The sequence below is a fragment of the Martes martes genome (assembly GCF_963455335.1).
Source record: "Martes martes genome assembly, chromosome: 4".
NCBI lineage: Eukaryota > Metazoa > Chordata > Mammalia > Carnivora > Mustelidae > Martes > Martes martes.
Genome location: NC_137891.1, coordinates 59,600,111 through 59,744,289, shown reverse-complemented (window position 1 = coordinate 59,744,289; position 144,179 = coordinate 59,600,111). Strand labels below are relative to the sequence as shown.

The following is a 144,179-nucleotide window of genomic DNA, read 5'->3' as shown; positions in this document are numbered from 1 at the left end:
ATTTTTAAAAAGTCCCATTTTTCAAACTCACATATTTTACAATTTCTGGCTCCTCTACAGTCCCTCTCAATTCTGCTTGCAAACTAACTACATCAGTTCTGAGCTCATCTCTTTCTTGTAGCACCTTATCAAATGGAACTATGACAAGTTCTTGGCCTCATCATTCCACCTTGAAACCTTGTCCAATGCCAGAAGTTCGTTAGGTACATTTTCCTCCATGTCATCATAGGCAACAATTTTATTGAATGTTTCTCCATCACATGGGTTACCACTTTTTCTAACCTTTTCTTTGTTCACTGTCTGGCCCAAAGCCAATGCCACCTGCACTTAAGGCAGCACCCTACTACTGATACCAACTGTCCCATTCTGCATAAGGTTAAGAAAACTGAGTTGCTATAAGCTGTTTAATATAGAAATTAGGCCAGTGTATTAGGAGAACTAGGAAAGCAAAGGGCAGGAAGGCTGCAAACTCACTCCAAAGCAAATAGCTCAAAAATCTCACCAGCAAACTGCTACAACTTTTGAGTTTCTCGGAGGAAGCTTCTACCAACTCTCTTGGTCTGCAGCAATGAACTATGCCCCGCAGAGGTATGAGAAGCTGCAGTGCCCATCCACAAAGGCCTCCCAATAATGATGGCCTCTCCTCACCACCACCTTCCAAATTTCATGCAAATTCCTCTCACTGGCAAATTCAAACCAGAATCCTGCAGGAAAGAAGATTCTGGGAAGTGTAGTTCTTGGCAGAGGAGACCTGAGACAAGGGTGGTAGTGATAATGGGGGGGGAAAGTTATCCCTGGTGAGAGCTCTCTTTCTGGGTCAGGCTCCTCTCTGAATTCTTTCGGGTAGTTAAGGGTAAGGTAAAGCTTTTTTTCCCTTGGATCTGCTAGGTCTTCATTGCCTTTAACTCAAAATCATTCACATGTCACAATGGCGTATTTTGGGGCCAGGTGTCCTATTCCCCTTCAATACAAAGTTGAGAACAGCCAGTCCAGCACAGAGAATAACCCTACTCCAGAGTAGCACACCATGCCTTTAGTACATGGCTGGGGCTGCTGCTTTCTCCCAGCGCCCCTGGAGGACAGGAGCCTTGGAGGGGACCCAGGCCTGTGAGAGGCTCTGAGATTTTAGTTTCATGAACTCTTTGGTAAAACAGACTCTGGGATCCACAGTCCTTGCCACCCAGGAGCTCATAAGCCATACATATTTGTATAGTTTAAACGTATCTAGGGGCACCTGGGTGCCGTCGGTTAAGCATCTCACTCTTGATCACAGTTCAGCTCTGATCTCAAGGCTGTGAGTTCAAGCAAGCCCTGTGCTGGACTCCACACTGGGTATGGAGCCTATTTAAAATAAATAAATACATGCATATGTAACTAAATACATAAATAAATAAATAAATAAATAGACAAACGTGTCTAATGATGCTGCTCAAATACACACGCACACAGGTTAAAAAAGATGAATGTGGGGTGCCTGGGTGGCTCAGTTGTTAAGCATCTGCCTTCGGCTCAGGTCATGATCCCAGGGTCCTGGGATGGAGCCCCACATTCAGGTCCCTGCTCAGCGGGAAGCCTGCTTTTCCCTCTCCCTCTCCCTGCCTCTCTGCCTACTTGTGTTCTCTCTGTCAAATAAATAAATAAAAATCTTTAAAAAAAAAGATGAATGAAAGCCAAGGCATAATTAAATATTAAAAATGATATAGAATGATATATTTGGAGACCCAGAAGAAAACTTAGAGGTCACTAAGCAGCTCTCCCCTTAAGTAGGAATTGAAAATAAAAGAAAATCTTGAAAAGAAATTGATACAATAGTATCATAATTGAAGAGGGGTGGGGTACAAAACAAAAATTTCACTTTTGAGGTTCTAGTAATAAAAATAATAGGTACAATTTGGCCAGGGTTTTTTTTAACAGACACTGGGAGGAGGGGAGAGGCAGTATGTTTTGTGATGTGATGTCAAAACGGAAGTTAGCTATTGCTTTCAGTTTTCTCCCCCCTGAAAAATTATTCTACCCTCTAGGTTAAATGGAGGAGAAGCAGACAATCTTTAGTTTCTAAATGTTCTAGATATCAAAACAGCAAAGCAAGATTTAGTGATTTAGAGATAATAATCTGGTTAGTTATAAAAGAGCATGAAGGGGAGCAGAATTTGCCACCAAGAGATATGCCTCTTTGACATAAAGAATTATTTTAGGCTGATATTTTTAATAAACAGCAGGCATAAGAAGACTGAGCAGAAGTTACCCTTTTGTAAGAGACATTTACATTTATAAGGGAAATCTCCATCTGTAAGAGTGTCTCCCTCCCTATACCAGGAACTTGAGGATGATTAAATCTTTAGAAATTCTTATTAACAGTGAAAGCAGACTTAAATCTGCAAAATAACCATACCCTCCTTTACTGTGCTTTGTACTTCTCACCACTGGCTGCCCTCTTCCCCTCAACCCCCCAACATCCTCTTTTTCCTTTAGCTGGTGATGGTATATAAGGTGATGTTGGCCATTTGTGGGGGGGATTATTCAGTTTTCCTGAGTATCTTCCATGATACGGAGATACAAGAAGTACACATGTCATTAAACTTTTGTTTGGTTTTCTTCCTGTTTCATCATTTTGTTACAGAGGGGTTTCAGCTAAGAACTTAGAAGAGTGGAAGGAAAAATATTTTTTTATCCCCTAAAAGGGAGCTAAATTGTATGCATGACAACAGACAAAAATCCCACAGTGGGCCCCAGATTAAATCACTATGGCCATGGAGATGAGTACAGCAAAATTTCAATTAATTAGAATTTTCAAATGAATGGAGCATTTCTGTTATCATTTTGAGGAAAAATAATCAAATTGGAATGCATTAAACTCAGAAACAAACATCTCTCACCTCTTCTCAACCTCTGTTCTAGGTTTAGGATCCATTCAGCCCTATTTTTCTCTTATCTAAACCAGGGTTTCTCAACCATTGACATTTTGGATGAGTTATTCTTTGCTTTGGGGAGGTCCCATGATTATTAGAATGCTTAGTAGCATCCCTGGCCTCAACCACTAGATGCCAGCAGCACTCCCAGTGGTAACAATAAAAATGCCAGATGGTTGAGAACCACTTATCTATGTTAATGACCATTAAGAAGTGAGATTCAGAATGATGACACTGAGTTGTTATACCTTGAATCTCTTTCTTTGAAAAAGATTCAATAATGTTCTTCTTTATGAAGAAATGGAGATCAGGAGGTAGACATTAAATTTCTGTTAATTTTTATCTTGTTAGTCTGCCTTTTATTACAGCCATCTAGAACCTAGATGGGTAAAGGGAAAATTATTTTTCCTCTCCTACACTATATTAGTCAAAAAGATTATGTTTCTGATTAGTTGAAAATTAACTATACCATTATTTTTTTGTATTTCTAATTATTTTGTTAATTTTACTAACCAGGGTTTGCATGTAATCTTCCCTTTGCCTAAAATCTTTCCTGGAACCAAGTGGGGTTTAAATAAATCAATAAACTAAATAACTAATAAGCATTGTAATCCCATCTGTGTAGTCTCATTTTTTTTAAAAAAGATTTTTATTTATTTATTTGACAGAGAGAGAAATCACAAGTAGGCAGAGAGGCAGGCAGAGAGAGAGGGGGAAGCAGGCTCTCAGCTGAGCAGAGAGCCCGATGTGGGGCTCAATCCCAGGGCCCTGAGATCATGACCTGAGCTGAAGGCAGAGGCTTAACCCACTGAGCCACCCAGGCGCCCCTCCAAAGGACTTTTAAATGCCTAGAAAGTACTTAACCTCATACAAATGGAATGCAAATGAAACCACCGTTAGATATCATTTTTCTCCGATTGGAATAACAAAGATTTGTTCTAAATAACAATATAATTTGGCCATGTGTGAGAAACTGGCATTCTCATACACTGTGGGAGTCTTTGGTCACTATAACTTCTTTGGAGGAAAACTTAGTATCTATTAAAAGAAGAAAATTTAATTTGAGGTGGCAATTCATCTTTTAAGGATTTATCTTAAAGAAATGTTCCCACATGAGCAAAAAGATGTTCACCACAGCTTACTCTAAAAAAGCAACACTGAAAAGCCTAATATCCACTGTAGGAGTTCAGACACGCTGCCAGCAATGTGGGCCTTCAGCGTGTAGATTTGTTTGAGCTGCAGGCATGGAAGAAAAGCAAATGCAGGGACAAGGTTCCCTGAACTCCACTTCTTTGCTCTAAAGACACATCCTCCAACTGTCACGAATCTCTTATCCCAGGAGAGAAGACAAGAAGTGGACACTACACGCAGACAAATTTTGTCACAAACGATCATACCTCTCATCTATATCTCTAAGGACTGTAGAGGCCCAGGGCAGGCTGCCCCAAGATGGGCCACTTGGACCTGGACATTATTTTGAATTAAAGCAATCAAAACCCAAGAGATTCGGGAAAAGTTCCTTACCTCCCCCTCAACTGCCAGTGTGTATAGGAAGAGAGTTACTACCTTTTCTGCACAACATGGCAAACTTTGTTTCCCAAACATCTCTTCTCACCTTTCCATTGATGCTCTTTCTCCCTCTTTGTATTCTCAGACTCCTACCCCTCATCGGCTCAAATAAGCATCATGTTGCATTGCTGTCTTTGGAATTTCCATGTGTGTGTGAATTCCCTGTATGCATGCTATTAAATTTTAATTTCTCCTGTTAACCTGTTTCTTGTAAATTTGATTCTTAGTCTAGCTAGAAGAAACTTAAAGGACAGAGAAAATTCTTCCTCCCCAACAGGGCTCATTCTTCTTTCCTAAAAATCATTTACTCTCCCCTAAGAGGTTTATATCCCACTCCCCTTCCTCTAATAAGATGGTATATAAGCTCTCAAATCCCATTGATTTTTTCTTTTAGCATATTCACTCTTTTTTCCTGTTGATACCCCTATGCGTGTAATACTAAACACATCTGTATAGCTTTTCTCCTGTCAATCTGCCTTGTGTCAGCTTATTTCATAAACTCGGCTATTTTCAAACTAGAGAGTAGAGAGTGTTTAAAAGGAACAAGCCCAAAATGGAGTTACTTGGCCCACCACAGGAAGTCAAAACTTAATGGTAGTGTCCCCTGATGTGGGAAACAAAGGCAAAAGAGAAAAATTAAATTTCCTTACTACTTACAGCCCATTGACAAGTCCTTGAAACAGGCACAGTGACATTCCTCTAGGAACTCAGCTGCCTTGATGCTAATACTTTCCTAAGGAGAAAAGGCAATCTTAGCCTGACCACCACCCCGCCCAGGGTCTTGTAAGTCTACTTTAACGTATAAAAATTCCTTTGGAAACTTCCTTTATCTCTATCCCCAAGGTATATGTTGGCAATCATCCCCCAAGCATATGGCCCATTGATATACATCTGAAGGGTCTCATGACTAGGGTTTTATTAGACAGTATTAATACCCTTTTTCCTAAAATTACCTAGCCCCCTCAAGTTCCTAGAAACCTTGTTTCCAAAATTCTTTAGAGACTTAGGCTATCCTTAACCCCTTCCCAACTTGGAAGTGTATAATAAGTCATTGGTCACAACTCCAGTACGGCTCTTTCTGCCCATGGGTTCTGTCACTTTGCTTTAATAAAACTACTTTTTTGCACCAAAGATGTCTGAAAAATTCTTTCTTGGTCATCAGCTCTGAACTCCAACCATTTCCTACATCATCACCCACTCCCAGGAATGCAACTTTTAACCACCAATCTGTAATAACCTAGTCAGCACTCATGATGTCACCTGCATGATAGACCCCCACATTCCCACAAAGGAAGGTGACCCTACCTGAAACAATCCTTTCTTGTGTTTATGACTTCCTCATCCCACCTCCTTACCACCCGTAAAAATAAAGTTCCTCACTGCTCCTTTCTATTTGCTAGTGATGTGGGAAACAAAGGTAGAAGAAAAATTATTAAATTTCTTAATGACTTATAGCCCCTTGACAAGTCCTTGAAAGAGGCAGTGACATTCTTCTAGGGACTCAACTGCCTGGATATTAACACTTTGCAAAGGACAAAAGACAATCTTATGCCCGCCCCCAGGATCCTGTAAGCCTACTTTAACATATAAAAATTATTTTGGAAACTTCCGATCTCTACCCCCCAAGATACATGTTGGCTATCATCCCCCAGTATATGATCCACCCATATACATCTGAAGGGTCTCACTGATGAAGGCCAGGTGGGGCTAGGTAGGGAGAGATAGATAGGGGACTAGGCTTACCAAAAATCCCAGAAATGCTGAGGTGTAAGGAAATCAGAGATAAGGGAACAAAGCAGACCACCCTGCCCTGCCTGGGTGTCAGAGGAAGGGTCTTTTTATGGCAGTCACATTGTGACCAGACCCCAAAGAAGAAGTAAGCCATTAACAATGTTATCACCAGTCCTTACCCAAACCAAGATGTCACAAGAATGTTAAGGCCCCAAGCTCCCTGGTTGGTTCTAAATAAAAGACTGTTGGTGGAGGCCCATGTTGGCAAACCTTTTGGGACCCTCTCACTCCTGAGAGCTTTTTCTGTAACCTTGCTTAATAAAATTCTACCACTTTGCTCACTTTCCTTTGTCCGTGAGATTCATTCTTCGACTCTGTGAGGCAAGACCTCACTCTCCTGCTTCACTAGATGAGATGCTAAATTTTTTAATAAAGCCAGTTCAATCTCTAAATTTACTCAGTTGAATTTTGTGTTTTAACCAGAGAAAGTCTTTCCTCCCCTACCCCATCAACAGGGAGTTTTACTAATCCTAACATAGAGAATGGAATTCCATGAAAATCATCTCCAAGACAAGTCCTTAACTGAAAATAGAGGATGGTAACCATAGCCACCTCTGTGAAAGACAGTTAGGGGTAGATCAGGGAGGAAATGGAATACTTTTGCTATACATTTTTTGTACTATTTGGACTTTTTCATATGCTTGCATTTTTTTTCCAAATTAAAAAACAAAACAAAACAAAATAAGTTGAAAAAGTTGTAACTGAAAAGTTGTAGCATTTCAGTGAAGTGGGGGCGACCGCAGCAGGAGAGCACAGGAACAACTGGGTAATCAAAATAGAGAAATGCACGGAATGCGGGTGGGTGTGCAGCTTCTCAGCGCACCTTCCCTTCTTTTTAGTTAATCCTGATCATAGCCCATTCTGTGACTTATGTTCTTTCGGGGCTGGAAAAATCTTCGCCAAATAAGGAGGGGAGACAAGCAGGAGGAGGTAAGGTGATGTATTCTGTGCTATGTATGCAGTGCTGACCCGGACTTGGCCGCGAATCCTAGCTGCTTCCTCCTCCCCACTGAGTGCCTGCTGAGAACACTCTGCTTCCAGACAAGCCTCCCAAAAGCACCTCCTGCAAACCTTCTTTTGGGGGCTTGGACTTTTTCTTAAATTTGTTTGAAATTGCCCTGGGAATTTCTTAGATATTGAGGCATGGAATGGCATTTCATAAACAGCCCAAAAATTCTTCTTCGTGGAAATGGAAATCTTTGCTCTCACTGAACAAGTAATCAACCATGATTCTCCAAAGAGCCATTTCCCCTTTGTGAGCACCGATGCCCATTTAGGAGTTTTCATAAATGTAACTGTTTTATAAATGAGCCGCCATCAAAAGAACCACTCCACCATCAAAGATGGAAGCTGCAAGCCAGGAAATAAGGGTCTGGTAATAGAGGAACAATTCCTTCAGCTCTGAGAAATTGTCTACATTGCCTTTTAGGCTGCAGTGTTTAAAAACGGGCCAAGCAATTCCAAAACCCAAAGTATTATTAATAGTTTAATCATCAACAGAAAATCAGGCTGATTTGAATTTGTGAGGGAAAAATATCACTTCAACAAGATTAAAGCACTCTGTTTATCTAGATTGAAGCAAGAGGCAGAGTTAAAATGAAAGCAGCTGCTCTTTTTGCAAAACATAAAAGCAATGTGATATAGAATAGTAGTAATTGTAAAAAAGATCTGGAGCAATTATCTAGTCTCTAAAAAAGGGGGTGATAGTGGTTTCTAGTCTTTTTTGAGTTCAAACTGTCTTTTAGAATCGAATGAAAATGCAGATGGTTAAAAATCCCAGTCCAAGAGTTAGATGAGATGAGTGCAAATTCCTGTCCACCTTTGGGCCTTAGGCTACTAGTCCGACCCTTCCAAACCACAGTTTTCTCACCTATAAAATAGAAATAATAATAACTGTTTGTCTTTTTTTTTTTTTAAGATTTTATTTATTTGACAGAGAGAAATCACAAGTAGGCAGAGAGGCAGAAAGAGAGAGGGGGAAGCAGGCTCCCTGTTGAGCAGAGAGCCTGATGCGGGGCTCGATCCCAGGACCTGAGATCATGACCTGAGCCAAAGGCAGAGGCTTAACCTACTGAGCAACCCAGATGCCCATAATAACTGCTTAGTAAGGCTGTCTTGAGAAATGAATGAGATAATCCACATATGGTTCTTTCAGCATTACCTGATACTTAAGAAGCACTCAGTATATGTTCCCTATGACTAGAATCATATGGACTCAAGTATCCAAAAATGTAAGGATTTCTGGCTTTAGGGAGGGCTGGATCCAGGGGCTCAAATAATGCCCCCTTGCTTTCCCTGTCTTGGCTCCATTCTCAAGCAGGCTCTCCCCAGCAGGGTGTTCTCTCAGAAACCTGAATGAAAACTCATGCTTCCTTACTAGTCCCAGACTAGAGTCTTGGTGCCTCACACTGTGCCCAACCCCAAACCAATCACTGTGTCCAAGGGAATGCACAGCTCTGATTGGCCCAGCCTGAATCTGCCAGGATGGAGAGGATTATCCTAACAGGCCTCGACAGAAGGTATCTGAGGGAATGTTCCCCTGAGAAAAATCAGGATGTCATTCCTAAGAAAAAAGAGTCAGTGGAAGCAGAGAAAACAACAGATAACCACTTATACCAGGTTTAATCGCCCTTGTTTTAGGCAAATACTTTTTCAATTATTAGGGAAACTGAAAAGATTCCATAATTTCCCCCTTTATCCATTCAGTGCTTAACGGTTCTAAATATGAAGAAATTTCTTCTTTTGTTTATCTTGGAATCTTTAGTAGATATTAAAACTCATTGTCTCAGGGCACATGGGTGGCTCAGGGGGTTAAGGCCTCTGCCTTTGGCTCAGGTCATGATCCCAGGGTCCTGGAATCAAGCCTCGCACCGGGCTCTCTGCTCAGCAGGGAGCCTGCTTTTCCTCTCTCTCTGCCTGCCTCTCTGCCTACTTGTGATCTCTGTCTGTCAAATAAGTAAAAAAAAAAAAAAAAAAAAGTAAATAAAATCTTTTACAAAACAAAACAAACAAAAAAGACTCATTGTCTCTGACACTCTAGAGTCATTTTCTTTTTTTTTTTTTTTTAATTTATTTATTTGACAGACAGAGACCACAAGTAGGCAGAGAGGCAGGCAGAGAGAGAGGAGGAAGCAGGCTCCCTGTGGAGCAGAGAGCCCGACGTGGGGCTCGATCCCAGGACCCTGGGATCATGACCCGAGCTGAAGGCAGAGGCTTTAACCCACTGAGCCACTCAGGCGCCCCTCTAGAGTCATTTTCAAAAAGAAAACTTGTTCTTACCACATTTTGACTCTGTGGTGTTTGGTTTTCTGGTCTTGGCTACTTTGTCTATAAAAATGAAAAGGTTGACTTGGATAATCTCTAAAGCCCCACTGAACATCTGTGGTTTCTAAGAACAATCGCAACAACTCAACAGAAAATTTGCTTGTTGCCATCAGTTCTATGTGCCCTAGAAAAGTCTTTCTTTCATCTGGACTGCCTCTTCAGAGCTCATCTCTAAGTAACAGATGGTGTTATGAATGCATTTAGAGGGAAGAAGCTGAACCCAGAGTCTCATCCAAGTTCTACCTCTGTTCATTATAGATATGTGGCTTTAGGCAACTTGCATAATCTGTTTTTTTATCTATAAGTGAAGGTAATAACAGACCTGCCTTATGGGGTTGTGTGAGCCTTAAAGAGTTTAATACATGAAAAGTGTCTGGCACTATTTTTTTTTCAAGATTTTATTTATTTATTTGACAGAGAGACAGTGAGAGAGGCAACACAAGCAGGGGGAGTGGGAGAGGAAGAAGGAGAAGCAGGTTTCCCACCGAGCAGGGAGCCTGATGCCAGGCTCATCCCAGGACCCTGGGGTCATGACCTGAACTGAATGCAGTAGCTTAAAGACTGAACCACCCAGGTGCCCCTATGGCACTATTATGTTAGTAAAGGAGCTGGCAGTTACTAAGCAAGCAATGGCAACACGAATGAAGAAAGAGAGTGAGATCCTGAAGATAGGCTGGATATTTTTCATTTAAATATCCCATCTCACCCTTCAAAGACCTCCCCTACTCTTCCAAAAACTCAGGACATTATTTTCCTTTGCCTTGAGTAGGTCAAATAAGCATTTGGCATTTTAATTAGCTAAATAAAAGTTTCAAACAAAGGCTCCTTAGCCCAAGTTATATTTAAAAGTAGATAAAGAACTATCGAAGTCTGCTATATCCATGCAGTTCTCCAAGCTACCGAAGGATGGATCTGGCGTCCCCAAACCACTATAGCTTCAGACCTATTAGATCCAGGTGCACAATGAAAATCCTGCCACATCACAAAAGTATATATGACCCACATTAAGCCAAACAGTTAAACTTATAAATCCTGGTGTCTTTAGAGCATCTGAAAAAGAGGAATTATCTGAATGAAAATATAGATGCTATTTCCAATATGTCAATGTACATTAAGGACTATTTCAAAAAGGAACAATCTATTAGATGCTTACATTGTGAGGTTTACCAAGATCTTAATAAATTAAACATTAGTAAAGAGAAGAGACTAATTACTAACAATGAAACTTTTTGTCATTTTAAGTTCATCTGGGTCTAAATTCACAATGACAGCACCATGGCATTCATTAATATAACATTCTGGTTTTAAATAAAATCTGATTTATCACTAGAATTCACCAAAATATGCAGGTTTCTCGAAACTAACTTTGTATCATCTTGAAACATTTGGATTCAACCCAGGGACTTCTATCCCCCAAATATTAAATACTCAAAGGGACACCAAACAAAATCTTATCATCAAACACCTCATGAAGAGTGAAAATTTTGTTATTCCTCTGTGCATTTCCAAATATCTTCATGTTTTATCTGGCATGTAATTGATTTTCTTCATTTTTATATGAATTCAGTGAGAAGGGGAAGGCTAAGTAACTAGTGTATGTAGTATATGCACTCTTTTAAAAATAGAGATTTAGGGGCGGCTGGGTGGCTCAGTGGGTTAAAGCCTCTGCCTTTGGCTCGTGTCATGATCCCGGGGTCCTGGGATCGAGCCCTGCGTCGGGCTCTCTGTTCGGTGGGGAGCCTGCTTCCCCTCTCTCTCTCTCTGCCTACTTGTGATCTCTGTCTGTCAAATAAATAAATAAAATCTTAAAAAAAAATAGAGATTTATTCCCCATTCCCTTTATTTCCTGAGATCAAGTACTATAAAATTTTATTTTACCATAACTCACAGCAAGAAACACATTGTACATTGGGACCCAGCACATACATACATAAAAACGCCTCAAGATTCATAAGCAAAAGTTTGATGAAAAAATATTCCAAAATTATAAGCTGAGGCTGATTTTTATATCATTTTATCCCATTTTGTATTCTTAAAAAAATTGGGGACCCCCTAAGTTTATTTTAGAAATTGCTAATGAGTAGAATTGTGACATTTATAATAGTCAGCCTTAGATAATTTAGGTGGTACATTAAGGTACTTGATAAGAGGATAGGCACCAGGATGACTAAAAACTAAACTAAAAAATTAAGTTTAAGTTATCTGAAATTGTCTATTAATTAGGACTTTCTCAGTTTCCCTCCAGCCAGAAGGAATTGCAGCCTTCTATTAAACATGTAAACTTGTTTTCTAAATCAGCCCCATCTATTTCCCAGCTGTGCTATAAACTCCAGAGAAAATAGAGGAGTACTTGATACGGTAATAAGATATACATGAAAGAGCTCTAACTTTGAAGTTGGAGTATCTAAGTTTGAAGTTATCACTGCCATTTGTAAGCTGAGTTTTTTGGGGGATAAGTCGCTCGATATCAGAGTTTCAGTTTCCTCATCTGTAAATTCAGGATAATAATACATACAAAAGTCAACTAGAAATTCCAGTTTTATTTCCAACATGTAAAGAGCCTGGAAGTTGTTGCTCCCATCTTTACAACAAGAAAATGCTGAACAAACTGGAAATCAAGGACTTTTCTTGGGCCCCTCAGAGAATTGAAGTCACAGGGCAAACCACTATCCAGAAAACAGGAGAGAGGTGACTACAGAGAATCACAGCCAAGGTCTGCTTCCAGGGGGGTGGCGGGGGGAGAACCCCGCTAGAGTTCTGAACTTGTCAGAACACTTTTAACGGTAACGGGGATGAATAGCTGGAGGCCAAGTGCGGATGAATGTGAGAACAAGAAGCTCCTCACAACACCAGTGATGGGGGACCCTCACACTTTCATGGGCTTTACCTTCAGGAACTCTACCATGTGCCACTTTTGTGGCTCTAGGAGGGACAGAAAGGCAGTAGCTCTTTTGAAATACACTCACAGCCCCAGAACTTGCCCTCTAAAAAAGGCTCATTCACTCCCCAGGCAGAAAGACTTCACCCACACCTACTCCACCAGCAGAAAGGGCATCTAGAAACTCCACTCCATCCAGCCTTCCTTATCACCTAAGGATGGGGGGGCGGGGGAAGCTTGGAAACATTCGTGAAGGCGACAACCTAGGGACACAGACTCCCCCGAGATTTAATCACATGATTTTAGAATATTTTCCTCCCAGACACCAGGACCACTTCATCAAGACTCCCATATAATTACAGTGATTACAGCTAAAGGAGCTGCAGAGCTCAGACTCTATTTAAGGAGAAACCTTGAGGGAAGCTGAACGACAACACAGGAGGCAAAAACAAGGACACTGGGTTAATTTGACATCTGCATCTATAGCAAACATTAAATACAGCTCAACTCTTAGCCAAATTAATATTAAGCCCCAGACAAAAGGTCTTTACCCCAGTTCCTATACAACTTTCCTATACAACATGCCTGACTTTCAACCAAATAAAAAAAGAAACTTACAAGATGTGATAAAAGGCAAATCAAAATATAGTTTGAAGAGACAAAGCATCATCAGAGCCAGAGCCAGATAGGACACAGATTTTGGAGTTATCTGGCAAGAAATTTAAAATAACTACTTTATTTGTTAGGGACTCTACTGGAAGAAGTAAATAATATGTAAGAACAGATGGATAATGTAAGCAGAAAGACAAGAAGTCTAAGAGGGAAGCTAAAAGAAATGTGAGAAATAGAAACCACTAATAGAAATGAAGAGTATCTTTGATGGGCTCATTGGTAGACTGGACATTGAAAAAATAAGTGAGCTTGAAGATATGTCAACAGAAATTTTTCAATCTAAAAGGCAAAGAGATAAAAGAATGAAAACGAAACAAAACAAATGAACTGAGCATTCAAGTATTGTGGGACAATGTGAAAAATTGTGGTGTACACATACTTAGAACACCAGAAGGGGAAGAGGAAGCAAAGCAGATGAAATAACTGAAGTCATGATGGCTATGAATTTTCCAAATTAATGGTAGATACCAAATCACAGCAAACATCAAGCAATGAATACCAAAAGATCTACATCTAGGCATACTATATCCTTTTTTTTTTTTTTTAAAGAGATAGAGCATGAGTAGAATTGGTGGGGGGAGGGGAAGAGAGGGAAAGAGGAGAGAGAATCCCAAGCAGCGCTTGATCCCACAACCCTGAGATCATGACCTGAGTCAAAATCAAACTCTTAACCAACTGTGCCACCCAGGCACTTGTAGGCATATCATATTCAACCTACAAAGTCCAAAGAAAAAGAGAAAAATCTGGAAAGAATCCAGAGAAAAAGGAAACTTTACCTGGAGAAGAATAAGGATAGCAAGTACAGTGGACTTCTCATCACCAACCATGCATGAAAGAAGAAAATGAAATGAAATATTTAGAGTGCTGACAAAAGTGATTTAGGGTTATTGGTTACACAGGAATAAACATTTGTCAAAAATCCATGGAACTGTACCTTCAAGTGAGTGCACTTCATTTTATGAAAACCAGAAAGCCTCCATAAACTCCATCAAGGTTTACCATAAGCCGATTATCAAGTGAGGGCCTGGGAATTTTTCAAGGAAGTTTTCACTGGTTAAAGTGTAGTTCTCACCTTTCATGACTTAAAGGCTAAAAGATGTCGGCATGGGGTATGGAGAAATAATTTTTGGAGTGTGTCAAGTATCCTAAAAGATATATGAACAAGGACCCAGGGAAGCCAAAGGATAAGCACTTAGTAGTCCCTGGCGAAGTCAGGAAGGTCTTTAAAGGAAGTGTCATTTGGGCTAAGGTCTGGAGAATAAGCAGGAGCTTACAAATGTTTTCCTTTGCCTAGTCTTACTGTGGCCTCCAGTTACTATCATATTAATGTGTGCGGCATGGCTACCTGAGGCGTCTTCCCTGAATAACCAACCCCTTCTCTCCCAAGAAGCCTTTCGCTCCGGAGAGAGTTCTGAAATGTCCCTGCTGGTTCAGGTTGAGAAAAAGACAACCAGGCTGAGAGCCCTTTGTCGTTTGTTACTTTGTCTCCTCTCGAGTTTGTCATTTCTTTCCCTTTCAGTTTGAGACAATAAATGTCCAGGATACAGTCAAATTTCAGGTTATAATGTTTCACTACGATTTAGATTCCTGTTTCAAAAAGAACAAAATTACCTGCGTTTCCCACCCCCCCCCCCGCCCGCCCGCCAGCCAAAAAAGTGCAGGCATCAGAAAGATTCGGAAGGGGGCGCCTGGGTGGCTCAGTGGGTTGAGCCTCTGCCTTCCGCTTAGGTCATGATCTCAGGGTCCTGGGATCGAGCCCCGCATTGGGCTCTCTGCTCAGCAGGGAGCCTGCTTCCTCCTCTCTCTCTGCCTGCCTCTCTGCCCACTTGTGATCTCTCTCTCTCTCTGTCAAATAAATAAAAATATTTTTAAAAAAGGAAAAAGAAAGATTCAGGAGGCCATTTTTCACTTTGTCGAAGTTTTGTGTCCAAAACAGAAATGTGGCATGCACTTATTGCCGTAACTGTTTTCTAAATGTCCCACATGTGCCGTGACTGAGCAGGAGAACATTAAAAACAAAGTATTAGTTAATCTTTGGGTTACAGCAGTCTTCCCGCGAGAGTGCTTCCTACCTCTCCCTCTCCACAGCCCCCCTTCCCATTCACTTCTCTCTGCTCCACAGGGCCCAGCCCTGGCAGCTCTTCCTGCCCCACTTTCCGTGAAGCTGCTGCAGCTTTAAGCTTCAGAGTGGCTCACCCATAAGGGCTGATTCCAAGTCCCTGAAGGAGCAACAGTGTCAGGCCACACCCAGTCTGGATCTGCTCCGGGCCTACCTCGTGTGACTTAAACCTTCCTGAATCTGGGGACTGCAAGGGGGCCTTTGCAGCCACACTCCGTGGCAGCTCCCAGGCTAAGGGAGAGGGAGAGAGAGAGAGAGCAAGGGACGAATCCAGCCCTTGCTCTCTCTTCCTCTAAGTCAACCTACTGAAGAGCACTGGACTCATTAGCTGTGAACAAACCTTAATAATCTAATCAAACAGATAACACCACTAATTTTCATCTTGTGTGTTAATGGGGACACATACAGTAACAAGTAATGTTTCTCATTAGAGGAAGAGCGAAATTAGCATTTACGGGTTCTAATTAAATTTTGGCTTCCAAATACGATGTTTTTTGCCTTTCACTAAAAATAGGGAACTTGTAAACTAGGGCAGGAAATAAATAAAACGCTCAAATGATTAAAAGGAAATTGATGTGTGAGGCACCATTTTGTTTCACAGCTTCTGGTATTCCAGAGTTCCATGAATTGTGGGAAACACAGATGAACAATAAGACAAAATAATATTAAAAAAATAAATAATAAATGGGAATGTACATTGAAAAAGGTAAACTTTTCTCTGAAATATGACTTATTATTATTGTTGTTGCTGTTGTCATGAAAATACTTGCCCTTGGGATTGGACAGAGAGTCTGTACGGACATAGAATAATACATGCATAAAATTGAAAGCAAGTATGTCCTTCACTTCTGCCAAGGTCAGGAATATCAGACGTTGTTCAAATCTTTAAAAATCAAAATCAAAAATACTTTAATATGGAATGGATGGTTAAAAAAAAAAAAGGCACTTGGAGCAATAAAATTTCACCTGGACCTTGTATCACACACTCAGACAAAATAAGCCTTTATTTTCTTCCAAAACACTCTACAAAATGCCTACAACTGCCTAGTTACTACCAACAGAAGATGTCTCCTTCTATTTTGGTGGCCCTGCAGCTTTCTCTCCCTAATTAGATCCTCCATATTGTCTGGCCATCTGCTTCTGGGTTCTGCCCAAGCTGTGGTGATAGAAGAGGTATTTTATGATCTCATTCATTTGGTGGGAGGATAAATTCCACATTTCCTGATCTGGACAAAATACTTTGGGGAAGACACATGGACCCCCTTGGTGCTTCTTGTGGTACAGTTGAACATTCCCTCTGGCTGCAAAGGTGGAAGGCTTTCCTGTTTGACCACCTCATAGCCAACTAACAGGGTGACACCATGTCCAGAACATACCCCACCTACTTTCTCCATCATTGTCCTATGTTGTCTCCTTCTACTTGATTTGCTACTTGATAGACATCTTGGTATTTCCTTCATGCATAGTTGCCTTCTCTTACTGTTGAGTCATTTTGGCTAGTAGCTACAACCTGTTTGGGTAGCCATCCACCTAGACTAACCCTTTGACCCTAGCTTCTCATATTTTCACAAACACTCTGGCACGTAGTTCACAAAGATGGGTTTCAACCATCCCTTTCATCCCTATACAAATCATGTTCCTCCTCCTTTCAAGAGCTGAAGTCTACTCACCTACCATTAAACCTGGGATGACCTCACGTCTTGCTTTGACTGAAAGGGCATGGAAGAAGTGACACTGTACAGCTCTGGGCCTGGGCCATCAGAGGCCTGAGTATGTCTGTTCTCAGTCTTGGAGCCTAGCTGCTATGGTAAGAGGTCCAGTCTATCCAACTTGAAAGAGAGGCTATGAAGGATCTGAAGGAGACACCATGTGAAAGGAAGGGCCACATAGAGAAAACCAAGGGTCCAGACATATGCATGAGCTCAGCTGACACCATGAGAAGAGAGAGGCCCTGTCAACTCACACAGAGCCCCATCTTTTGAGCCATCCCTGATAAGGTGCCAGACATTGACTGAGGCTAATTTGGGCCCTCCAGTCCCAGCTGGCTGCCCGTCAGCAACATGTGGACCCAAGAAAAGCAAACCCTATCAAGATGTGCCCGAGTTCCTGACCTACGGATTTATGAGCAAGAAAAGGATTATTCTCGTAAGCCACTAAATTTGGGAGTGATTTGTTATATAGCAGTATATACCTGATACGGAAATATTTTGGTGAGGGTTATAATAATGCCGCCCCAAATTATGATACCTGACATCCGTGTGCCCCTGCAACACAATACTGTTTCACTCCTCATCCAGAGGTGGAGGCCTGTGACTTCCTTTGACCAAAAGAATGTGCAAGTCCCAGAGCCGAGACCACAAGAGATGATGCAGCTTCAACACTCACTTTTGGAACCTGGAGATCGCCACACTGGAAAAAGCCTAGTCTAAATTAGTGGTGGAGGAGAGGCCATGTGGAGGGGAGTCAAGGTACCCCAGCTAACAGCCAGCACCGTCAGCCAGAAATGTGAGGAAGGCCTCCAAAATCCAATCCAAGATGACTGTGAACATATGAGTAATCCCAGGCAAGACTATCCAGGTTGCCAACCCATGGAACCATGAGAACAACTACTGTTTTAAGCCACTAAATTTTGGAATGGCATTTCACATAGCAAAGGATAATTAGGAAAAATGCCCACTCACGTGGCTCCTGGCTGGTTCATCTGGCCTGGCTCCCCCAACCTCCCCACTCCAATGCTATGTCTAAGTACACAGTGTAGCCCAACAACATGGCGAAGCTTCTGCCTCCATTTCTGACTGCTGGAAGTATAGAGCCCTCAAGTTAATTAGGGCTCTGCCCCTTAACCAGATGAGCAACCTGAGGCAGGTTGCCCTGTTTGTTAAATAGGAATAATAATAGTAAGCACTCACTGAGTTCTTGTGGACATCTAATGAGATAATCTACATAGAAGATACTCAGAAATGTTAGCCTCATTTTTCAAAAGGGTGAGATAGGTTTTTATGGAAAATCTTTACAAGTTTTGAAATGAAGTCATATCCTTCAAAATCTTTTTATAAAATGAAACTGAGAATGAAAAGCCCACATTCCCTACCCTCCAAACCTTCTTCAGGGAGTTGTCATGGTAGTACTGGAAGGATTGGAGAAGAAATGGTACAGGGCATCTTTCATGGGATAGATCTGTAGGAGGGGATCCTTCTAAATGATAATTTTAAATATTTTGGGGGCAAAGCTTTAAGCTCTGCTTTAAAACAGAAAATTGCTACTTCTTAATTACTTCTTAAACTAGGAATTTAAAAATTTCAGACTTCCTGTCAATATGAAAATAGGCATCTAATATACTTAATTTATTCTTCTTTAAAAAAAGGGGGGGGGGGCGCCTGGGTGGCTCAGTGGGTTAAGCCGCTGCCTTCGGCTCAGGTCATGATCTCAGGGTCCTGGGATCGAGTCCCATATCGGGCTCTCTGCTCAGCGGGAAGCCTGCTTCCCTCCCTCTCTCTCTTTGCCTGCCTCTCTGCTTACTTGTGATCTCTCTCTGTCAAATAAATAAAATAAATCTTTAAAAAAAAAAAAATAAAAATAAAAAAATAAAAAAATAAAAAAAGGGGGGGGGATTTTATTTATTTATTTATTTATTTGACAGAGAGAGACAGCAAGAGAGGGAACACAAGCTGGGGGAGAGGGAGCTGGAGAAGCAAGGAGCCCGAAGCAGGGCTTGATCCCAGGAACCCGGGATCAGGCCCTGAGCTGAAGGCAGGCGCTTAACCTACTGATTAATTTATTATTACTTAATTATTAGTTAAATTATTACTTAATTTATTCTGATGCTGCACAACAGAATCATTGATAAACTAGAGAAAGGACATGAAAATGTGACTCTTGGGATGCCTGGGTGGCTCAGTGGGTTGGGCCTCTCTGCCTTTGGCTCAGGTCATGATCTCAGGGTCCTGGGATCTGCTTGCATCGGGCTCTCTGCTTGGCGGGGGGCCTGCTTCCCCCTTTCTCTCTGCCTGCCTCTCTGCCTGCATGTGGCTTCTCTCTGTTAAATAAATAAATAAAATCTTAAAAAAAATGTGACTTTTCAATCAGAGAAAGACAACTATCATATGATCTCCCTGATATGAGGAAGTGGAGATGCAACATGGGGGGTTTGGGGGGTAGGAAAAGAATAAATGAAACAAGATGGGACCGGGAGGGAGACAAACCATAAGAGACTCTTAATCTCACAAAACAAACTGAGGGTTGGGGGTGGGTAGGGAGAGGGTGGTGGGGTTATGGACATTGGGGAGGGTATGTGCTATGGTGAGTGCTGTGCAGTGTGTAAACCTGGCCATTCACTGACCTGTACCCCTGGGGCTAATAATACATTATATGTTTATAAAAAAATTTAAAAAACTATAAAAAATTTTTAAAAACATGACTTTTAGTAAGTTTCATAGACTAGAGTGAGAGGTTTCACAGAGGTGATCTGACAATAGAAGCACAGAAAGGGAATTAAGCAGTTCCAAAAATTAGAAAATAACCGATGAAGACTGAAAATTAATGAAAAGATATTACATCTATGCATCACGAATTTGTAGCCTGGGAATACCAGGCGAGATAAAGGTAAATGCTCCAATTTCTCGGATGGTAATGCAAATAATTTCATTTAATGGTATTAAGGGCTTTTGCCTTGAGTATTGCTTCATATAATTGAGATGTCAACAAAATTATCAAGACGGCACATTCAAAATGAGGCATCTTCTGTAATAAGAAGAAACGAGATGAGGATTCTATGCAGACAGAGATGACACCACATGTCTGGGATATTTTTAATAATCAGCACAGAAAATATGTAGGAAAAAATTTATACTCCAGTTGTCTAAGTTCAGGCTGCTATAATAAGATGCCATCGAAGGGGTCCCTTAAATAACAGAAATTTATTTCTCACAATCTTGGAGGCTGGGAAGTCCAAGATCAAGGTGCTGTCACTTCAGTTCCTGATGAGAGCCCTCTTCCTGTTCTTGTTGGCATGGAGAGCGGGAAGGAGCAAGCTCTCTCCTGATAAGTCTCCTCTTATGAGGGGCACTAATCCCACCTAAGAGCTGTACCCTCATAACCTAATTACCTCCCAAAGGCCCCATCTCTAAATATCACCACATCGGGGATTAGGGTTTCGACATATAAATCGGGTGATGGGGGATACATTCAGACCATAGCATTAGTTAAAAGGTTACCGTGGCAAATTATATTTTCCAAAAACGGCCACAAATACTTTGTTTTGTCCTACATGCTCTTTCAAAACCTTGCTATTCCCCTATAAATAGATGGAACCTGAGCAGGCCTTTGTGACTGCCTCAAAAAATAGAACTGTGGTTTTTACCTGGTGGTGCTTTCTCCTCTAGGGAACATTTGGCAATGTCTGGGGACATTTTTAGTCATCACAAACTGGTGGGAAGGGTGTAACCACCACTGAATATCCTAAGGAGGACAGAACAGCCCCCCAACAAAGAATTATGAGGCCCAAAATGTCAATAGTGTGGAGACTGAGCAACTTTGTAATTGAGTGTGGTGGAAGTCATGCTTTATAACTCTCGGGCTAGGGCATGAACAGCCATACAACTATTGCCTAGCACTCTTTCTGTGGGAGATTGCTCTCCTTTGGAATCCAGCCACCATGCAATAAAAAGCCCAGGCCACAAAAAGGAACCCACATGGGGAAGAATCAGAGCTGGCTCTTAGCCCTTGCTGAAGTCTCAGCCAACAACCAGAACAAACTCAGATAGTCATGTGAGCGTGCCATCTTGAATCCAGATCCTCTAGCTTCAAACCACCCCAGCTGATGCTGTGCCGGGCAAGGAAGAGCCATCCCCTCTGAGCCCTGTTTAAGTTGAAGATTCACGAGACAAACAAATGACTTATTTTTTAATTCACTAAGTTTGGAGATGGCTTGCTACACAGCAACAGAGAACTGTCACCTTATCTATCTAGCCAGCCTTCAATTAACCCATCATCCATGCATCCAATATCATGAGATGCAGACATTAGCACCTTTATAAGTAGTATTATGGGCTTGATAAAACACTTCTGTAGTTTATTCTCAAATGCCTTATTACTTGGTCTATGGAGTCAAGTGGAGGATCTTTGGGTGGCAACAGGCCCTTCCAGGAGGCCCTTCCCTTAGTTGCAGTGCATCGTGGCCACCTACAAAGTTACCAGTAAACCTGACATGAATAATTTCCACAGTTCTTATGCCAGTAAAAATAACCCGGTAAACATAAATTAGAATTCCAAGATTTTATAGCAAGAACATAAAAGAACATAATTATTGATCCTTTCATAACACTTCTGAAATAAATGTAAGATTTCAATGCATTTGACAGGGTAAGAATATTACTTTTAAAGAATCAATATATGTATATATTACATAGCTATAATGCTTTATAGGAAAAGTTTTTCAGGAGAAATTTGCCCTGGGGCAAATTAGTAAAAGAAATTTAAATAATGGCTTTTATTGCTACTCAGAAATTTCTATATTACAACATAACAAAAATTATACCAAGAAATTTTTTCCAGGCCATTGACATGCTAAATAAAATAATGAAGGCAACTGGAATATTTTTAACATTAGTTAGTATCTTAGGACTTATCAGGATCTTTCTAGTCAACATCTTCACCCTTTGAGTACTATGTTTTAAATTTTATGTATCTTCTGAGGTTATTACATTTTTCATTAATGGAGTTTCACATGGTTAGTATTTTAGCACCGTATCAAGGTAAAGAATACCATCTTTTCTTTACCTCATTCTTATAAAAGCATGTCTTATTTTTGCTGTAAGTGCTTTGTGGAATGAGACTGGATGGATGGATGGATGGATGGATAGATGACAGGTAGGAGATAGAAAGGGAGGTAGATGACAGAGGGTAATAGATCAATTGACTGATAGATTAATAGATAACCCTCTCTGGAAACAAAATTAATACAACCAAGAGTTTAAATGATTCCAATTTTCTATGTAAAATTTATCATGGAGTATCTGATTCTAATCTAAGATACCAATCTCTGCCTGAAAAGAGCTGCCTTTTTCTCCTTCCTCACACTTCATGATCCAGTCAAATGTCCTCACTTATCTCCACCTACTAACCCCAGATCAACCAAGACAGGCAACTGGCTCCTGATTATATAGGACATTTTATAAACATAATCCATTGCCTCATTACAGTTGTCTCTCTGAATATTGTTGTGCACCATCCCCATAATTCTCCGAGGTTTCTTCACTTTGTTCAACAAGACAAGTCCATTGATTGCACACTCGGATATCACAGTAATATTTAATTGCAATGGAAGTTTCTAAATACTTAATTTTAGCTTTGTACTTTGTTGGCCAGGGCACAGACTGGCACCAGCTGCAAACCACATTCTAAGTTAAGTAGTACTGATGTAATACCTAGCATGATTGCCTCTCTTAATGAAGACGTTAAAGGATGAAGATTTAGTCTTCTCAGGAGAACATTTTATTGGTGTATTCGTACATTGCAAGGAGTCATTTTAAGAGTGAAGAGAGTAAGGATTTGATGTCCCTGCACATGGATTCTAAGTCTAGCTCTATCACTTATGAAACGCATGGCTTTGGCCAGGTCATTTAGCTTTGCGACCTTCCATTTTCCACATTTAGAATGTGTGGATATCATGACAGGGATTGTGTGAGGATTAGCATGATGCTGTTGTAAAGCATTTAGCACAGTGTCTGCAACATAGCAATGAGAAATAAATGGTTGTTCCCATTATTTTTTATCTTGAAAAACAAGTTGCGTTGTTCTTTAAAGATACATCTAAGTTTTCTTCCCAGCAAGAGGGTTTTCCTTGGGTAATATTTTGTCATGAGTCCAGTAACAATAAGGGGCACCTGGGTGGCACAGTTGGTTATGTGTCGGACTCTTGGTTTTGACTTAGGTCCTGATCCCATGGTTGTGAGATCGAGCCCTGCATTGGGCTCCACGGTCAGCACCGAGTCTGTCTGAGATTCTCTCTCCCTCTCCATCTACCCCTCCCACTCACGCTCTCTCTCTCCAAAATAAATAAATCTTTAAAAAAAAAAAAAAAGGGAGTCCGACAACAATAATAAATTGGGTTAATGTAAATGTCGTTTGATATTCCACAAAATAAAAGGCAGCACCGAACTCGTTTAAATTTCATGTAAGATTAAAGGCATTGTAAACATAATATAGCTATTAAGCAACAGACTATTCATTTTGACTGGCCCCCAACTCTGTCAGTGTTTTTGACCAATGTGAGACAAATTTTTATGAACTACTTTCAGGATGAAAACTACAAAAGTAGGATTGCAGCTCTTCCTGCTTTTTAAAAATAAAATGTGTGACCACCTAAGTTTTCCAAACAGGTAAATTAGAACATGATTATTTGAGGGAACCTGGGTGCCTCAGTTGGTTAAGCAACTGCCTTTGGCTCAGGTCATGATCCTAGAGTCCCGGGATCGAGGCCCACATGGGGTTCCCTGCTTGGCGGGGAGTGTGCTTCTCCCTCTGACCCTCCCCCATCTCATGCTTTCTCTCTCTCTCATTCTCTCTCAAATAAATAAAATCTTTAGGGACGCCTGCTTCTCCCTCTGCCTCTGCCTGCCTGTCTGCCTGCCTGTGCTCACTCTCTCTGACACACACACACAAAAAATCTTTAAAAAAAAGAGAAGAGGATTATTTGAATCACAAAAATTATTTCATTTAAATAGAAAAGCATTATTTTAAATCAGCACATCTCAACTGAGGGCCAATTTGCAACACACCCCACACCCCCAACATTTTTGGTTGTCACAACTGATGGGAAGTGCAGGGAAGAGCCACTGGCATCTAATGGGTGGAGGTCAGGGCTAATATAAACACCCCAAGTGCACAGGACAGCACCCCACAATAAAGAATGGCACCATGCCAAATGGCGATAGTGCTGAGATTGTCAAACATTGCTTTACATGCACTTTTTTGGGCGTATTTAAGTGTTTGAAATTGGTAGGTTGCCTAGCACCAAGCATGACTTAATCAAAACTCACCTGCTTTTTTCATTTTATCTTTCTCTTAAATTTCATTTAGCATGGATAATTTCACCCCAACCCTTGATGAAAATCATTGCCAAATCCCTGACTTTTCTCTTCTTCACTCTTAGGTCCTATGGTCACTGTAATGGCCAAACACAGGCCAAATACAGGAATTAGAATGTTCAGTTCAGAAGGCTAATCAAAGCTCTGAATTTGATTTAATGTCAAATCTTCTCTCTTCTTATAGCTTGAGTTTGGTGTGGGATGGGGATTGGAACTTAGGTGGCATCTGTTTCTCTGTTCCCTTAAGTGTTATCCCTCTAGAGCTGGCACCTTGGAAGAGAAGAGAAGTAGGAAAGGTCTTACTTGAACTATTCCCATCATTAGCTGGTTTTTCACATTCTAGGTCAGGCAGAAGTTTCAATATGACCCTCAAGTCTCCCAGTGTTTTCATGGGCTCTTAGTTTCCAACCAAGAGCCTTTTATTGCATAATAATTTATTTTGTCTTTGTCCCAAATTCCTGGTCCAGAACTTCTAAAATCCCTTTTAGGATTTTCTGAAAGATAAGGATCTTTGTAATGATAATGAGGTGACTATTAGTAAGCCCTTAATAGCTATATTACATTTACAATACCTTTAATCTTACTGTGGGCTGGTTACCAGAGAGACCAACCAAGAGATTAGAGGGTTGGGACTTTTTGGGCAGCCAGACCTCTGGGGAGGGAAAGCAGGCTGGAGAATAAGTTCAATCACATGGCCAATGATTTAATCAATCATACGTATGCAGTAAGACCCCCAGTAGAAACTCTGGACAGAGAGACTCAGTGGAACTTCCTGCTTGGTGTATATATCAATGTGCAAGAGAGTGACAGACCCTGGCTCAACAAGGAGAGGGTATGGAAGCTCTGCATTGTTTCCTTTGCCCTAAGTATATCCTTTATAATAAAACCATAATCACAAGTACAGCACTTTGCTGAGTTCTGTGAGCATTAGAGCAAATAATTGAGGGGATAGTGGAAACCCCCAAATTTATAGCCAGTTGGTCAGAAGTGCGGATGACCTGGGGGCCTCCAAAGTACAGGCAGTGTCTTAAGTAAAGTCCGTCTTGTTGGGGACCATTCCCTTAAACCTGTAGTTTCACGCTGACTCAAGGTGGTTAGTGGCTTGCAATAGACGCAGTACTTCCCTCTTCTCTAGATAAATTGCAGGATTATCTCTATGAAAGATGGGTCATTAGCATTGCTTTGTCTTGTAGGCATTCACCTTCAGCTTCTTGCTACTCGAGTGCCTTTACTATTCAAGGCAGCTTTAGTGGCTGGGGGGGTGGGGGGGGAGACCACCCACACGGACTCCGCAGGGAGCTGCCCACTGCTGGCCCAGGAGAAACACTCATACCACACTTGCCCTAACAAACTCCCCAACGAGCAGTATTCTTTTGCACTCCCAGCAAAGCAACGTGGCTCTTCCCGTCAACTCTGTTTTCTTTGGGAATAGATCTCAGTCCACTATGCCCGCAATTGCTGGGCTGCAAATTAAGATCCCTGTGTGAGAAACTTCACCAGCTCTCTGTGGAAGCTTCATTAGGCTTTATATGAAAGGACATAGAAACCACTCTCGCACCTTTGGCAGGGAAGGGGTGTGGTCTCAAAATAGAACGACAACTCTGCAAAAAACTTTTCATGAGTCCCCTTTCTATTCTCTGGACCCTTCTACTGCCTTAAAATGGCAAGGAAATTAGAACAGGTTCAAAACTATTTCCTCTAAAAATGAAAACCTATGGCGATTTGGTCTCTCATTCTGAAATTTCACATTTATTATTTCTCGGCGGCAATGTACTTGGCATTTTAACATGTTACATAGTTAATTGACGGTTACAAACAAAGACGAAAAACTAGAAGAAAACAGAAATTTAAAACAAAAATTACAGGAAATGGAAAGATAACTCTCAATTAGAACAAAACAATCCTGAGTTAATCATTCAATGGTAGAAACATTAAACTTACAAAAAGTGATTTATAAGAAATTTTTCTGGAAACCTCTATGTACTATGTTTTAATGTCTAAAAATATACATTGTAATTTATCATTTCAAGTTTATCAACTATAGAAGATAGTTCATCACACATACAAAATAGTATGTGACTTTCTAATTCAAGTAATCATGAAGGGTCTAGCACAATAAAAACAAAACTACACCAAAAAAGAGTATCATGAAATTGCCGATGGCTATAAATAAAGAACAAACTGTAAGAGCTTCCAGACAGGAAAAAAGTTAGTTTCCAGGCAAAGATTAAAAACTTGAATTGTAACAGATCTCTCTAAGGTATTCCCAGATGCTAAAAGACAATTGAGCAACTATCTTCCAGCAATTTCCAAGTGTGCATTCTGTATTCAAACTATCCTTCCAGTGAGAAGAGAGAATTACCGTATTTCTAGGCAAGAATAGTCACCTCCCATACATAGAGTAAGGATACAGCTTTTCCAGATGTTGGTTGCCAAAAGAGGAAACACTGTAAGGCCACACTGATGTATGTTACTTGTATTTGTACAGAAGTCTTCAAACCAGCTTCGCTGATCTCTGGCCCCCCGCCCACCTCACATTTTACTCTTTTGATTGTTGGACTTACAAGTGAGCTAGTAAGAATTTCACAGCATTTTTGTTGTTGTTAAGATCTAAAATATTTGCATGAGGGAGCATTATACTATGTATTCTATTGTGTAACCAAATATTTCATTCCATAGTGACCTCTACTGGGAAGAAGAAATAGATCACCAGGGCTGACAAAGTAAGCAACCAAACTAGTCAGTTCAGTCAAGGAATTGGTTAATCTGGAAAGGTAATGCTGGTTAAGTCTGCTATTAAGAATTGTTAAGGCCCAACTGTACTCTGATTATTTTTATTTTAAAAAAGATTCTGGGAAGTATTTCAAACTTACGTTGTACAGAGAATAATTAATAAATACATACATGTCACCCACTTTTATGAAATGTTTACATTTTTCCATATTTAACTCAGATCTTCTGTTAGTAAAATAATTCTTTGTGAAGTCTCTTACATCCCCTTTCTAGAAAACAGTTCCTTCCTCCCCTCTAAAGAGGGCCCTACGTGGCCTTCATCTTTCTCACGAATTTTTTCCTACTTCCCCTTCACACAAATGTATTAATGTATTCATATTTAATATAGAGTGATGTGGGCCAAGTTTTAAATTTTTATACAAATAGGATTACACACACATACATACAACACACACCATACACACACGACACACTGTTCTGAAGTTTACACTTTTCTGCTCATTGAATTGTCCTGTTATTGTGATCCTGTCCCCTCCTCCCTCAGGGGAAAACAAAACAAAACAAAACAAAACATTGAGACTTACACTGATAAGGAAAACATGATTCTTCGTAATAGAGGTAGGTCCGATAGTTTCCAAAGGGATTCTGTACAGAAATGTTTGAGAATCAGGACAAAGGAGAAAATCAGTATGAGCTAATATTAAGAGCGTTTACAATATGCCAGACAGCATTTTAAGGGTTTCTTTGGTTCAGTAATTTAATACACACAGCAACTCTTTAAGACAACGTCTACAGTGACCTCCACTTTACAAAAAAGGAAACCGAAGTGAAAAGAGGTTACCTAGTTTGTAGGTAACAAGTAGGTCACGCTGCTGACCGGCCAGCCCGCCCAGGAGGCCAACCCCCTCTGACTCCCTGCTCTGAACATGCTCATATGTAGATGAGACTTATAAAGAGTTGTAATGTAGGGCCAACGTGGATGCTCTTGAATTCTACCTGTTCCCCCTCCTTGTGGCTTTCTGAGACTCCCCGCCAGGCCCCAAAGGGTGTTGACAGTGGCTCTCTTCTCTCTATTCTGAAATTTCACCAACCAGAAATTGAGCATCCTCCTCCATGCAAAACCTCTTGGTCCCCTGGCGCGAGAAAAACTAAGGTTTGTTCTTGACTTCAGCAACTGTGACCTGAGATAAGTCAAATATAATAATTTCTCCAGATCCATTCTTTTAAATAAGTCAAAATATTATCCTTTTCCATCTGAAATGATCTGGTTGTGAGGAAGAATAATTTAATGTGCTGTGACATCCTAAGTCATTAAATAGGTGGATGGAGAAGTGGTAGGCACTTATTGGCAGAAGCAGATGTGCATGAGAGTTTTTGGCTTTAATTCTTTAGCAGAGAAAAAGGGGAAGTAGACCTCTAGGCCAAGTAGGGCAACAAGGAAAACCAACTCTGGCTGGTGTCTGCTCCACCAGGGCAGACTTCTAGTGAGAAGCAGGAATAGTGTAGTTAGAGCACCTGGTTTCAAGGTCCGGGGTCTCTATCTTACTAACTAGCTAACTCCTTACTGGTCATGGGTGATTTAGCACTCCTCTGTGTTGCAGATCCATCCTTTATAAAACTGTAGGATCATAATGTATCTACCTAGTAAACTTGATGTGAAGATTAAATGAGATGATACATAAAAATGCACCTAGGAAAATTCCTGGCGCCCATGAAACATGCACTAAATGTTAGATGTGGTTGATACAATCATTATCATCATCATCGTCAGTAGTATCTAGCTGATGGAATTTGGTCTGACCTCCTAAAGTTAAAGGGGGTAAAGACAGAAACAGAAGGCTCTGGGTTTTTTGGTGAATGGATGCAACGAATCCTAGCGTACCCCTTAGTACTTATTAGCTAAAGTTTTCAAATTCTGAAAAGAATTTTATTGGTAAGAATGTTTTCTATTCTTTTGAGTATCAATTGTCTTTTAGTCATGTCTAAGAAAACTGTATTGAATGAATCCATTCATTCAACAAATATTAAATGAACACCTACCACGTGCAGGCATTTTTCTAAGCACTGGGAATACAGTGGACAAGACAGACAAAACACCTGCCCTCGAAAATCATACATTTTAATGAAAGAAACTGACAATTAAAGGAAAAACTAAACTGTGAGTATGATCAGTTGGTGATACATGCTATGCAGAGTACTGCAGATGAGCGATATTTAGACAGAGTGATCCAAGAAAGCTTCTCTGAAGTCCCAACAGTTTAATTTTGCTTTTGTTTCTCTGGCCTCAGGAGACATATTTAGTAAGAAGTGTCTATGGCCGAATGTCAAAGATGTGACTGCTTGTGTTCACCTCCAGGACTTCAATGGTTTTATGTCTCACATTTAGGTCTTTCATCCATTTTGAATTTATTTCTTGCGTATGGTGTGGATGGAGCTAGAGGGTATTACACTAAGCGCAATAAGTCAGTCAGAGAAAGACAAATACCATATGATCTCACTCACATGTACAATTTAAGAAACAAAATGATCATAGAGGGGAGAAAAGAGAGTGAGAGGCAAACCAAGAAACAGACTCTTAACTACAGAGAACAGATGGTTTACCGGGGGGGGGGCATAAGTGGGGGGATTGGTTAAATAGAGGATAGGGATGAAGGAGTGCACTTGTAATGAGGACCAGGTGTTGAATGGACGTGCTGAATTACTAAATTGTACACCTGAAAGTAATATTATACTGTATGTTAACTAACTAGAATTTAAAGAAAAATTAAAAAAAAAAAAAAGCCTCTCTGAAGAAGGTAGCATTGAATGCAATGGGTTGGCAAGAGATCCAAGCAATTATTTGAGAGAACAATCAAGTCAGAGGGAACAGCACATGCAAAGGCTCTGAGACAAGAGTGAATGTGGCTTATTTAAGGAGCAGCAAGAAGGTTAGAATGGCTATAGCAGAGTGAGCAATGGGCAGGGTTTTTAACAGCTATTGTTAGAAACATAAATAGAAATAAGGTTATGTCATGCCTTTTAGGCTTAGTATGGAGTCTGGATTTTATTCTAAGAGTGATCGCAAATCATTATAGGTTTTGAGCAGGTGGGAAAAAAAAAAAAAAGACCATGGTAAAAGCAAAGAGATCCATTGGGAGACTAGTGGGGTCCAAACGAGATGAGGATCCATGGCTGAGTGAGGGTGGGGATGAAGATGATGGTTAGTAACTAGATTCTGGATCTATTCTGAAAGTAGAGCCAACCAAAGCTATTGAAGGACTAGACGTGTTGTGTGAAGTAAGGAAAGGAATTAAGGATGAAGCCTGTGTTTGGGGCCCAATTAATTAGCTAAGTAAAGGGGCGCCTGGGTGGCTCAGGTCATGATCCCCTGGTCCTGGGATCGAGTCCTGCATCAGGTTCCCTGCTCTGCGAGGAGCCTGCTTCTCCCTCTCCTATTCCCACTGCTTGTGTTCCTTCTCTTGCTGTGTCTCTCTCAGTCAAATAAATAAATAAAATCTTTTTAAAAAAGTTCATAATCCACATTAGTGTATGGGTAAGTATGTGGCTCCGAGAAGTCCATGGAAAGGAAAACTGACACTTTTTAAAAACCAGGAATTTCCCAAATTGTGTGTGTGTGTTTTTTTTTTAAATCAAGTTTACTGGGAGTAACTTATAAGCAGTAAAATCCAACCATTTTAGGTATACAACTTTATGGGTTTTTATACAATCACGTAACTACGGCCACAATCCCAACTGATTTTAAAGTGTTAAGGGGTTAATCAGTTTGCTAAAGGGTAAACAAAAATTGGTGGAGAAAAAATTCAAATCTAGATCTTTCTGAATTCAGAGCCTGAAATTCTAGCTGCATGGTACTGTGCTGTCCAATATGGTAGCCACTAGCCATATTTGGCTATCTGAGAACTTGAAATGTGGCTACTCCAAATTGATCTGTGAGTAAATGTAAAATATATGCAGGATTTTGAAGACATTCTGAAAATGTATAATATCTTGGTAATTTATTATAATGATTATATATCAAAACAATATTTTGGATATACTGGGTTAAATAAACTATGACATTAAAATGAATTTCACCTCTTTTTTCTTACTTTTTAAAATGTGGATCCTAGGGGCACCTGGGTGGCTCAGTCGTTAAACATCTGCCTTCAGCTTAGCTCATGATCCCAGGCTCCTGGGATGGAGCCCTGCATCCCTCTCCCTGCTCAGAGGGAAGCCTCCTTCTCCCTCCTCTACTCCTCCTGCTTGTATTCCCTCTCTAAAAGTTTCTCTGTCAAATAAATAAAATATTAAAAAAAAAAGTGTCTCCTAGAAAATTAAAAATTACATATGCGGCTCATGCACTGCTTTAATAAATAGAGACTGTCCATAGAATTTATTTCTTAGTGTTATGGTCAAGAGTTTTCCCTTTATTTTTCTATCCAGGGGTAGAACATATCACTGGGATATGTTGTTTTATCCAGAGTTGGTTTATTTCCAGAGCCAACAGATAGAAACGGCATTCTTCCTCTGGCCTCCAGCTATTTGCAGTCATATTCTTGTGCTCCCACACAATGTTACTGCTTTCACTTTAAGCAGATGCATTTTATTCAAAATACTAGCTACTCAATGATTTGTTAAAGGCATATGCCAGAAGGTTTTTCTTTTTTAAAGTAAAGCAGTGAGGGGCACCTGGGTGGCTCAGGGGGTTAAAGCCTCTGCCTTCAGCTCAGGTCATGTTCTCAGGGTCCTGGGATTGAGCCCCACAGCGGGCTCTCTGCCGGCAGGGAGCCTGCTTCCTCCTCTATCTCTGCCTGCCCCTCTGCCTACTTGTGATCTCTGTCTCCGTCAAATAAATAAATAAAATCTTTAAAAAAATAAAATAAAATAAAATAAAGCAGTGAAATACAATACTCATGGGAAGTCAATCCTGACTCCAGTATTCAACCTGCTGCATTTCCTTGCACGGCGAGCCAGCACCTCTCTGATGCTTGTATTGTGTCAGCCACATCCCACAAGGATCCTGAAATGCAGGTAATACCTCCTAAAATACCTCAACAGGCTTCAAAGATCTTCTAAATATTTTTTAAATTCTAAAGAATTAGAATTGTCTAAAATAATATGTTCCTTCCTGAAACCTGCTTCATTTTAGTTCTAAACATTCCTTTAGTCCTTGGTATTAATTTATTGATTCTGAAAAAGAAAGAAGTCTTCATAAGAGTGTGCTTTTTTACTCCTATTATAGTGTTACGTGTCTCTGTGTGTTTACCTGTCAGTGTCCACTACCTCAAAGTAGCATGGCAATTTGGCATTCATCTACTACCATTTTATTTCTGTGGTTCAGTAGCTATCAATCCTCTTTTGGTATTGGAATCAACTGGGAAAATTTTGAAAACCACAAATGCTCGAACTTTGTCCCTAGAAATTCTGATTTAGTGACTCTGAAGTCTACCTCAGCCAGCTGAGAAAATTTGATACATCACTGAAGTTGAGAACTGTTTGTGAGGACAGCCAAAGTAGTGTCTTAGGCTCCATAAAGCTTATTTTTAAAAAAAGGAATTAGTTTGCACCCAGCTCTCTCTTCTGTCCTCTCTGCCTGCAAGGATACAAGGACCTCTCCTCAAACCTTCTTACCAAAATCTCATTGGCTCAGACCCCTTCCCTCCACCAAACTCCTATTAGGGTTACTGCAGGCATCATTCATTAGGCTGATGTCTACATACATTGTGTGTCTGTCGGCATGGGTGTGTCCCAACCGGTTTATGATTCTTTTTTTATTTTTTTATTTTTTACTTTAATTTTTTACTTTTTTAAAGATTTTATTCATTCACTTGACAGAGAGAGACACAGTGAGAGAGGGAACACAAGCAGGGAAAGTGGGAGAGGGAGAAGCAGGCTTTCTGCGGGGCAGGGAGCCCTATGTGGAGCTCGATCCCAGGACCCTGGGATCATGACCTGAGCCAAAGGCAGATGCTTAACGACTGAGCCACCCAGGCGCCCCTGGTTTATGATTCTTGAAGGAGAGGGGTAACGTCTTTACGTTCACCATGCACCATTCCAGCCAAGTGCACTTCACACAAGAGGTACTTTGTAAAAAAGGATGTTCCAAAAGTACACAAGATGATCCCCAATTGACAATGGTTCAACTTGTGATTTTTCAACTGCATGATGGTGTGATTCAGTAGAAACCATATTTTGACTTTTGACTTTTGATCTTTTCCCACTAGCGGTATTTGGTAAGATGGTCTCTCATGACCCCGGGCAGCAGCAAGCTAAAGTTCCCAGTAAGCCATGTGATCACAAGAGTAGACAACCAATATACTTAAAACCATTCTTTACCTATACAGCCATTCTATTTTTTACTGTGAGTATAGTTTTTGATAAATTACATAATCTATTTAACACCTTATTATAAAATAGGCTATGTATTAGATGATTTGGCCCAACTGTGGACTAATGTAAGTGTTCTGAGCCTATTTAAAGCAGGCTAAGCTATTATGTTCAGTAGGTTACATGTATTAAATGCATTTTTGATTTAACATTATTTTCAACTTAGGATGGGTTTATTGGGACAGAATCCCATTGTAAATCAAGGAAAATCTCTATGTAATTTGGATAATCAAAAGACATTTATAAGTACAGAAATAAAACAGTTTATATTACTCATAATGAGATCATTAGCTTATAGTAGTAACACATTTTTAACGTGGTAAACATAATTTAAGAAATTTATAGGTTTCAAAGTGTTCCTTAGAAAACAGTCCAAGGCAAAAACAGTCTTGGGAATTGCAACAACACGGGGAATGTCATCTAGCCTTTATGGGAATCTGTATTAGTTAGCTTAGGCTCCCTATGAAATATCACAGACTGGGAGGCTTAAACAACATATATTTATTTTCTCACAGTTCTGGAGGCTGGCAAGTCAAGGTCAAGGCACTGGCTGATTTGGTTCCTGCTGAGAACTCTCTTCCTGGCTTGTAGATGGCTACCTTCTCACTGCATCTTCCCATGGCTGGGGAGAGAAAAGAGGGTAGAGAGCTCTCTGGTGTCTCTTCTTACCAGGATGCTAATCCTACAGGATCAGATCTTCACCATTATGACCTTATTTAACCTTACTTACCTCCTTATAGGCCCAATATCCAAGTATAGTAACATTGAGGATTAGGGTTTCAATAGATGAATTTGAGGGATGGGGGTGGGTCACACAATTCAGAATCTTTCCACATAGAAGAATCTTTCCACAGTATCTTTGTCTGGTGATCAGCCAGCCATTACACCAATGATTCTAGTGGTGAGAAATCAGTACCTGGCAACATGTCACTGTGGAAAAGCTCTAATGGTTAGAAAGCACATGTCATATGAAGTCACATTTGTATCCCCAAAACTTCAGTCTTTGATTCATGATGTGTTCTTAGGAACATCCCAAAACACTTCAAATCTCTCCTCTCATAAAACTCCTTTAACTAAAAATAAGTGTAGCAGCTACGGATCTCAATCCACAAATTCAAGTTTGCAAGAAATATAATCTCCTAATTTTACCCAAGGGAGGACTTCAAAATCACATTCAAGATTTTCTCTTGACTCACTCATTCCTTCACCTCAAACTACTAGGATCCAGCTCCTGAAAAGCAGTCATGAAGGAAATGATACCTTATAAACTTTTCTTTTTCTTTCTTCTTTTTTTTTTAAAGATTTTATTTATTTATTTGACAGAGAGAGAGATCACAAGTAGGCAGAGAAAGAGGGGGAAGCAGGCTCCCTGCTGAGCAGAGAGCCCGATGCGGGGCTCCATCTCAGGACCCTGAGATCATGACCTGAGCCGAAGGCAGAGGCTTAACCCACTGAGCCACCCAGGCGCCCCTAAACTTTTCTATCAAAAAAATTTCCCCCCATCTCAGAATGTTTACTAATTACATAAGATTTCCTGAAATGTCATGTGTTTGATATATCTATTACAGCATTAAATTAAAATACATACAGCTGAAGTGTTATTGGGACGTTATATATTACAAGTTTTATTGTAACTATTTTACACTTAACCCAGCTGAGTTTTCTGATCATAGCAGTGTCAAACTATTATTTCAGAAGAATAAATCTACCATCCATGTTGATGGGCAGGTTAAAAAATTATTCTTTTTTCTTTTATGAGACCTCCTCATCCAGGCCTTTTTCCTGGCCCACACAATAGAACTCTGTATTATTGATATTCTGGTGGGATAAAATTTTAAAATAATTTTTGATCCACCCTATAGGCCAGGCCTTCTTAAATATTCTTCAGTGAAATACCAGTAAGAGAAGAGGACAGAGAGTGCACTATGTAGCTGGAAGTAGCCCCTAAACTAAAATTTTGTTTGATGATTACGATTAAATCTTAATGAAATTATTCACCTGGGGCGCCTGGATGGCTCAGTGGGTTGAGGCCTCTGCCTTCGGCTCAGGTCATGGTCCCAGGGTCCTGGGATCAAGCCCCACATTGGGCTCTCTGCTTGGCAGGAAGCCTGCTTCCTCCTCTCTCTCTGCCTGCCTCTCTGCCTACTTGTGATCTCTCTCTGTCAAATAAATAAATAAAATCTTTAAAAAAAAACTTAAAAAGAAATTATTCACCTCATTTCATTACATACCATTGCTTTAAATATTAAAAAAATGTTTCACTTCCCTGAATCTTTGAGTAAAATGATGCCATAGGAAAATACATTTACTTTATGGTTTTGAATAAACTGGTGTTATACCTAAGAATAATCTTTAACTCCAGGCTGGGAAGAAGTGGAGGCTTGGAAGAAAGGAAGAAAAAGTAGACCCTATGTGAGAGCCCTGAATGACAAAAAAAGTTTCAGTTTGGAAACCAGGGGTTTGTTTGCTTTGCTCATAATGTGCCTTAATGCTTATTTCCTTAGACTCTGTTCCCCTGTATTGTTTGCAAACGCGACTTAGTTCTATGGGACCATTAGAGCCTGAAGGTGCAATCCCTTCCAACTTAACACTCTCTTCCAGATAGTCCAAATGTCCTGCTTGTCCAGCTAATATTAATTGAGCACTTATTATGCACCTGGTTTCCTTTTAAACTCTTTTTACATTTGTCAAGTCTTTAAATCTTCCCCAAAAAACTATGATGAGGGTATTATTATTATGCCCAACATGCAGAAGAGAAAACTGAGATACAACTAGTCCAAGGTCACCCAGCTAGCGGATAACTGGCAGAGGATATTCCAAACTAGGCATTCTTAATGGCTACGATATAGTGCTTTATTTAAATGACTCCACATTTTAAACTATGGCCTTAAAGGAATAACAAATGCGTAAAATTAAAACACATAAAGCCTTGATAATGTTGGATGTGTTTTCAAGGTAGACTTTTTATTAATATTGAATATTGAAAAGTGCATAAATCATGTTCGGAGGTAACTATCACCGACGTAGAGAAACAGAATATAACCAGAGCTCGCTGTTCCCTCTTACGCTCTTAAGTTTCAAAGTCCAAAATAAGTATTCCCTTATTGTTTAAAAGCTGAACTCCGTAATCTATTTAAAACCCTAATTAAATTCATTTCCATAGTAATATACTCTTTCTAGAGTAGTGATCCTCAAAATGTGGTCCCCAGACAAGCAGCCGCTCTAGCATCATCTGGGAACTTGTTAGACTTGCAAATTCAAGGAACTCTAGCCAGACCTACGGAACAGAAACTCTGGGAGTGGAGCCCAGCAATTATGTTTCAACAACCCCCGAGCGGACTGTGACGCGCGCTAAGGTTGGCGAGGAATGGATGTACGTCCGCTGGGATGGTTTTGGTTGGGGATCGCATACTGTCTCACGCGAATACTAGCGTATGAAGAGTTACCCTTAAATAACGGTGACAAGTTCTAATAACCTACCTCTTTGAAGTACACCGCGGGTAAGATGCTTTTCTATTTTAACTAACCGCGTTTCCGTTCCCGTCCATACTGCGTCTTATCAGGACTAGAAAGCAGGTCGCTCACTTCCTAATCTCACCGGTAGCCCGGGCTATAGTAGTCCAGTCGACCCGCAAAGCCCTGCCCCGGCGCCGCGACGAATTCAACATCCAGAGGCGGGAGCAGGCCTCGGCCAATCAAAAGCAGCGCTCGCCCATCCTGGCAGTGTGATTGGTGGTTTCCCACCGGCGTACGCGACCCATGGGGGCACGCCCAGGGTCTTTCAGCACCAGCCAATCCTCGCTCGGCGCCTGGAGGGGCGGATCCGTTCGAGTGATTTAACATGGCGGAAAGTGCCACCGTAGAGGCTCGGAGTCCGCGGGGTTGTGCGGATGGGGAGGACGCGGACCCCCCAGAAGAGGGCATGGCAGAAACGCCGAGAGATGATCAGGAGCAATTTGAGTGCCAGGAATTGCTCGAGTGGCAAGTGCAGGTGGGGGCCCCCAGGGAAGAAGAGGCCTCGGGCCCGGTGGCGGAGGCCGAGGCGATAGCTGCCGGCTGGATGCTCGATTTCCTCTGCCTCTCTCTTTGCCGGGCCTTCCGCGACGGTCGCTCCGAGGACTTCCGCCGGACCCGCGACAGTGCAGAAGGTGAGTGCTGGGCAGGCCCGGCGGGGGGCTGCGCTGGGGCCGGGGCGACGACGCGCAGCGGGGCGGGAACAGCGGCGGGCGGTCGAGGCCTGGTTTGCTGCGCGGTACACCTAGTCGGGTCGGTGACGACGGGGGCTGCTGCGGCGGTCGACGGGAGAGACCGAGGCTCTGAGGAGAACGTCGGTTCGAATCTCGCGTTGGCCTGTTTTAAGCTTCTCAGTTTTTCTCAGATTTTTGTTTTTTCTCTTCAGTAAAAAGGATAAGACCCCCCCTTGTAGAACTGATACAGGATTCGGTGAGTGAAAATGTATAAAACTGCCCAGTGTCCCAAGTCCCTTTTTCTTCTTTGGCGCTTGTATTTGTTGTTTCTTTCGACTCAGGTATTCCTGTGATGGCGTTGATGAAGCGGTCACAATGGCCTCCAAGTGACCCAAGCACCCGGGGTTTTCTGTTATTTTGTGAGCTTTTCCAATCCCATTTGGCCTGCTTGCACATTATAGGCTGCAGGAAAAAAATAACTGTCAGTGAAATGTACTCCTTAGACAACCCAGCCTTTGACCGACAAAGACACAGACTCAGAAGACTAGCCTGGCTTTTTTAGTGGTAACAGAAAGGTGCTCTGCTATTTAATATAAAATTAAATACTTCGTAAAACTATATTGACACATTTCATCTTCATGGTAATCCCATTGCTTAGGCAAGTAATTTTAGTTTATAGAGGAGTGGGCTAATTAAGCAACCTCCAGTATTGGTAGATTCAAGGGAATGTTCCACACTTGTGCCTTATCTTCCAATTCAAGAACCCTTCCTCCAGCTCTGTCGGATAACACTGAAGCCATGGTTAGTTAACATGAATGAGAAAGTTAAGTCGTAAATTAGTGTATTACAGTGATTTATTTTAAAAGTCCACTTTGGGGAAGAGGGTACAGTTATCTACTTGTCAATGAATTTGGGTTGGAAACGTCAGTATGACTTCCGGTTTGACTTAATTACCTTAATTAATACCTTAATACAGGTATAGATGGTGTTCAGAAACAAAGTTCAGCCAAGTAAATTTGCAGATGTAATTGCAGAGCTAATAAGCAATTTCATGAATTGGGCAGACAATATCCCACCTAGCGAGTAGGCAGGGAGCTTGGTGTTGTACAAAATGGAAGATTTTTATAGATGGAAGGTGGAGCAAGAATGTTATTAGCAAAAGAAAAGAATTGTTCTAGGCTAGATAGTTTTCCTTAGGAGGAAGAGCAGGGGGTCATATGCAGATTACCTCATCTTCCTTTGGGGCTGGAGAGGACCCATTTGGCAGACTCTGGCTCCAGTCACAAAATTCCTTCCCAACAGGTTAAGACTGTATTTCTGGGGGACATTGAAAGTGCAATTAGATTTGGTGTTAAGCCCCAGTTTGGGCCAGTGGTTCTCTTACAGAAGTATATATGGGTATTTCTATACATCTCTAGATACAGGTTAATATATACGCATATATTTCCTCCTTCTGTTAGATGAAAGCGCACAGAAGCAATATAACCCTAAGTAGCAACCTATCACTCAAGCCTTGGTTTCTAATATTAGTCCTTAAGAAAGACAACCAGAGCTCTTTGGAGAAATGGCCTGATTCTGGGACTGGGACAGGAAGTGTACAAGATGAACCTGGAGCATCTTGTACCAGAAAATAAGGAAATGCAAAAATCATCCAAACAAAAAAACCCCACAGCGGTGACATTACAAAGGGACAGGAACCAACTGCAAGAGCTGCCAATGGCCAGAGCAACTCAAGTAAGAAAATAGTTTGGATTAGAACCCAAAGGTCAAATAATTATCTGTGAGCCCATAATGATGGAAGTAAATAGTGGGAAAAGTAATTAAGTGGGAGAAGAAACAAATCTCATACAGAAGAATTCAGGTAATTTATGTAGTAGCTACTGTGTTCTCAAGGAAGTGAAGTATAACACCCCATTCCTTAAATGCGTGCTGTGCATAGGGACTTTATTTTGAAGACTACAGTATGGAATTGGAGGGAGGATTAATTTCACAGTAGAGAAACCTAACAAACACTACTTAACCCCTAGGCAGCAAGGTCAACAGGAACAGTGCCAGTTGGTGGTGTGTACACTTTATATGACGTATTGAAGATAGAACTTCTTTGATCTTCTCCCAAAGCCCCTTCACTCATTCAGATTGTAAGGAAAACATCAAACTGCAATATAAAATGCCTCAAAACTGCCAAGGTCCTCAAAACCATGGGAGTCTGAGAAACTTTCATAGCCAAGTGAAGCCTAAAGACACATGATAACTGAATGTAATGCCCTGGGTGGGATCTACAGCAGCAGAAGGACATGAAGTAAAAACTAGGAAAATCTGAATAACGCATGGACTCTAGTTAATAATGTATATATTCTGTGCTAATACAAGATGTTACTAACGGGAAACTGGGTGGAGGAAGTATAGGACTTAATCTTCACAATACTGTAAGTTAAAAGCCTTTCTAAAAAATGCAGACTCCTTTTGAGTTTCTAGAACAAGACCCAAAGAATAATCTAGGCCACCTCTATTATTTTGAAGTTAAGGGCACAGAAACCCAGAGAAAGTAAACTATTTTCAAAGTTGCGCTGCTAATCAGTGACATATAAATTTGAACATAGTGTTATCTCTCTCCATTTTTGACCAAAAGGACTCCTTTTATCTTTTATAGGATTTCATTTATTACAATTTTCAGTGTTATAAAAATACACAACTCTTGATGCTTTCTCAAAAATTCTTAGCACTTTCATTCTGACTCAAAATTGTTCTCACACCTCACTTAATTCAGATAATACTTTTTCCAGACTGTTATTTCTAACCTGTCTCTTTCCATGGGAAGCAGTGTAAGATAGTGGGTAAGAGCATGGGCTTCAGAATAAATTGTCTGAATTTGATTCCTGACTCTTCTACTTTCTAGTTGTAAGACCTGAATCAAGTTACTTACCTTTTGGTACCTCAATTTCTTCATCTTTAGAATGGTGATAATAGTATCTACCTCACAGAGCTGTTGATCGGTATTAAAGTAAGATTTCTCAGCCTCAGCACTGTTGACATGTTGCACCACATAATCCTTTGTTCTGTGTATGCATGAGAGTAGAGGGGGGCGAAGGTGGGGCTTCTGTATGTAGTAGGATGTTTAGCATCCCTCTAACCTCAACTGCTAGATGCTAGGAGCATCCCCCTTACATTCATGATAATCAGAATTGTCTCAGACACTGCCAGAACTCCTCTAGGGGTCAAAAGAACCTAGTTGAAAACCACTGGTGTAAAGTGCTTAGACTGGTACCTGGTCTTAGAAGTGCTTAAATATGGTTGCTGTTGTAGCTAGTCATTAGATCTCCCTTATGTATCTTTCTGTCAGCAGTATTTGGTTATAAGTGAGGAAAAAGCAGATAGCAAGGTTCAACCAGGTTTTCATTGTTTTTGCTTTATTTATTGTCTAACAGGTACAAATAACAGAAGGACTGTGGTGTGTAAGATAATTTGTAGTTTTTGCATAACGGACTAAAGGGAAGTGAAGGGAAGTAAAGATAGAGGTCTGACTTTCTTCTCTAGAATAGAGTATATTCTTGTGTTTTGCTTTTGTACCATACTTTTAACCTTTGTGGCATTAAAATTTTAATAACTTGCATAAATTTGGGCTTGTGTCTTCTCAAACTAAAACCTTCCTGAGGATCAGGGACTATCTTATCAGTCCCTAACATTGGCTAGCAGTAGATGTTTACTAAATATTGAATGAATTGTTTAAATTTTATATAACTTTTGTGCTCTCTCTGAATCCTGTTTAATTATATTGTGGCTGTATTTGGTCCAGATAATCTCTAGGATAGCACAAGAGTATGCTATTTTAGAATTGAAATAAATACAATAAATGTATTTGTCTCTTACCTCCTTAGTAACTGCAGGACTGCTTTTTGATTTTGCTAGCTGATTTAATCTTTATATACAACAGCCAAGCCCTGGGTGAAGTATTAACAGTGGCATCTTCAGGTTTTACTTTATAAACATTATTTCCTCAGAGAAGCTTTCCTATCTTATCCCTCCAGCTAGCTACTGAAACACACTCTAAGGTTTGTTATATTGCACCCACAGCATTCTGTACTTGTCTTTTTCAGTTTTCCCCATGTTTTTACTTTAATTACTCAATCATTTGTCTTTCATTTCTACATAGTAATAAACTCATTGAGGCCCAGGATTATGGCTTATGCACCATGATACTCATTGCCTAACATAATATCTGGGTGGCCATTCAAGTAGTTGGGAGATTAATATTAATAAATTTGTTTCTATACATCTGCAATCTTATTTCTTTGGAGTTAGGGTTGTGGAGAAACAGAGGTTTTAATGGAAAAATAAACTTTTAATTGCTGAGATTGTATCCTGGAAGTTTTAAACCAATAGCAGAAGGGGAATAGAGGTAGTTGGTAAGCTGGGGCCTAAAGTTGCTACCTCTTTCCATGTCTGCGCCCCGTGACTTCCTGTCTCAAACCTAATTACAATAGGGAAGGGAACTATTCTCTTTATTTTGCTGGGTGATGATCTAGACTGGAGATGGAGAAGGGGGTGACCACAAGTTTCCAAGAATGAGGGACATAAGTCCATTCTTGTACTGTCTCTGTCTGAGGTACAATCCCTAAGACCCCTATCAAAGTGTGAAAGGTAGCTATATGGACTCATTTTGCTTCCAGACATTTTCCAGAGCTTTTCTATCTAGCAGTCACCAGTGGACAAAGAAAAAACCAAGGCACCCCCATGACAGCCCCTTCGAATTTCCAGAGTAAGTGTTAGAGCTGAGCGGCAGCTTTTGAACATTCCTCTTAGATGAGCTGCATTATGATTTTTTTTTTTTTGCCCTGAGGAACTGCACTCAAGGTGGTTTTAGCCTGGGAATTAGAACATGGAGCACCTTATTCTGCTACCACAGACTCTTCTACCAGCCAGCATGGCAGGTCTGACCTGCTCACTGTCAGCTTCTCCGCTTGCCTAGGAGCCTCTGCTTAGCAGAGCATTATAGCAGAGTGTTAAGGCGAAAGTGCAGAGCAACCGCCAGAGGTGGGCTGCCCTGAGGGAGGTCATGCGTCCCTGGGCCCATAGGCCTGGGGGGCTCAGTGTCGCACCTGTCGGGACTGCAGGACCAGCTTGACCAGCTTCACTGGCCTCCTGCCTCCCTCTGGTGCCATGCTGTAACCCTCCTGGAGCTTCCGCATCAGGGCTGCCGAATGCTGGAGTTGCCTGTTGGGGCAGAGGCTTTATTGCAACATCCCCACGGTGAGAAAGACCAACACACTGTTTGTTGGATTCGGTTGTGAGCTCACTTCTTCTGACCCGCACAGCCCCTGGAAGAGACTTCAGGGCCTAGGGTCTAGTACCCTGTCGCCACCGGGCCATCCCTGTCTTCGGCCAGCTTGCCCCAGTAAATATGTTTTTTTTTTAAGTCTTTGTGAACTTAAGAGAGTCAATTAACTGAAACCTTGACTGAAATAATATAAAGTATTTCCTATAATAGGAGTTTTAAGGTATAAAATAAGCTTCCAGCTAATGATTTGACACATTTTACAGTTTTGAATCTAATTGTCCCTTTTTGTTAGTATAGAGTGCTACCTGTGGAAGTACTATTAAATATTTATTATTCTGCATGTGAAAATATATTTTGTTTTGTAAGTGTTCATTGCTATTTTTCTCATTTTTAAAAAATTGCCTATAAACAAAAGCATACAGTTCCCAGTTTGTGATAGTTTTTGTTTGTAACCTATTATTACTCAGCCAACCACACAGAGGCGCTGCTGGGTCAAGTTTGGGTTTTTTAAAAAATGTTTTAATGTTTTTCTTTTTCAGCTATTATTCATGGACTGTCCAGTCTAACAGCTTATCAGTTGAGAACAATATACATATGTCAGTTTTTGACAAGAATTGCCTCAGGAAAAGCCCTTGGTAAGTATGTGTTTTTATCTTATTTTGGAACCATTTTAATCTATGCCTAAAGGTAAAACAATGAGAACAGATGAGATCTGTTATTTTTGAGAGTTTGCACAATGTGTTTGGGATGTTCATCTATACAAGCATATCTAAAGCAACTAAAAGAAATAATAGTTAGTCTTCTTAGAGCACTGGTTGTCAAACTTAGCTTGCTTCAGAAGTATTAGAGAACTTGTTTAAAAAAAAAAACAACAACAACAACAACAACCAAAACCCAGAATTCTCCACCATGAATTCCTGATGAGGTAGGATGGATGGGAGGAGCTGTGGAGTTTGTGTTTGTATTGGAGTTTCCAGGTGCTTCTGACACTGCTATTGGTAAGCTATACTTCATGGACTGTCTTTTGGAGAGTTCACCTCATACTGGACTGTATGGTAAGTTTGTGATGACTCTTACTATCATATACACTTTTTTTAGTAGCAACTGTGGTAATTGACACCTCTTATTTGAACTGGATTTCCACACTTCTTTAGATAGGCGAATATGATTTGTAGCTATAATAGCTCTCTCCTTTATCTCTACAGGTTATTTTAGATTGTAATGGGTAAGCCTGCTTCAGTTAATGAGTAATGCCTGATATTTACAACATGGTCATTTAAAGGACCTCTTGATGCATATAATTACATATTTATGTTGGTTTTTATAATTTACATAATGCTTTCCCAGAGTGCCAGTTGGTAGGCAGTACTTAAAATGAAACCAGTTACTTACAGTCCTGTTGTGTTACATGAAATCCCAGTGTGCTTGTACCATTCTCATGGCCCTCACTATCTAGCTCTGGCTCACATAGCATACTCTCTGGGAGTGAGGCTGGGTCTGGAGTTGGTGCCATGACCATAAGTGAATAGGACTAGAAGCAGAGTAAATGTTAGGGAGATAGATCTATAAGTAGTCTGGGCCTATAGCTAAAGAAGAAAACGTCTTGATGTGGACACAGAGAATTCCTGATCATGTAGACAATAAGTTAGCATGGTTGTTAACGGTTGTTTTGTAAATTAAAATATGACAATATACTCTAAAGTGCCCAGCTGCGTTTCACATACTAGCAGTTGTTCAGTAGTTCTTACTTTCTCTCCTGACAACCCTTCATCCTGTCTTTTCATTCTGAAAAGAAATGCAGATTTTGTGTGTAACCACACTAATCTTGAAATTCACCAGGATCCCCCTTCTAAGTGTATCTTAGAATAGGCCCACATCAGTTATCAAGAATCAGTGTATTTCACCATAATGAGCTCAAGTGAAGCAGCAAAATTTTAATTTATATGTTGGATTTTTAGCTATACATAACTCTTTTGTCTTATTTTTAAGTGGTTGCTCAACAGCGGCACTGCCTAATAGAAAAATAATGTGAACTACATATGTAATTGAAAAGAAATAGGTGGAATTAATTTTAGCAGTATCCTACTTATCCCAGTATTTCTAAAATATATATCAACATGTAATCCATATAAAACATGTTAATGGGATATTTTACCGCTTTTTTGCAGTAAGTCTTTGAAATCTGGGTTTTATTTGATACTTAAAGTGCATCTCAGTTTGCAATTAGCCATATTTTAACAGCTCATTAATTATATATGGCCAGTGGCTACCATATTAGCTTTAGTTTCCTGCTGCAGATAGCTTGAAAGTATGGTAAATGTCTTGAAGGGGAAATGTTTGTCTATGGCAGCCACCCTCATCTCATGGAACTTTATTTTTTAAGATACGTCCAACTCTGGGAGACTTCCCTTCCTTTCCACTCCAGCTTTCTGCAGCACCCCAGAACTCAGCAGATGTCTTGAGGGGAAAACCAACCATGTGTTTTCAGTTCCTCTAGTTTCCAGTCCACCAAAGTAGCCCCAAGGAAACCACCAGAAGCTTTTCCTCATTTTCTTAACCCAGTGAAATCTCCCTGCCTGGAATACACTGAATCCTCATCCTTATAAGCAAATATGGCCAGGGAAGAAAAGCTGCAAATCATTGACTAACTCCTGGAAGTGTAGTTCATCTGGTTCTCTTTGCTTCCACCATTATCCCATATGTCTTTTAGCAATATGATTTTGCAGCTTACTCCACTTTTTTCTAGTTGTAACGGGAGTGTTGGCCTACTGTAATATCCTATATTCTACCAGAAGGTGAAAGGCTACTCTAAAATTTTTGAAGTTAAGATCTAACATAGATGCATTTTTTTCTGTATCTCACATTTATAAGAAGGCAGCAGATTAATGAGATGGGTTAGATAATGTCAGTCAAGAAAGACTTAATAGGAAATATAAATACTGAAATGAGTTTTTAAAAGAAAAACAAATATGAAATGAAGATGGATTAGACAGTCTGCCCTTCCATTTCATGCTTTCCAGCACATACTCTAGCCTTACCAGGCATCTTGTTATTCCTGAAACATACCTTTTTTCTGAGATAGAGTAAGTGGTTTTTAAGGGTTCTGGTGTCTCCTTTCTGCTACTCGCTAGCTGAGTCTAAGTCTCAGGTTCTACTTTATAAGACAGGGTTGGTAATGTTATAAACCCTTTTAAAGAAATTATTTGAATAAAGGAGATACTGCATGTTAAGCACTTAGCATAGAGCCTAACAGGTTAATAGGACCTTAGTATGTGTTGACTATGAGTGTGAATATCTTTTGTCCTCTTCTTCCTTAGGTTCTCCTGCTGCCTTTCTGAAATATTCTTGCCATCCTTCTCCTCTTCACTTAGTTATCTCCTGTTTATACTTAGTGTCCCAGTTTGGATGGTTTCTCTTTCATAAAGGATTCTTTTGTTAGTATCCTTTCATAGAGCTGATCTTCTTGGAAAACATAGATGCACGGGCTCTACCCTGTACTAATAAAATCAGTCTCTAAAGGATGGGTCGAGGCATCTGCATTTTTATAAAAGCTCCTCAGGTGATTTTGAGGTATAGGTAGGGTTGAGAAGCACTGGCATAACACATAATTCTAGTAGAGTACCAGTCACATTGGTTTGTCTTTCTTCATAGCTAGCATGTAAGTTTCATAAGGTCAGGTACTGTTTCTTCTTCCTGGTCAGATCCTAAGTATCTGGTATAGGGCCTGGAATATAAAGAGACTTTCTTTGTATATGAATTATATTTTTATGTTTAAAATGTTGGATAAACAATTAGAAGATAACAGGAAATTGTTTCTACAAAGTAGGAGTTGTTGAAACTGCTAACATTTAAATTGCATGCTCCTTCCAGTTTTTCAAAGGAAAAATAAAGGAAATTAACTTGAAGAATATATCACTTGCCTAAACTGTTGTATACAGGAATAGTACCTGGCACATTAGTATATACTCAGTAAATATTTAAAGAACTGAAATCATAAAAAATTGACAAAATAAGGTTCTGCTTAGCTTCCTAAGTAACTTATTTTTGTTCTGGTTTTAAAAGATGCACAGTTTGAAACTGATGAACGAATTACACCCTTGGAATCAGCCCTGATGATTTGGGCTTCAATTGAAAAAGAACATGACAAACTTCATGAAGAAATAGAGAATTTAGTTAAAATTCAGGTATGTGTGTTACATTATTATTACTGTTTTGCGTATAACATCGAAAGAAATTAAGAGCCACTTAACAGAAGTTGAGCAGTAAACCCAAAGTAAAATTTAATATAATAATTCTCTTCAGAAATTTGACCTTTGGTTTATAATCTTCATGCAAGCTCTGAGAACTGGGACTTAATGTTTGCTACCTAAGTATAAATTGCCCCCACATGAGAAAATACATCACATTGATTTAAAGATCACAAAGCAACTTTCATAAATAAATGGCTTGTGCTCTCACAATTTCTGTTCAAGGTTACAAATATTAAAAAATATATTAAAAAAGAAATCAATGGATTTTTGTAAATAGGAGAATGTAAAACTTTAGGTATGTAGAGGGAATTTTAGAAGTCACCTATTAAAGAGTGAGAAGCTAAAACAGTCATTCAAAGATACAGTAGCAGGGAAAATATGTTTTGCTAGTAGGCAAAGCAAATATTAAGGATTGTTCTAATTAAATATATTTGTCCTCATTTTTAGAAAACTGTTTTAGGGTGGGGTAGGAGAAAAAATCTGAATGATCTCTCACCTTCCCCCAAATTAATTATTGTTAGTTTGGTGACTGCCAAGTAGAATTAAAACCAGAAGAGAATGGCAGAAATATGACTACTACTTTTAAGAATTTTAGCCTGGGACAAAGAGATGTGTTATATTATATCAGTTTTGGGGGGTTCCAGAGAAGGAGGCCATCGTTTTATACTAGTATAACGGTGAGTGGGTTACCATAAATACACAGCAAACATGTAATACATTGCATACTATTTGTCAGGTACTGTTCTAGGCACTTTTCACATAAAAATCCAATCCTTACGGCAACCCTATCTAGTATCTCCACCATTTTACATACAAAGAAACAGAGGCGCACGAGGTTAAATAGCTTGCCAGAGCTACCCAGATGGTATTGGTAATTCCCTATTTTACTATATACATTATCAGAAAGGCCAGATTATCAAATGCTCATTCAGAAGCATCTGGCTTCCTCGGTTTCTATTGGAAATTTTCCAGGGATTCTAACTAGCTAATTTTATGTATCCTAATCATCATGAATGCCAGCTACCTCCTCTTTCTTTTCCCTTTTGCCCAAGTTAATATTTAGGTGGGTCCTAAGTGTACATAATGTAGCTCCTAATTTATTTATTAATGTCTGCTTTTAATTGGCCTAAATTCGAAAGAGCTAGAAGGCTGTGCATTTATCAGTAAATATGCAAGGGGCCAGTGAAACATTTTTTACATCTTTTTCAAACTACAGTTACTTCATCTTTGAAAAGATATTATATGTCATGTATCAGAATTTTTAAGTAAAGTAGTTTAGACTTAACAGGACTTATTTCAATATTAAACAATAGTTATACATTTTAAAAAAGCAATCTAAGGTTTGTATTTGTCATCTTGTCTTTTAGGCTATAGCTGTTTGTATGGAAAATGGCAATTTTAAAGAAGCAGAAGAAGTCTTTGAAAGAATATTTGATGACCCGAATTCTTATGAGGTAGTTGTTTATAATAGAATCAGAATTTTAGAATTGCTTATATGGAGTGAGGTTAATGAAAGAACACTGGAGAAAGAAAGTGATGCTTTATCTTTCAAACAGTATAGAACAGTGCTGTCCAATAGAAATATAATTGCAAGTCACACGTGTGTTAGTAGCCACATTAAAAAAGTTAAACTAGTGAAACGGATTTTAATATTTCATTTAGCCCAATATATCCAGAAACATCATTTTTAATATTTAATCAACATAAAAAAATATTGATGGGATATTTTATACTCTATTTTTTGTACTGAGTCTTTGAAATCTGGTGTGTATTTTATACCTATGTCTAAATTCAGATCTCACATTTCAGGGGCTCAGTAACTACCTGTGGCTAATGGCTACCATATTGGGCGGCACAGGTACAGAAAAAAAGTTTTTTTTTTTAAAGATTTTATTTATTTATTTGAGACAGAGAGAAAGAGAGCACTTGCGTGGGCAGGTGGGAGGGGCAGAAGCAGGCTCCCTGCTGGTCTGGGAGCCTGGTGGCCCTGGGGTCATGACCTGGGCTAAAGACAGCCAGTTAACCTACTGGGCCACTCAGGCACCCCCAGAAAAAATCAACATTATAATTAGCTCGTTTTTCTAGAGGGTTCTTACGTGATCATTAGTAGTTTATGTGTTTATGTATAATGTTAAGATCAATTGAACTTAGTTCTTTAAATATTAAAAACAAAATGTTGGAATAAATTGAGCTTATTTTTACTTAAAGAAATTGAGCTTATTTTATACATTTTTAATGAACTTTTTATTGAACAGTAGCATACTATTAGTAATATACATGTACTATAAGTGTATAAAAAGATGTGTTTTTGCAAAAGAAACATGCTTTTGTAATGACCCCCTAGATCAGGAAAAAGAACATTGCCCACACCCTCCTGTCACTGTCCCTCCCATCTTTTCAAGGATAGCCATTATCCTGACTTGTAACATCCAAGATTAGTTCTACTTGTTTCCATATTTTATGTAATGTAATCATTTAGCAAGGGTTTTTTTTTTGTTTTTTTAGATTTTATTTATTTATTTGACGGAGACAGCGAGAGAGGGAACACAAGCAGGGGGAGTGGGAGAGGGAGAGGCAGACTCCCTCTGAGCAGAGAGCCCAATGCAGGGCTCGATCCCAAGACGCTGGGATCATGACCCGAGCCGAAGGCGGACACTTAATAACTGAGGCACCCCGGTGCCCCCATATAGCAAGTTTATGTAAGATTGATCCATGGTGTTGCTTGTAACAATAGTTGACTTAGTCTCATTGTTCCATTATTAGAATATGCAACTTAGGGACGTCTGGGTGGCTCAGTGGGTTAAAACATTTGCCTTCGGCTCAGGTCATGATTCCAGGTCCCGCCTGCCTCTGTGCCTACTTGTGATCTCTGTCTGTCAAATAAATAAATAAAATCTTTAAAAAAAAATAAAAAAGAATACTACTGTTGAGAAACATTTGATTTACTTCCAGTTTGGGGCTGTTACCTTCTTTTACACATCTTTTGTAGAACAAATAATACGTGTTTCTGTTGGATATATACTTAGAAATAGAATTGATGAGTTGTAGGATATGCATATACTCGGTTTTAGTAGATTCTTCCAAACAGTTTTCCAAAGTGGTTATGTTATATCCGTTCGCTCAGTACCGTGGAAGAGTTCCACTTGCTTCACAGACCTGCTCTGTAGTTTTCCTTGTCATTCTGGCAAATATGTAGTAGCATCACATTGGGTTTTGGTTTCTCTTCCTTTGACTAGTGAAGTTGAGCACCTTTGAGCATGCTTGTGTAGAGTTGGAGGTGATCACCTTAATCTGTTGAGGGACTGAGCGGAGTCAAAAGTAGGTTGAATTTTTTTAAGGCTCCATTTATTTCTAATTTGCTTTTGTTTCTAGGGTATAAACCTCCACAGAGATTCCACCTGAAAGCTTGATGTGTTTATTGGGTTCCATGCCCCTACTTTTTTGCCTTAACATGTGAGGTTACTGAAAAACCCTGCTCTGTACAACACAGGAAAAAAAAAAAGCTTACAGCCAGTAAGTGTAAAAGGAAATGCTTAACCTCACTAGCATGAGTAATCAGGGGAATCCCAAGTAATGTATTGAAATAGTATTAACTAAACCTCAGACTGGCAATGATTAAAATACCTTAGAATACTAACAGTTGGCTCGAAGAGTGGAGAAATGGTAAGGCTGCCATACCTTCTCAGTCCTGTAAGTTAGCTCATAAACTTTGGAGAGCATTTTAGCAAAATCTGAGTATGCATTCCAGCAATTCTACTTCTAGATAAGTCCCTAGAGTAACTTTTTATTTTTACTGCACATTTTAAAAGCCATGAAGATTTTCTTTTAAAGATTTATTTTAGAGAGAAAGCACGTGCATCCAAATAGGGGGGAAAGAGAGGGAGAAGGAGACTTTTAAGCAGACTCCCCATTGAGTACGGAGCCCAACTTGGGACTCATTCCCAGGACCCCAAGATCATGACTTGAGCTGAAATCAAGAGTTGGACACTCAGCTAACTGAACCACCCAGGCACCCCTAAAAGCCATGAAGTTTTATTAAAAAAAAAACAAACAGGCCCCACTAAGACAATTGGTCTGGAGTAGAGACTAAGAAGTAGAATTTTTTGAAGGTCTGGTAGCTTTTACTGTGCAACCAGTCTTGAAAGAACTAATGTCCAAGAGAAGCTTGTACTGTGCACAAGAAGACCTATAGAAAAATGTTTAACAGTATAGCAGTAATAGAAAATAGCTTTTAAATGCTTTCAAAGGTCTGGAAGAATGGATGAATAAATGCTATTTTTGATAAGTGGAATGTTGTAATGAGAGTGAAAGTAGCTAGTCCTATAAAAATCAAATCAACATGGATAAATGTCACAGAGTTGAGCAAATATAGCAAGTTTCAGAAAAATACGCATATGCTAAATAGTACCATATATTTATGGTTACCTTCATTCTTAGTGCAAGTGTAAAGAAATGTGTGGATATGGTAAATTCTAATTTAGGATAATGGCTGCCTTGAGGAGAGGAGAAGCTAGAGGTGTAATCATTATGGTAGAAAAAGAGGGCTTCAGTTGTACAGATGATGTTTTATTTCTTAAATTTGGCAATGGACTTTCAAGTTCATAATTTATTTTTTAATCCTTCTGTATGTGTGTGAAATACAAAGTAGTTTAAGTAAGAAAAAAATACATTGATGGGCCATTTAAAACAGAATTTTTAAAAATCTCATGTGTCTTTGAGTTTATAATGTGATTTTTTGAATTAGACAACATTTCTACCATCTTATTTGTGATTTACATGTTAATTCATTTTTCTTGTTGTCTTTAGCCTTTAAAAAGGAAATTGCATAAGATAATCTCTCAGAGAGAGACATTCCACTCAATTTTTCAGCACTTCAGCTACAACAGCATGATGGAGAAAATTAAGAGTTATGTGAATTCTGTGATAAATGAAAAATCATCAGCCTTTCTTATGAAGGTATGCATATTTCAGAGAGACTAATAATAGAGTAAGGAAAGATTATTATAATAAAGGAGAATACTTGAAATAGAAATCCTTAAAAACTAATCAGAATTTTATTTAGTGATTTTTTTTTAAGATTTTATTTATTTATTTGACAGAGATCACAAGTAGGCAGAGAGGCAGGCAGAGAGAGAGAGAGGGGAGCAGGCTCCCCGCTGAGCAGAGAGCCCGACGCGGGACTCGATCCCAGGATCCTGAGATCATGACCTGAGCCAAAGGCAGTGGCTTAACCCACTGAGCCACCCAGGCGCCCTATTTAGTGATTTTTGTAGAAGAATGACAAAGTGTTACAATTAGTGAATCTAAAGGGTTTATTGGTGCTCTTTGTAGTATTTTTAAACTTTTTTGAAATAAGAGTTGGGGAAATTTTTCAAAATAGAAAGTTGAGGGGAGAATAGATCAGAGGAATTTTTAGCATGTTTTTGGGAAAAAGAATTAGACTGAAGAAGGACCTTTAGAAAGATGTTTTTTCATAACATTTTATCCTCAGTCTTGGCCTCAAAAAGTTTTAACTTATGTTATAGGGGAGCACTGATTAATTGAGTATAAATACCTGGAATTTTTATTTTTTAATTGTTACTTAATTTTTAAAAGAGTTTGTTTAGAGAGGCAGGGGAGAGAGAGAATCCCAAGCACACTCTGTGCAGAGCATGGAGCCTGATGCAGGGCTCAATCCCACGACGCTGAGATGATGACCTGAGCCTAAAGCAGGAGGCAGATGCTTAACAGACTGAGTCACCCAGCTGCCCCTATCTGGACTTTTTATTGATTTTTTTTTCCCTAAGTAACCTTTTATCTTAAAATTGCCTACTAAGCGCCCCATGTATCAAACAGATGTACAAAGAAATCTTCTCTGTAAGACTTATAAACCAAGCAGGTGACTAAAGCAGCTACAGTTGATGATAGTTACTGGAGAAAACACAACACAGTCCCTTTCTTGACTGGTGACCAGATACTTTAGTTACGACTATCAAAGAATTAGAAGGCTTAATTTTAATGTTATTTGTTCAGAATGGTGTAATGGATTCCTTTCTCTTCAACAACTCCATTTTTTAAGGCAGCAGCAAAAGTAGTGGAAAGTAGAAGAGCAAGAACAACTCAAGATAAACCTAATGGTAACAATGTTGGAGTGGAAACTGAAGCTAATTTGGATGTAGGAAAAAGGTTTGTAAATTCATTAATATATTTTTGTTTCATGGATTCATGTTTATGTGAAAGTGTTGCTGGTGAGCCATTTTTAACAAAAATAATTTATTATAGAGGGTATGTTTTACTGATTAGTAACATTTGGATATTGGGAGTACTGTGTAGTTACTTCATAATTTATAAAAATTGTTATATGTACTAAGCAAAATAGTGCAGTTTAAATAGTGTAAGTAATACTATTTACCATTCTCAGGCAACGTATGCTCTGGAACAGTGTTGAGGTTGGAAACTTGAATCCTCTATGCCCCTTAGATCTCAGATCCCACATGCCGTCGTCAGTGCCTCGCTATACTAAGGGTTATTCTAGTATTTTTTTTTAAAGATTTTATGTATTTATTTGACAGAGAGAGAGATTACAAGTAGGCAGAGAGAGAGAGAGAAGGGAACAGGCTCTCCGCTGAGCAGAGAGCCTGACTCAGGACTCGATCCCAGGACTGTGGGATCATGACCTGAGCCAAAGGCAGAGGCTTTAACCCACTGAGCCACCCAGGTGCCCCTTTAGTATTTTAAGATACTGTTCTTGGGGCACCTGGATGGCTCAGGTGGTTAAGCCTCTGCCTTCGGCTCAGGTCATGATCTCCAGGTCCTGGGAACAGAGCCCCATGTAGGGCTCCTGGCTCAGTGGGGAGTCTTCTTCTCCCTCTGCGTCTTCCCCTGCTTGTGCTCTCTCTCTGTCTCTCTGCTTCTCTCAAATGAATAAATAAAATCTTAAAAAAAAAAAGAAAAAAAGATACTGTTCCTACATCTTCAGTAGTAGCCTAACCACTTCATCTGGTGCTCAACTGAAGAAATTGTGATTTGCTTTACTGCTGGAGGGAAATGGGCTGTGTCCGTCCTACACATAGTAGTCCCCCTTGTCTGTGGGGGGATGCATTCCAAGACCCCCCGTGGAGGCCTAAAACCACAGGAAGTACCAAACTCTATATATACTATATTTTTAACTATATATACATGTCTGTGATAAAGTTTATTTATAAATTAGATACAGTAAGAGATTAACAACAACAATAGAACAGTATAATTAGTAAAAGTTATGTGATTGTGGTCTCTTCTCTCTCAGAACATCTGAGTTCTGAGACAGTGTGAGGATGTGAGCTGATAAAATTCCTATGTGATAAGATGAAGCAAGAAGAACAATGCAGGCATCATGACCTGGTCATCATGACATAGTGTTAGGCTGATGAGATCGTCAGGAGGAGGATCATCTTCCAGGTGCAGTTGGCCATGGGTAACAGAAACTGGAAAGCGAAACCACAGATAAGGGGGACTACTGTATTGAGAGACAAATTCAGTCTCTAAAATTATTTCTTCAGGGATTTTCAAAGGTAATTTTTACCTTTTGTTTTGGCTTTAGAAGCTAACCTTATTGAAGAAGATAAACTCTACCACTATCAGGTTCTTTTCTGTTGAACCTGTGGGCCATTCCCTCTATTCTACCCTGAACCCAAGGCCAGATGTCAAATCCGTGTCGTCTCTGGATGGATGGATTTGGCAGTGGATGTAATATCACTCTTTTTTCTTGGTCCTGTGACTTGAGTGCTGCAGGCTCCTCATCTCAACTACTTATTTAGAGGTGGGGATTGGGGTTCAAGTTGGATGGACATGCATTGCTTATACCTCAGGACTAAGCTTAGTCATTATTGTCTATCCTTGTCCCTACCTATCTGTGATCTGCTCCCTCACTGGTCTTCCCCCAAACTCTATTAAGGTCTTATTATTTTCTAAGATCCATTTTAAGAAGTAGAGGTCATTTTTATTGGCTAAATTATTTAATTCTGTTTAGGAAATCAAAGTTAAGTAGTAATACCAAGACCAAGTACATTGTGGAGCCTAGCCTTCCAGCCCAGTGTAATACTGCTTTAAAATCAAATTAAAACTTGCTATGATTCATGCAGATAATGAACACATTTCCTATATACTCTCATGTAGTACTGGTCACTTATTTCAGATGCCTCTTACACAAGATGCAATTTAATGTGTAAACAGAACTGTTGATGTTCTCATCTGTCTCTCTGTATCCTGACTCTCCTCACACATCCAGTTAACTCCCCAAGTGTTGTAAATCCCATCTGCATGCTTCTTTAATATAGTCTTTCTTATTACTTGTATCCTAGGTTATTACTTAGCTTTGTACCATATAAATCCGTCTTTGACATGACTTCTAGAATTAGTGTCCCATAAAAATAAGCCTATTTAAATCACTTTCCAACTTAATAATCTCTTTTGGCTTTCTTTTTCCTACTAGATGAGTTAGAGTTTATTGGCATGGCAAGCCTTACAAGGCCCCTTTCTCGTTTGGTTTTTGGTTTTTGTTTTTTTTTCATATACAACCTTATCCCTAAGCTTACCCTCTCCTGCCCACATACATGGTACTTTCTAGCAACACAGAATTTCATCCTGATCCTCAAATATTAAAAGCTTTTTCATGCCTGTCTCTTGCTTCAATTTTGAATTCCCCTCTTTTCGTTGTCTCAAGGCAGCCCCTTACTTGCCATTCAGGGCGTAGCTCAAAGATCCTCTATGTTTTACTGAGCTCTCTGATCAGTTTTCACTTCCGTGCTCCTACAGCATTGAGTCACATTTCTATAAAAGGACTTCTCTTGGATGGTAACATACCTATTTATCTTTCTGTATTTCTCACTAGACTGAGAATCTTTCAAAGTTTCTTAATTAGCTGTGTATCCTTGGTACTTATTCATTACCTGATATATATTAGAATTTGCAATGCACTAGACCCAGAGAATAAAACTAGTGACAAAATGAAGATCAAGAACCAAGCAAATCTCAAGACCACCCTGGAGCAAATAGAATCAGGACAAGTAAAGCATCAGATTCACCAGTATCAGGACAAAAATCAGCAGGACACAGGTGAACAAGGGTAGAATCAGAAATGTGATTGTGAAATCAGACAAATAATAGGAAAGATGAAACCTTCATATTATCAATGGTAAATGAAATAAAAACTTTGATAAAGCTTATAAACTATTTTGAGGCAATAAGAATAATAGACAGGAAACGAACTGAGGCAGACATTACATAATTTGTTGTTAAAATGTATAGACTTAAATGCTGAAGAAGTTGAGATGGAAGCCTCAAGGAGGGGTGAGTATTGTGCAGGCCCTTGAAGGATAGTTACGATTTTTACAGTTGGATGAAGAGGAAATGTCATTTTAGGATAGAAGAATAGTTCCAGTGAAGGCACAAAGGTGTAAATGGTTATGCTGTGTTTGTGGAAGCTAAGTTTAACTTGGGGTGGGACTTGTTGAAAAGTTCAGTTGGAGGCTGGTGGGAAGGGCAAGAAATTAAACTTAAATCCATGGAATTAAAGAGACATGGGAGAGTTTTTGAAAAAGTGACATGAATGCCTGATTACAACATTAACTCTGCTTAACTTACGTTTGTGAAAGCTTGATTTAATATCTGGTAAGTACATCTGGGCAAAATTATCCATGTTGTAATGGACTCTGTACGTCCTGATGTTACCAGGGTTTCTTTCCAAAGATACTTTGTATAAATTGAAATATGACTTGATTATGTAGTAAGTATTGACCTTGTGAAAAGTTTCTTTTGTTTACATTCTTACATATTTTTTCTTTTTTTTAAGTGTTAGTGACAAACAGTCTGCAACTGACTTCTCAGGGGGTACAGTGTCCTTATTGAGGTGAAGTAAATGGACATTTTTCTTTTCTGTCTTTAAGATTTTTGATTGAAGTACTTCATGCAGACCTAGATAGTTTATAACAACTGTCATGTTGGTGGTGTAATTTAGAGAATATCGTAGGTGCCTGCTTATCTCGACAGATATTCAAGACCTTCATGTGTCTTGAAATTCCAAACTATGGAGACCTGCCTCTGGGATCCTGAGTTGTTACACATTGTTTCCACAAGGCCATTATTGGCATACATGTATAGGGAGTGCTTGAACTTAAAGCAGATGTTTAATAAACTCTTACTCTGTCCTAGAAACAAGGTTATGTTGCCAGGGGTTTGGGGACAGTTATGTTTCTGATGAATATCTCAAATTCTAATTTTACGAAATTACTTGAAACATTGTGTTTAATCTACTAGAAATTTTGTGACAGACAATATAACGTGGCTCGGAAAACAAAAGGTCTACATCGATGATTTTAGAGATAGAGCAGTTAGGATGCTGAATAGGAACCATAGTGGGAGGTTTTGATTTAGTGTGGGGGAGGAAGTCATTAGAAATGAGGAATTGAGAGGTTAGGATTATATATGGGTTATCCACAAGAAAATGGAAATAACATGATAAAACCATCACTTGAGTGTAGAAAAAGATCCGTGAATGATGAGAAGTGTTTGCAAGGGTCTGAATAACTCTGAAGTATGGTAGATGATGATAAACATTAGTAGAATGATTCCACAAGGGCTAAGATTTCTTATGGAGGCAGCATCATGAAAGTGGCATTTGTTAGGAAATGGAAAGTATAGATACCCACCTCTGGGACCCTGTGTTCAAAGAAGGTAGAAGGCCGGTCTACTTGAGCAAGCCACAGAGAAATATTCTCTGTAAGGGAGATTTTAGGCAAAGCGAAGAGGTAGGAGGACTGGTGAAGAGGTTGAGAATGGCATTCCAGAGAGCACAATAGAAAGTTTTGGGAGGAAGGGAACAGATTAGTAGGTTTCATCCATGGGTACTTAGGTAATGATACAGATTTTAGGTGGTGATAAAATCATTTCCTAAGTTTAGATGAACTAATTTTTTCATCTGAACTAGCTCCTTTATAAAATTGGAATAATACCAACTTTGCAGAGTTGTCAAAATTTTGCCACACTCTGTTTCCAAACAACCTTCATTTCAAAAACACTCCTTTTGGAAGCTGTGAAGATAAGTGATACCTACCATTATGTGTAAAGGAATTTTAGAATTTAGGAGAGAATGAAAGTTAATAGCTGATAGTCTGAGGATTTTTTTTTCTTCATCTATCTAATTAGAAGGCCAAAAGAATCTTGATTTCTAAGTAGCTGAGATGGAGAAAATAAGTGATGGGAGGAGAGGGAAGTCAGACAACAGAAATTTTAAGAGGCCAAAAGTTAAGATGGAACACTCAGAGCACCAGAGGAAACAGGCCAAAGTAGAAGAAGGTCCTAAAATAGAGATTAAGACAAGTCAGCTACCTTCTTTCATTGCTTTTCTACTCTTTGTGGAACCAATCCCATGCTTTTTTGTTCAATTTAGGTGTCACAAGAAGCTCATTCTATCTAAGTCAAAACACGGAAGCCAACAACAGGATTTTAGAAGGGAAGAAGAAAGAATGGAAATTCTTCAAAGTGAGTACTCATAGTACAGTTTTAGAAGTAGAGAATTGATGTGTCCTTGAAAGTGGTCCAGCCCTTGCCCTCCCTACTACACCACCCAGAGACACTTGAGAAAAACCAAAGCACAAAGGATTAAATGCCATACCTTCATAGAGTTAGAAAGTTATTACTTAATTTAGAAAGTTAGCTATTTTGATTGCCTAGCTTAGAGTACTTATGCTGTGATGGTACACTGTTTTTCTACCTTAACTTTATTCAGCCACTTGAAATATTTACTTAATCTGAAACATACCATTGTTATCATGATAGTTATATTCTGTAAAGTTACTGTGTTTGGTGAATACTAAACATTACTGGGGAATTACAGGGTTAGATTCCTTTCAGCCTCTTGTCACCAGTTTTGTCAGCTGATAAATACATACCCTTGTTCAGTGTGTTTCTGTGTTTCTGTTTAAAGATACTAATATATAATGTTGATTCATTAACCTTGAATTTGTGGTCAAGTAGCAATGTAACTCATGCCTGGACGAAGCTTTCTAACACACATTTTTTTTCTGTTGGGAACATCCTAGTGTTCTTTCACTTAGGAACAGTAGATAGCATCTCCACAATACATCTTAGGGCCATTTTAAACAGTTACAGTACCCCAAAACACAAACTGTTGCATTAAGTAGACTCTAAAAAAGACAGTTATTTATAACATTGCTAAAACATGAAGGCAGAGCATCACTTTGCTTAAGCTTAGCTGGGAGCACACATATCCGGTGAGATAATTTTTTTTTTTTTTGACAGACAGAGATCACAAGTAGGCAGAGAGGCAGGCAGAGAGAGAGGGGGAAGCAGGCTCCCTGCTGAGCAGAGAGTCGGATGTGGGGCTCTATCCCAGGACCCTGGGATCATGACCTGAGCCGAAGACAGAGGCTTAACCCACTGAGCCACCCAGGCACCCCCCTTTTTATTTGCTCTGTTCATGTCCACCAGTGACCACAAAAGCACAATACACAAAAGTGTATTGATTTTAGAGAGGTACAAATTATTCAGGGAAGTAAATTCACAAATACAGAATCCATGAATAATGACGATTGACTGTGGAATCTAGCTACCCTCCTTATTGGATTTAGAATTTATTCTTATAAAAGGCATTGCTTGATTTAAAAAACACACAACAATAACCAACAAAAAATTCCTTAGAAGTAGTCCATAGGGGCACCTGGGTGGCTCAGACGGTTGGGCACCTGCCTTTGGCTCGGGTCATGATTCCAGAGTCCTGGAATCTAGCCCCACGTCAGGCTCCCAGCTCAGTGGGGAGTCTGCTTCTGCCTCTGCCTCCCCTTACTGTGCTCTGTCTCTCTCTCTCTCAAATGAATAGATTAAAAAATCTTTTTTAAAAAGTCCATAATTGTTTTAAATTACAGATCTCTAAAATAATATTTATTTATTTGTCACAGAGAGAGAGAGCACGCACAAGCAGAGTGGCAGGCAGAGTCAGAGAGAGAAGCAGGCTCCCTGCTGAGCAAGGAGCCCGATGTGGGACTTGATCCCAGGACCCTGGGATCGTGAACTGAGCCAAAGGCAATGGCTTAACCGACTGAGCCACCCAGGCGTCCCTTAAATTATCATTTGATTGTAAGTTTCTCCTTGGTATATATCCAGTCAGCAAATGTTCACTGAACCTACACTACATTCTAGATACTGTGTGAATGAATGAATGAACAAGTACATGCATGCAAGGATTTTTTTTAAACTTCATCGATCCACACCTAGCAACTTGTGGTCAATATGAAAATAATAGATGCACCAGCTTGTTGCCAGGGACATAGTAGGGCTGCAATAAGTATTAATTGAATACATTCATAATTGATGGCCGGTGACAGGACCAGTATTAACTAGTATTTGTAAATTAAAGCTCTAAAACATTTATATCCATAGATACTGTCGTCTTCATTTTAAAAATGGTAAAGTTAAACTCAAATAACTGCTTCATGTCGTTATTCCAAAATTGTTCTGCATCTGTTACTGCAAAATGGCTAGGAATCATAATTCTAAGCTAAAATAATTTGGGGAATCTGGACTTTTAATTTCATAATACAAAATTCAAAGAAGTAGAAGCATATTTTTTTAGATTCTAAGTAGTTGATTAGTAGTTAAACTCTGAGAACTGTAACCTCATTACAGACTGGTTTGACAGTGACTGTGGATATTGAGCCTAGAAGATCTTGAGTTTCAGTACATTTTTTGACTTTTTGTTAGATGTTAGTAATATATGCATACACAATTTTTTTTACTTCTGGTTTGCTTAAAAGGTATGCAGTATCCTCTCTCTTTATAGAGCATATTAGTTTTGTTTATGCTGAATTTTTTCAGATTTGTAAAATTGCCATGTACTTTTAAAAAATCATATAATTCACAAAACTTGAAAGAAAGAAAATCAACTAAATTCTTTCTGTGCAGAAAAAACTTACCAGCATTCAGTGAAATGATGTGTAAACTCATTTAATCTTCAACAACCTTACAAGTACTTTTTTTTTAAAAAAAAATCATCCCCATTTTACGGGTGAAACCACTACAAAAAGAAATTAAGTAAAATATCCTTGGTCACAGAAATAGTGCATCAAACTAGAATTTGCAGTTAACCTTCTTGGGGTGCCTGGGTGGCTCAGTCAGGTCAGTTAAGCATCTGCCTTCGGCTTAGGTCATGATCTCAAGATCCTGGAATCAAGCCCCATGTTGGAGCTCCCTGCTCAGTGGGAATCTGCTTCTCCATGTCTGCTACTCCCGCTGCTTGTGCACTCTCTCTCTTTCACTCTCAAATAAATAAATAAAATCTAAAAAGAAAAAAAATTAACCTTTTTTAAGTAAGCTCTATGCCCAACATGGGGCTTGAAGTCACAACCCCAAGATCGAGAGGTTCATGCTCTGCCAGCTGAACCAGCCAGGCAAAATCAGACACTGACTGCAGTGCCCATGCTTTTAATTGCTGGACCAGACTATGTCAGTGGAAAAATAGTCAAACAAAAATTCGGAAAAAATGTGATTAGATTACATGTTACTTTAAAACACATTAACATTTTGAATTTCATGTAAATACTATTTCATAAGAAGTATATCAATAATCTGTATGATTCCTCCAAAATGAAGGATATAGAATATGAAATGCTTCAAGAGGTTGAATCAGGTTGCCTCTGTAATCTTAAATTTAAATTTTAGACTGTTGAAGGACTTTATCTAAAAAGGGTGGTATTAGCCAACAACAACAAAAACTTCTCCCACTGATTCCCAGTTTTTCAATTATTTGAAATTAATAATTGAATTAATTTATAAATTATTTTATGATAAAAGGTTGTAGAATTCTCTTCTCTAGCCATGATTTCCAAAGTAGTTTAATCTATTTAAACTGATTTATTGCTGATTACCAATCCTTTGACCATCATGTCCTCATTCTATACCTCTTGTTCTGCTACATTTTTTTAAAAAGATGGGATTATAAGTACTATATTTCTAAATATTTATATCACTGAGAAGCTCTGCTCTTCTTTTTTCTTTTTGGGGTGAGAAAGGGAATTTACTGCCTCGTACTCAATTTCAGAGGTACGTTAGCTAGCGACAAGTGTGGCTGGCTGGATCCAGCTACTCAAGCATTTTTGTCAGACCTGGTTCCTCTGTGTCCCTCAGCTCTACTTTCCTCTGTGATGGCTTCCCTTCCAGGAAGACTCTCTTCAAGTGGCAACCCCTGACAGATTCTCCTGTCATCACTGAAGTGGAAGATGTTCTTTTCTTTCTTTTTCTTTTTTTTTTTTTAACTGAAGTATAGTTGACACACAATGTTGTGTTGGTTGTGTGTGTTTAGCGTAATAATTGGACAGCTCTATGTATTATGCTATGCTTACTCCAACGGTAGATACCATCTGTCTCCATACTTCATTATTACAGTAAAAAAACCATTGACATAGGGACTATGCTGTACCTTGAGTGTGTACTATTTTTTGCTTAAAGGGAAATTTAGCTAAACATAATATTCTTCAGAGATACTTTTCTTAAAACTTTGCAGGGGGCGCCTGGGTGGCTCAGTGGGTTAAAGCCTCTGCCTTCTGCTTGGGTCGTGGTCCTAGGGTCCTGGGATCAAGCTCCACGTCGGGGCTCTCTGCTCTGTGGGGAGCCTGCTTCCTCCTCTCTCTCTGCCTGCCTCTCTGCCTACTTGTGATCTCTGTCAAATAAATAAAAAAAAATAAAAATAAAAAAAACCTTTGCAGATACCGATCCATTTTTTTACTTTATAAGTGCTGCTATGGGCAAGTCTAATGTCAGCCTTTCTTCTGTCTTTGTATATGAGTTGCCTATTATTCATAGATTCCCAGATCTTTTTTAATATGTGCATTTAATACTATAAACTCCCCTATAATTATTGCTTTAGTTTCATCCCACAGATTTTGAGATGTTGTTTTTTCATTTAGTCCAAAATATTTTTTTCATTTCCCTTAAGACTTTCTCTTTGACCTCTGGGCTATTTAGAAGCTGTCTGTTTAATTTCCAAATAATTAAGGGTATTTCAGATATCTTTCTATTAGTGCTTTCCAATTTAATTCTGTTTGGGACTGAGAATATACTTTGTAGGATTCTTTTTTTAATTTAAGATTTGTTTTCTAGTACATGATAGGGTCTGTGTTGGTGAGTGTTGATATGCACTTGAAAGTGAATTCTATTGTAAAATATCAGGTCAAGTCAATTCATAGTGCTGTTCAGATTTTGTGTGTGCTTGCCTATTTTTGCCTGTTTGTTCCACCAGTTACTGAGAGACAATATTAAAACCTGTAATTATGAATTTCATTGTTAATTATTAATCTGTGCTAATTTGTTAATTTCCTTTTCTGCTTTTTTAGTCTTCTAACACCTGTTTAAACAATTTGCAGTATGAAAATCTCTTCGTAACTAGTGTGGTTTCCATTTTCCTGACTGGAGCCTGACCAGCATATATGGTCTGTTCCTGCAACAATGCCAAATTGTCTAAATTACTGTAGTTTCATAATAACTCAGTATATGATAGGGAAATTCCCTTCATTTTACTCTTCTTCAGGAATATCTTGACAGTTCTTGATGTTTTAATCTTCCATGTTGTCAGGGGAAACCTGCTACCACTCCACAGGTGCCAAAAGTAGCCAATACAACTTAATGAGTCAGAGCAAAACAGTTCATTACAGCACAACAAGTAGCATGGTGTCAGCATAATTGTACTGGATTCTTTATTCCAAGTCCGACAGGCGGTGCAGAGGCCCCAGATAGATGCTGCGCAGGCAGATAGGTTGTACTGTAAATGAGAAACTTGGTGCCAAGGGCCTACCTCTTTTGGAGTAAGCAGCAAAACAGGATTGCAAAATGGGATAGCAAAACAGCCAGTCCCCTCCCCAAGAGAGGGTAGTTACATGGTGGTCAGGCTGTGGTTCCTTTGACCTAGTTGGGTGCCTATTTGACTACAAAACTGTTTAGTATCAGGAAACAAATAAACCTTGTACATTCAGCAAAAACTGTAGGGATGCTCAGGGCTGGTGGTGAACTACTCATAACACATATAATTTTAAAATAATGTTAAGTTCTACAAAAAGCCCTGTTGAAATTTTCATTTGAAAGTGCATTTTAACAGTAAGTACTTTTGGAAAGAACAAACACAGTTATTATATATTAGTATTAATTATAGACTTTATATTTTATTATGTCTTCCTATGCACGAACAGAAGCACATTACTCTATTTAGATTGTCATATATTTTCTTATAATGTGTAGTGTGTATATATATACATACACATATATGATAGAGGTTTATAATTTACTACATAGAGATCTTGACCACTGCTAGACTTATCCCTAAGAATATTATATATTTTGTTCGTATTGTAAATATTATCTTTTTGATTGTTTCAAATATTTTAACTATTGCTAATGAACAAATACTATTGAGCTTTGTTTATTGATCTTCTATCCAGCCATCTAAACTCTTTAATTCTGTTTGTAGATTCTTTAAGATTTTTTATATAAACAATTTTTTTTCAGTTAACAGTTCTCTTTTCAGTTACGTATACATCTTGTCTTACTAAACTGACTATGACTAAGAAAGAAGAAATAAAGGAAGGGCTGTAGTTCTTATACTAGGTTAAATATTCCTTAAACATTATCTTAAGAAAATTTCAGCGATCCTATAAGATAAAATATTATTCTTTTTTTTAACAGATATGAAAAGGACAGGTTCTAGGAGGTTGAGATAACTTGTTTAAAGACATAAAGGAATCAGCATTCAATATCTGCTATTTTCAGAAACTGATCTTTGCATTGTATTCTGCTGCTTCCAGATTCAAAGGGGAAAAAATTAAGCAGATAGAGTTCTTTTTATTTAAAATAGCTAAGTACTAGATAGAATTTCATGGTAACCTTTAAAAATATCCCCCTTTTTATTTTAATGTGAAGCAATTTTTGATGATTTTTTTCTACTTGTAGGTGAAAGAATGAAAAAACTCAGAAGACAAGCTGCTGAAAATAAGAGACGACATGTTTTGAATAGTCAGCCAGGAACTTCTAAAAAACCACAATCTAGGAAAAAACAGGTATTTGTTTTATTTAAATAAGACTTAATGGGCATTAATTCAATTATTTCAAATTATTTCTGCTCAACCATGGAAGATCTTGAATGTAAAATGTTTCCACTTCACCATCTTTGATTTTGCCATGTTGGATTAATTGGCCAATCCTAAATTCTAAAAAAAAATACTTCACTTGTATTTTTAAAACAGCCTTAAGTTGGATATTGATAATGACATTTATTTAGAATTATTGTGATACTATCATAAGGTCTATTTATCAATGTAAAGTGGGACTTAAATCCACATTATAAGTTTTTATATTCATATCTTCCTAATCGGGATCCTATTTATTTATTTATTTTTTAAAAGATTTTATTTATTTATTTGACACAGAGAGAGAGAGAGATCACAAGCAGGCAGAGAGAGAGGGGGAAGCAGGCTCCCTTCCAAGCAGAGAGCCCATGCGGGGCTTGATCCCAAGACCTCGAGATCATGACCCGAGCCGAAGGCAGGGGCTTAACCCACTGAGCCACCTGGGCGCCCCTGGGGATCCAATTTAAATATGGTCCTTCTGTGCTTTAAAAAAAGAAGAAACCATTTGATAGGGAATTTTTCTATTCAGAAAGTTAAGATGGGTCAATTTTAGGACTCACTTCATTTCTGCTCTCAGTGATTATAGTCCTATGCCATCTGTCCAGTGCCTCAAACCATTGTTTCCTGGATTTTATCTGGTTTTCTAGTTTTTTATAGCAAGTGAATAAATCTAGTCCTTTTTATCACAGCTAGAAGTTGAAGGTGATCTAGTACTTTTTTCTTATTCTCCTTTATTTAAGATGAGATTTTCTTTTACCCCCTTGAAAAGCTATTTGTAAATAGTTCATGTTGAGACACAGGCTAGGGTCAAATTCCAGGCTACTAGGAATATATTTTGTGTCTGAAGTGAACATAGCAAGCAATTCCTACTTCATGAGCTTTTGTATTGTATCAGATATCATCTGTGCACTCTATTAAAAGTAATTCATTCATATTTGAACAAGAAAAACTGTCATATATATGAAATTTGCATGAACCAAGGACTACTTTTTAAAATTGAACAAAACTAGCAGCTTCTTACACAACAGAAATTCTTAACTTGGGGACTATAAAAGTGATATTTTAAGGTTAGTCTAAGTGGCCTCTGAAATGTTATGTGAAATTGTGTATGTCTTCACTTGTCTGTGAAATGGATCCATAGCTTTTATTATTCTCAAAGTTTTATGTGACCCCAAAGATTAATAACCCACTGCTGAAGTACTTTTAATCGGTAAATCCATCTCTCTCTTTTTTAAACTCCTCACCCACACACGGAAAATTTACATCTCCTTTGGTTTTGCATCAGTGACAAGCAGTGAATTGAAATTTGTACGAGTGGTGACTGATGAGAGAAGCGGCTGGGTTGGTCACCGCAGACTGCCACTGGAGGATGTCCTCTTTGTCTTTATCTGGAGATCAATTAGCCATGTGCACCATGCACTCAAGACAGCCGGTTGCCAAGACATGGCACCTCAGACAAACTTCTACAAGGGGTTTAATTATGGTCAGTGCCAGTTTTATGGCATTGAGCCGTACACGAGAGTTTTCATCTCAGGTTTGTCTTCTTGAAGCCACCTTGAGTTCTTTTTAATAGTGCATCAGACAACTGAGTTCGAATTTTTTAATTGTAGTAAAATAAACATAACGAAATTTACGCTTAACTATATTAAAGTGTATATAGTCCAGTGGCATTAAACACATTCATATTGTTGTGCCGTTACCACCATCCATCCACAGAACACTTTTCAACTTGAAAAACAAAAACTATATCCATTAGGGGCACCTGGGTGGCTCAGTCATTAAGCATATGCCTTCGGCTCAGGTCATGATCCCAGGGTCCTGGGATCGAGTTCCCCATCGGGCTCCCTGCTTGGCGTCCCTCTCCCGCTCCCACTGCTTGTGTTCCTTCTCTCACTGTGTCTCTCTGTCAAATAAATAAAATCTTTAAAAAAAAAAAAAAGCTATACCCGTTAAACCCTGACTCCCTATTTGCCCCTCTCCCATGCCTCTGGCAACCACCATTCTACTTTCTGTCTCCAAGTTTGACTGTTTTATGTACCTCTCATACAAGTGGAATCCTACAATAATGTCATTTTGTGTTTGACTTCCTTCACTTAGCATAATGTCCTCAGGTTTCATCCATGTTATAGTATGTGTCACAATTAACTTACTTTTTAAGGATAAATGATATCACTATATTTATATACCACATTTTGTTCATCCATCCATCCATCAGCAGATGACTTGGGTTGCTTCCAACTTTTGCCTACTAACGCTGTTACCAACATGCGTGTACAGATTTCTCTTCAAGTCCCTGTTTTCAGTTCTTCTGGAATATACCACAAGTAGAATTACCAGATCACATGATAATTTTATTTAATTTTTTTTGAGGAACTACCATTCTGCTTTCCACAGTGGTCACACAGTTTTTCATTCCTTCCCACAGTGTGTAAGAGAATTTCCCCACAGCCTTACCAATACTTAGTATTCTGTGGGATTTGTTTTTTTGTTTTTGGGGGGTTTTTTTGATGATAGATGTGAAAATGGGTGTGAGGTAGTGTTTTGTGGTTTTGATTTGCATTTCCCTAATGGTTAGTGATGTTAAGCTTCTTTTCATGTACTTATTGGCCGTTTGTGTATCTTTGGAGAAATGTCTATAAAGTTCTTTGCTCCTTTTTTAACTTTTTTATAGCTTTGTAGTAAAACATAATAACAAAATTTTTCTTAATCCTTCTTAAGTGTATGGTTCAGTGGCATTAAGTGCATTCACATTGTTTATGCAACCAATTTCTATGACTTTTTCATATTGTGAAACTAAAGCGCTGTACCCATTAAACAGTTTCCCATTCTCCCTTCTTCCCATCCCCTGGCATCCACTATTTTACTTTGTTTCTGTGAGTTTGACTATTCTAGATACCTCATGTAAGCGAAATCCTTACACTATCTTTTCATGACTTGATGAATGGATTTTTAAAGAAACTAGGAAATTCAGCTGGGGAAATTAATCCTAGTCTTGGCACAGTACATAATCACTCAGATAGTCATTTGCTCCTTAAGCATGTCAGCAAAAGGGGAGGTTAGTTGGTCACTTGTAGCAAAAGCAACTATCAATAATTTTTTTCCTATGTATGGTACTAATTTGATTTTTAAAAAATTTTTAGCCATTTTCTCCAAAAGAAAACAGTATGTTTTGAATTAATCTTTTTTAGTTGTGTTTTTAAGAATTTGTTTTAGGGAAGATTTGAGGTTTATGGCTGTGTATACTTTGCCTAACATAGACCTGGGTTTTCACTGAGTTCATTAGTAAAATATTAAATATTTAAATATTAAAAATTAAAATTAAATATTAAGTATTAAATATTCATAAGTTCTATTTAGAGTTTCATGGGAAGTACTAGTACTAAGCAGTACTAGTCTGGTGATGCCTGGGTGGCTCAATCAGTTGAGCGTCTGACTCTTGGTTTTGGCTCAGGTCATGAACTCAGGGTTGTGGGATCCAGCTGAGCCCTGGGTTGGGGTCCCTGCTCGGCGGGGAGTCTGCTTCTCTCCCTCTGCCTCTTCTTGTGAACATGTACTCTCTGTCCCTCTCTCTCTCTTTCTCTTTCTTTGCAGAATTAATTAATCTTTTTTTAAAAGGGCGAGGGGAGAATAGCAGTTTGATAACAATTGTAGGAAAGCATCGCAAGAGACAATGTAGGCTTAAAGTCTGATGAACTGGGTTGGATTAGCTCTGTCACTCTGTAGCTGTCTGATCTGGAGCAGCTGAGCTATACTATGCTTATGTGAAATGAACAGTAATAGTAAGGACCCTGAGAAATCTTATAAACATAAGCTCTTGCAGAAATCTAAGAAATACATATGCAAGTTCTTCCATCCTTAAGAAACTAATATTATTTTGATTAAAAACAGTTGGATTGGGGCACCTGGGTGGCTCAGTCGGTTAGGTGTCTGCCTTTGGTTCGGGTCATGGTCACAGGGTCCTAGGATTGAGCCCAGCATTGGGCTCTCTCCTCAGCAGGAATCTGCTTCTCCCTCTCCCTCTGCCTGCCAATCGCCCTGCTTGTGCTCACTCTCTCAGTCAAATAAATAAATAAAATGTTTTTTAAAAAAAAGTTGGATTTATGTTAAGTATGTTTTTTAAAGAATTGTTTCTGTGAATAACTGTTCTGCATTTTATCAAAAGGCATGGCTTTGGGAAGAAGACAAGAATCTGAGATCCGGTGTGCGGAAATACGGAGAGGGAAACTGGTCTAAAATATTACTACATTATAAGTTCAACAACCGAACAGGCGTCATGTTGAAAGACAGATGGAGGACTATGAAGAAGCTAAAACTGATTTGCTCAGACAGTGAAGACTAAATGTGTTTGTAAAAGCTTGATAAAAGGACTGTTAAATATTTTGGTCACTGCTTTTTGTTTGAAAGTCGGTGATCATTGATGTATCTTAAAATTTTTATCTAAAGCATTACAGTATCATTATAGTATCACTTTGACTAATACAAAGACTTATGCGATAAGAGTAAGGTGATATGCCATCATTGCATTATTTAAGAATCTTTTTCCTTTGATAAAATATAAATTTGTTGAACCCTGGTGCTTTCAGTAACCCTATCCTCAAATCCTATTCCAATTAAAAGAAAGTTGAAAAAATATATTTATTCCCATTAACCTATTTTGTGTTTGTAGGCTGACTTCATCTTTGTAACACACATTCAAGTGAAGTTTCTCTACGACTTGATTTAGGGCCTTAATATATTAGTTCCTAATACATTTGTATATAGAATGATGCCTGTACAAAAGTAATCCATGAGTTGTAACATACTTAAATTTTCCTTTCAGTTGTTTTCATATAGAGGTGGTAACTTAAAAATAGTAATACCCATAGGAGGAAAAGGTTTATACTATTATCAAGAACAGCTTCGTGTCTCATTAGGTACATTTAACTTTGTTCCAGTGTTAAAACTTTGATAAAAATGGTTTTAAATCTGCCTTTAACCTGGTGTCGTAAATGCCAGTTTCATTGACTTTTTTTTTCTGTATTTTCATTTAATACATCAGTATTGCGCCTAAGTGGTATTCTGTAAATGCGTAAATTAGTATTACCCATGATCATTTTAATGTCTGTGGTAATTGCTAAATAAACAAGGTCATCCATAATATACTGAACAATTTTGAGTTTTCACAGCATTTTATTCTTCAGAGAATTTAGTCACAAGTGAAGAATTAGCGTTTTGAGTTACATGTGTTTTATTTAATGAGTGGAAATACTGAAGTACTAGTGTACACAGTTAAATGGTAGTATTTAATAATTTAAATTTCATTTCTCATTAAAGTTGCATACATTACTTTCCTGTTATTCCTGAAGTTATGTCTTTATGCATATAGTAAACAGAAATGTGGATAATTACTGTATGCTTCCTGATTCCATCTTTCCCATTACCACTAGTTGCTGTCAGTGTTTATTACAGACATGTTGATGGTAGTGCCAAAGTTAGCGACATGAGCCAAAATGGACCCATAAGTAAACCTCATTCCAGACATACCATAAATCATCAAATCCTAAGTTTCCACTAAATGTGAGATGCTCAATTATTTTATGTGCTCCTAAAAAAGATCAGAGTAATTACACTGTAGTATGGTGCTTTCTTGAGAATTTTATTTTAGTTCTTAGAAGAGCTATTTTAGATTTATTTAAAGATAAATTTCTATCACATAATTTATGGATGCATAAGAAGGAAGCAAAATAAGTTCAATAATGTGTTTCTAAAACTACTTCCTATTAAGTCTGAAATCTTCTGAATTTTTTAATCAAAATTTTTGAGATAATTATAGATTCATATGCAGTTGGTAAGAAATGATGCAGAGAAATTCCTTATACTTTTTTCCCTCTGGTTTTTCTTCCCCTTAGTATTCATAAAACTACAGCATATCGCCATCATAATATTGGTACAATTCAGTGTTATGCACATTTTCCTAGTTTTACTTGTATGGTAGGTGTGTATTTAGTCCTAAATAATTTATCACTTGTGTAGGTTCATGTATTCACCACCATAGGCGAGACCCTGAGCAGCTCCCAACACCATAAGGATCCGTCCTGTTGCTGCTCCTCTCCCTCTTGCATCATTCCTCCAACCCCTGGCAGGCACTCATCTGTCCTCCATTTCTAAAATGTCATCTTTTTAAAAGTGTGACAGTGACATCACCAAAAATGGTGGGGTGGGGAGCTCCCAAGGCTTTTCCCTTGACTCAGACAACTATTAAGTTGACAAAAACTGTTAAAATCTAATTTTTGAAACTCTGGGATATAATCAAAACCTAAAACAACTGGAGCAATGCTTAAAAAAGAGACACTAAGTTTTGTAAGAAATTCTTGGTATGGCTTGATGGTGCCAAAGGGGACACTTTGTTCTCACATTGTTTTGACTTGTCTGGCATTTCCCTGAGGGTTAAATTCAGAAATTTGCCTTTGGTTTTCACCCTCTGAGCTCTCGGGCTTTAAAAACCTAGGACCTAGGGGTGCCTGGGTGGCTCAGTGGGTTAAGCATCTACCTTCGGCTCAGGTCATGAACTCGGGGTCCTGGGATAGAGCCCCACATTGAGCTCTCTGCTCAGTGGGGAGCCTGCTTCCTCCCCTCTGCCTGCCTCTCTGCTTACTTGTGATCTCTGTCAAATAAATAAAATCTTGAAAAAAATTTAACAACAAACAAACCCCCTACTACAGCTGCCTAGTGTCAGAGGTGCCACACAAACCTGAAGTCTGCAGAGGAAGGTACATGAGGGCGGTGAGGGATGGGGGCAGGTAAGGGACTTTGAAGCACTGGAGTAAATTAGGGAACCTGGAAGGCAGCCGGATGCCCAGGACTGCACAGTCTCTGAAAAGACTTGGGAGGACCCTAGGTCTCTACCTCTGATCTTTGAGCTTCGTATGTACAGGAAGTGAAGGATAAGGCAGAATTGTAAGTGATCCGGCTACCTGTTGAATGAGCCCCAGCTCGTCTGTTAAGGCCAGGAGAATATCTTGATTTTCTTTTTGACTTGAGACACTTAAGTAAATTAAATAACTACTTGGCCTTTTTCCTTTGAATTCATGAGTGTAGCTATAGTTTGTTCATGTATATAGTAATACATGATTGTACTACGTTTATTACATTGTTGAGCATTTGAGTTGTGGAAATAAAAACTCAGAAGTGAGAACAAAACAGGCTGTTCACTCAGCTTGCTGTAGCAAGGGAGTCAGCCACGACTACGTGGGATGTGCGGAGATGCAGGCAGAAGTTTGTAATGGGAAGGCTTTTAAGTGACAAAGCTGCAGGCATGCTCTGGTTGGAGGTCATTGGCATGAGGAAGCTGGAGCAGCAGGCACCTTATGTGATTGTTTGGGGGAATATATTTGGCTTTCTCTGCTTGGTCCTGAGTTTGGACAAAAAAATCAGGATGTTGGCAGTCATCAACCGAGTCTCCACCATTCTGAGTGTTTGCTTCAGGGTTCCATTTGGTGACCTAAACTTGTTGCCACAAAGGTTGTAGGTCAGAGTTTGTTGTCATATAAGGTCTCCCCATTGTCCATTTTTATATTCCGTCTCAGAGTTGTTTCAGTTTATTGCTGCAAGGCTTCCAAATTACATGAAGTCTTATATTAGGAATAATATTAACTCTTAAATAAATGGAAAGGCTAGGTATGATACTTAATCCCTAAAGCAACCATTTTAAAGAACACATCTACCAACAGATAAATTAAAAATAGAATATTAAAAATTATTCGGATAATCCAAAAGAAAGTGAAAGGGGAAACAGGAAGCAAAAACAAACCACAGGGACAAATAAAAATTGGTACACTGGAATCCAACCACATCAATAATTATATTAAATGTCAGTGGTCTGAGCCAGGCGTTGGCAAGCTTTCCGTATAAAGGGCCAGATAAAATATTTTAGGCTTTGTGGGTAGAACAGTGTGTTGAGTCTGCTTGGAATTAGCCATACACATAGGTAATAAATGAGTGGCTGTGGCTGTGTTCCAATAAACTTATATTTACAAAAGCAGCAAGATTTAGCTTGCAGGCTATAGTTTGCTGGCCCTGGCCTTTGAATTCTTAAATTTTGTTTTCTTTAAAATATATAGGACTTTGGGGCTCCTGGGTGGCTCAGTGGGTTAAGCCTCTGCCTTGGACTCAGATCGTGATCTCAGGGTCCTGGGATTGAGCCCTGCACCGGGCTCTCTGCTCGGCGGGGAGCCTGCTTCCCCCTCTCTCTCTGCCTGCCTCTCTGCCTACTTGTGATCTCTGTCAAATAAATAAATAAAATCTTTGAAAAATAAATAAATAAATACATAGGACTTTGTTCTGGTAAGCAGTTACTTCTGAAACTGGGAATGTCTTTCAGTTCCCATTTTTTTCTTCCAGGTTTGGCAATTTCCAAATTTGGAACCACTTTTAAAGTTAATCAACAGCGTAGGGTTTCTGAAGACCAGCCTGGTGATGAGAATTTGGGGTGCAGATTCACAAGACAGCAGACTGGTGACAGCCTTAATTAGGCCAAGGTAATGTGCTCCCACAGTTCCTTAGGGAGAAGGGGACCGTTTTGGATTTATTTCCAATTCAGTCTTCCTTTAAGAATAGAGTCTTTTGGCATCCTTGTTTAATCATACCCCACTTTGGTCTGGCCTTGGGCTTTGCATTCTGCCCCCATTGCTGAGGAAGAGAAAACAATAAAGGAAGTACTGTAAATGGGCATCCCTTGCCTCTGCCGAGTGGTGGAGCACGGTCTGCTGGAGGTGAAGAGACTGGCAGAGGCTACGGGTGGTGCTGGTCTGGAAAAGCAGCCCACCCACCATTCCTGGGTGGTGTGGGGACGATGGAGAGGGGGCCGGAGGGTGTGGCTGGAGCTCATCCATGTGGCTCCCACACTATGTAACTGTGGAAGGGAGTGGGCTTGCTGTCACCATCACTGGAGTCACTGCCCTCTCTTGATAAAGCTTAACTGTTAGGTCAAGAGATGTGTGTGCAGTTCTAGCTCCAGGATCACAAAGCAGGGCACAGAAAGGGGTTTGCCGCTGAGAGCCAAAAAATTGCTTCTGTTTTTTGTTTTGTTTTACTTACCGTTCCCCACCACATAACACCTTCATATGTCAAAATACTTAAATATGAAAGTAAACCTTCATTTAAACCTACCCTGTGTTGAGAGAGCAAAAATAAAAAGACAATTTGACATAAGGAATGTGATGGTTTATATAATCTACACCTCTCAAAGGAAAAGAATCCTTTTTCAGTGTCTTTGTTTTTTACAAGAAAATTATTTAAAGAAAAGAATGTTTTCCCTTTCCACTTGAGTCCTTGAAGAGCTCACATCTGTCTTTGTCTTTATAAGTCTGTGAGTGCTTTGGTTTGCATGAATTATAACTCTTGCAAAACCCTGATGAGGAGGCAGAACAGTATTAATAATTACATGTCACAGATGAGGAGTCAAGCTTCATTTTTTCTGACTTGCATTGGCAGAATCGCATTGGTAAGTGACACAACTTTTATTTTTTCTTTATCAGAAAAAAGGGCAGAATTCTCTTCCCTCCTTAGTCCAGGAATGTTGATGTCACTCATAAAACAGCCCAGCACAGTATTCTCAATTCCAATGGAACTTGGCAGCTGCAGCAGCAAGTAAAATATACAAGAATTCCTCAAAATACACCTGTAATTGAAGTGTATTTTTCACTGTCAAGTATATTTTTTTTTTATGATTTCAGAGATGCTTTTCTAAGTCTCTCTAATTCTAAGGCTTTCTACCACTACCAAGTGGTTCAAAACAACAGTAACAACTTTGATGAGTTGCTATCCAAGTGAATCTTACGATGAGCCCTTTTGTTTATGCTTCTGTATCTTGATTCCTTAGGCATGGCTGTTGCTATCACCATTACTCCCCGGATAGGACACAGGACACATTTAACTCCCCTCCTATGCCCCTTCCCTAAACTCAGCACTTCCCTTCTTCCCAGCCCTCCTATCACCATTACATTGCTAAGAGGTTCTGTTTGGATTGGTTTGGTTCATTTTTAGCATTCAATCTAATAGTGAAATATTTTGTGCTTTAGATATGGAGTCATTCTAAAAAATCAGAAGCCAATAAGCCTGTATTATGACTATACCTTTATTATTCACATTAGATCCTCAAAATGTGACTAACTCAAAAAATGTAATCTTGTATCATGAATTCTTGCAACTCAAAGTAAGTGCCAAGGTAAATTGTATTCTCTCTCTCTCTCTCTCTCTCTCTCTCATTGTGTCCTCCTATCCATTCCCCCTACCCTAGTAGCTCCAAACCATGCCACATTTTAACCATACTTTTGTTTTCAGTTTTTTCTTGGAATTTTTATTGCCATTTTTACTAAAGTAATCCATGTTCACAGTTTTACAAGTAAAATTGTTCTACATGGCTAAAATGGAAAACATTTCTTCCCTTCCACTGCTTTTCAGTTCTCCCTAAAGGTGATCATTTTGAACTCTTTCAACTCTTTTCTCAAGTATTGATTTTTTATATTTAATAAAAATATGCTCACACTGCTGTTTATGTTCTAGTTTGAGGTATTAGATTATTGAACCCCACCCCACCCCCACCCCCCACTATTTAGGGAGAGGTTTTAGGTCTCTTGCATGCTTTTCCCCCAAGCCCCAGCAAACACACACATTGTACCATGCATATGCTTCTCCTCCCCAGTTCTTCCAGAGTATCTATATCCATTTTTGGTTAAATCAGTAATCAGTGTTTGTATTATTATACTTCCCTGTTATTTACACCCGAGCTGTCTGTACCCATCATTTATCATCTCCAAATTCTCTGACCCAACTGTGAAAAATCTCTGAATACACTGAAATATGTCAGATACTCTTTGATTTGTCTTGGTGACTCTCATGTGTCTGGCTGCCCTCCAGGCCTGCTGTACAGCTGTCGAGCTCACATGTCCCTTTAGCTTTCCCCTGGGGATCCCAGTCATCTCTCCTGCATTGGATTTCATACTTCCTGGACCCTCTCTTCTGGTTTATGCTCTCATTTAAGTAGAGCCTCTCTTACTGTACCTTCTCAAGAAAAGCATAGAATGAAAAATTTATATCTTACAGGTTTGACAATACTCTTATTCTATCCTTGTATTTGACTAATAATTTTATTGGATGTAGAATTTTAATTTGGAAGATATTTCCTCTCAGAATTTCAAAGGCATTGCTTTCTTGTCTTTAGGGTCGAATATTGCTTCAAGTGGTCTGCTAACCATTGTGATTATTGATCCTTTGCAGGTGACCTACATTTTTCTCTCTGGAAGCTTTTAGATTCTTTTATGAGTCCAATGATCTAGAATTTCATGGCAATTTGCTTTAATGACAATCTTTTTTCTTTTTATTTGAACAAATGAGACAGTCACTCCATAGCCTTGGCAATGTAAATGCTAAGTTCTAGAAAATTCTGTATTATTCTTGAGTAATCTCCCTCCTAGTTTCTTTGTACTCTCTTTCTAGAACTCACATTATCCAGATGCTGGATCTCGTTGATCTAATTTTTTATCTTTTGTCTCCTAATTGCTGTGTTTAATTTGTTTACTTTCTGGGGAAAATGTTGCTTAACTTCCAAATGTTATAACATTTATATATCTATTATCAATCTTTCTAATATCCAAGAGGTTTTAATTCTCCTTATTAAAGTTTTAATGTTTCCTTGTCTGGGCATCCAGTTCTTCATGATTGATATTATTTCATCTCTTTTGATCCTGGCATTATTTACTAACCCTAAATTTTGTTATATTGCTTTTTTTCTATTTAATTTTGGTTTCTGTGTTTGTTAGTGGTTTTCCTCAAATGTCTTCTTGTCCTGGGCTGTTCATTTACATTTACGAGGGAGAATGAAAAAGTTGACAGGAAGCTCTGTGAGCACTGATGGGTGCGCCCATGTCAAGATTAAGGCGTCCCTGTATAGCAACGGGACAGGAATTTGGCTGTTCTAGCTGTCACTACCTGCAGTCGTTTCTCTTGGATGATCGATTTCCTCAGAGGGGAATGCAACTGCTGTAAGCGGATGGGAGTGGGAGTGCAGGAGAGGAGTGTACGCCCCTGGTTGCAGTATTCTCAGAGCACGTGGAGGAGAGACCCGGGGGTCACCATTCAGGATGGAGACTTACTCAGTTTCCGTTCTCAGTTGCTGTCTCTGGCGTTTCCAGTCTGGAGTCCCTCCCAAGAGTAGACCTGTCAGGCTGTTGCCTGGCTGCAGAGAATTTAAGACTGTCTCTTATACCAACTGTCAACCTTTCCAATAAAAGAAGTATCTGGAACCTTTCCAAGGTGCTGTAAATTACCTTGCTCGTCCAGATTCACTCCAGTAGGCATTTGGCTTCTCCTCTCGTCTTAGCCATCTGCTTTTCTGGTCCCGAAGTCTGGTGACCATCCCCTTCCTGCTATCTTTGTCTCTCTCGATCCTCTTATCATTACTTTTTTTTTTTTTTTTTGCCTTTAAAAAAAATTCTTTAAGTTTATTAGGAATTGGGAGGCAGAAGTATGTTCAACCTGCTATGTCTAAATGAAAACAAACAAACAAAAATAATCCCAAAACCCTATTTAGGACCTTCATAAGGCTTCTGTGTGCTTGTGCCTCTGAAAGTCTGTATCTTGCATTCAGACTTTATTAGTAGTTTGGCTGACAGGGAATTCTAGCTTCAGAATAATTTTCCCTCAGTGCTTGGAGGCCTTATTCCATTAGATCTCAAGCATCCAAGGACACTGATGAGAACACTGCTGCCTTCCCATGAAAATTCTTGTTCCTTTGTAGGTAATCTGTATTTTCTCTTTCTGGAAGGTTTCATAGTCTTCTTTATCCTTGATTTTAAATTTCACAAATTTGTCCCTAGTGGTAGGACGTTTAAAATTCATCTTGTTTGTTGCTCAGTGGGACCTCCCCACCCCAGGAAGAATGGCTCTCACCTCTGTTTCCACCGTCTTGTCTGCATGTTTTAAAGGGTATACTCTTTCCATTTTGGTTTATCCATCAGGAGAAGCCAATTTACTTGCAGTCATCAAAAAAAATTCCTCAAAATCTCTGATTTGGGGCTGATTCCTGCCACCACCAACTCTGCCCTCCTCATCTATGTTACGGACTTCCCTGCTGTGAATCCTGCAATCTCAGTGGGATTTAGAGGAGGAGAGAGAGTAAATGTGTATCCACTGGTCACTAGCCTAGAGGGTTCACCTGTCTTTCAATATTCCCACCACCTGATTGCTTATACCTCAGAATGTCCAGGTCTTTATTTTCTAAGTCAACTTGACTTATTTATATGAATATCCACTAGAATATTCTTAGAGAATAGAACCAGTTTTATTTTGTATCATGTTTATGCATAGCCAGGAAAGATGGCTACATTATTGCTGTTGATATTTATGGTTAATTACAGCATTCTCAAAAACATCCCAAGAAAGATCCTAAGAAGAGAATGGTGTGGTTATTATTTACCCTGATCCTTTTCCTTTTTTTTCCCCCTCATCTCTTTATCATTCTCCCCTTCTGAGTGATCACCACCCCTAATTCCTTTCTTCATCTTTTCCTGGGTTTGTGTGTGTGCATGCATGTGTGTGTGTGTATGCACATATATGTGTATATATGTAGACATAGGTATACATATATGTGTATTATATATTAAATATGTGTGTGTATAATTTTTATTAAACACATATACATATATATTATAATTTGGGGGGCATATTTATTCTTGTTCAAATTACTTACCACATACACTTTTGAAAGATCAACCTAGTAAGTAATTCTAACATCCACGTATCACTGTAGAGCGCCTGTGGCTGGGACCCCAGCCCTTTGGTACTCAATGAGAAAGAATACTGAAGGGGTCTTAAATACTTTGATCTTTAACCTTGAAAATAAAACTTTTTGTTCTTCCTTAATCACTTGGACTACAATTTTCAGTTCTGAACTGTTTCCTTGGACTCTGCTAGAACTAATAACAAGCTTTTCAAAAACAGTAATTGCCAAGTCTTCTAGCCTATGAAGTTGTTCTCAAGAATAGAAATAACAAAAATGTACTTCACTGTGAAAGTAATAAATGGCCAGCACTAAAAACTAAATACATAAGGTGGAAAATGATTTTATACAACTCAAATATGTTAATCATGATATAACACAGCCTGGAACCATAAATACAGCGTAGCTTTGTGGCTGAAAGTCTCCATATGTATGCCTGTCAATTCTGAGGGGCTTTTTAAATTTTGGTTTTGGTGAAATTTTGACCAGTCCAGAAAATATGCGTATTTTCTAGTCAAACAAGTAAAGACCTCTTAAAAATGTGAACAGAGAGTTTATTAATTCTTATAAAAGTTTTAAGTAACATTAAAATTATCTTCAAAAATCTTGCTTTACAAATGTTAGAAATGGTCTTAAAATGTTAATACTGAACTTAGAGTTTAAGGTCCTAACCTCGAGGAGACTCAAATTTTTTATTACTCATTTCTGAAGAATTTACCATGAAAACAACTCTGACAGTTAAATGAATATATCATGAGAAATACTGCTGCTCTCAGCATTAAATATTAGGGACTTTTTCAGGCCTATTAAGTTTGCTATTGTCATTCTTGTCATTACATGGAAATACCAAGAAATATGTATTTTAGTAAATCATTTGTTAGTGAATAATACTTTATACAAATGAACCCGAAAGAGTTTAAATTTTAAGCCGCAGTTCTCCAGAGAAAATGTCCTAAATTTAAAATCTGTTTCAGAATTGAAAAGGGCTTGGCTTTTCATAGTTGCACTTTTCATTGAAGCTGAATCCTGGATGAGAAACTGAGAGCGGGCTCTGTGGCTGACCCGCAGAGTAACCCATCCTTAAGCCACTTTGTCTCTGGCTCACTGGTTTTCCAATCATAAAATAGAGGACGAATACTTCTGTATGTGTGTGTGTGTTCATCACATTTGTAATAAAATCCACATCTTCCATCCTGCCACCCAAACAGAAGAAAACGTATGCTGTAGAAAAAAAATAGTAAGTAAAAAGAAAAAAAAAAGGTAAGAAAAAAAGTTTAGTTTAAACTTAAATCTGAAAGATTATTTTAGCTTCAAGTTGTAAGCCTTGGAAACAATCTTAGGTGCTAATGATGGCAACATTTTCAAAATGAAAGCTTTGTTTCATTCATCGCTGCCAGAATTCTCTTCATGAAAATCATAGCATTTAAGGAATTTGTATTGACCTAGAATGAACGTCTGATTGGTCTTGTCAATTAACCAAAGAAATTTCTTCTTCAAAAAAGTATTTTTAACATAGCTGTTGGTTTTTCATTACAAAACGCTTACTAAATCTTAAGTTGTCCTGTGGAAAATTATTTGTGACTGCTTTCTTGAAATTATTATTTCACAATTTATGGAATAATATATGGGAAATGTGTGTGTGAGAGTATACAGATATCTGTATACATTTTTTAAAGCGAGAAATTTTTAAGAGATTACAGAACAGAAAGAAGGAGTGCAAGATTCAAAACATGGGTGCCCTTAAATGACAGCTACTCGCCAGAAAACGGACCATATTGTTGTAATTTCATTGCAAACAGACGTACATTCTGTATTACGTGGGTGACCTTCGAATGAGAGGACTCTGTAGAAGGCCAAGGACACAAAACCACAGGAACCTTTGGGGGGGTCCTCAAGGTAGTAAAAACGAAGGTACTGGGTATCTGGAGAACTGGCCCATGCATTTTCTTTCTCTGCTTCAGAGCGTGGCAATAACATGTGTTCAGGGACCTAGGCCACATGGTTTTTGAAGTTTTATAAAGCACTGATCATGACATGGTAAGGTTTAGCATGTTTACAAACACATTCGGAAGTATCTACATCGCAATCTATATAAAAATAAAACTGTGAACAGCTGGACAAGAGCACTGATCCACTCGCCGAACTTTTTTCCAGGTTCCTTGACATCGAGGATTGCCGATTGCTTGCCAATGGAGAGTCTGATTTCTGAAACAGTATTTTGGAAAATGTTAGTTATGCTGAAAGCAAACCAAAAAGAATTCTAGTTTACAGAATCATAAATTGAGGTGTTTTGTTGTTGTTCAAAGAATGATCATACCTGGAGTTTTGAAGTGCACTGAAAATTGAAACTGAAAAAAAAATGATCACAAACTGAGTTTCCCTTCTTAGGGGCTCCATCAAAACAAGTTACAAGTTAGTCTCTACTTGAGGATACCTTCTTGTGGAGAGAGCAGTTTGAGGTTACTGTATTCATTTCTCCCACTTGATCTGAATATATGAAGTGTTACATAAAGGAAAATGACTTCCTGTTTCATGTATATTCAAATTAGAGAGGTCTGCCCAAATGAGCTCTTAACAATCCTGAGCTCCTTGATTCCATAATGAAAAAACGGGAGAAGCAGGAAGAGCAAAGGCAGATTGTTGAAATTATTATTTTTAAAGTTATTGGAACCTCAGTCAGGGTTTAAGGTGCTTTCTGAGTACAAATCCAATTACAAATTCATTTAAAGACAAAATATGGATGAGAGATTCAGAAAAATGTTAAGTCTAAAGATTTGGTTTCTATTTGATATGAATGTCTTACCTACTTTACTGTTCATGTGGTGTACTCCTGACAAAGGTTATTAGGCACAAGTGACTAATAAACGTAAACTCAAGTTATTAAATATTAAAATACACTATGGGAATGACAACTAGCTGGAAAGGTCGGTATTTTACTTCCTAATCTGTATTTCTACCAGTTCCACCTAACATACTTACAGCCATCATCCATGTGTGACTGAAATTGGTCTTTGTCTAATAGCTGACAAGCATGAAGTCCTCTCTTAGGAAGAGTGTTATTACCAGATTTAACTGATAAATGAATACAGGATTGGAACAGATTTTTCAGGGTAAAAAAAAGTTTTGAGGGTCAATTCTTTTGGACAATCTTTAGGTTTCTGTAGGTTTCTGATCCTGCAAAGCTGAGTCCACCACCATCTCAGTCATGGTTTTAGGATGCCCCCCCCCCATTGGACAGTGGTTCTGAAACACTGCTGTAGCAATGAACCATCTGGGCAGGGGTCAGCAAACCACAACCCATGGGCCAAATCCAGCCCACCCTTTGTTTTTGTGTGGTCTGTGAGTTAAGAATGGTTTTTTGTTTCTTAAAGAAAATCAGGGGTGCCTGGGTGGCTCAGTGGGTTGAGGCCTCTGCCTTCGGCTCAGGTCATGATCCCAGGGTCCTGGGATTGAGCGCCGGGGTCCTGGGATCGAGCCCCACATCAGGCTCTCTGCTCAGCAGGGAGCCTGCTTCCTCCTCTCTCTCTCTACCTGCCTCTCTGCCTACTTGTGATCTCTGTCAAATAAATAAATAAATAAATCTTAAAAAAAAAGAAAAGAAAAGAAAATCGAAGGAAGCATATGTCATGACACATGAAAATTACATGAAATTCAAATACTAGTGTCCACAGATACAGTATTGTTAGAAAAAAGCCAAGTTCACCTGTTCACGCAGTGTCTGTGGCTGCTTTCATGCTATGATGGCAGAGCTGAGTAGTGAGACCATATAGCCCACAAAGCGGAAGAATCTACTATCTGCCAACTCCTGACCTAGAAGGTGGTTTAAAATCCACCCCCAGGGGCACCTGTGTGCCTCAGTCAGTTAAGCATCAGCCTTCGGCTGTGGTCATGATATCAGGGTCCTGGGATGGAGTCCCACATCAGGCTCCTTGCTGAATGGGGAGTCTGCTTCTCCCTCTCCTCCCTGTCCATGCTCTATCTCTGTCTCCCTCTCAAATAAATAAAATCTTAAAAAAAAAAAAAACAACCCAAAGATTCTGATTCACTTCATCTCAAGTGGGGCTCAGGAATCTGTGTGTGTGTGTGTCTGTGTATAAAGATCTTTTATTTATGAGAGAGAGAGAGAAAGAGCATGAGCAGGGGGGAGGGGCAGAGGAAGAAGGAGAAGCAGATTCCCCCACTAAGCAGGGATCCCCAATGTGGGGCTTGATCCCAGGACCCTGAGATCATGACCTGAGCTGAAGGCTGTCACTTAACCAACTGAGCCACCCAGGGGCCCGAGGAATTGGAATATTTTAAGTCATCATCCCAAGAGGCTCAGAGTCAAGTAGTTTTCAAAACACTGCTTTGGAGTGATCAGGTTTTCAATGGTCATTTGGGAGCATGATATGAACCCCAACATCCAAATTTACCCAGTCATCTCTGCTATAGAGCCTCTGGGTCCCATCGTGTAAACTGGGTCCTGGATTCAGGACTTGCTAGACAGAGGATTCTCCTTACTTGGTGTTCTGACTCCCGACTCATGCCCTGATATGCTACATCATGATCTGCTTTCAAGAGAGGACAGATGTGTGTCAACGGAAAATAAAAGAAAATCCTTCAGCCGATGTCTCCCCCTTACCCATCTGAGTCCAGACCATCTCCAGAACAGCGAAGGCTCACAGAGTTCATGGCTGGGGGCTGACAATCGACGCACACTGTGTACCCCTCTCGGAGATACTGCATCCATCGAGTCAGGGGGCGGTTTTCCAGAGCACAGTGAGGAGTCAGTGACTCGGTCTTGAACTCCATACAGTATCTAGAGCAAAAACACAGGACACGTGCACGGGCTGTAATGAGAGATAGTCTAACGCCGTAAAAGGTCTCAGGAAGCCCGCAACCCCCAAGGACACTGGACAGACGGGAGGAGGTGGTGCACGGATCTTCACAGCCTGGCCACCCTCACAGGACGCCCTGTCGAGTTTCTGATTTGCCAAACTGCGATGATGGACGAGGCCCGACAGGCAACTGCCATGAGGCTTGGGGCTCTTCTCCCATCCATGATGGAACTACCTGGTCAACGTGAGTTGGCAGAAATTGGGATAGCCTGTTTCCTACCTCATCTGACAACCAAATTACGTATAAAAAGCACATTTCAGTAGGAAAATAGCCCTTAATAACTTTGCTGGTAAAGAAAAATGGAAATAGAATAAGAACTTGCTTGAGTCTGGAGTCTAAGACCATGTGAGCCCCTGGAGGGCTGGTCCTCAGTGCCCTGCTCGGCCCCCGAGACATTCTGCATCACAGATGTTCCCAGGGGCCTGCCCCACGCACCCCAACCCGCTCACCTGCGTGATCTGGGCTAATGATGAGTGGGGAACTTGAATCCAAACATCAAAGTTCTACTGGGCCTCAGAGATAAAGGGAAATGGGAAGCTGGAGACATTTTTCTGTGACTGAAGATAGTGTCACCTTACACCGAACTGTGGAAATCTCTAGCACCATAGTGACTAGACTCTGAAGGCCTGGGGGGAGCATCCAGACATGGGTGAATACTTCAGAGTCTTGTACTAAAAAGCAACATAATTTAAAAATTCTTCAAGGAAGTAAAACTCCTGCATGTTGTGTTTTTGGTTCTAATTAAGCTCCAGTGGACTAGTTTCTTATCCCTAGAATTATGAGCTGTCCCAGGTTAGAGGGAAAGCCATTGGAGGGTCTGCTTCCGTGAGCTTTAACAGCAGTAGGCCAGTTAAGGTCCTGAGGTAGGAAATTCTATGGCGAAGCTTCAATCAACTTTAGCCAGACAGCTTAACCCAGATGTCTCCTCATCATTTTCTCATTAAATTCTCCTTACAATGCGATGTGCTAGGCATTCATATTCTCATTTTTCAAGAAGAAAAACTGAGGTGGGACAACATATCCAAGGTCTTACGGCTAGTGTGTGGCAGTGGGGGGATCCGAACAGGCAGCTGCCTGGGGTCCCTCTGCTGACAGCTGAAGAGTGGACTTCACGTAAGCATGGAGGTCCCCCCCAGGCTGTGCCTTCTGTCCTGACAGAAATCCTCAGAGCTGACGTGTGGGCCACTTTCAAATTAGCCAGACACAAGTGGTGCTAGAGTCCATGTTCTCCTAATGACTCTAAGAGGAACATCCTGAGTACAACCGATAAAGTGATACCATCCTTTTACATAGTGGGTTTCTTGTTGAGGGGATCCCTCAGAGACAAATCTTTGTGGCCGCACAAAAACAGGGAAGAAACAAGTAGGTCCCAGCTCTGTGGTAAAGAGTCACATTTTACCCAAAGTCAATGAACAAGTAACAGAAGAAACCCCACCACACCAAGACGAGCTTTGTGGGCTGACTTGGCCACGCCCCTGGAAAAGCATAAGTTGGAAAAACCAAACCAAACCATACAAAGCAAAAACACCAAATTACCCAGTGTCCTCTGTGTCTGTAGGCCACCGTGGAGACGCGGCTTGTCTTGTTCTCTCCTTGTTGAACGCAGAGGTAGTTATAAAGGCAGGGACTAGGAAAGACAGAAGAGCGTCGGACATATGCTGCCTGAAGTACTCACAGTGACCTTTCCCAAACTTGGTGTCGATCCTCTCGAGCCCCCCAACCCTAAGTGCAACGGGCCGCGGCACACCACCAGGAATGGGACGGGGCCAAGTTACCGTGTCCCCAGAACCCAGTTCGAAGAAGATTTGTGTGCACGCCGATGGGCAGGGAGAACTGCAGGCCTCTGACAGGTAAGCTTGCCCTTGGTAATAAGTTGACACTGTGTGAAAGGGGAGGATGGGGGGCCTGGAATAAAAACCAAGAGGAAGTAGTGAAAGATGCGGGTAAGTCGGGGGAAAAGGGGGGGAATGGAGGAAGGGAGAGATGGTTTTTTTCTTTTTCATTTTTAAAGAATGTATTTATTTATTTGACAGAGAGAGACAGCGAGAGAGGGAACACAAGCGGGGGAGTGGGAGAGGGAGAAGCAAGCCTGCCATTGAGCAGGGAGCCTGATGCAGGGCTCGATCCCAGGACCCTGGGACCTTGACCCCAGCCACAGGCAGAATCTTAATGACTGAGCCACCCAGATGCCTCGGGAGAGATGGTTTTTAAAGATGAAAGGAAGAGAAATAGAAGGGAAAAGGGAAAAACAGGAAGAATAAAGTAAAAGAATAAAGTAAAAGAAAAGAAAATAGAAAGGACAGAGGGAGAAGACAAAAGAGAGGGAAATGGGGATGTAAGGAGGGGAAAAAAAAAAAAAAAAAACAACACCAGAGAGAGAGGAAATGTAAAAAGGAGAAAGCTGAAGTACCAAGGAAGGTGGTGTGAGTCCCCCCCACCATCCCTTCCGAGGTTCTCAACACCCCAGCCCGGAAGCTTCCCTGACTGCCATGTGGCCTCAGGGTGACTGCCTGGTGCCGGCCAGCACAGAATCCCCCCCACGCCAACCCTCAGCCTCGGGGAAGGAGTCAGGTTGCTCCTCTCCTCCCTGTCCCCAGCCCCAGTCCCAACTCCAAAGCTCCAGACCAGACAGAAGAAAGGGAGCCAGGAATCCCCCATCTGTGCTCTCTTCTTTCACTGACTTTGTTTGTGTGTCTCCTTCCTTTTTGCTGCTAAGTGTGGGGGTGTGGGGAGGCATCTGATGCTAGGTACAGTATGGCACCTGGAGATGACCTCCCAGTGCTGTCTGCTGTCAGCTCAAGGAAGGCAGGGTTTTGCCCTGGTCATCACCGTGGCCCTCACACGCTGGCACGCAGTAAGCTCGTAGGCAACGAATGGCGGCTCAATGAAGTCATGGAATTGCTACCAAGCCACACAGGTCCTAACTCCCTGTAGACTTCTGTTCCCACACTGAGCCCTGTGGCGGAGATGGCTCAGCAATCCTTCCTACCTTTCTTTTCAGAAACTGGACCGTCCCAGGAAGGGTAGGAACCAGCTGATGTTGGCTTGTGCGCTGCCCACGCCATCATCCATGTGAGCAAAGTGCCCAGAGGACCCCCAAGCAGATGGGTCGAGCCTACGCGTTCATTTGACCCGGCTCTTTACTGGCTCCTTACGGCCACAAGATGGCAGCCCGAATTCTTTTTTAGATTTTCTCAGGGAGGCCTTTTGATAGGACGGGGCATGTAAGACCCCAGTGGCTGAAAAACAGGTAGCCACCTACTCCTGCGAGTTGCAGGAATCCTTCTTGTCCTACACGGTTTGGTGCTTAGTCTCTTCCGTGTCAAAACTACTCACATCCAACGTAAGAGTCGAGGCTGTGAGACTCTTCCTTGCTGCACTCACACGTTTAATCGTTTTCCAGAGAACATGCCATTCCTTCTAAATGGGACCATAGCTCTGGGACCTCCCAAACCCATGGACAGAATCAGAAAGAACGAGGGAGCACATATATGTTAGGAACTCGCTGTTTTCTCTTAGCTCTAATTCTCTGGAACACAAACGTCGAGGGGATTTTAGCTTTTCCACATCTATGTCTCCATTCCTGTTCTTCTGACACATTTAGGAATTCATTCAGTACGTGAAGAATACAGTTACCGCTCAGTCCACGTGGCGTCGGACCAGCCAAACTATGAAATTTCCAGGATGTGTTTCTTTAGTTCAAAACATGTATCTGATCTCCTTATTTGTACCGCATGTATTATTACAGAAGTTCAAGGGCAACGCACTTAGTACATAGCTCGGGGCGGGGAGGGGAAATGAGGTTAGGAGGGAAAGGGCAGTATGTGACTGTAATATCTGATATAAAATCCTTAGAAGAAGTTCTATAGTAATAATAATAATGAAAACTAACAATGATACGCTTCTAAGTTTCCAGGCATAATGCTGAGCACCTTTCACGTGTGAATGCATTTAATTCTTACAACAGCCCTCTGGGATAGGACCTGTTATTTCCCCATCCCACAGATGAGGAAATTGTGGCACAGAGAGATTAAGGAACACATTCAAGGGTCCCATCTAAACACAGCGGTGTTAGGCATTACCTCTAAAACCATGCTCCTCACTGCCTGGAGACTCTTGCAAAGTGAACCACAATGTTTCATTGTTTCACGCAGCATATTTCCTATGGATTGCTTAAATGCTGTTTTATTTTCCCTTTCTGGTCCTACTGTGTCCCTAATATAACCTAACTTTGAAAGAATAAAAGGGACATCATGAGGCCTCTACCTAGGAGTCCTTTCAGGCCCTCCTGGGAGAGGGGGAGGCCTGGGGCCCCCAGGGTAGGGCGACTGCTCACGGTGGGCACAGAGGAATGCCTGTTAGGACAGCACCTTGTATGTTTCCAGCCTGCTTCTTTACAAAGTACCTTCTCATCGTCTGACTGGTCCCCACAAAAACTTTGTGAAGAAGTGCCCTGGTGAGATGTTCTCGGAAAACTGAGGCTCAAAGACATTAAAGGAAGGAAAACTTTAAAAAAAATTAAATAAAGGAAGGGGAAATTCACAGTAAATGATGAAGCAAGGACGCCAACTTAAAAGACTGCTTCAGGTTTTTCGATCTACTCTCCACGTTCAGTGCCAAGCCTCTGCAGGTAGGACCGATCTTAAAAGCCAGCCAGTAACCCTGGGCCTTGTGTCTTCTGTGTCCTGCCCCCTTGAGCTCTGGCTTGGCTCGGTGGCACATTTCTACTGAGAGGAGGCACTTCCTCCTTGAACGAGTCTTCAGAAACTAGACCAGCAGCCAGATTGCCTGGGGGTCTCTGAGCCAGCGTGACTTTTTAATATCTCCCCCAAATTTAATTTCCATTACTTAAGAGTGGTAAGTAATTTAGAATTATTTTTGCCTTCAGTCCCACTGCTGCTTATGTGTGGAAGAACATAGTCGGGTGCCCGGGGACAAAAGCTCACAATAAAAGCCAGTTCCCCCGCCTTCCCCCTTCCTGGCAACAATATCCAGATGTAATAGATTCTTTGTTAAGAGGCCATTTGCCAACTTTCCTGGCATCCTATCAGCCTGGCATTGTTCGGTTTTACAACAACTCCACTTCTAAAAGCATGGCACCGTGCATACTTACTTTGAACATGAAAGTAAATTGAATTTGCTTAGGGAATTTCATAAAAAGTCCTCTGGCACAATGGGGTGTCACCAAGGCAGGCTTAGAACCACTGTTCTGTAGATACAGTGTAAAAGGGAACAGAATGAAAATGTGACAAATAACAGCAGCCCAGAAGCATACAGCTTATAATACACATCGATCTCCTTTTAGGAAGAGTCAGGATGTACAACTAATACAATAATAGAGCTTTTTGGACTTGTTTTTACAGTAAGCATAGAGTTAAGATCTGCATTAAAGGAAATGCGAAAAATTCAATAGCTACTTTAGCGTTAATAAGAGAGCGTCAGTGATCCTGTTTCATTCACGGGTCTCACAGAGCCTTTCTATTTCTACTTAGTTACCAGAACCTGAAATTGCAATTTTAGCTCTAATGATAACAAGAGCAACAAAGCAATATCAAGACGGAAAATCCCACACGATTTAGAGGCTGAGATCCAGGGTTGGATTCTGGAAGTCCTTTACAAATGCTGTCACCTGGGGTGCCTGGGTGGCTCAGTCGGTTAAGCGGCTGCCTTTGGCTCAGGTCATGATCCCACGATCCTGGGATCGAGCCCCACGTCAGGCTCTCTGCTCAGCGGTGAGCCTGTTTCGCCCTTTCCCTTTGCCTGCCTCTCTGCCTACTTGTGTTCTGTCTGTCAAATAAATAAATAAAATTTAAAAAAAAAAAAAACCAAAAACAAAAACAAAAACAAATGCTGTCACCTTCCTGAGCTCCAATGTCCTCTTGGTTTCAAGGATAATGAGGCAGTCCCCTTTTCAAGGTAAGCAGGATACTGGCCCCTCAAAGATTTCCACATCATAATCCCCAGGACCTGTGAATATGTTATTTCATAAGGAAGAATTAAAGTTGCAGATGGAATGAAGGTTGCTACTCGGTTGGCCTTAAAATGGGGAGACGGTCCTGGCTTTTCTCGGTGGGCTGAGTATAATCACATCCTTCAAAGAGGAAGAGGAAGAGGAAGGTGTTACTACAGAAGAAAGCCGAGATGCAATGTAGCTGGATGTGAAAAGAGAGGAGGGGCCGTGAGGAGAGAAACTGTGACCCTCTCTGGGTGATGGAAAAGGCAAGGAGCTGGATTCTCCCCACAGACCATCCCCAAAAGCAACGCAGCCCTGTCAACACCCTGATTTTAGCCCAGGGATACCTGGGTTGCACTTCTATCCTACGGAACCCTGAGATAATAAATTTGAGTTGTTTTCAGCTACAACGTTTGGGGTCATTTGCAACAGTAGCCATAGGAAGCGAATACGCTGTCCTATAGGCTATGAGCACTGACTCAATAATGTCGGTCAAAGCTCTCCACCCCGCAGCTGCGAAGGACTGCTCAGCCATGCACCCAAGTCTCCTGCTCGGGGAATAGAAGTCTAGTGGAGCGGGGAGGTGGTTACCGGTAACCACGCAGCCGGACTGAGAGCCCCCAGTGGAAGAGGGGGCCCCTTGTCAGTGCCTCCACACCAATCCACTTGCTCCTCACCCTGAGCTGGAATTAGCCGATAGGCTTGGTACTCGAGTTTGTATCTCCAGAACCCAGCAAAGCGCTGGCTGTTGAAGATGCTCAGTGAACCTTAAATGAATGACCCATGTCAATGAATGTGTGGGAATTGCGGTGACACAGGTGGGACAGGGCTCAGGGCAATCCACCACGTCCCTACTCTCATTTCCCTTTTGTTGTCCATCGTTTTCCCAGGTGTCTTCCACAGAATACTAGTGACTCGGTGAGATCCCCTGGGAAAAGGGGTCATTTAATCAAGTAAGGTGGGAAAGCATCCCATATCCTATCTCCCTCTTGTAGAATGAAAACGCTTATCAGCATATTAAAGCCTCTGAGAAGGTGTTCCTTAGAGAAGATAGTCTGATTTACTCCATGTTTTCTTGACTAAAGCCCTGTTTTGCATTTGGGAGCTTCTGCCCTCGGGAAAGTGGCATGTGAGGGATCCAGCTATAAGTCAGGGGCTGAGGGAAGGACGGTGCATCCATACCCAGGCTAGAGCAGTTCTGGGGCTTTGGTGAGCAGCAGAATCCCCTGGACGCCTGGATACAAGCATAGCGCTAAACCCAGCACCAGCGATCCCGATCTTGTGGGTCTGGGTGGGGCCTAAGGAACTTGGCTTTCTAACAATTTCCCAGCTGAGGACGACGCTCCAAAGCCCACTGGCAGCAAACTCAAATTTTTATGCATCCAAATTTTTCTCTTTTTTTAAAAGATTCGTTTGTTTATTTTGAGAGAGAGATTGTGTGCTTGAGTGAGCATGGGGGCGGGGGCAGAGGGAGAGAGAGTCCTAAGCAAACCACCCGCCTTCCCCCTCATGAGCACAGAGCCCCATGGGGGGACTTGATCGCAGGACCCTGAGATCAGGACCTGAGTGGAAACCAAGAGTCAGCCCCACCAGCAACTGAGCCACCAAGACATCTCCCAAATTGTTTTAAAAATTGCCAAACAAGCAGATATTTAGCGATTTGGGCCCTGCCTGCTTTACCTACCCTGTGAAACTATACCTGGCAACTGCTGGCCATTGATGAGCTAAAAAGTCTGGGAGCAGTAAGACCCCAAAGTGCTACCACCCTTGGCCTTGGAAACTCTGACCAGACTCCGACTATGCTGCCTAGTTGCCATCCCCTAGACACATAGGCCCTGGAAGAGTCCTCTCCTCCACCTCTGGATGGTAGTCCCCAGGCCACAGCCTCTGGACTTCTCTTTCTCAAGCAACTCCATCCAAGCACCACCCAAAAAAGCTTATTGGGCATTACTGCCTCTTATGGTCCTGTTTTTCCCACATCAACCCCCAAATTCCTCGAACCTCTCTACCTGACTACCTGGTTCACCATGCAAGTCTCTGGAAAGTTCTACACTTCTCAGCCCTACCTGTCTCTCCTTAGAGAGGACCCTTCCCTTCTCCACTCCTGTGGCTCCCCTCCTCGCCCAAGACTGGGGGAAATCAACTTATTACACACACTCATAGCTCCAAACAACTCACTTGTTCAGGACCAGTTGCACCAAATTGCAGTGGTAATTTTCTGGGACTGATTTCCTAAGATCATCGATTATCAACCTCCCCATTCTCCCCCATCCACCCCCCATCTGCATCACAGCAGGCTCCCATCAGCTTATGTCACCAAGGTAACCCTGGCACCCAGCTCAGTGCCTGGCAACCAGTAGATGCTCAATAAATATTTGTGCATAGAACAACAACAACAAAAAACGCAAAATGGCTTGACTAGTGTCATGTTGGCATAAGAATTTCCAGTTTCCTATAAAAAACATATGACCTTTGTTATCCAGAGAAGTCAATGTTTTTGCTCTATCAGGTTCAACGCAGATCAACACCTTGGTGTTGGCCTTGATGCTTATTTCTTTGTGAGCTTTGTACAGCTTCGGACTCACTCATCGGTGTAATTCTGGCCCCTCCACCGGCCACTCCACAACCAGAATGATCTTTTCAAATCACAGATCTGATCTCAGCCCCAATGCAGTCAGGTGGAGAGGAGGAGCAGGTGTTTTATGAAAATCATTTATCACTGTTTGGGAATTAATCATTTTTCTATTACCTTCCCATGTTTGTGATGAGCCTTCCTGACCACACAGGCATTAAAGGAGCAAGATGAATAGTTACCTTATGGACACTTACTATCCGGTGTGAAATACTGCCATCCTACCTACAGTCCTTTGCCGCCAGCTTGAGTTGGCTAAACATCCCGATGCACGCGCCCTTTCCACCAAGCGCAAGCACAGAAGCGGGGGCCACCCCGGGGTTAAGAACGCCCCGACCCCGGAGGGCTGGAGCAGGGAGGCCCTGACGCCGCGGACACTCCTTTATCAAGCATTTCCTGAGCTTCCTGTCCGCTCCGGGCGGACCGGCCCATCCCACTCCCCCGCCGCGCGCACGGAACTTTCCCGGCTCGGCACAGGGCCTTTCAGGGGGAGGAAGAGATGGAAAACCAACACAGACAACAAAGGCGGCCGCGGTGAAACCCTCCGTACCGAAGGCGTGCCCGCAGTCCTGGCCCTGGGGCGTCGAGTAGTCCAGGCAGCCGGCTCTCTCCTCCAGGGGCGGGCAGGGCGCGCCGCCGTTCCGGGGCTCCTGCTGCACCGGGCGCCTCCGCACGCGGGCCGCGGGCTTGCACTGGTCGGCGCAGCCGCTCCAGGGGCTCCACTCCCCCACGATGCACGGGAGAGCTGAAAAACAGCACGGCGGGATGGGACGCTCACCTGGGTAAACCCAGCCGCCTGCCAGGCCGCTGCCGCCAACATCAACAGTCGGGGTTAGCCCACGCACGCCGCGCTTTGACTGCGCCCTGCATCGGAGCGGGGGCACAGTCTCAGCAGGGCTTGGTAGGCAGGGACCCCCCCACCCCCACCCCGCTCTGCCCCGATGGGGTAGCTGAGAACCCGCCCCTCTCCGAGCCAGACAGGCAGCTCTTCTGGGGTCATGAAGGTGGGTGCCAGCCAGGGACACAGCCCAGTGAAGAGAGTGACGCCTTTGGGTACTTCCTCATACTCTGTGGGCTTAGATAAGATCTTTGCTCTTTCATTTCCTTGATTTTAACTTTATCCTGCCCTGCTCGGAACATTTTTATTTTAACAGTAATGGGTATTCATTGTGGAAAAACGTCAAGGGGGAAAAAAATGTAAAAGAAAATGCCCAAGTCACTTTTTATCCTCAAGGGTGTCCCTCCATCAGACCTGGTTAGGGCCACACTGAGGGACCTCTAGACTTGGGACTTCCCTTCCGTGCTCCATTCTCATCCTCCATGGCTCTTAGACCCCCTAGACCAGGAGAGCTGAAGTTTGCAGGAAGGCAACCAGAGCCCACAGAGGCAAAGAGTACAAACGGTCAGGCATGAAGGGGCAGAGTCCGGGGCAAGAATTTGGCAATTCTCTGGCCATGACTGGAAAATCTCTGTGGTTGCATTTTTAACTTTCCCATTCAAAGTCCTAACAAACCTTTTAAAAGGACTATAATGAGTTTTTCAGTGGAATTATTTCAGGACTTGAGATTGTTTATAAGAACCAGAGTAAGAAAACAAAAGATGTGCCTCCACACTAGAGGCCCAGATAATTCCTTTCCCTCAAAATGTGATCCGTTTCCTCTACCATCCTCATACTTTCAAGCTTACGGAGTCTTCACCAAGAAAGCACTCTAACCTCTCTGAAGTCTTGACTTGGACTTCTGATAGCTTGTACTTAAAAACTCATTTGACCTCTCAGCACACTCTCTTTGGGGTTCATGGATTTTGGAAGACCCATCCTTCGGCAGCGCGCAGCTCACCCTGACATGAAAAGGGTCCCACACAACATAAACATCTGTCAGTAATGCAAAAACCTCAGACTGTTTTAAAACATGCTTTTATTAATCATCTAAAAACTCACAGGCATTCCACGTCAGGTAGGGAAGGAAGCAAGAGACTTGGCACCTGAGACTTGTCACCTGTACCTGCGATGCACACATCAATCAGAAAATCAGTAACAGGCCACTTCCTGCTCTTGTCATTTCTTGTGGATCCCTTCCATTTTTCACGATCCCAATTGGGCCCTAGAGCCAGAGGCACTGAAAGAGACTGCCCGCTGGGCTAGGAGCTGGCTGAGAAGCATGCATTCTGTCCTTAAGTCTTCCAACAACTCTCTCTCACCCGAATCTCTTCATCCCTGAGCCTAGTTAGTCATGCCCTAATGTGTTGGCCTTGAACAACACTTAATAATATGCTTTAAAAAAAACAAAATGGGACACTTATTTCATAGGTCAACATTGGACACCACTCTCAAATACAGTTTTGCCGTGGCATTAACTCAGAATTTAGTAATATGGCCTTGGTTTGAATACATGCTATCCGTACGGTAAAAGATCATACTGGGGACAGTTTTCTGACAGAATTCAGTTTCCCGGTATTTCTTCAACATTTGTGTCTCACGTGCAATGTTTATTTATTTTATCTGGTTTGCCCCCCAATTAACATCCTCAAATCACGGAATCACTGAATCAGTTGTTTTTCCTATCAGTTAACGTTTGACCTTGGAAAATGCTATGTTTCATATTTTTCTTCTTTTTTTTAAGATTTTATTTTTTTATTTATTTGTCAGAGAGAGAGAGAGAGAGCACAAGCAGGCAGAGTGGCAGACAGAGGCAGAGAGAGAGAAGCAGGCTCCCCGATGAGCAAGGAGCCCGATGTGGGACTCGATCCCAGGACCCTAGGATCATGACCTGAGCCGAAGGCAGTGACTTAACTGACTGAGCCACCCAGGCATCCATGTTTCTTATTTTCAATCCATGATTTTAACAGCCTCATAAAGAAAATCAAGAAAGTTCTGGGTCCTAAGCGTCATCTTGACGGCTTCATTATAAGACAAAATGAAAAAAAGTTCACATAGAATTATACAAATATAAGGGGATTCCACAAATATTTTGAGTTGGAAGGCAAATCTGAGGTACTTATTCCTATTCTGCACAAAAGATTAAATTCATGATTAACTTTCAAACTTCTAATTGTTTGCAGTGCAATTCGTCATAGATCACAAGAGATCTTTGGCCGCAGAGGCCAGGGGAAGTAAGTACAGGAACTTCTGACAAATTTATCATCTCAAGTCATATATTACAGCTGCATGACACACATTTCCTTCGAATTATTCTATTAGTATTCACATCTATAGCCAGCGTGTCAAAATATTCTTTCTTAAAATCTGACTTTCTCGATCTTCACATTTCCCTAGTTATTATTGGAGGCCAGTAGACCTAGTGAGCAACGTGATCATTCCTGACTCCAAGCTTGTCACAGCTTCCCAATGTCCTAATGGTAGGATTTAATGACATCATCTCACCCCTTTTAGAAAAAAAAGAAGCTTAGGTTTAATGGATGCCAGGATGCTCGGTGAATGACGGTTTTCTTTTTTCCTGTTTAAACTCAATGTAATATTCAGGTGGAGTTTCCCAGAAGCAGACTCTAGGATGTGGATTTATTTCTTTTTTTTGAAAGATTTTAATTTATTTAATTGACAGAGAGAGACACAGTGAGAGAGGGAACACAAGCAAGGGGAGTGGGAGAGGGAGAAGCAGGCTTCCTACTGAGCAGGGAGCCTGATGTGGTGCTCCAATCCAAGACCCTGGGAACATGACCTGAGCCAAAGGCAGAGGCTTAATGACCGAGCCACCCAGACACCCCTGAGATATGGATTTCAATGCAAGTAATTTATTTGGGAGGTGGTCCCAACAAGTGTAATAAGAGCAGAGACAGAGACAGAGACACAGAAGAGAACATAGACATGGATCCCTAAGTTCCTGCTTTAGGCCCACTGGGCACGTCTGGCTCTCTGCTCACTAGGACGTGAGATAATGGATAGATGCAGAGGACAAGGAATTATCAAATCCTTTCTGAAGTTCTGGCTAGTCCCCCTTCCTCAACAACTTTCTGGTTATCATATATCCCTACCACAACCAAAAGGAGAATGGCCAACAAGGAGAAATAAGTCATATTTCAGAAGGGAATCTGCCCAAAGCAAGAGTAGAGCACATTTTCACATGTCCTCACAGGAACAGCCAGTCATGGGGTGCCTGGGTGGCTTAGTGGGTTGAGCCTCTGTCTTCGGCTCAGGTCATGATCTCAGGGTCCTGGGATCAAGCCCTGCATTGGGCCCTCTGCTCGGCAGGGGGCTTGCTTCCTCCTCTCTCTCTCTGCCTGCCTCTCTGCCTACTTGTGATCTCTCTCTCTCTGTCAAATAAATAAATAAAATCTTAAAAAAAAAAAAAAGGAATAGCCAATCATATCCAAGTACAATTACCATAAAAGATTTTACACTAAGCTTTAAAAATGTAATAATAATAATAATAATAATAATAAATGGCTTTTTAAACTCAGTGCATTGCTGTTGAATTTGAAATAAAATAAAACTCAATAAATCAATAAATATTTGTTGAATGAATGAATGAATGAATGAAGTGTCATTGGACAAATTCCTCCTCTTTCCAAAACAAATTTTCTACATTGAAACAGATTCTGGTTTGCTTGTATCATTAGTTAGAAGCCAAAGCACTAAGGCTCCAGAGTGGGAAAGGGAAGCCGGCTGAAGGACAGACAGGAGCAAAATCAGAAGCTCCCAGAGCCAAAAGTATGGGAATTCTTAACCTGGGCGAGAGCTGTCTGGGCTCTCCCGGCAACCGCGGCCCCAAGGAGTGTCCTGGGAAGGACCATGGCTTTCTGTGCCTTCAGGTTACATAGATCCCAGCTTCTCCCAGCAGCCACAAATCTCTCAGATGCTTTTAAGTCCATTTATAGCTCCTGGCAGTACCGCATCTTGAAAATAACAAGCTCCTTTCATTTTATTATCAGTGGCATGGAGCAGTACTTCCTCTTATTTGATCCAAATTTCCCTCACTCAAGAATTTCAGAATACGGTGGGGGGAAAAAATATCTATGTTTATCTTAGCCGTGCAGCTCAGGGACTTAATGTCTCAGGAGGTCCCCTTCCTTCTCCAGCAGGGACCTTCCAGACTGACGACTCCAGCTAAGGGACCCATCTTTCTAGACACCCCCCCCCACCCACCCCCCCCGCCTCAGAATTACCAGCGGGCCCTGTCCAGGTCCATTCGCAGCCTCTGTGAGCAGGGGCAACCAGAGCTAGACACACTACTCTCAGTCTTAGGTGCCAAAAGGTAACTAAACCCCCCCGCTCCACACACACACACAGAGTAACAAACTGAGCTGACAGTCAGTCCTTCCTTTCATACATAGAGTTTGGGCTCTTTCTTCTTCTTTTTTTTTTTTTTTAAAGATTTTATTTATTTATTTGACAGAGACAGAGATCACAAGTAGGCAGAGAGAGAGGAGGAAGCAGGCTCCCTGCTGAGCAGAGAGCCCGATGCGGGGCTCGATCCCAGGACCCTGGAATCATGACCTGAGCCGAAGGCAGAGGCTTTAACCCACTGAGCCACCCAGGCGCCCCTGGGCTCTTTCTTCTTAACATAAAACCTTGCTCTCATGTTCATGCACTCTCTACTTGGCTAATCACAGATCTGGCCCTGCCTGCTTGGCTCTTTGCCACCTCAAAGTTTAAGGCCACCCACAAGCAAGTGCTTTCCCTCTCATGGTTTTTGTTTTTGTTTTTAAGATTTTATTTATTTACTTGACAGAGAGAGACACAGCAAGAGAGAGAGAGTGCACAAGCAGGGGGAGTGGGAGTGGGAGAGGGAGAAGCAGGCTTCCGGCTGAGCAGGGAGCCTGACGTGGGACTTGATCCCAGGACCCTGGGATCATGTCCCAAGCCCAAAGCAGATGCTTAACGACTAAGCCACCCAGGCACCCTTCTCCCTCATGTTAAGTTCAAATAGTCCTAAGTCATTGCTATGAAAGTATTCTTGCATTTTACCCACAGTGTTAGCATTTACGCATAGATTTGATTCTTGAAATTCTGTGGAAGAAAAATAATTCTCTCTCACACACACACACACACACACACACACCCCTCATGGCAACACGATTTTAAATGTCATGGGCCTTTTTCTCTTTCCTCATGTATCCCCTTTTCTGAGAGATCTTGTCAAATCTTCTCTGAAGGTCAAAAGCGACCTCATTGCCCAAGTGCCTATTTGCCGCCCTCTCTGAAAGCTCCAATAAAATGACCAAGTATTTTTTCCTCTTGCAGAATACAGGCCCCTGTGTTTTTTGTTTTTTTTTCTTTTGAGATATTAACCGGATAAGTTCATGAAATCTGAGAGAGAAATAAAAAGGTCTCCCTCATTAGAAAAAAACAGAAATTTATACACCAGGCAACCCCAGAGAAAAAGGGCACATGAATCAAAAAGATAATTGTGCTTTTACTCAGTAGTCAGTGTCCAGGTGAGTTGTTCTCTTCTTTCTTGCATTTCTGTATTTTCCAAGTTTTCTGCAACAAACATATTTTGCAGACAAGGGTGGCAAGGGTCATATTCGAAGGCACAAATGGTTAGAACCCAGCTGGTGGAGCTCTCTGCAGCCACAGATAACATCCCCTCAGTGGAATGACTGCTCGGGTTGTTGAAACAAACATAATTCAGTGACACCACCATGGCCGTTGGGGATCGTAAGGAGGTGCAGGACACACTTTTTTGCCTTTGAGGAGTATCAGCCAAAAGAGAGAGAAGGCTCACTCACTCTACTGGTATTGATCTGGGACGTGCCCTGCCAAGTACACAGCTTCTCATAAAGCCTCATTCCTCTGAGGGTGAAAACATAATGTTTAAGCATGTAGGCTCTGGAGTTAGAGTTCCTGGGTTCAAATCTCACTCCATCACTGGTTAGCCACATGACTTGGGACGGATTCCCCAACCTCCCAGTGCTCTGATGACCATGGCAGTGAGTTGGGAGACCTAAGTAAGACTAGTTGTGAGGTGCCTGGCACGGAATGAGTGTGGCGGAAGGGTTAACCTCCTCCACTGGATGCCCAGGGCTGCAGCCCAAGCCTGCAAAGTCAAGTCATGCTGAATGCTGGCGCCAGGCCCCGCTCATTTCTCCTCCAGAGACAAAGGCAGGGGAAGCCGCATGCTGCTCTCGACCTCTGTGGTTCCAGTAAAGCCTCAACTTTTCTAAATCAACATAGACGGTGAGTTTTGGAGCCCATATTTTCCAGTACATTTGCCCTTTCTCCCTCCAGGTATGCGGTCAGCAGATTTGGGCAAGTTAGTTTCCTAGATTCCCTGGGAAATCCAGAAGAAAAGATTGGCTCACACAGGCTACTCAAGGTTTGCCCTGCTCCCCTTGGGTTCATTATTACTCTTTCCTGAATTTGCTCATCAAAAAATCTAGTGCCACCTGCTGTTTCTACGATCTTAGAATGCAGACTCTAGGAGCCCAGGTGATGAAGTAGAGACTGGGGCGTCTTGAGCCTGATAAGGACGCCTTCTGAGAAGTTCTTTCAGAACAGGTAACTTGGATCTGTCTCCTCCTGTACCACTCCCCATCCCTGGTCAGGCACAGTTAATGGAGAATTTTCTATTCCTTTTTTTGTGGGGGGGGGGGGGTGGGGTTTGGAGATAGAGGTATATAATCGCTGTTGAAACTGATACCAACATCATAATGAGATTTTTCTGAGATTCGTTTCAGAACAGATACTTTGGGCAATTCAGTTATTCCACAAATCCAATAACTTGTTTTTATTTTTACGAAGTAAAAGATAAAAAGTCCTCTTCAGAAAAAGAAATTCCAGTATTTCATCTCTTAGCTACACCAAAAAAAAAAAAAGTCTTCACAATGAAGAAAAAATCAGAAGGAAGAGAAATAAGGCATTCTCAGCTCCTGACACAGCTCCATTTTGGGTTCCCATATAATGTCATTTCAGTCCAAAAGGTTTCAGACGGCATCGACTGGTAACATAACATTGGGTAAAGGGAAGCGATCCTAAGGGACAGAATGGTTCTCTGTCTTTGGCGTGGCTGGCGGTCCCCAAGGTGCCGAATGTTGACATCTTTAGGAATCAGTAACAGCCATGCACAACAGATGTGGCAGATGGCAGCCCCAAACCGGGCCGCCGTGGGCCCAGACGTCGCTGTGCTGCCCATTCGCGTTAATGGCTGATGGGCGGGCCCTGGGACGGCCCCGCCCCCGCGTCTGCATGAGGCTCCTGCGAGGCCAGGACGCCTCTCCAGGGCTAAGGAGTTGGAGCATCTTGACTCCGCCGAGCCCCTTCTCACCCTCAGCCCTGCAGAGCGAGCGGGCTCAGCCTTCCAAGTGGCCAGCTTCCAGCTGTCTCTATTTTCTCCTCCCCTCCCCAGAAACTCCGGGCCCAGAGGAGCGTTTCGGTCCTGTGTCTGCTGCTTCTGCTCAGGCCAGCGAGGGCCTCCGCTAACTCCCTGGGGAAGGGCAGTGAAGGCTGTATATGCTCCTTTCAAAATTCTTTTGGGGGCTCCTTTCTTTTTCTGGTTTCGGTTCCCATGCCCACCGCTTGCAGCTCTTCCTTCCTCCGGCGCCAAGATGCTGTGATTTCTTGGGGAGCCCCTCCCAGGATGGGAAGGTCCTCTCTTCTCTGCTCCTCTTTACCCAATGCATTCCCGCTCCAAATGATAGGCTTTTCATTGGAATAGTTCTACCGCCTGCACTGAAAAGACGGGATTTCTTTGTGACCAAATAAAGACTTTGAGGATTCTGCCACCCCTCACAGCCCTGCAAGGCCTCCCTGGAAAGCCAGTTCTTCTCACGACACTGGGCTGTCCTACCCGAGCCTCTTCTGTGCCTGAATCTCTCCGTATCCGGCTGGGTTTGCCGCCTGTCCCGCCTCCGGCCGAGCCCCTTTACTGGCACCAAAGGCAGACACCCACAGGTCTGTGGAGAAACCACATGGTGCTTTCCTGCTAGAATTCTCTTCCCCTTCTGGAGACTTCCTGCTTGTTCTCCAGGACCAGGCTTGAGCGTTACTTCCTCTGGGAAGTCTTCCTTGAATCCCTTGGGTCTTCTGAGTTTTCCTTTCCTAGCCTCCAGGAGCCCTCAGTTGGGCACTAAGCATATTGTAGGTGGTTCCCTGGTGTACTCCCCTGCTTGACTGTGACCTGTAGGGAGCAGAGCCTGTGTCTTCCTCCTCTGTGTAGCCCTGGGCTTCCCACAGGCCGGGGCACATTATCTGGTCTACAGGAGTACAGGAGTTTACGTCTGATGGGCCTAGGGACTGGGCCTGAGGGCCGTTTGTTTCCTAAATAAGTGACTCTTCACCTTACTTGAGTAGTAAAATACCCGGGCCTTGAAGCAGGAAAGGGAGACAGGCTTATCAAAAAGAGGATCGATATTTGTAGGTTAATCATCAGCTTTCAAACAGGATCAAAAATATCTTCATGTTTTTCAATTGTGTTCTTTCGGGAGCCTGTCTGGGTGCTACCTTGCCTGGGGAGGTGGCCTCTTCTGGCTTCACAGAGGCAGAAGGCCCGCTCCTCTCCACAGGACGTCTGATTCACCAACTAATGACACAGACCTGCAGGTTATTTTCCCAAGAAGATGCAGAGGATAACACAACCTGGGGATCCTTGAGGCCAAACCCTGACATATGCGAGGCATTTGGGGTGACGAGATGAGCAAGGTTACTCTTATTTCTGGAGCTGACTTCTCTCAGGTAAACCTTGTTCTTTAGGACTAAACTCACCATTCTTTTCATTTAGTTAAATCAACAGCTATTGAGCCCTTGCCAGGGGCTGTGACACTGTGGGAAATTGAGAGATGAAAATGACTGACATGGGACACCTGGGTGGCTCAGACTTTAAGCATTTGCCTTCAGCTCGGGTCATGATCCCAGAGTCCTGGGATCATGCCCCACACATCAGGCTCCCTGCTCAGCAGGAAACCTACTTCTCCCTCTCCCACTCCCCCTGCTTGTGTTCTCTCTCTCACTCTCTCTCTCTCTCAGTGTCAAATAAATAAATAAAATCTTTAAAAAAGAAAGAAAGAAAGAAAGGAAGGAAGAAAGAAAGAAAATGACCCTACAGGAAAGCCAGCAGGATTAAAACATAATGGGAATCCCCAGATAAAAACCTTTATCATGCTATAGAGATAAAATTGAATGCAAAGAGCATATCAAACACCTCCTAGGAGAAAGGGGCTGTGCCACATGCTGGAGTCTAGAAACGAAGGACGCTGTGATCCTCCAAGAACTTGTTCTGCAGAAGTAAGTACCCTACGAGGGCAAGCCCTGGACCCCAAGTGGGGTAATTACACATCCCTTCTCTTTTCACCCCTCATAAGGCCCGGAAGATCCCTGAAGGTTAACAGAAGGAATGTGGTGGAGCCTGGGCCAGGGACGTGCCCCACAAGCGGACATGCCATGTTTCTAGGTAGGAGGTTCCTGAACCGCACACACTTCGAGGAGAACGGATGACTCTGGCCCTTTTCATTCAGGCTTTCTTGGGGAGAGGTGCTTTGGGGTGCTATGTCAAGATAGAGAGGACTGAGGGATCCCTGGATGGAGGACCCTAAGATAGAGGAAGCTGAGTGTACCTGGATGGAGGGAGGGGTCTCGAGGACTCCAGGATGCGGGGAGCTGAAAGCACCTGGATGAAGGAAGCTGACGGACCCTAGAAAGGAGGGAGGTGTACCTGGATGGAGGGGTGAGAGGAAGGCCAGGATAGACGTCTGGACACGCCAGGATGGAAGGGGTTGGGGGATCCTGGCGCCTGGGCTGCGGTCCCTGGTGTGGGATCCTGTGTCCCTTGGCTGCTGGCGAAGGGCCTGCGCCCCACCCTCGGCCCCGCCACCCACCTGGGCATGCCCTGGCGTAGTCGAAGCAGCAGTCCCCTGTGAGGCGGCAGGCTTGGTCGCAGAAGCACGTCCCGTAAACCCTGTCCAACCTCCAGCCGCGCACGAAGCAGGCGGCGTCCCGGCCCGGGCAGCAACGCCCCGCCTCGGCGCAGCCGGCCAGGGTCCCCGGCCACATCCGCGCCAGCGCGCACAGCGCCAGCCACAGGGCCCTCATGGCCAGCGCTCCGGCGGCGCCTGCCACGGCGCAGAACTTCGGGAGAGTGGTGAGCTCCTCGGAAAACAGCGGATCCGAGCAGCCCGAGCGGCCGGCGACGCGCAGCCCGGCCCCGGCCCTGCCCCGCGCCCGACCCGGCCCTGCCCCGCGCCCGGCCCCCGCCCTCCGCGCCGCCCCTCCCCAGCCCTGGCGGCTCGCGGGTCGGGGCGCGGGCGGGTGCTGCGGCTGCCCCCTCCCAGGTGGGCAGGGCGCCTCTCCCCGGGGCGCCCGGATCAGCGCTCGGGGCGCCAGCCCCTTGCCCGCTGCCAGCCCGCCCGCCGCCTTGCGCCCCTCGCCCACGGAGACCGCCCTGGGAGAGAGCCGAGCAGCAGGTGCTCCGGGATCCCCGCGACCCAGGAGCGTCGGATCCGCCAGCGGCTCGGCCTGGACGGCCACATTTCCTTCCTCCAGCCTCTGTTTCCTAACGCTGGGGCTCAGGTTCATGAGTGGGCATTTTGCTCTCAAGCCTGGAGACGAATAAATGTCGCTTGATGCGCAACAAACCGGCCTCCGCCGCACAGTGTGAGCGGGTCACCCTGTCTTCGCCGGGGACAACTCACGCTGTATTTTCTTGCGGAACCCCAGTCCCCGCGGGTCACAGAAGCCCCTTAGAAGCAAGGAAATAAGACCAAAGCAGCATCCTTTCTTTGCTGTATTTTATGATGAGATTTTTTTTTTCCTGGCCCAAGGAAATGCCACTTTGCTTCACTGAAGGGGCAGCTGATGGATGTCAAGGAAAGGATGACAAAATTAACTTGTGTTCTGCTTTCTATTACAGCAGATTTCCCCCCAAAGAAACCCTGCTTAATGATATTGTAGCAATAACTCCTGTTTTAATAAAGTGCTCATCTAACTCCCCATACATTTCCCTCCCCCTTTCTTTCCAGATTTATTACACTTTCTGCACCTCACTCTTTCTGTTAACCCAAAATTATCCTGGAAGTTTCATTTTATTTTATGTTCTTAAATCATTTAAACTATTATGGTTTAGGTTTCCTGTATCTGTGAATCTAAGATTTCTAATGAATTTCACAGACAATTTTTTTCCCTTTCTCATGCAAAGACCTCTTATAGAGGACTTTCCTTTACTCTTTAGAGAGACAAGTAACAAAAACTAAAAAAATTCTTCACTATAGAAGTAGTAAGACAATAAAAAATAAGAAGTTGTGAAGTGAAAAAGATTTCATACATCATAAGAACTGTATCTTATCAACTTTAAGGAAAGCACACTCTAAAGTCAAAAAGAAATTCATTCTTTGTGATTATTCATACAAATAAATCTCAGGGTTGGAATTTCATTTTTGCTTTACTCTTTAGTTAAGTCTCTCTTAGTTTAGCAATTTAAATAAATAATACATAGTTTTAAAATGTTTTGTATTTTAAGTTCTTGGTAGTTGGTACTGAATAACTTTGTCAGCAAATTACACCCTCTGCTTTTACCTGCGTTGTAGGTTTTATTAGCAGCTTTGTACTAACTCATTCATGTAATTTATCCCCCGCTTCTTCCCTAAGGCTGTCTCCTTTATGGAATGCCTTTAGCTGGAGACAGATTCCGTAATGCCGTAAGAATCTGGAGTTGTTCCAGAAAAATGTAAAGGAAATGATCCACTAAGTTCATTTTCAGGAATAAAACATGAAATGAAGTGATACAGGGAATGGAAAAAGATGATGTCCAGTTTAAAAGGATTAAACATATAATGTCAAATACCCCCCCCCACACACACACACTGCCCTTTTCTTTATGCCTAGACAAAACCAAAATGAAAAACCAAAAAAGAAAGTTGGGGTTCTGTGCTCAGGAGGTTTGGGTCTGTTTCTGATTCCAAGATTTCTGACAAATCACCTCAGTGTCCTCACTTCCAACACAGAACGCTACAACTTTTGAGATTGCTGTGAGATAGCTACAGAAACAAGGTAATATGTGTAATTTGAGCACAAAACGGGCACTGATATCTGCTAGTGTCCTAATGCCCACACCCACTCCCGCTCCATAATTTAACCCTAAAACCAAGCAAAAGATAAACTTGGTTTTAATCGTGTGCAATATAGAGGCAGGCACAATGTGAAAAGAAAAAGTCGAAGATGAAAACCACAAATAAATGATTACTACTTTGACGCCAAACATAAAAGGGAGCTTGTCTCTGATAAGTAACATTGAAAAAAAAAAAATTCATGGTCTCAAGTTAAAGCTTGCACTGTCTTGCAAACATCAAGATAAGGCTCCCCTAGCAGGCCCAAGCAAAGGGAACAGCTCCTGCAGGATGGGGCAAAGTCAGGGGACGCTGACATCTAAAGCAATGGAGTCCACACACTTGCTGGAAACTGGGTGCAGTCCAACGTAACAATCTGTCACTTTGTTTTCCGGTCTTGTAGATGTTTGGAGAATAGGAGTCATCCCCGTGATCATGTGGACGAATATAGGAAGTAATCAAAAGCACCTTAAAAGTCACCCTTTCTTCTGAAGTGTTGTCTTTGGAAGCTATCCAAGATGGGTAAAATCACAGAGGGGGAACAGAGGCCTTTCTGTACATCAGATTCCAGAATGCAGTCATTTTAAAGGGCATTCACATATATGATCTCATTCAACCTTGCATAATTGTGAAGAAAATATTGGCACTCCCATTTAGCAGATGACAGAGATTAGACATGTAGCTAATTAGTGACAAAAGGGGACTAGAACTAAAATTATTCTTTCCAAAACATTACAGAGTTCTTCCCATTACTTCAAGCTTTCTGCTGGTGGAGAGATGGTAATGGAAAGAAGAGACAAGTCAGATTAAGTGCTTATACTAAATACTGTAACTAGTATATGGGGAAATGAAAATACAAATCACTTCCCAAAGTGTTTGGATACATTTAGAATGTAAGATGGATCAGGGGTTATGAAAGGCATCCAGAATGCTGTGAGCAAGGTGGAGGGACCCTCTTGAGGCTGACGAACAGAGCAGCTGATTCTGGCTGGTTTGGGGACATGTGTCAGAGGCAGAGTACTGCATGGATCGCAAGAGCTTCATATTTTGTTGAATGCCAGACACCTTTGATGGTAAGAGTCACCATTCTCTTATGCAACACTAAAATCTGGTACATAAGACATAAGGAAAAAAACAACCATTGAATGAATAATAAGTTATGACGCATATTTATGCCTGGATTGCAGGATTTTCTTAGTCTGCTTGGGCTGCTGTGTAACAACCCCCCCCCCCCCCCCGCCCCATAAACTGGGCAGCTTAGCAACAGCACAAATTTATTTCTCGCAGTTTTGGAGGCTGGGAGGTCCAAGATCAAAGGACCTGCAGATTTGGTGTATGGTGAAGGCCTGCTTGCTGGTTCATAGATAGTGACTTCTAGCTGTAACCTCATATCCAGGCTATGAGGATCCAGAAGGGAGTGGGAGCTTTGTGGGGTGTCTTTTATAAGAGCACGGATCGCATTAATGAAGGCTTCACCCTCATAACCTAAGCCCCTTCCAAAGGCCCCACATCCTCACACCACCACCTTGGGCATTAGGTTCCAGCGTATGGATTCAAGGAAGACACAAATGTTCAATCCATTGCAAGAATGGATCTCAGTTTTAGAGATGTTAAAATTTGAGAAAATGTGCATCTTAGAATTCGTGAGAAACTGAAAGAGATAACACTTCCATCACTTACATTTTATAGCATGTTTTTCAGTTCCTTCTCTAATACAGCTGTTGTTAATGTTCTCATTTTGTGGAAGGGGAGCTTCTGAGGGGCTAAATGAGCTCCCCGGTAGTCCGTGGGCACAAGCCCAGCTCTCTCCTCAGTACCAGCGCGGCTCATTTGGCTATAGTCACTCACTTCCCGTGTGTCAGATGCTTCTCCAGGCTGAGGACTAAAAATGGGTAAGAAATGGTTCTTTCCCAAGGAGACTGAGGTCCATTGGACATGCTAGGCATGTCTCATCATGTTGCGATGAGAGTCGTCCTGAATGGGGATGCTGGCAGATGTTGGAGTCACTGGAGCTGGCCAGACAAGTGGGACACCGAATTATAATGAAATCTTAGTTATAAAGACTGGGAGGAATTATAAAAATCCTAGTCATACAAGACGAAGATTGGGTCCCTATTCGTCCTTTTCCTTTCTTCCTGCAAAGTGCAGATTTAGCCACTAGTAGAAGATTGAATACTTTTGGGGAAGGTCCTGCCTTCATGAGCTGATGCATTTTCATTTAATAATGCCATAAAGCAGGCAAGTATCCAAAGAAACTTGTTTAAGATTGGTGTACACGATGTACTTTGAGCAATTTTCCCCTTACCGCCTTCCAACAAGTGGTCAAGAACACCACTGCCAAGGTTTATGCTGCCAGCTTTGCATCTTTGATGGTATCAGTTAAATAAACATGGAGTGTGTGGGATGCCTGGGTGGCTCAGTCGTTAAGCATCTGCCTTCGGCTCAGGCCCTGATCCCAGGGTTCTGGGATCGAGCCCCACATCAGGCTCCCTGCTCAGCAGAGAGCCTGCTTCTCTCTCTCCCTCTGCTGCTCCTCCTGCTTGTGTGCTCTTTCTCTCTCTGTCAAATAAATAAATAAGACTTAAACAAACATGGAGTGGATATGGAAGTGGTAAGGATATTCACTGGTAGCTCCCAAAATATTTATTCTTCCCTTCTTTTTCTAAAGTCCCCAGATTTTCACTTGTGGAGAAAGTAGCCCTTCCTTCCACTGTGTGACAGATCTTTTTGGGTGGATGAACCCCACTCCTAGCTCTAGGGACAGGCTCTGAGGGCTAATTCCATCCATCCTCAGCCTATGGCCCCGTCCAGGGACTCACCCAATCAGAGCTCTAGCATCTGGGTGTTTGTTCCATACATGATCAGGTTTCACCTTGACCCTTTCTGGATGCAAATGAGGATGCAGAGTGGCCTAAGTGAAGCCAGCCCCAGATCTGAGCCAAAAGGCAAGGAAGGCTGAGCCAGGAGGCCCAGGGCTTGGGCTGGAGGGCGCCTGAAGTCACACTTCCCCTTCACAGTTCCCTGCGCCAAGTCCTTCTTATTTATGCCTTTTTTGGTTGGGATTTCTGTGGCTGAAAACAAAAGCATCCAACAGAGGTGCCATGGAGGGTGAAAAGCTCAGATTTTAAAGGGAAAAGTAGCTTTGAGCTGAGGTTCTGTCACAAACTAGCTATGTAACATGAATAAATTACTGTAAACTCTTCAAGCCTCAGCTTCCTGAACTATCGAGTGGAGATTAATAAGGAAAGCCTGAAATGCAGGTATGCCTGGTATAGTTCTTAATATGTAACAATGAGTTGGCAATCAATGGTAATCATTGTATTTGTTCTCTGGACTTCGACACAAAAAGTGTTCTTTCATTCGGAGTAATGGTTCTACATAAATTGTAATCTGTGTCAGGCAATCTGGTGCAGGTGAACCAGCTCTTTCCTAGGAGTCCAAAGACCTGGCTTCTGGAACCAGAAGTGACTCATCTTGGGTAGTGCATTTAGGCTCTCTGGATCTTAAATTCCCCCGTATAATGTTATGGTGTGAGCCAAGAAAATATCCATGGGACCCTTTTAGCTCAGAAATTCTAATATTTAACTTTTTTTTTTTTTAGATTTTATTTATTCATTTGACAGACAGAGATCACAGGTAGGCAGAGAGGCAGGCAGAGAGAGAGAGGAAGGGAAGCAGGCTCCCTGCTGAGCAGAGAGCCAGATGCGGGCTGGGCTCCATCCCAGGACCCTGAGATCATGACCTGAGCCAAAGGCAGAGGCTTTAACCCACTAAGCCACCCAGGCGCCCCACTAATATTAAACTTTTTTTTTTTTAAAAAGACTTTATTCATTTATTTGATGGAGAAAGACACAGTGAGAGAGGGAACACAAGCAGGGGGAGTGGGAGAGGGAGAAGGTTTCCTGCCGAGCAGGAGCCCAATGCGGGGCTCAATCCCAGAGCCCTGGGATCATCACCTGAGCCAAAGGCAGACACTTAACAACTGAGCTTCCCAGGCACCCCTCTAATATTTAACTTAAGGAGAAATTTAAGTCATGAGAGAAAGGTCTCACTTGTTGTCTTTGACCCTAATAGCAGGCTGCAAGCAACGGTTGAGTCATTACGCAAAGTCCTAATCTCTCCCAGTTGAGGTCAGAAGAGCTAATGTGGAGACAGACAGTTATGCCCACAGTTTAATTACAAGTTCATCATAAAAGCTTGCATGGATGTGTGCAAGTCATGGTAATTATTGAAGAATGCCAGGGCTTTGAAAAAATCTGATTTAAGAAGCAGGAGATGGGGACTATCGTTCTGTCTTTCTAACTCACTGGCTGTATGCCTTTGAGGGAAGTATTTCAGTTCTCTGTGCTCCAGAATCTCAGCTCTACAAGGAGTGGCCTTGAGAAGCTCTAGAAGGTCTCCAGCAGATCTAACACTGATTCTGTGACTATAATCTTCTAGTGCAGGGATAGACAAATTACGACCATTTTTGTACAGCCTGTGAGCTAGGGGGAAAAAAATCCTAAAAATTATTTTATGTCATGTGATGAGGAAACGCATGTCAAATTTCAGTGTCCACAAATAAAGTTTTATTGGCACACAGCCATGCCTGTTCGCTTGCATATTGTCTAGGGCTGCTTTCTTGCTACAAGGGCAGGGTCGAGTATATAGAAACTACATGGCCTGTAAAACTGAAAATATTTACAGCGTGGGCCTTTACAGAAAATGTCTGGCCTACCTCTAGTCAATATATCTGCTCTAAAATTCTGTGAACTAATGTCCATGAAACACTTTATAAACTACATAGCATTCATCCATATGGAAGGGGTTCATGTAAAATGAAATTCTGAAATTAAAAAGGCACAGCCAGAAAACTCATGCCCTGCAAGGGTTGTTTATGACGGGTGAAGCTAGGACAGTGCCAAGTGCGGCCTGTGCTGCTAAGAAATTCCGGGGAGCTGTAAGCAAAGCTTAAAAAATGAGAAGGAGAAAATCATCTGGATGACATTAAAGAAGTCATGTAATTTGCTCCTTTTACGGTAAAATAACCTCCTCCGATCCACAGCAGGGATCTTTATAGCAAATTGTTCTTGCTTCCTACATTCAAAACTCCCACTTAGTCAGTGCAGGGCACAAAGCCCTGGGAGGTGCCTGCCACATGACAAGCTGGACAGAAATGTGCCCCTTCAAGGCAGAGGAATGTTCCTACTCCATTTAGTTCTAAGAAGTGGGAAGTGAGTGTGCTCACTGACTGCCCAGCAGCCCTGCGTGGGTGTGAAGTCGGTCCACGGCTGCATTTTATGACTTTGACCTTGATCCTAGGCCTTTGCTTGAGAGAAGACATGTTCTTTGCACGCTAGACCTCCAGATACTCTCTCCTTTGTAGGGAATTATAGGGCCACCATTTATAAAGGACTGCTTGGTTCCAAGAGCTACATTAAATACTTACTGTATCTTATTCTGTGAAAGCTTATGAGGCCAAGTATTACTGTTTATTTTTGACAGTTAAGAAAACTGTAGCTTGATGACGTTAAATCTCTTGCCCAAAGTAGAGAGGTTCAAACCCATTCTGTGCACTTTCAACACTCTACATTTTTTTTTCTACTCAGAGCTAAGTATATAATCAACAACTGTGTTTCTATTAAAATTCACATGCTCTTAATGATAAATATCTTGAGAAATAGCACATGGTTCAATCATTTAAAAAACTGAGGACATTAGGGGTGCCTGGGTGGCTCAGTGGATTAAAGTCTCTGCCTTCGGCTCAGGTCATGATCTCAGGGTCCTGGGATCAAGCCCCACATCGGGCTCTCTGCTCCATGGGGAGCCTGCTTCCTCCTTCTCTCTCTGCCTGCCTCTCTGCCTACTTGTGATCTCTGTCTGTCAAATAAATAAATAAAATCTTTAAAAATAAAACAAAAACAAAAACAAAAAAACTGAGGACATTAAACCACGTGGTATAATTTTCTATTAACAGTTCCTTAATCTCTTGTGTTGTTGTTTGTTTTTTAGTTACAAACTCTTTTCTTGTGATGAGAACTTTTGAGATCTACTCTCTCAGCACCTTTCAAAGATACAACACAGTATCATTAACTGTAGTTGCCACATTGTACGTCACATCCCTATGACTTATGCAACTTCTAACTGGAAGTCTGTACCTTTGACCCCCTTTACCCATTTTTCCTTCTTTCTTCCCTCTACCTCTGGTAACTTCCAATCTGTTCTTTGTATCTGTGAGTTCCATTTTTGTTCGTTTTTGGATTCCCCATATGTGTGACATCCTATGGTATTTGCCTTGCTCTGTCTTATTTCATTTAGCATAAGGCCCTCCAGGTCCTTGCATGTTACAAATGGCAGGATTTCCTCCTTTTCTTTGGGTGAATAATAGATATGTATGCATACATATGTATATTTACATACACATCTCAGTTTCTTAATGCACTTGTTAATGGGCACTTAGCTTGTTTCTATGTCTTGGCTCTTGTAAATAAGGCTGCAGTGAGCCTGGGGGTGCAGAGACGTTTTCTAATTAGTGCTTGCATTTCCTTCAGATAAATACAGAAAAGTAGAATTAATTGCTAGATCATACAGTAGTTCTATTTCTAAATTCTTGAGGAACCATATTGTTTTCTGGAAGGGCCACACCAATACGCCCACTGTGCACAGGTTTCCCTTTCCTCCACACCCTCATGGACACTTATTATGTCTTGTCTTTCTGATAATAGCCATTCTGACAGGTGTGGGGATATCTCACTGTGGTTTCCATGTGTCTCTTTTTTTTTTTTTTAAGATTTTATTTCTTGGGGCGCCTGGGTGGCTCAGTTGGTTAAGCGGCTGCCTTCGGCTCGGGTCATGATCCCAGCGTCCTGGGATCGAGTCCCACATCGGGCTCCTTGCTCAGCAGAGAGCCTGCTTCTCCCTCTGCCTCTGCCTGCCACTCTGTCTGCCTGTGCTCGCTCTCTCGCTCCTCGCTCTCTCTCTGACAAGTAAATAAATAAAATCTTTAAAAAAAAAAAAAAAAAAAAGATTTTATTTCTTTATTTGACAGACAGAGATCACAAGTAGGCAGAGAGGCAGGCAGAGAGAGAGGAGGAAGCAGGCTCCATGCTGAGCAGAGAGCCTGATGTGGGGCTCGATCCCAGGACCCTGGGATCATGACCTGAGCTGAAGGCAGAGGCTTTAACCCACCGAGCCACCCAGGCACCCCTCCATGTGTCTTTTTAACAGTTCCTTAAATCCTTAAACATTTAATCAATGACAGAACATGTTGAACTGGGGGTTGGAAGAACTAGGCTTTGGTTTTTTTTCTGCTACTTTCTACTTGTACTTACACTCTAGGAGACTCAATTTTCCTTATCTGTAAAGCAGGCTATAAGATCTATGTTGATGACCCTACAGGGCTCTGCGCAAAAGTGCTTTGTAAACACTTCTTATTATTTTTTGGTCACTGTTATATTGAAGTTTCTATATTAAAATGGTAGTTAAAAATATTCTAAGAAAGGGGCGCCTGGGTGGCTCAGTGGGTTAAAGCTTCTGCCTTCAGCTCAGGTCATGATCTCAGGGTTCTGGGATCGAGCCCAAGATTGGGCTCTCTGCTCATCAGGGAGCCTGCTTCCCCCTCCACGCCCCCCCCCCACCTGCCTCTCTGCCTGCTTCTGATCTCTGTCAAATGAATAAATAAAATCTTTAAAAAAAATTCTAAGAAGTAAATAGGAGCATGCCTCAAAGACTTAAGTAGATATAAATATATTCTTTGTACACACTATTGGCTTCAAAATGTAATTTTTTTTTAAAGATTTATTTATTTGACAGAGATCACAAGTAGGCAGAGAGAGAGAGAGAGAGAGGAGGTAGCAGGCTCCCCACTGAGCAGAGAGCCCGATGCGGGACTCAATCCCAGGACCCTGAGATCATGACCTGAGCCGAAGGCAGAGGCTTAACCCACTGAGCCACCCAGGCGCCGCTAAAATGTAATTTTTAAGAAAAAATATTGCCTCTTTTTAGTAGGCTTAAAAGGATAAAATTATTATCACAAAGAACAGCTATTTTCTAACTTTGTTTCAGATGCTATGCGGAGAATGGCCCAGCCACAGTGACAAACCCTCTAGAAGTTTGCACTTTAGTCCAATGCAGCAAAAGTTTAAATTCCATGCCCACATACCACACTGCTCACCCATCTGGCTATAACCACCAGAAATATTTCCCACAAGCCCCCGTTTGCACTCTTCCAAGAATCACAGAGGATGCTGGACACAGCTTAGCAGTGGTCTGCACGTCCAGCCATTACCACCTCTGGCTACTCCACTCGCAAGCCTCTGACAAATTGGCAAGACCCGCGGGCTCTCTCCCCTACCCGAGAGCTCGTCCGATCAACACCGCCATCTGCTGGCTGGCACCTGGAACTCACTCAACGTCCTGTCCTTCCTCAGAACTGTTTGACCAGCGGTCCCTTCCTCTATTTTCATATCTCACAGTTCACAATTCAGTTCATTCTGTTTTAGGAAATTTTTCTTTTACATGTATGCACACATTCTCTTTCATTCCTAGATTAATTTGCGAGGACTTCTGTAATGAAGCACCTCAAACTGGCTTAAGCAACAGAAATTTGTTGTCTCACAGTTCTGGAGGCCAAAATTCTGAAATCAAGTTGTCAGCGAGTTGGTTCCTTCTGAAGGGTGTGAGGGAAGGGCTCGTCCCAGGACTCTCTGCTTGGCATGTAGACGGCCATCTTCGTGTCCACATGGTGTTCTTCCCGAATGCATGTCGCTGTGTCCAAGTTTCCCTTTTTTGAAAAAGAGACACTGGTCATACTGCATAAGGGCCTCCTCATTTTTTTTTTTTTTAAGATTTTATTTATTTATTTGAGAGAGAGAGCTTGAGAGTTGGGGGAGGCAGGAGGGAGGGGCAGAGGGAGAAGCAGTCTCCCTGCTGAGCAGGGGACCCCCCTTCCCAATGAGGCGCTCCATCCCAGGACCCTGGATCATGACCTGAGCTGAAGGCAGATGCTTAACCAACTGACCCGCCCTGAAGACCTCTTCTTAACTTAAGTAATTACATCTATGACATTATTTCCAAATAAGGACATGTCTGAGGATCTCAGGACTTCAACAGATGGTTGGGGGGGGGCACAATTCAACCCATAACAACTCCCCTATTTTAATTTGCTCAAATACCTCAAAGCAATCTTTTATTTCATTCTCTCTGCTGTGCCTCCTCCTACCTACCTTGGCAGCCTGTAAATTATCCTATATATAATGGGAACATGTAAGAATGGTCAAGTCTAGGAAAAAGAAGTCCTTGTGCTTTGAAATGTATCTTGACCTGGGTAGAGGTGTGAGCACCTCCTAGAATCTTCAGAAGACCCTTCCTCACTTTCTTTATTTGAAGCACTTTGTTTTCTCTTCCTTAAACACCATCACTCAAGGATTTCCAACACAACATTTTTCTATTTCAATCACTAATAGTCATACTGTATTATATTCTGCTATATTTTCATTGTCGATATGTAGTATTTTACCTGTTATAAAATAAATTAAAGTAAAAGTCCTTATGAGATGGTAACTAACATCCCCCCCTCCAAGTCATCACTACAGTTCTTGTTCTCTAAGGATTTACAAGTGACAGTTATATGGTGGGCATTGTGGTAGATGTGGGAGATAAGAACATGTGAGTGATGATATCTGCTATAAAGAAATATCCAATCTAGAGGGGCAGACAGACAGAACTAATACTCTAGATCTTATAATAGTGGTATTTATAAGATGATATGGCAACACAGAAGATGGAATGGTTAATTAAGCACTAGGAATCACAAGTCATCAACCCTTATCCATCCAATAAAGGACAGCATTCTTGGTGAAGGTAAAATGATTGAATGATGACAGAGAAAGTCTGGCATGCAGAAGAGAAGGGCGTTTTAGCACATTGAGGGCAAACTGGAAAGTAGATGGCGGACACAATTGGGACAGCAGATGAGAATCTTTGAGCAATCTTCTCTCCAACAACCGGCCTCCGTCTACTGCTGTGGATTAGTTTGAATCTGTTAAAGGCCCAAGTATGTCAAAGTGACGGATGCCATCTTTGACCGCGGGGACAGACACGCTGCCCGGTGGAAGTGAATGAAGTATTTCTGAGCTTGCTTTAAAAATTGCAGTTCAAGCCTCTTCATCAATTGACCAGGTCATTATAATCATCCAACCAGTGAATTGTTGACACACTATTTCATCTACCCTGCAGATGACTATTAAGGGCGGCAATGTGACCAGTCATCCATAGAAACTTTTCATTTTCTCTTGGTAGTTAGTCTCACAACATTTCCACTTGTAGCAATTCACACAGTTTGTTTGGGACTGAGTTATTTCAGCATTTGCCATGTGCTCACTGAGCTAAAACCTGGACAATGCTCATAAGCAGGCTTTAGAATTATTTCTTTGAAAGGACAGTCTTAGAATCCCAATTTTCATTAGAACCATTGGATTGTGTCATCGAAAGCCAGAAGGAGCATATCTGCTCTGTTAGTTGTCTATGACAGCAAGTTTTGGTTGAGATCTTGCACAGAGGATCTTTTCTTACCACTGATTTTTCACTTTTACTTCTCATCAATTAATATGAGGTGGACATATTCATGAGCCAGGTTGCTCCAACCAAATCCCAAATCCTATCTCCTACTCTGGAATATCTCCTACTCCTACTCCTGTCCCCCAAACAGTGCTGCAGACCCAAGAAATCTCTTAAAGCTGAGAGAATTAGAGATCATCTTACCCAACCATATACTTTTCACAGTAAGGTAGCTGAGGCCAGAGAAGTCACAGGACTGATAAGTTTATGCAAGAACCAAACCCGAACCCAGGTCTCTAGGTACTCAGTTCTGCTATTAGTTTTTCCCATTAAAAACAAACAAACAAACAAACAAACACCCAGGAGTGCCTGGGTGGCTCAGTCAGTGAGGGGTCCAGCTCTCGATTTCGGCTCAGGGCATGATCTTGGAGTCCTGGGATCAAGCCACACATTGGGCTCCATGCTAACTGGGGAGTCTACTTGAGGTTCTCTATCTTCCTCTCCCTCTGCCCCTCCACCTCCCCTTTCTCTAAAATAAGTAAATAAATCTTGGAAAAAAAAATCTGTTCCCCACCTCTCTTCTCACGTAAACCATGTTAAGGATGTTGATCCTTGTCTAAAAAGATGTAAGCGCGAGTAAAGGATTTTGAGCTGGAGTGAGCATGACCTGATTAGGATGTATTTTTTAAAATCCCCTGGTGGCAAGAAGAGGATGGCCTGGAAGGAGCATTGTCACAGACAGGTATTCTGGAGTTTGTCACTGTCACAACTCTGAAGGGACCCCCTGTGCCTCCTGAAGCCCAGCCGCCCTGGCCACGGCTCAGTGGCCCTGAATGGACCCCTGAGAGCTGGGCAACCAGTCAGCAGCCCAAACAGAGACGTGCTGGTTGATTATTGTCTCTCCGGAGATTCGGATTGTGTCATCTGGGACAGGGCACCAAGAATCTCTGTGCTATACAAAGCCCCAAACGATTTCACTGATCAATGAGAAAACAAACGAATGAAAAAGAACTTTACTAAGGAAAGATGAAAAGAAGCAAGCAAGAAAGGAAGGGAGGGAGGGAGCGTTTTAGGGATGGTCCTCTTCCTGTTTGGACGCCACGGCCAGTCCTGGGGTATGTTTTGTTGACTCGCTCTATGCCCTCTGTGGAGGGATGGACGGTTCTCCGGACTCTGTGTGCGGAAAGCGGAAAGCGGAGGCTAGGCGCACCACCAAGACCAAAAGCAGAGAGACGCCATCTGCCCCGGGGAGAATCTGCTCTTCTAACAGAGGACTTACTCAAGAGCAAAAACACTTTGTTCCTGTTTCAAGTTTAAATTATAGCCACAGTGATACTGAGAACCTGATGAAAGGACCGTTCAGGTCAGCTTCAAAGTGGAGCCGAGACTAGGCTCTGCCTTCGGAGGGCAAGCTCCACCCACGTCCCCTCCACCTCCCCTCCGCGCAGCCCCCCTCCCCCCCCGCCCCGGGGTGGGGCGGAGACAAACACGCCCCCTCACCTGGGGTGTTCTCCTGGGGCCTGAACTGATGGAATCAAGATGGGGAGACTTCAAACACGCTGCATTTTTGTGTTTCTTTCCTCCTTCTTCCCTGACTTGCTTATTTCCTTGTGTCTATTTACTCTGTAGATCTCTCTCTCTCTCTCTCTTTTTTCCCTCCCAAGAATCTAAGATGAAAAGTCCTCAAAACCAGAAGCTGTCTGGCCGTTATGCACACAGGGTGTGATTCCGTGACTCACAAATTCATTCCTGGTTGTCCAGTGGTGATTTGCCTTCCTTCTGGGGCTGAGGGCTGAGAGCTAACTTCTCACGAGATGAACACCGAATCATTTAGGCTTCTAAGAATCCTTCATTTTATTTTTAAGAGAACGTCAAGGCTCCCTCAAGGACCCTTATTTTTCCTCAGAAAAATACATTTATTTCAATATCTCAGATACCAATAAACCTAAAGCGGTACCAGACAGGTCAGATTAAACTAGCATTGTAATGATCCAACGGCTCTCTCGGTTCTGGGCTTCCGAGGTCAACCTTCCAGAAAGAGCACTTCCCCCCTTTATGAATAACAGTAAGGAGCACTTGTATTTTGTTTTTGCTGCATGCTAAACTTTTTTACATTCTCTTGGGAGGAACTTTCTAGAGCTCTGCACTGGAAACAGGGCGTGTGGTATATTATCTCCAGGGTACAAGGACAGGAAATGGAGACTCAAGAGGCTAGGTGATCCGCGGGAGAAGGTAGCCTCTGGGACGGGACTGAGGCACAGTCGTTCTGGCCCAAGTCTCGGCCTCTGTTCCACACCGGCCACCGCTCAGCTCGGTTCCCACAGAGAAAGCAGCTCATCTTCTGGAATTTACTTTGCTGCCCACAGGCACCGTGGTTAGGGTGCTGTTGAGGAAGAAGTTGGGAGCTCTGAGATATATTTCCAGTAAAACTGTATGCAATGTGTGTAATAGTTATTAAAATTTTTTTTTAGATGTGTATGGTGTTTCGAGCCAGTAAATCCTAATCTTTGATAACTTACTCTGGGATACATTTTTAACCTAGACAGTCTTAGAGTCATAAGAACTCGAAGCATTTAAACTTATAGGCATATTTTTATTGTAGAAAATTATGATGGAATGGTTAATAGAACTTCCAAGCGTAACAAGATAATAGGATAAAATTCTATGGGAGAAGTGGGATGGAAATACAAGTTCAAGGAGGCAAAAGAACTTTGCAAACTTTCCCACCATTAGAGAAGAGTTTTTCCATATATTACAAATGGATGACAGCAGTTGTAAAATAACTGTGGTACTTATAGTTCAGTGGATGTATTTAAAGAGTTACATAATTGTATTATTTTTAAGTATATTTATACTACAGTGGGAATTGCATCATTTGCCTCAAATTATATCAATGATAAGAGAATCTTAGATGCATTTTCTTTTTTAGACACGAGCATTACAAAGTTTACTACATTTTTTTGCGGGTGTGGGAATATAAACAAATAATTTGAAAACCACTGCATTAAGCAGTTGTGGCCTCATCTGAGAGTGGGATGGGTAGGGAAAGGTGCTTGTCTTTTTTTTTTTTTTTTTAAGATTTTATTCATTTATTTGACAGGCAGAGATCACAAGTAGGCAGAGAGGCAGGCAGAGAGAGAGGAAGGGAAGCAGGCTCCCTGCTGAGCAGAGAGCCTGATGTGGCTCCATCCCAGGACCCCGAGATCATGACCTGAGCCAGAGGCAGAGGCTTAACCCACTGAGCCACCCAGGTGCCCCAAAAGATGCTTGTCTTAATGAACTATGTAGTGGGAGAAAGAAACTTTCAATGGAATAATACAAGTCAATCACTAATTTCAATGAGAGACTTCATTTTAGACTCCACTAGATCTGACTTTTTAAAAACCAAAGATGACCCAAAAGTTATAGGACAGAATATTGACAGAGTATTTTTAAAGAAAATACCTGGATTAAAAAAAAATATTGTACTGTTTTGTGTTTGTTATTAACTAAGTTCTGAGGTTCAAGAATCTACTTACACCACATTTGCACCAAAAAAAAAGGACTTTGCCTTTAATTAATTCAGCTCAGCTGTGTGAGAGGGCTGAGGAGAGCCACAGAGGGTTGCCTGTAGATTAGTCCAGACTAGGAGACAGTGTGCACATTCCTAGGAAAGGGACAGTAGGGTAAGTGCTTCTCTCACATCCACAAAACCTGCGAGAAGAGATCTCAGTAGCGGGAGGCCCTAGGGTATCCTGGGGGAAGGCGGCCAGGGGTGCAGGAATGCTCCCGAATATATCTCTTAATGAGTTAGCTGAGACTTTTTTTTTAATTCATTCATATAACCATGAATAAATATACTTATTCCTATAATGAGATAGGGCAGTATAAAGTTTATTCCTTTTTTTATAGGAGAACTGAGAAAATTGTTCACATAAATAAGTATATGAAATGGAAGATATTTTGTTACAGGAAAGTCCCTCGACTCTTTGAACTCGGTTAGAGTATTCTGTCATCAAAAGTGTTTTTTAATGAGCAGCTTACAGCTCAAAAAGGTCATTCTTCAATTTTGTTCAAAGTAAATACTTGGAAAAACACCTGAGTTGACTTTCTCCACACCAACACCAGCATGAACTTGGCTAGGCAGCCCAGGGTTTTGTGAGCCCCAGGACAATGCAGTGTAGTAAGATTAGGGGTGGAGGAGAGCTTTCTTCTGTCAAATGGAGGGACAGCTATGAAAGGAGAGGTGGAAAATTACCATCTTCCAGCATATCTGTGCGTCACTGGACAAAGACATATTAAGAAGTAAATACACAAGTCCGCTCTTTATCATGGTTCCACTTCCTGTGGTTTCAGTTATCCGCGCCCAGAAGCAGATGACCCTCCCTCTGATGTGTGGTCAGAAGGTCAAGAGTAGCCTAATGCTACATCGCAATGCCCACGTCATTCCCCTCCCTTCGTCTCATCACACAGGCATTTTATCATCTCTCATCTTCACAAGAAGGAGGGGGAGTACAGTACAATAAGATATTTTGAGAGAGAGAGAGACCACATTCACAAAACTTCTATTACAGTAGATGGTTACAATTGTGCTATTACTGGTTATTGTCATTAATCTCTTATTAGGCATTATTTATAAGTTAAACTTTATGACAAGTATGTATGTGTAGGGAAAAACATAGTCTCTCTGAGGTTGGGTCCTAAGGGCTGTTTCAGGCATTCACCGGGGAGGTCTTGAAATGGATTCCCCATGGGTAAGGGTGGGGCAGACTACGTATATGGATGTTGATGTTTAGAACATCATTTTCCTAAAGCTATCTGGGAACTGCAAACTCTTGGGAAAGTTTTTGTGTACTCCAGAGTAAAGGGTTTGTGAGATCATGGAAAACATATATTGGCCTCTACCTCTGGTTCCTGGTACAGGACTCCTGAAACTCTTGTAATTTCCTGGGGGGTGGGAGGATCACCTGATGTAGTGACTCTGGGTAGGCTCTTAGATGGCTCCTGGCTGAGAGCTAGTCACAGGAAAGCCTGAACCATAATGAGAAATGTGGAATTTTTAGCACACCCTGCTTCTCTTGAGAAGGGAGAAGGGCTGAAAAGAGAGTTAATGATTGATCACACATACAGGATGAAGCCTCCATAAAACTGGCAAAGTATAGAGCTTGGAAAGTTTCTTTTTGGTGATCATGTGGAGGTTCTAGAAGACAGGCATGCTTGGACAGGACATGGAAGCTGTGTGCCCCTTCCCACATACCTCCGCCCTACACATCTCTTCCATCTTGGTGCTCACCGTATCCTTTATCAGATCCTTTTGTAATGAACTAGTAAATAAGTAAACTGTTTTCCTGAGTTTTGAGAGCTGCTCTAGCAAATTAATTGATCCCAAGGAGGAGGTTATAGGAACCTCCAATCTGCGGTTTGTTGGTGAGAAGCACAGGTGACAACTTGAGCTTATGCTGGACATCTGATGTGTGTGTGTGTGGGGGGGGGGGCGGTTAGGCAGTCTTATTGGACTGAGAGCTTACCCACTGGAATCTGATGCTATCTCTGGGTAGAGTGTTGAAATTCAATTAAATCAAAGGAGACCTAGCTGGTGTCCCAGAGACTTGCTTGTGGTGGGGCAAACTCTACATGTTTGATGACCAAAGTATTAGAGGAGACACACAAGGAAGAAACACACAGATGGGACACTGAGGTTTACCATTGTGTTCCAGCTTGGGGACCACTACCCAGGTCATCTTCAGGCTCTACCCTGTCTCTTATCTATCTGTCCTCTGAGCTCTTTTTTCTGCCCCCTGTAAATTTCCTTGGCATCTGCCTGCCCCCTCCAATCTCCTGTGTGGTCTCTTGGCTCCACAGTGACCTTCCAAGGGTCAGTTCCATCCTTTTTCTCTTTTCCAGCCAAGCACCTCAGAACTCAGCTTGAGTCTAGTGCAAAACAAACAAAACCCAAACAAACAAGAAACAGACATTTGTTTTAAGGATACTTGGTCAGCTCCGTATTAATAGCTCAAAACTGAATAAGGAGGTCATCTCCAGTACCTCTGCGGGCTCCTTTTCTACCAAGTTATCCAAAAAGAGAAGGAGAAGAGGTAAAGCACTCTAGAAACAGCCACTCCTGTAATAATTATGGGGACAGGTATCAGTTATTGCTTACTTAGTCTGTGGCAAAAACCTTGCCTACATTAACTGAAATATTCCTCATAACAGAGGCAATCTGTGGTCAATTGTATCCTCATTTTTAAAAAATTATATCCTCATTTTACAGCAAAGGAAACTAGGGATCTGGCAGGGTAGAATGCCTGCCTGTGTATAACTAACTGGAAGAGCCTGAACTAAAACCCATGCTGTTCTGATTCCCAAGTCAGTGGTCTTACCCGTTGAGCCTCCTAGCAGCAAAGTCACATGAAAAGTAACCATCTACGTCTCACGTTAATATTAAGGATGGTTAAGAGGTAATGCTTCAGGAGTCATTGCCCCTTTATTAACCTTACCTTTCCTTGTCCTTCCCACCCTTGATCGTCCTCTTTTGGCTCTTCTCATTGTGCTTTTAGGTGCACCCATCTTTGAAGTCCCTTAAAAGCACCCATGAGGATTGCCTCATTCCTCCCAGGGTTGAAAAGCTCAGTACACATGGGTCTGGTGGGCAGGATACTCGGGGTTTGGATCTGTTCTAATGTCACATTCCTTTTCCGGACTATTTTTTTTCCCTCTGAAGCCCACACAGAGTAATTAATATCAAATAGTAAGACAAGTTCTTCATTAATTCACACCTGGAGAGGAGCCAGTCAACTGGCACCAAAGCCAGACTCCGTGCAATTTGGTTTCGTTGAGCTGGACAAATGGAGGAGAAGAGAACATGTAGTCATTGCTGGAGAATTCAGGCTTTAGTGCAGTCATGAAAGCTGGACAGCAACCAAAGAGAGGAGCTAGGAAATTGGAAGCCACGTGGAGCGGCCATGTAGACAAGGGCCGCTGAACTCAAGTGACAGATGCTTTGGAGATGGGACATCGCAGAAAATATTACGTGGCCTGTGGACAGTGGAAGGCTTTATGTGGTTAAAACACAGAGCTAACTGAGCTTTTGGAAGTTCTGTGTCGGCAGTCAAAAGGGGCATTGGATTAGCTAAACCATTGTTCTGAAACTGGTTTTGTTCCAGCAGCACGGGCTGTACCCCTAGGCTTGATGAGATGCACGGAAAATGAGTGGAAAGTCCCACCTTTGCAAATGCCATCTGCTTGATTACTGCTCAGCCGCGGTGTCCCAAATTCCCCCCACTAGTTACCCTTCTGGGTTGAGGCACTCCAGGTGCTGTTATAATGTGTACCTTAATAGTAGGTTGCAAGATTCTAACAAGAGAGCCAATCATTCCTCTTTCATTAAAAAAAAAAAAAAAGTAACCTAACTATCCTGTTCAGTTTCCCTTTTCCACCCAGTAGGCTTCGGGACTATGCATTACTGGGTTGGAGGCACTCCCACCCACTGAGGCCAGCTCAGGCCACCAGTGCTACAGCAGCAATCTGAGCTAGAGCAGCTACAGTCATGGTTTTGCTCTACCCTGGCAGGGACTCTGAAAAGCAATATCAAGTCCAGAGTTCACTACCAGTTTTGCTTGGGATGTTTGCTCTTCAAAGAAAGTATTTCTGCAAAATTTTCTTAGGTTTAGTAGAAAAAAAATCTATCTTCCCTTTCAATAATGTATTAAAGTTCCCGAAAAATCACCCTCACTAACAAGTGAGTAATCCACTGCAGGCTTTTTAAAAATTAATTGACATAACATAAAATTAATCATTTTTTATTTAATTTTTTAAAGATCTTATTTATTTATTTGACAGAGAGAGAGACAGGGAAAGAGGGAACACAAGCAGGGGGAGTGCAAGAGGGAAAAACAGGCTCCCTGCTGAACAGGGAGCCCAACATGGGACTCGATCCCAGGACCCTGGGATCAGGACCCAAACCGAAGGCAGATGCTTAATGACTGAGCCACCGAGGCACCCCAACTAATTTTTTTTAAGATTTTGTTTATTTATTTAAGAGAGAGTGAGGGAGAGTATATGAATAGGGGGAGGGGCAGAGGGAGAAGCAGGCTCCCCGCTGAGCAGGGGGGCTTGATCCTAGGACCCTGGGATCATGACCTGAGCTGAAGGTGGACTCTTAACCAACTGAGCCAGCGAGGCGCCCCCAAAACTAACCATTTTAATAGAAGCAATTCAGCCACCAAAGCCAGACTCAGTACAATCTGGTTTCATTGAGCTATACAGATAACCGAGAAAAAGAACACTGAGTTACCACCAGACTGTTTGAGGCTGCAGTGGGGTAATAGAAGCTAGACAACAGAGGTTTTCGTGTGTTCACAATATTGTGCACCCAGTACTCCCAAGGAGTTCCAAAACACTTTCATAACCTGAAAAGAAGATCTTGTGCTTAATAAGCAGTTACTTCTAATTCTCCTTGTCCCTCCCCCCACCCCAGCCCCTGGCAACTACCAATCTATGTTCTTTCTCTGTGGATTTACTTGTTCTGGTTATTTCATATAAACGGAATCATATAGTATGAGACTTCTTGAGTCTGGCTTCTTTCACTTAGCATAAGGTTTTCAAGGTTCGTCCAGGTTGTAGTATGTATTGGTGGTTCATTCCTTTTCATGGCCAAATAATATTCCATTGTGTGGATATACTATATATTGTTTCTCCATTCATCTGTTGATAGACATTCCAGTTGTTTCTATCTTCTGGCTTTTGTGAATACTACTACTTTGAACTTGGGTTTATATGTATTTGTTTGAATACCTATTTTCAATTCTTTTGGGTATATTCTTAGGAATGGAATTATTAGGTCATATGGTTAAGTATGTGTTTAACTTTTTTTTAAAAGATATTATTTATTTGAGAGAGAGATAATGATTGGGGAGAGGGACAAAGTGGGAGGGAGAAGTAGGGTCCCCAATGAACAGGGAGTCCAACCAGGGTCTCCATCCAAGACCCTGGGATCATGACCTGAGCTGAAGTTGGATGCTTAACAACTGAGCCATGCAGGGTTCCCTATTTAACTGCTTCTCCTTTTTTTTTTTTTTCAAGATTTATTTATTTTAGAGCAAGCTTGAGACAGAGTGAGAGAGGTAGGGAGGGGCAGAGGGAGAGGAAGAGTCTTAAGGAGACTCCATGCTGAGCATGGAGGCCTACATGGGGCTTGATCTCACGACCCTGAGATCACAACCTAAACTGAAACCAAGAGGTGGTCACTTAACCAACTGGGCCACCCAGGCACCCCTATGTTTAGTTTTTTGAGGAACTGCTAATGTGTTTTCCAGAGACTGTAACATTAACATATAGCCGTGACTTTCTCATGGCGATATGTAATTTCTCTACATCCTCCCTAATACTTGCTCTTTTCTTTTCTTTTTCTTTTTTGTCATAGCCAATCTAGTGAATGTGAAGTGTTATCTCATTGTGGTGGTAATTTGCATTTTCCTAATAACTAATGATTTTGAACATCTTTTCATGTGCCTATTGGCCATTTGTATATCTTCTTTGGAGAAATGTTTATTTAAGTATTTCACCCATATTTTAATTGCATTGTTTGTGAGTAATTCACTTTAAAAAGTGATGTTTATGGCTTCAAAAAACCATTCATAGTATTTTCTAACTTGTGGGGTAATGACAGTCAGCAAGACTCCTGACTCATTATATCTTTACCTTGACACTATTTCAAGAGATGCTCTTCTGAGATCACAGTCCCAGATAATAACCACACTAATATTCTGAGTCTCTACTATGTGCTAGAAATTGTTATAAGTACTTTCATGTTTATTACTAATTCATCAAATCATCATAACCTATGGAAATATGAGCCATAGAAGAAAAAACCAAGACTTACAGGCATTAAGTAACTTGGTCCAAATCACATAGCTAGAAAGTGGTGGAACCAGGATTGAAACCCAGTTCAGACAGACATTAGTAGAGGTAAAATAAGATTAGATCAAGGGGGTCCTCAACTCAAATTTTTGTCCCATTAATCATCCCTAAAAGATGGCTTTCGGTTGGTTTATACTCCAGAGTTCTATAAAGCTATTATGATAGGAAGATGAACGACCATGTACAGAACTGAACCTTCTCAAAAGAGGGGCAACCAGGTGAGTCTTAAATTTTTGTCTGTGCAAATAAAAAAGATGTTGACAAAAATAAACACCCATGGGGTAAAATGGACAACTTGCTGTGAAGAACCATAGGAATGTCCACTCATGAATGGGGTGGATGATGGTGGACATGCGGAGTAAGAATGTGGCTTTAGAGGTGCTAAGACGGAGGACTCCAAAAAAAGAACCTGCAGACTTTTCCCTCCCTTGTCATCAGGAAAATGGGTGAACAACCGGCAAGACTGGTAAGTGCGTCATCACGTGCTACCTTAATGAAAACCAGGAGACCAACATTTGCTCACCAAGGAATTAAAAAAAAAAAAAAAAAAAAGCTCAGTGGCATGTCCTATATTTTAACACAGAAGAAAAGGCCAGGCTAATTATATTGAGTAAGGTTTTTTTTTCTTTTTTTTTGTAACTGGATTCATTTAGCACAGGATGTGTCCAAACTTCTTCCTGAAAGTATGCTAAGTAGTCTTTGAAGATGTTGTTGGCTCCGTGAAATGCATTAATAAACCTAAAAATGTTAATATGTCTTAGTATAAGTGAATCATGAACACGAAATACAGCTTATTCCCCCAAAGCCTTCATTTCCCCCACCCACTTCCATCCCTTTAGTTACTTCCTATTCCTTTCTTTTAAGTCTTTTTCCCTCATTAAAAATGACTTACAACTTCATAGCAAGAATTGAGGTCTATAAGAAACTATTATAAACCGGAGAGCTAAAGGCCAGAAAAGAAGGGAGGAGTCTTGGAAAACAAAATCAATTTGGACCAAAGCAGAGAGCAAAATTGGCAAAGAGCAGGTTGAGAGCAGACTGCTCGAGGGCACGGGTTTGGCTGTGTGGTCCATATCTGATAGTAAATGGACTTTATAAATAGCCGATCATCTAAAGCATAGGCATTCCTTTTTGAAATGCCAGTACACGTAGAACAAGCTGATGTTTGACCAGGATAAATATCAGAGACGACTATGAAACTCACCACCACCGTTACGCAAATGCCGCTCAGCAAGGGGGCAGAGAGCAGCGACTGTTTCCTTGTGTTTAATGAAATGGCCCCTTACGCCACTAGGCATATTATCAAATGATGCTCTTTTCAGAATCTGTTTCATGGAGAGTTGAGTGGATGTGGTCATGGGAAAGTGGCTGGAGGAAGAGAGATTGCTAGACAGAGAGTTAGGAGAGATGTCCCTGTGGAGTATGGTTTGGAAGAGGATCTGTAAGGAAGAGAAGGGGTGACCAGGCAGGAAGTATGTGGGAGGCTCTTTCAGCTGGAGTGGGGAGTGGGGAACAGAGACATCCCGAGGGACAAGGCAAAGGTCATGAATGTGTCTGCTTGGGAAAGATGCGAAAAGGAGCCCAGCGAGGTGAGCGGGATGAGAACGTCACAATGTCCCCGTGCACAAATGCAGAAGGGGGAGATGACCTGTGGCTGGGTCAGGAAGCCTGGAGAGTGAGATAATTCCAGAAGAAGTATTTGGTCTCGAGAAACCAAAAGCACTGAGCTGCTAAGAGTATGAGTGAAAGCCCGCAGGTCACATCGGCAAGGTCTGTTCGTCAAAGCAGGTTTTGTTTTCTTTCAGCAGATGTTGGAAACCTTTAACACAACACTGACCTAGGCAAGCTAAGTATCATTTCCATCTCCATGATTTATGTGGTTGGCAACAAGAAAGGTAGAAGACTAATGTGTAGGGCAGTGTGACTCTCAACTGGGGGCAATGCTGCGTCCCAGGGGACGTTTGGCAATGTCTGCAAACATCACTGGTTGTCAGGACTGTGGCAGGGAGGTGACCGGTACTGGCAGCTAGTGGGTGGTGGACAGGGATACAATGCTTAGGACAGCTCCCACAACAAAGAATTATCCAGCCCAAAATGTCAGTAGTGCCAAGGTTGAGAAGCTCTGGTATAGACTGACCCACCATTTTCCTTCTCTTATGCTTCATGCTGAGGAGACACACACACACACACACACACACACACACACAGAGCGAATTCGGGAATCCGAGTCTGGGTCCCAGGTGTCAAGGTTGTGTGGGCTGTCATCTGGAGACTAGCAAGTGACCGAATAATGACAATAGTAACAGCTACCAATTTTGAGGGTCAGGTGTTGGGTATGGTTCTTTATTTATCTCTCATTTCATCTCTGCAGCAGCCCCGGAGGGTGGGTGTTTTCCGTTCAGTTCCCCAGAGGGAGATGCTGAGATTCAGTTAGAAGCGTATCCAGGATCGCACAGCCAGCCCCTCAGCGGGCTTAGCGGGATTTAGAAGGCAGCTCTAGAGATGGGAAGGCCACATCTTTTGATGGGACTGTTTCAACATCCCTTGTGATGCCAGAGCCCGTTTGATTTGGGACATTCTGCAGTGGAGAGAAAAGGTCATTCAATTCTCAGCTGTTTGGTTTAACCGATGACATTTTGGTCTGTTCCAGACCTTCACTTCTTTGATTGCCTGGGTGATGGTGAAGCTGAGTGAGGCTCAGAAATATCTGTTGTTTTAGGTTTGGATGGGGGAAGCAATGAAAAGAAGGTGGCTTTCAATTAGTCGGACTTCATCTCTGTTCTATAACATAATACATTTCATCTGTCATATATATATGTATATACGAATCCTTCCTCCCTCCTTTCTTCCTCCTTCCTACCCTCCCTCTCTTCCTTCCTCCCTTCCTTCCTTTCTCCCTCCCTCCCTCCTTCTCTCTCTCTCTTTCTTTCTTTCATGGGACAGTACACAGCCTATGATTGTTTTTCTATATAACAGACTGTTCTGTTTTCTTAAACACTTCTGCCCCTTCCCATGCCGTTTGGGTCCAGGTACATTATTAGCCCAGTACCATGCCCTCAGCAAACATCTCATAAATCTTAGCAGTGATTATTACTATTTCTTCATCTCAGTGCTTGTTACAGTATGGGGCTGGCTATCCTGTCCATTTACCTGTCTCCTCTCCAGGACTGGGACCTCCTGTGAGGCAGGGACTGTCCCTGTCTCATCGTTGCAATCCAGCTCCTGGTAAATGTCCGGCAGTCAATAAATACTCATTGAATGACTGTTCTATTAAAAGGTAGGCATCAACCTCAAGGTTGATGGTCCAGGAGGTATGATTTTATGCTTGCATTCAGCCCTTCTTAAATTGTAAAACAGTAACTGAAATGTTAAAAGCTTGAAATTTTTAATGTGCATGTTTATGTATGTATTCTAATTTTTAAATAAAAGTTCATTTAAAATCCAATAAAAAAGAGGAAAGGAAAAAGAGAAAGAAGCAAGGTGTGGTTCGAACTGTCCTATCACCTCATTTTTTTCTAAAAGAAGTGTACGGTTAGATCTTGGGATTAGAAAATGAACAATTGGGACCTTGAGTCAGTAAGTAGGGCTTTTCCTTTTTTGCATTGGCTCATGGAGTGCAAATTACAGAAAATGGTTTTTGTAGTTCTTGGCTTGATGATCACCCTGGAAAATGATTTTGGAATGCTTGTGATTGCAAGAGATTGTTTATTCCATTACTTTCACTCTGACCAAGCCCACGTCTTTCTCTAAAGTAGGTCTTATTTTTAGAGTTTATAAATCAAATGTATTGTAGAGATGGAATGCAGCATGAAATGTGCTCACAAATAAAAATTCAGCCTGATTCTGCAGCCCTTACACAGCAGAAACAGAAGTGTAGCCACTAAAACTTTTTCCTTCATGAGGCTGTAACTTTGGGAACTTTTTGAGATAGTTAACGTGTTATTATTTTAAAAAAATTAAAAATCTACTTTTAAAGAAAATTTGGTTGTTTGAAGAAATATGTAGCAGGAGAGACAAAAACCAACACTTGATTCTTACTCATTCCAACATTTTGGGACCACAAATTTTAAATATTCTAAGTCCGCCGAAGATACAGAGATATTTAAAACGAGCATAAAAATGAGAACAAGCAGAAGAAAGCGATCCATTAGCACGTGATCACTTCTGTACCTAAAAACAAGCCACGTAGCCTTGTGAATCTTGTACACTCTCTGCCCAGTCCCTCACCTGAGAGATGAAAGAGTTGAACCTTGTGTTTTCAGGTTCCTTCCTGGTCTCCCCTTCACGATTCCCTACTTCTCACTCTCCAGTCTATTAACCATCTCATTTGTCATCCATATTTTACAGAATGCTGACCCCACAGGCATTTGGAGGACTGTTATTCTAGACAAAAGTCCAGTGAGAACCTCTCCATTGGCTTGATGATGGAACCAGCTTCCAGGGGAAGTCAGGTTGCTTAGAGAAGGAATAGACCCGTGTATTTGACCGCTGATGAGCAGCCCCTAGATACATTATGGGGAACTTTCTTAGGTCTTTGCTGATGGCATCCGGGTGCCTACAGATCTCCAGCTCTTAACCCCCGACTCAGGGGTCCCAGCCTCTGGGGGCCTTCAGTTGCCCATAGCCTTCCCCACTTTCTCAATATGAACCTCAGACTCACCACGGCAGATTGGTTTCCTTGCCCCGGTAAATCCCATTCAGATATATACCTTAAGACCTATTGTGCACATTTCGTATGAGCCCTGGTGACTTTATTCCTGAGAAAGTTTTTATTTCTCTTAGCTCACTGGCTGTTCAAATATGGCAGTATTCAACAATAATCTCAGAACATCTGGTTTCTAAATATAGTCCTGCCATTAGAAAAAAGAAAAAAAAAAAGAAAGAAAGGAATCTGTGTATTTCACTTTACCTTACTTGACTCATCTGGAAAAATGGGAAATACTCATAGCCTTTGTTCCCTCACTCAGATATTGTAAGGATAAAATGAGCTATATAGAGAACAGAGGGCTGAAAGTTTTTGGTAAGGCTGTTATCAATATAAAGTAATATTCCACATGAAATTAATGCTAGAACAACCTCCAAGAAATATTTTTAAATGTGTGTGATTCCCTTTTGTGTCAGATGCCTGATAAATTATAGCTTTCAGATCCAAGTTAATAGAGCGGTGGGAAAGAATCCTCCCTCTCCCCACGCCTCCCACCCCCTCTTTTCTCCTTGCCTCAAACATCTGGTGGCCCTTTGTAGTTCTGGATGATTTGATTTGGAATTCATTAGTAATAATTGATGTGCTTTCTGGAATTTGTTTAAACAGTTAATCGTGTGGTGAGGAGCTAAGCCAAAAAGGATTGTTCAAATGGGGCCTGCCAACCTGGTAGAACCGAGATGGGCAAGCATTGAGTGCTCGGTGCCTGAGGCTTTAGAAAACTCCCTACAGCCCTGCCCCTCACCTGACTTGGGTGTGAAGGAGCTTGTCCATCATGAGGACAAACTTGTAGTGTTTTTAAGAGCTCCCTTTTGGCAGAGTGATGAGAACAACCAAAGACATTTGGACTTTAATGACTATAGGTCATGGGGCCACACACTTCAAGAGCTAGGAATTTGTCTTCAAGAAGTTTAAAATCTGAAAATCTGGAGGAAGAAAAAAAAAAGTGTCCATACAGGCAACCCTAAGCAGCATGGGGAGGATTATTCAAAGACAAGGGTTTGCCCACATTGTGTGGGTCGTGGAGCTCTACCGGAATCTGATGAAAGCTATTGACAGGTGTGTGCTGCACACGTATGACATGTACGGAGGTGTTTGTGAGCAGGGATTTGTGTGCAATTCCACTGGGCATACAAGTGCAGTGGGTTCACAGACTTCCTGAAGCATGTCCAAGGATCCAAGTCAAGAACCCTTGGAAAGATGTGTTGTGGTGAGCACTGGGTATTATACGCAACTAATGAATCATTGAACACTGCGTCAAAAACTAATGATGTACTATATGTTGGCTAACTGAACATAATAACATTTTTAAAATTAATTAATAATAATAAAAAAGAATCCTTGGAAAGAGTGATGATAAAATAACAAATATGTTGGTTATGAATCTTTCTATTGTAAGTAACAGAAAGCCTGTCTTTTTTTTATAAGCAAAATTTTAAAATTATTAGAGCAATGGGCATAAAATTACCCTCAAACTGTTATAAAAGTTTCAAAAAGTTGGGATGCCTGGGTGGCTCAGTCGGTTAAACGTCTGCCTTCGGCTCAGGACATGAACCCAGGGTCCTGGGATCGAGTCCTGCATCGGGCTCCTTGCTCAGCTGGGAGCCTGCTTCTCCCTCTGCCTGCTGCTCTCCCTGCTTCTGCTTGCTCTCTCTCTCTGTGTGACAAATAAGTAAATAATATCTTTTTTTTTTTGCTTTTTTAAAAATTTCTTTTCAGCGTAATAGTATTCATTGTTTTTTTTGTTTTTTGTTTTTTGTTGTTGGTGCAAAATGGTGGTTTATTAAAGCACTGGGACAGGACCCGTGGGCAGGAAGAGCTGCTGCCCTGGGTTGTGAGGGATGTTAGGTTATGTACCCTGCGGTTGGGGGAAGGTGAGGGAAGGGAGGTTTCAACGGAGCTTTCATATGCTAAAGAGGGCCTACAAGGTGCAGGGATACCGGAGGTCTTGTTGCTTGATCAATGTTGTCTTTTGGCAAGCCATTAACATCAAGATAGTTGGGAGATTCCTGGTGGGATGTCACAATCCTGCTATCAAGCGTCTTTGTTAGTGAGATTTAAGTATAGAAGAAACTTAACCTTACTTACTTTTCCTTCTACCCCAGCCTCCCTCAGTCTTGTTTATGGAGGGGAGGGTGACATAAAGGCTTGAGGAACTGAGTTATTTGCCTCTGGAAATTGTGCTATCGATAATGTAACTTCTTTGTTTGTAGATCTCTAGGACATTTATAAACCAAGGGAGACTCCTGTCCTGCAGGATTGTGATCTCAGCAAGTTAATTATTTGTTTCTCGTTTATGGCAGTCAGGGGTGCCTGAGGAATGTCACATATATTACTGAGGGGAGGGGAGTATTCATTGTTTTTGCACCACACCCAGTTCTCCATGCAATACGAGCCCTCCCCAATACCCACCACCTGGTTCCCCCAACCTCCCACCCCCGCCCCCCACCCCTTCAAAACCCTCAGGTTGTTTTTCAGTGTCCATAGTCTCTCATGGTTCACCTCCCCTTCCAATTTCCCTCAACTCCCTTCTCCTCTTCATCTCCCCATGTCCTCCATGTTATTTGTTATGCTCCACAAATAAGTGAAACCATATGATAGTTGACTCTCTCTGCTTGACTTATTTCACTCAGCATAATCTCTTCCAGTCCCGTCCATGTTGCTACAAAAGTTGGGTATGCATCCTTTCTGATGGAGGCATAATACTCCATAGTGTATATGGACCACATCTTCCTTATCCATTCGTCCGTTGAAGGGCATCTTGGTTCTTTCCACAGTTTGGCGACCGTGGCCATTGCTGCTATAAACATTGGGGTACAGATGGCCCTTCTTTTCAGTACATCTGTATCTTTGGGGTAGATACACAGTAGTGCAATTGCAGGGTCATAGTGAAGCTCTATTTTTAATTTCTTGAGGAATCTCCACACTGTTCTCCAAAGTGGCTGCACCAACTTGCATTCCCACCAACAGTGTAAGAGGGCTCCCCTTTCTCCACATCCTCTCCAACACACGTTGCTTCCTGTCTTGCTAATTTTGGCCATTCTACAGCTATATGTAGAAGAATGAAACGCGACCATTCTCTTACACCATACACAAAGATAAACTCGAAATGGATAAAAGACCTCAACATGAGACAGGAATCCATCAGAATCCTCGAGGAGAACATAGGCAGTAACCTCTTTGATATCAGCCACAGCAACTTCTTTCAAGATATGTCTCCAAAGGCAAAGGAAACAAAAGCGAAAATGAACTTTTGGGACTTCATCAAGATCAAAAGCTTCTGCACAGCAAAGGAAACAGTCAACAAAACAAAGAGGCAACCCACAGAATGGGAGAAGATATTTGCAAATGACAGTACAGACAAAAGGTTGATATCCAGGATCTATAAAGAACTTCTCAAACTCAACACACATAAAACTGATAATCATATCAAAAAATGGGCAGAAGATATGAACAGACACTTCTCCAATGAAGACATACAAATGGCTATCAGACACATGAAAAAATGTTCATCATCACTAGCCATCAGGGAGATTCAAATTAAAACCATATTGAGATACCACCTTACACCAGTAAATAATATCTTTTTAAAAAAAAGTTTCAAAAAGTGTACTCTCAGCTTCTGTACTTACCTTGTCAAGGATCAATGACAGACTCTGTAGGTCGGTATGGGTCCGTGAGCCCCTCTGTGTAGCCAGGCCTGTATCAGAGCCCAGCTTGTTCATTCAGGGACAGTACTCCAGAAATTTCTCTTCACTCTACTGAATCATCAGTTTTGCCCTCTTTACTAGATAACTATCATAAGCATTCACGCATACTGTTAAGAAAACTCAGTCCAAACTGACTTAATCACGAAAGGAATTGATACTATGATCATACAAAAACCCGTTGAAACATTTTAAAGACTCTTTTCTCCCTAGATAGTTCAGCATATCTTTCTAAAAAGTAAAGTCAGTTTTTATACAACAATTATGCTAATGTCACACTTGAGAAAATGTAACAATAATTCCTTAATAATGCCTTACATTCTAATTTTCCCCATTCATTCCCCCAATGTTTGTTTGCAGTTGGTTGTTTTCAGCAGGGTCCAGATTAAGCCCATATGCTGCATTTGTTTGCTCTTTTTCCTTAGTCTCTTATAATCTTCAACAGCTTCTCCCCTATCAACACACACACACATGCTGTCTTCTCCCCTGCCATTGACATGTTGAAAAGATGGCTCAGGTGTATTGTCAAAGTTTCCACGTTCTGGATGTCTCTACTGGCTTCTTCATGGTGTCATTTAACCTGCTCGTCTATCCTTTGTTATTTCCTAAAAACTGCTGCATTAGATCCAGAGTCTTGATAAAATTTGAGATCAAACTTCTTGGCAAGATACTTGATAATGATGCAATGTATCCCTAATGCATGACACTGGAGACATAATTTCTTATCCTCTCACTTTTAGTGAGAAATGAAAATTGATAGTGGGTTCAGGTGATGACAACTTTATCCCTCCTTTGTAAAAACACACTTCTTTATTTGTGACCAACAAATCATTGGTGAATTGATATGAAGTGTTACCATGTGTCAAAGAAGGTTACCTCTGCAGTAATTGGCTAAAGCTTGAGTTTGTGGAACTTCTTATGTGGGATGTTATTTCATTTAATTTCCCTTCCAAAACACATGGAATATTTTTGTGAAGCTTTTGGCCTCCAGCCCCCCAGGAAGTATGATCGATATGGAAATTCCTAGACAAGCCTGGATCATTTTTGCTTTAGTGTGAATTAAGTGTTTGCAGTGTGCTATGCTCTTCTTATCCAGCCCCTCTTTCTTTCTCTTCCTGAAGAGCATAGAACCTGGCAAATCTTAGAAAAGATTAGTGACACTGAATATTTTGTACTGCACTTTCCACAAAGCAATGATAGTTGTTAGAAGTCAAACATTTCTCAAATTTTCTTTATATTTCATAGTTATCATATTTGCTTCCTTTCATCTTTTTCTTTTTCTTCACATGTAGAAACTCAGATTTTTCTTTTTCTTTTTTTTTTTAAGATTATTTATTTATTATTTATTTATTTGACAGACAGAGATCACAAGTAGGCAGAGAGGCAGGCAGAGAGAGAGGGAGAAGCAGGCTTCCCGCCGAGCAGAGAGCCCAGTGCAGGTTTCATCCCAGGACCCCGAGATCATGACCTGAACTGAAGGCAGAGGCTTTAACCCACTGAGCCACCCAGGCACCCCTTTTTCCCTTTTTCTTATAGGTAAACATTATCATCACAGGAAGCCATTTATTTAGCGATATATGCCCTCTCAGAGCTTGAATTGATAGATGATATCATGGAAAGACTTGAAAGACCCAAGTTTTGATCCTTTTTTACTACATACCTTGTTGGGCAGAGGCAATTTATGTTTTACTGGTATTTGCTCCATTTGAGGTAGTCATCTTTCTTTAGGAATTCTAAAAATGTGCCCTTTCAATTTTGTGAAGTAAGATATGACAATGGGAAGAGTTATCACAGATTACATTTTCCAATTATGTTAGCAAAATAGAATATAATTAAATAAAATAAAAAATTTGGAACTATGTTAAAGACAAATTATGACACTATTTATAAACCTCTCACAGGATGCCTGAGTGGCTCATGGCTCAGTTGGTTAAGTGTCTGGCTTCAGCTGAGGTCATGATCTCAGGGTCCTGGGATTGAGTCCCACATTGGGCTCTCTGCTCAGCAAGGAGTCTGCTTTTCCCTCTCCCTCTGTGCTCTCCCTCACTTTAATAAATAAATAAAATCTTAAAAAAAAAATAAACCTCTGACAAGCAAATTTACCATAAATCTTTAACAAATGGCCTTTCAGATGCAGATATTGGCATTCCTAAACTTGTCCAAATACATAAGCGTTACAGAATTTTAGGGGTTCTTAAAAAGATTTATTTATTTATTTAGAGAAAGAATATTCAAAAGCAAGCATGAACAGGAGGAGGGGCAGTGGGAGAAGGGGAGAGAGTATCCCAAGCAGACTCTGCAGTGAGCGGGGAGCTGGACACAGAGCTCAATCCCACAACCCCAAGATCACGACCTGAGATGAAATCAAGAACTGGAGGCTTAACTGACAGAGCCACCCAGGTGTCCCAGAATTTGGGGGTTTTGAGGCCTTGGAAAGTCATGGAGTCTAACCATGCATCTTATCCATGACTCTCGGGTTCCAACAAATAGAGGGTCAAGCACCCTCTGTTCTGGTTTTCCTGGGAACAGATCCTTCCTGTCTTGTGCATTCCCCTACTTATTTATTATGTGCCTGCAGTGTGCCCGCTGTTGTGCGAGGGGCTAGATGACCTCAAGAGAGAACTTTGTGGGTAGAGAGAATAGGAAAAATACAGATGAGGCAAAAGAGATCCTTGAACAGAGCGAGATGGTTCTGGATGCTAAGAGTCAAAACAAAACACAGTGCATCCAATAATCCCCGTCAGGCATTTCTGTTTGGCCATTCCCCTCTCCCAGCCTGGCCATAGTGACAGCTGCTACAGCAGACTCGCCTAATGCATCTTAGGTCTCCATTGATGTTCTCCTCTCAAGTAGTGTTAAATTGACCCACATTCCCTGTGGAAAGGTTTCATGATCTAACTCCTATAAAAATCAAGATAGTACAGAAAAAGAATGGGAAGGGTTGTTTTGCCAGTTTCTGTTCTCTTGCATCTCCATCTGGTGTTATTGAAAATAACTCCAGACACCTTGCGGGACTTCTAAGAGCCTAGAGATGGTCTGCATGTCCATGTCATTTCCTAGCCCACCCTGGCCCCACTATATCCCTGAGAATGGCCAGTAGACGGTGCAAAGTAACCTGCAGACATGGCTGTCTCAGACCCTGTCAGCCAGGGAGATAAGGCGGTGGAGGGGAGCGACTCTGAGCCAAGCTGCTGTCATAAGGGGACAGGAAGGAGATGACAACTGCTATCCATAATGCCAACCACTGTGGGACACGCTATGCTTCGCTTGGGCTTAGAATGATGTTTTCTTTTTCTTTTCCTTTTTTTTTTTAAGAAAAAAATTTTTTTTAAGATTTTATTTATTTATTTGATAGAGAGAGAGAGCGGTCACAAGCAGGCAGAGAGGCAGGCGGGGGAGGGGGGAGGGAAGCAGGCTCCCCGATGAGCAGAGAGCCAGATGCGGGGCTTGATCCCAGGACCCTGAGACATTGACCTGAGCTGAAGGCAGAGGCTTAACCCACTGAGCCACCCAGGCGCCCTGATGTTTTCTTTCCAAGAGAACAGACCATTATTCTTATTCACAGACATGGAGGGTTATGGCTCCCAATTGTCCTTTAGGACGTTCAGGGTCTCATTCCTTTCTTCTTCTCTCTTTTTTCTTCTTGTCCTTAACCTTTTCTGTTTATTTCCTTCCCCTCCTTTACTCCTTTTGTTCTTTCTCTCTTCTCTCTGTCTCTGTCAGTCTCTCTCTCACTCTCTCCCCCTCTCTGTGTCTCCGTCTCATTCTCTCTCCAGCTATGTCTTCCCTACAGATGGACAAGCATTCTGGGTACTGATCGAGAGACTGAGATAAACGTCTTCCAGCAGCTTGAGGTGGACAGAACATGGGGCTAGGGTTTAGGAAACCTGGATTCTCCGCCTGGCTTTGTCATTAATATTTGTGACAGACAGGATAAGATCAAAGAGGTAAATGTGCTTTGAAAATTAGTACAGAGTACAATTGTCTATTCTTCTCAAGCCACAGTGAGGTTGGGTCTGCCCAAGGACAATAAGAAATCTGTTCGGTCTCCCGTTGTTGTGCCTGGCATTGGGTCAGAGGCTCCACTCGGCCTATAGAGTTATTTCTGAGTTTAAAAAGACCCACTTCTAGCAAGAAAGCCTGAAGAATTCAGGCAATACCAGACATGCAGTGAAACCTGAGAATGCAATAATTCCTGAGCTCAGTTTAAAATCAAGGTCAATGTTGTCCTTCTGAAGTCACTGCTCCATTTAGCTCCGTGCCAAGGATTACTGCCACGCTGAGTGATGGGGCCGCTGGACCCTGCTCTGCACCATGAGAAGCATAACACAGACAGATGTTGTTATCTCTAATTACACTCTTGAATGCGCCACCACTGATCTCTCGAATACTGGTGTGTCCCTAAACACATGCTGCAGGGAACACAAGCGACTTTTACAAACTGCTGTGGGCATGCTTAGGGCGATGTTTGCTTCATGATACCCATGCTTTCAAGGCCTCTTTTCACTTCATTTCATTTTCCCAACCTGAAGGATACGAAGGATGGCAGATACATCAAATGAGACGCTTGCGAAACGACCTGGGGCGTTTTAGGGCTTTGATGAAAGAAAGCAGAGGTTGTAAGTAGGGTTTTCTAGTCCAGTGACCTGGGAACTGCTTAGAATTCTCGGGCCCCACTGAATCAGAAACTCTGGGGGATGAGGCCCGAGAATCTGTATTTTTTTAAAGATTTATTTTGCATGGGAGGGGCAGAGAGAGAGGGAGAGAGAGAATCCCAAGCAGACTCTGCACTGAGCACAGAGCCCGACATGCGGTTTGATCTCAGGACCCTGAGATCATGACCTGAGCTGTGATCAAAAGTCAGATTTTCGAATAACTGAGCCGCCCAGGCGTGACTGTGAGAATCTGTATTTTAATAAGCCTTCTAGGTATCCTGATGCACACAGAATGTATTCTTTTCCTGCGGCCGTAACAAATTACCACAAACTTGGTGGCCCAAAGCAACACTGATGGGTTAGCCTGCTTTCTAAAGGTCAGAAGTCTGATGTCAGTCTCACAGGCCGAGATCACAAGGTTATCAGGGCCGCATTCCTTTCTGGATGTTCCAAGGGAGGACTCTTCCTCTGCCTGTCCAGTGTCTATGGGCCGCCAACATTCCTCGACCCAGGACCTTACTCTCCATTTCCAAAGCCAGGAATGCAGGTCCAGTCCTTTCCATTCTCATGTTCTCTAACCTTTCTTCCACTTTGAAAGACTCCTGTGATTAGATGGAGCCTACCCACACAATCTCTCGTCTCCTTTCAAAGTCGGCTCTTCCCAACCTTAATTGCATCCATCCCTGTTGCCATGCCACGTGACATTGTCCCAGGTTCTGGGGATGTCCAAGGTGTGGACAGCATGGGTGGAGGTGGGTAATTCTGCCTACTGCAGTCCATCCACTGGCCCCCAAAGTTCCATGTCTGCCCCACATGCAGGATGTACTCACCCTACCCGGGTCCCCAAAGCCTCAATGCACGGCAGCATCAACTCAAGGTCCAAAATCTCACTTAAATCTCTTCAGCTCAAAAGTTCCCAATCTCATATCTAAGTCATCTAAATAGGGTATGGGTGAGCCTCTGAGTGTAATCCACCCTGGGGCACAATTTTGCATTTTTGTAGACCTGTGAAACTAAAGATACAATGGTAGGAGAGGCATAGGATAATGATGAGAAATAGTCTGACTCAAAAAAGGACAAAAGGAGGGGAAAAGGCAATCACTGATTTCAAGCAATTTCCAAATCCAGCTGGGCAAACTCCACTTGGTTTCAAGACCTGGGAGTAATCTTCTGTGGCTCGTTCCTTTGCTCTCTGGGTCAGTGTGCATGTGTTTGCACCGAGTCGCTGTATCAGCCTGTTCACTGAATTTTGGAGCACCAATGGGCTTCTTTCTTTTTTTTTTTTTTTAAGATTTTATTTATTTATTTGACACAGAGAGAGATCACAAGCAGGCAGAGAGGCAGGGAGAGATAGAGGGGGAAGCAGGCTCCCTGCTGAGCAGAGAGCCCAATGTGGGGCTCGATCCCAGGACCCTGGGATCATGACCTGAGCTGAAGGCAGAGGCTTTAACCCACTGAGCCACCCAGGTGCCCCAAATGGGCTTCTTTCATTTCATGATCCCTCTGAATCTTTCAGACCAAGCTGGAAGTGGTTCTGCTGGTTTAAGATTCCCAGGAACCTGGTGGGTTTTCCATGTAAGTCTTGGTGATTCACTCCATTAACAAGAGGATCGTCCCAAGATCTTTCTCAGATAACCCCATGTTCATTTTTTGGTCTCTCTTGGGTTGCCTGATGGGATCTATGAGCCTTCGTCTACAATGAGATTTTTTTGTGACCCAATATTTTGAATGTTTGGTCTTTCTAAGGTGCTGTTAAAATGTGGTTCAGCCACACCTTCAGTTTTCCGCTATGGCATGCTTTCCTGCCAGTGAATCTCTGAATTTAAATGTCTTTACTAATCTGGATAAGCTGATAATTTTCCAAATCCTCAGGTCATGGTTTCTCTTGGTTTAACTGTTCTTCCCTCACTTATCTTGTCCCTCTTACATTTTACTCTAAGCAGAGAAACAAAGCCACACCTTCAACACCTTCCTTGGAAATCTCACCCATCGCCCAGTATCATCACTTATTGGTTGTGCTTTCCACATAAGTGCAGGACACAATTCCACTAAGCTTTCTGACTCTGTGCAACATGGATTCCTTTTCCTCTAGTTTCCCATAACTACTGTCCTTTATTACTTCTTTATGCTTTCTCTACCATGTTCCTCAGTTCCCCCTATGTCTTTATTAGCAGAGCCATTAGCATCTAAATTTCTACAATAATCTGCTCAAGGCCATTTGTGCTTTTCTGTCATGCTCCTCAAAATTCTCCCAGCCTCTACCCATTGCCCAATTCCAAAGCCACTCCACATTTTGGAGTATTTGCTAGAGCAGCACCCCAGTGGTGGTACCAAAGCTTGTATTCGCTTTCTATTACTGCTATAACAAATTACCACAAATTTAGTGGCTTAAAATAATACAAATTTCTTATCTTACAGTTCTGTAGGTACAATTTCAACAAAGGTCTCTCTGGGCTGAGGTGACAAGGTGTCCAGGTGACTGGACAGCATTCTTTGGACTGAGAGTTTGAGGTGGAGAGGTTACAAATGTGTCTGAGACCACATAGCTGTCACAATGGTGGAAACTCTGGCACAGTGCTTAGGTTTTTAACAAGAGTTTAATAAATATGCATTGTTCTTGGGGCACCTGGGTGGCTCAGAGGGTTAATCCTCTGCCTTTGGCTTGGGTCATGGTCTCAGGGTCCTGGGCTCAAGCCCCGCATTAGGCTCTCTGCTCAACGGGGAGCCTGTTTCCCCCCCTCTCTGCCTGGCTCTCTGCCTACTTGTGATCTCTCTCTGTGTCAGATAAATAAATAAAATCTTTAAGAAAATAATAATAAATATGCATTGTCGGCAGCTATGACTACAACTTTTATTGCTGGCAAAGAAGAGAGTAAGATATAAATACTATGAACTCAAAGAAAAATACAAAGAGATGAAAGCAATTTGAGTATGATAACTACAGAAGACACAGATGTTCCAACATAAGAATAATTGGTATCCTTGAACTAAATAGCCTGATAAAAGGATCAGTATCAGAAAAAAGTATTGTAAACTGTTATATGGGGAAAGGTTTCCTGAATTGGAGGAAAAGTGAGTTGGCAAATCAAAAGTTCATACCATATGCCTGGAAAACTTCACACCAAACACTCAAAATGAAATATGCTCGGGGTATTAAAACTGAAGAATAAAAAAAAAAAACAAAAACCTCTAGGCATCGATGAAGAAAAATAGAACTGCCTACAAGGAAATTAGGCAATTGCCAAATTTCTCTAAACCAATATCCAATGGGGAAAGGTAATTGGACAGTGTGTGAAATTCTGAGGCAAAGTGTAATTCAAGAATATTATATCTAGTCAAATCATATTCAGAAATAAATGCAAGAAATAAATTTATGTTCCTTCCATACAATGGTAGACTATGTATGCTTAAAAGAACAAGGCAACTCTCTGTGTTCTGATAGTAAACAATCTCCAGGATGTAAAGTTAACTGAAAAGAATATATTGAACAATGAACATAGAATAACAACTTTCATCCAGTGCCACTTTGTAACTTTTGAAGTTTTGCTGTGGCCACATATTTTTTGAATCACAGAAATAAAAATGTTTTCTAAAAAGAAAATAAATGCATTTTAAATAGATATTTTAAAAATAAAATGGAAATATTTTAAAATCAGAAAATAAATATTTTAATTTATTTATATCTTAAACATTCTCATCACAAGAAAAAACTTGTAACTGTGTGGTGAGGTAGTCACTAAACTTATTAAGGTCATCATTTCACAGTGTATACATATATCAAATCATCATGCTACACATCTGAAACTAATATAATCTTACATGTCAGTCATATTTCAATAAAGAATAATTTTTAAATATTTTTAAATATTTTATAAATGTAAGAGATAATCCCAATCTGAAATGACTCAGTTAATGTTGTTTTTATGATTTTTTTCTTTTTTTCAAAAAGATTTATTTATTAATTTTAAAGAGTGAGAGACCACGCACATGTGAGAAGGGAAAGGGGCAAATGGAGAGGAAGAGACGGAACCTCAAGCAGACCATGCGCTGAGCGTGGAGCCCGATGCCCTAAGATCATGACCTGAGCAGAAGCCAAGGGTCAGATGCTTAATAAACTGTGCCACCAGGGCACAGTGACTTTTTTCTTTAAAAAAAACCCCTGTGAGATTTTCTTTAAAAATAAATTAGTTTGCTGAAATGCATGTGTCTGCAAGAGAAATCAACATAAAGAACACAGAAATGGAGAAACTCTAACAAAAACACTCTTGTTGAACAGTTCCAGGCAAGTATAAAATTAAGACTACTCTTTGGGGTATTTTGGACTGCAAAATGGAACGTGAATGTTATGAACTCTGCCTAACAAAATAAAAATAATATAAGTTGCAAAATCTGAAAATGGGATGTGAGAATCTGGATAGTGAAACATTGATTGAGGTTGCCTAAAAATTCTTAGTGTAAATAAAAAAAAATAGACACTCAAACTTCTGAGTGTTAAAAAAGGCAGACTAGACCCACCTTTAGAAGATGCGTAATATATTAGGGATTTTAAAGGAACTGAGTAGCCGCAGTAAGCGAGTGAATAGCACGTCTCAGATTAACTACAGAATACTTTTTCACACGATGTTTTGGGGAACATACCTCCAAGAATGCAGCGCCAGTCACAATAGGCGGAAGATGAGACCGAGCAGAAATCAAGCAGAGAATTGGGACTATCTGATTAAAAAAAAAAAAAAGTAGAACCACCTCAGTCCTCAAGCATATTGTTGTAAATAAAATAATATCCTGATGGTCTCTATATACACAAAATGAGAAGAATCACCATCCAGTCAAGTATTTTTTTTTTAAATTTATTTATTTGACAGACTGAGATCACAAATAGGCAGAGAAGCAGACAGAGAGAGAGGAAGAAGCAGGCTCCCCGCTGAGCAGAAAGCCCGATGCAGGGCTCGATCCCAGGACTCTGGGATCAGGACCTGAGCCGAAGGCAGAGGCTTTAACCCACTGAGCCACCCAGGCGCCCCCAGTCAAGTATTTCTTGAACATTATAGTCATGTACTCAGAACGATGTGAGCACCACGGGGGATGAAGAAGGAGAAGAAAAGATCCACACTTGAAACAATGTCCTAGGAGAGAAAACAAGCCCGGTGAAACATCAGTGTAAAACCACA

The 144,179-nt window shown here is 41.4% G+C and overlaps 2 protein-coding genes across 3 annotated transcripts; one reads left to right on the top strand and one right to left on the bottom strand.

Moving 5' to 3' along the window:
* Positions 1-37,254: 37,254 nt before the first annotated feature.
* Positions 37,255-70,693, top strand: TERF1 (telomeric repeat binding factor 1). 2 transcript variants are annotated; one of them, XM_080800854.1, is made up of 10 exons: positions 37,255-37,595; positions 43,449-43,544; positions 46,972-47,093; positions 48,527-48,613; positions 51,966-52,115; positions 53,218-53,324; positions 56,971-57,027; positions 58,567-58,658; positions 65,130-65,236; positions 69,468-70,693. In XM_080800854.1, exons 1-10 carry the CDS (start codon positions 37,289-37,291, stop codon positions 69,642-69,644), a joined length of 1,302 nt encoding a protein of 433 aa, XP_080656980.1. In that variant the 5' UTR covers positions 37,255-37,288; the 3' UTR covers positions 69,645-70,693. The 2 variants fall into 2 exon arrangements, with proteins under 2 accessions (XP_080656980.1, XP_080656981.1); XM_080800855.1 differs by lacking the exon at positions 56,971-57,027.
* Positions 70,694-79,596: 8,903 nt separating this feature from the next.
* On the bottom strand, positions 79,597-103,613 carry SBSPON (somatomedin B and thrombospondin type 1 domain containing). Its single transcript, XM_080801893.1, has 5 exons — positions 103,292-103,613; positions 93,075-93,269; positions 85,476-85,566; positions 83,683-83,859; positions 79,597-81,266 (listed from the first exon to the last, which is right to left on the bottom strand). The coding sequence occupies exons 1-5, from the start codon at positions 103,503-103,505 to the stop codon at positions 81,149-81,151; spliced, it is 795 nt and encodes a 264-aa protein (XP_080658019.1). The 5' UTR covers positions 103,506-103,613; the 3' UTR covers positions 79,597-81,148.
* Positions 103,614-144,179: the final 40,566 nt, after the last annotated feature.

Bases quoted from the DNA above. Each gene is read 5' to 3' on its own strand.
- TERF1 (XM_080800854.1), top strand. From the start codon at position 37,289: ATGGCGGAAAGTGCCACCGTAGAGGCTCGGAGTCCGCGGGGTTGTGCG. The intron at 47,094-48,526 runs GTATGTGTGTTA...CTTGTCTTTTAG, and splicing joins AGAATTTAGTTAAAATTCAG to GCTATAGCTGTTTGTATGGA. The intron at 52,116-53,217 runs GTATGCATATTT...CCATTTTTTAAG, and splicing joins CATCAGCCTTTCTTATGAAG to GCAGCAGCAAAAGTAGTGGA.
- SBSPON (XM_080801893.1), bottom strand. From the start codon at position 103,505: ATGAGGGCCCTGTGGCTGGCGCTGTGCGCGCTGGCGCGGATGTGGCCG. The intron at 93,270-103,291 runs GTGGGTGGCGGG...GCTGTTTTTCAG, and splicing joins CTACGCCAGGGCATGCCCAG to CTCTCCCGTGCATCGTGGGG. The intron at 83,860-85,475 runs GTAATTTGGTGT...TTTTTGCTCTAG, and splicing joins ACAGACACAGAGGACACTGG to ATACTGTATGGAGTTCAAGA.